General features: G+C 42.2%; 5 protein-coding genes and 1 pseudogene across 9 annotated transcripts; 2 read left to right on the top strand and 4 right to left on the bottom strand.

The window, feature by feature from the left end:
* The first annotated feature begins 12,605 nt into the window (after nucleotides 1-12,605).
* Nucleotides 12,606-15,136, top strand: LOC306973810 (recoverin-like). Its single transcript, XM_079570807.1, has 3 exons — nucleotides 12,606-13,049; nucleotides 14,831-14,942; nucleotides 15,030-15,136. The coding sequence occupies exons 1-3, from the start codon at nucleotides 12,669-12,671 to the stop codon at nucleotides 15,113-15,115; spliced, it is 579 nt and encodes a 192-aa protein (XP_079426933.1). The 5' UTR covers nucleotides 12,606-12,668; the 3' UTR covers nucleotides 15,116-15,136.
* Nucleotides 15,137-21,851: 6,715 nt separating this feature from the next.
* LOC306973679 (germ cell-specific gene 1-like protein) lies at nucleotides 21,852-28,039 on the bottom strand (annotated as a pseudogene). The gene is made up of 7 exons: nucleotides 27,844-28,039; nucleotides 24,712-24,906; nucleotides 24,171-24,230; nucleotides 23,793-23,951; nucleotides 22,764-22,875; nucleotides 22,335-22,683; nucleotides 21,852-21,976 (listed from the first exon to the last, which is right to left on the bottom strand). The product of its transcript is annotated as a germ cell-specific gene 1-like protein (transcript).
* A 13,532-nt stretch (nucleotides 28,040-41,571) lies between these two features.
* Nucleotides 41,572-52,577, bottom strand: LOC306973655 (uncharacterized protein). Of its 4 annotated transcripts, XM_079570645.1 has the most exons (12): nucleotides 52,368-52,577; nucleotides 51,613-51,738; nucleotides 51,425-51,531; nucleotides 50,681-50,836; nucleotides 50,042-50,170; nucleotides 49,683-49,803; nucleotides 49,423-49,598; nucleotides 47,853-48,506; nucleotides 47,528-47,804; nucleotides 45,816-46,217; nucleotides 45,557-45,688; nucleotides 41,572-42,189 (listed from the first exon to the last, which is right to left on the bottom strand). In XM_079570645.1, the coding sequence occupies exons 3-12, from the start codon at nucleotides 51,491-51,493 to the stop codon at nucleotides 42,005-42,007; spliced, it is 2,301 nt and encodes a 766-aa protein (XP_079426771.1). In that variant the 5' UTR covers nucleotides 51,494-51,531; nucleotides 51,613-51,738; nucleotides 52,368-52,577; the 3' UTR covers nucleotides 41,572-42,004. The 4 variants fall into 4 exon arrangements, with proteins under 4 accessions (XP_079426771.1, XP_079426769.1, XP_079426770.1 ...); XM_079570643.1 differs by having other exon boundaries at nucleotides 47,528-48,506; XM_079570644.1 differs by having other exon boundaries at nucleotides 47,528-48,506; nucleotides 52,248-52,385.
* Nucleotides 52,578-54,447: 1,870 nt separating this feature from the next.
* necap1 (NECAP endocytosis associated 1) lies at nucleotides 54,448-59,959 on the top strand. Its single transcript, XM_079571393.1, has 7 exons — nucleotides 54,448-54,609; nucleotides 55,385-55,485; nucleotides 55,743-55,847; nucleotides 55,938-56,019; nucleotides 57,374-57,482; nucleotides 58,559-58,706; nucleotides 59,820-59,959. Exons 1-7 carry the CDS (start codon nucleotides 54,515-54,517, stop codon nucleotides 59,915-59,917), a joined length of 738 nt encoding a protein of 245 aa, XP_079427519.1. The 5' UTR covers nucleotides 54,448-54,514; the 3' UTR covers nucleotides 59,918-59,959.
* A 13,577-nt stretch (nucleotides 59,960-73,536) lies between these two features.
* Nucleotides 73,537-85,316, bottom strand: LOC306973926 (serine/threonine-protein kinase SBK2). Its single transcript, XM_079571015.1, has 5 exons — nucleotides 85,048-85,316; nucleotides 76,063-76,207; nucleotides 75,536-75,738; nucleotides 75,285-75,446; nucleotides 73,537-74,474 (listed from the first exon to the last, which is right to left on the bottom strand). Exons 1-5 carry the CDS (start codon nucleotides 85,066-85,068, stop codon nucleotides 73,908-73,910), a joined length of 1,098 nt encoding a protein of 365 aa, XP_079427141.1. The 5' UTR covers nucleotides 85,069-85,316; the 3' UTR covers nucleotides 73,537-73,907.
* Nucleotides 85,317-92,882: 7,566 nt separating this feature from the next.
* On the bottom strand, nucleotides 92,883-97,628 carry LOC306974376 (uncharacterized protein). Its single transcript, XM_079571587.1, has 5 exons — nucleotides 97,508-97,628; nucleotides 94,688-94,851; nucleotides 93,665-93,760; nucleotides 93,410-93,577; nucleotides 92,883-93,330 (listed from the first exon to the last, which is right to left on the bottom strand). The coding sequence occupies exons 1-5, from the start codon at nucleotides 97,536-97,538 to the stop codon at nucleotides 93,160-93,162; spliced, it is 630 nt and encodes a 209-aa protein (XP_079427713.1). The 5' UTR covers nucleotides 97,539-97,628; the 3' UTR covers nucleotides 92,883-93,159.
* Nucleotides 97,629-130,817: the final 33,189 nt, after the last annotated feature.

Here is a 130,817-nt window from a genome sequence, read left to right as displayed (position 1 = left end):
TTCCAACAATGTCCTAATGTGTATAATGAACCCAGACCTATTCACCACAACTGCCTCTAAAATCCTGCACTGTCACTAAAAACTGTGTTAATTCGGGTCCGAAGTGCCGTCAAGCACGAGCTTAATATAGAAGGTGCAGTTACACGTATGACCTGAGGTGGCAGTAGCAAGTATAAAATGGCTAACTTGCCACTAGCCCCTTTAAAAGAGTGGAAAATTGTGTTTCCCAAAAGAATCTATTTTCCTCCTTGGCGAAGCCCCGCCCCCTTCTATGACGCGATGCCGTCTGTATCTATTGGTACAGTATGGTTGCAAGACAACATGGATATTCCAGCTCATCGTCTGTCACATTCTGAAATAATAAATCAAATCTTCATAATAACATGTAACTACAGCATGTTCCGGTGGGTAACCTGTAACACTTTAAACTTGTGTCTGCAGGCGCCCTGTTCGTGCTGATGTCCCTGGGCGGCTGGGTGCTGTGGTACACGGGGAACATCGAGGGCCTGACGTCAAAGAAGGAGCTGGGGCACATCGGCAGCGCGGTCGACCGTTTGGCCCGAAACCTCAGCCGCAAGATCCGCACCTACAGAGGCCACCGCTGAGGCGCCACGAGGAGCCACGAGGAGCCACGAGGAGCCCGCCGGAACCAGCAGCATTTCAAGTCCACAGTGTATGAGCACCCGCAGATTTCAGTCACACACAGACAGTATTAGACGGGTTCTCAGGCTTCACAGTTTCAGAATAAACAAATAAAGGGAACAAAACAAGCACTAAACAAGAGCTACATTTAAGCAGCGGTTTAACTAAATATGATTAAATTTATGTCATCTCCAGTCAGTCCTTAAATCAATAAACTTTTCTTTAAGGAAAGTGACCGCTAAAGACTGAAGTCTGTAAAAACCCACCAGTGGGACCTGAACCACAGATTGAGAACCTCGTGGACTGAACAGTTTCTCTTTTTAATGTTGTAAAGTGTTTTTGTATGATTTGTTACTTATTTCACATTTCACATTTTCCGCGAGGCTTTAAAATGTATTAAGTCATTGAATTGATTGTGCCAAAATGTCATTAACAGCATGAAATTGGACTGGCATTAAATCTAAATTACTTGGATAATAATAAGATTGCTCAACTATTTTTTGCTGTTTTTACTAAATAAGTTAATAGAAAATAACAACTTAAACACATACAACTATTGACTGAAATTGTGCAGTTTTTGCTCAAAAGTTTCTATTAGATTTGAATATTTTACAGTGACTGAAAGTTTGAAAATCTTAAATTGTTTGTGGAAATAAAAAATATAATATTTGGGCATTAAAATGGCATTAAAAAGTATTACATTTGACTTGCTGTTACCTGTTAACCCTGTTTCATTTTTATAAAGTTGCGAAATGACAATAAAGATATACTATCAATTTACTATCACCACATTTTGTCCTTCAATATTTCAAATATTTAAATCTATCAGCTAAGTATCCGTGCGCTGAATTTGAAAAAGTTTGTATTACCCAAATTGAGACTGCATTAATATGGGCGGCACAACGTCAACACAAGCACAAGTCTCTGTGAACAGGCCATTCCTCATTTGAAAGCTAAGAACCTTCAGAGTTCAGCCACTGAGCTGTAACGACTGGAGGCTGCGCTGACACCTTTCAGGACTTGAGAGAATCGTTTTATTTTTATCCCCAAACTGGATCTGACAACATAAGAGTGGAGCTCATTCTGCTTTCTGATTGGATTATTGTCCCGAGACACAGACGCAACATATTAATGAAATTATTTGATTAGTTTGAGTAATTGTGATCATTACATACCAGGAATTCAGCCACAAAAGCTGCACTAAGTTAGGTCTAAACCAGGGGTGCCTAAAGTGGGGCCTGCTTTAGGTTGGCCTGCCAGAGGGTGACCTATTTTTGCGCCGCTTATGGTTAATACCAACTCCCTCCCATTTATTCTCAGTGATAAATGTTGATGCAGTACACGTTTTGGCCACCAGCGTTAAATTGGGGGCGCTGTTTCATTCCTTTCACAAAGTTAAGGAAACACTGTTGTGGTTGGTAATTATCAATCACAGAGCGTTGTAGCATCAACTTTCCCATTTTTCCAACTTTTATTGTAAAGATTGTAGACATCAACAAAGATTCATGTTAAAAATGAACTTATAAAAGAATTTAAGCTGAACTGACACTTTCAAAATGAATGAATGTGGCATTTTCTTTGGAGTTAACAAATGAATGAGGTTAAAGTCACTGTGGGTGCTGCAGACACTGGTGTTTTGCACTATATTGCTACAATAGTTCATTTTGTTCTGCTAAAACTAGGCTTTTGCCATAGTTAACATCTCTTTTAATGTAGCATTTTATTTGCATAGATACAATCAAATGCAAATGTGCACCAAAAAATAAGATCAAGTAACTATTACCCAACATCTATAGTCATAATTTGAGCCACAGTGAATATTTAATCTAGTTTTTGAACTCTCCACTGCATTATCTGGCTGTCTCTTCCTCATGAGGGGCCACACTGATGCAGCCCCTCCAGTCACAACAACAGGTAGAGTAAGGCTGTAACACATGAACACATGTGCCTCATTGTAGCCGTAGACAGACCGTGGCTCAGCAGACTAATAGGATTACGCCGGCCGTGACTCCTAAAGCAGTGCGTCCAGTTCAAAGGCTATAGTTTGGGACCTTACAATACCTTAAGCATGTGCATAAAAGAAGTCTGGCATTCAGGCACGCTGCTATATAACCACATTACGCAAGTGAACACTGGTATGAATATTATCTATCATTTCATTGTAGTTCACTGACGACTGGACAAGCGTCTCCAAACGTCAGCTCTTTTCTTTTACTCAAGTAAGAGTAATGTTACTTTAAAATCATTTTACCCGAGCAGAAGCAGAGACCCAAATAATTACACAAAAGTACAAAAGGACTTGGAGAAAATGCAATAATGAGTACTGAGAGTAAAAGCCTGATTTAATGTTATTTTTCAATCATTTCACATCAAACAATCCTCATATAATTGAAAACAATCAAGATCATCTTATATTAGGTTCCCCTTTCTCCAAAGCAAACAAATTACTGAAGTCATGATCTTCATTTTTCATACAATTCATGAGGTTTAATGATTCTTCGGGTAGTCCTTAAGAATAAAGCAAAGATGTTTCACTTTATGCATTATATTGAGCGTCTATGCTGGTTTGTGTTTTCTATGTTTGTGACTTATGTTTGAGAAACAAAGCAAAAAGAAGAAAATGTCATAGTAATATACAAAAAGAAATGATTCTGTAGAATAAAGCACACAAAACACACAAAAAATATATGGTCAGGTCAGGATTTATATAATATAAATAGCAGAACTGATATTACTGCATTTTCTGGTAATCCACCTTGTTTGTACCGAGTTATGCTTATGAAAAGGTATTTTATCATGAAATAGAGTAGTAGTGTTGAGTATTTGACATGTGCATAACTGTGCTATTGTCCTACACTGCAAAAAGTGATCTTGAAATAAGTGCTATTTGTCCTTGATTTGAGTGTGTAATTTCAAGAACTCTGTCCATGGGGCAAGATATTTAAATTAAGGTAAAACAACTACCGGTACAACAGTTTTATTTCAAGCAAATTCCTTTTTTTTTTTAAATCAAGTTTTGAGCGCAGTGATTTACTTTTTTTTTACTGTAAGTGTAAATATCTTGCCCCATAGAAAGAGTTCTTGAAATAAGACTCTCAAATCAAACAAATTTACTTTGTTCAAGAAAATTTCACTTATTTCAAGATCACTTTTTGCAGTGTGCTCTTTCGTCATACTATACTGCATAATGTCATCTAAACATAAGTTGAAAGTATGTTGTATATTTGAGTGGCCAAAAAAGTTTGCCAGTGAAGCAAGTATTTTTTTTACATAACAAACATTGAATACACTTAAAAATCCCAATTTACTTGAAATGGTATGTCTAGCTTTCCTTTTTATTCAATTTATTTTCATCTTAAGAGCTCAAATATTTATTCTAGTGGTATATTATGTTACATGACAAGTCAGAACGACTCAAATTACAGTCCAATATTCATATTTCAGTCATTCACTCATTTTAACACTTTTGTTGCAGTGTATTGTTCATTACACTGCAAAAAGTAATTAAATGGATTAGTTCATTAGTTTAAATCAATTTAAATTTGAGCATAATTATCCAAACTGGAGCTGTGACCTAGATCATTTCACTTGCTCTGAGATGTTTCTGACTTGTTTCAATACATTTCCTCTTTATTTCAGGTACATTTCTTTGCCAATGGGGTAAGAAATTGGTCTCATCCCATTGCTTGATACTTTTTGTAGTGTAATGTTTATCGATCACATGTCAGTGAGTCCTTCTTTTTTACATCTTTTGACGGTAAAAGATGTAAAACAAATATTGCCTGGATCATATTTCTTGTACCTGGACAGTGCAGTGCGTGACTCCTGCAGATTAGAGGCCTGGACTTGTGGAGGCTGAGCCCCCGTCCTGATGACGTCCCGGCTGTTTTGGACGTCTGTCTTGACTCGCTGCCAAATTCCGTCCATCCAATCCACGACACCTCCACAGTTTCCCCAACATTGCTCGGACTTTAGCTGCTTAATCCTGCTTTTAACGGATTCCCGTTCCGAGAAACGGCCTAAACCCTAAATATACCCCTAAACACGGCTGTGGGTCAGAGGTGGAACGGCAGAGGTGCCTTCACAACAACCAAAACAGGTAATCCAATCGATGCGCTGTCATTCACTCTGCGGCCTCTGCCCAAATCAGACCGCAGGAAGTGGAAAACAATCCAAGCGTTGGCTGTTCAGGGGAGAAGGTCTTTATGAACAACTTTACTGATTGTACTTCATGCAGTCGATAGAGAAGTAGAAGTATCTTATGAAGAATTCTAACACGACAAAACATGATGCATAGGGTTTCCGCGAGGCATTAAAAAGCATTAGAAGTCCTTAAATTCATTTAGCCAGAATCAAGGCCTTAAAGGAACAGGCCACCAGTTTTACATACATACATGTTCTTGCCTGAGCTTAGACGAGTTGATGCGTACCTGTCTGGTCTTTGTGCGTGTGATCAGTCACGCAAAACGGCCAAAGATGTTTAGCATTTGACCTCTCCCAGTATATTCCTATAGCTCCCAAACGAAGTGGTTAGAAGTGACCAAGCTCTTCCATGGGCACAAAGACCAGACAGGTACGTCTCAACTCCTCTAAGCTCAGGTAAGAACACATCTCAGTATGGAAAAACAGTGGCCTGTTCAATTAAATGTCATTAAAAAGAATTATATTATAGTTTAAAACATGTCCGGCTGCCATTTTGGCAAAAAATTTACCACATTTGTTTTGCCCAAAAGTTGTCGATTTTGTCCAATTCTCTTTCGTCTGTTTGGTGAAATGTTTGCAAACTAAATATGTGCAAAATGTGTTAAACTAGTTCTGGGCATTAAAAAGCATTCAGTTGGACTTGCCTGTATAAACCCAGCATACAGTAACACTGACGGATTTAAAGCAGTACTAAGTAACTTGTTAAGTAACCTCAATAAATCCTTTTCGTAGTCCCCCTGGTGTCTCTGGCCAGAAAACCACAATTGCAACTTTACTGCCCCCGGGTCGGAGTCACCAATACAAACTAATGGAACCACGAAAAAGAAGCTAGCAGGCTAACGGGCTAAGCTAGCTGTGGGCTAGCACTAGCACTTTAAACAGTATTTACAGCCAAGTTTGAGAAAAAGATTATCTTCATTGTGTAATTGGATGAACAATATCCCTCTGTCCGTTTGTCTTTTCTGTCAGTATTTACTCTCACGGACAATTAATGAGTAAAAAAACAACTTGCTACGACACCTGCAGTGGCGCTCATGGCCTCTAGGGGCAAGAGTTACTTAGTTCTGCTTTAATATCTTTTGACCATAAAGGCTTTTTTGTATTTGTTACAAACAATAAAATAGGGACGGATTAAATTTAATTGTCAGTTATAGTTTAAACTCACATTTAAACATTTTTCACACCCCAGTTCTTAAATGTTTTGGAATTAGATGCACAGTATTTATTCCTCCAGTATCTTAGTTTGTAATGCACTGAAAAAGGACAAAAGCAAATTTTGTTCTTCTGCAATAAATAATCAGGTGGCCTGGGTCCTTTTTTCTTTTCTTAAAGCTGCATTATGTAACTTTTTGTGTTGGATATTTGTCAAATATCACCTTTTTTCCGCATATAAAGTTGCATAATGCACCTTTAACCTCAATGAGACCAGTCTATTGTAACTGCATGTCTCTCTATATCGCTTATTCTTACCAGTGTAGGAACAATGCTCTCTGCTGACATGTTGATTCATAACAATAAATAAGAATCTGCTAAGGAGGAGGATTTATTTCCTAATTTTTAAGTGTAGTACGATATTTGTCTCATTCAGTTGCAAACAAGTTTATTCTACTTTTGAAAATTTTAGTTTAGTTTAGTTTATTTGTTCATTTGAGCAGTTAAAATTCTTTAAAATTAACTAACCAAAGGTGAAATGATGTTCTTTCAAGAAAATCATACTTATTTTTAGATTTGTTTTTGCGCTGTATGCTTGCAATAGTTTCCAAAGATCACTTGCAATAGTTTCACCCCTGATTAAAACACAGCCGCTCTCCACAAACAAATGACTGTATCTTTTGAAACATACACAAGACCACGTTACGTAACAGCGACTGTGTAGTAGCTCCTGCTGAAGTGACTTTAAACCTGGCACAGGCGGCGGCGGCAGATGGTCGAGCCTGAAGCTGGAGTGAGAAGTGACTCCAGTGGGTGAACAGGGGCCACGTGAGGACGTCTCCGCCTGAGGGGCAAGTCAGGTGACACTAAACACAAACACAAACACACGGCTGATGGAAACGTCCAGGAAGACGCAGGGTCAGGACCAGGAGGCTGGGATTTCAAAGTGGTAGAGAAGCAAAAAGAAACCGAGTGAGAGGTCAAATGTGTTTTAGTGGTTCATACATTCCATAAAGGAGCCAATTTAACTAAAACTTCAATATTTTTTAGTTTTTATTATTTTCACCTTTTTTTTTTTCATCATAAAATTATATCAAAACAGAACTTAACATTAAATGTGTGAATGGAAATTCATGTTAATGTCCTCAAACAAAACAGAGAGAATGGGGGAAAGAGAAGGAAATCTTTAACTGCCCTTCAGCTCAGTGGCATTATTACTATTTTCAATTTATATTTTTAACCCCTGCCTGAAACAAGCACATTTCCCCCAATTTGACTTTACCCAAATCTAAAAGCTTCTTAACTGCAGTCTATAGTTTGTTTGTATACTATATTGTCCCCGTAGGGAAATTTGTCCTCTGCATTTAACCCATCCTTCGATGCCACTGGGGCAACCCGTAAGGAGCAGTGGTCAACAGCAGTGCCACGCCCGGGGACCCATCTCCATGATGTGGAGCCAGGCTGATGGTCAGAATCACCTGGCTGGAGGATTCATCTATTGCACATGTTTTTAGTGGTAGTGGAAACCTACGCAGACACAGGGAGAACATGCAAACTCCACACAGAAAGGCCCCGTCCTGGTGGGAATCGAACCCGGGACCTTCTAGCTGTGAAGCGGAGGCGCTAACCTCTGCGCTACCGTGCTGCCTTAGGCCAGTGCTGTGTTTTTGGCATGTTTCTGTTGCTATTTTGTCACTTTTTTTTTACCGTTTTATTTCATTTTATTTTTCTACATTTTTTTGCTTTTTTCTACATATATTTTTGCACTTTTTTCTTGCTTTTTTTTGCACTTTTTGATTTTAAAAAAAAAAAAATGTGGACGTTTAAAAATGTTTTTTGTCACTTTTTTTGCTTTTTTGTCACTTTTTGCTTTTTTTTACTCACTTTTTTGATACTTTTTTGTCACTTTTTAATTGCTTTTTCAATGCATTTTTGTTTAATCACTTTATTGTCGCTCTTATGAGGTTTTTTTTGTTAAATTTTCGTCCTTATTTTCGTCTATTTTTGTTGCTGTTTTAACACTTTTGTCTGTTTTAAATTTGGGTAAAGCCAATCTGGAGAAAATGTGCTCGGTTTAGGTGGGGGCTAAGAGGTATCTCACCCCCCACTGCACTAAAGCTTTATAATGTTGTTCGTACTGTTCGATTTGAAAACTATAGCTTTAGGTCTGATTGTGTTTTTCTCTTTCCAGTTTCCTTGAATGGGATCTGAAGTGTCTGAAAATCGACCTAACCGTGAATTCTTTATCTTAACAAACAAACGAACAAAACAAATCCAACCCACGTGTTGTTACGGCTCAGGATTGGCCACCGATATATCAATTCAAACCCCTGAGCCGCTAAACGCGATCAGTAATGGATTTGATCGTGTTTTCATCCAGACGCAGCCCTGGCTTTGGCGAGCACAGCTTTACATAACAGCGTCTCCGTCCTTTACTGTGGAGAATATGGTTTCGACGGTGTGACTTTGAGGGAAATCCTTGGCCACATTAAACTTGTTTATCAAGTTATTTATACGCGGCTCAAACGGCCGTGATCTCATTAATGTGTGTGTGTGGAGTCAATCCTCTGACCCGAGCTGCAGGAGCCACATGCAGGTGTCAGGGGAACGCTGTCGGTGCGTCACTCAACAGCAACTATATGTAGTCTGGGGCGAGATTACCGGAAAACCTTTACTACACATGTGGATAGGGCTGTGTATCGTTTAATGGTATCCAGCCGGAGAAAAGTTCAAGCACTGTTGGTATTTTAAAAATTAAAGTATCAAAAGCGCCGGTGCCGGAAAAAAAAACGTATATCTTTAGCTCTAATGCAGTTGGTCCAGGGATTAATCTCTTAACCTCCACCTGAACTGAGCATATGTTGGTTTGTTTGTTTGTTTGTTTACTTTATTGCCCCTGTAGGGAAATTTGTCCTCTGCATTTAACCCATCCTTCGATGCCGCTGGGGCGACCCGTAAGGAGCAGTGGCCGACGGCAGTGCTGCGCCCGGGGACCCGTCTCCATGATGTGAAGCCAGGCTGGTGGTCAGAATCACCAGGCTGGAGGATTCACCTATTGTACATGTTTTTAGTGGTAGGGGAAACCAGAGTACCCGGAGGAAACCTACACAGACACGTGGAGAACATGCAAACTCCACACAGAAAGGCCTGGTGGGAATCGAACCCGGGACCTTCTAGCTGTGAAGCGTTCCCGTGCCAGCCATATTTTCTTCAGTTTGACATTACCCGAATCTCAAAGTTTCTCGGCTGGAGCCTATAGGCCGGTGTAGCACCTCATTTGAAAGCTGAGACCAACAAAACTGATCATAACTTTTTTGTTGCTTTTTTTATTGTGTCATTGTTGCTTTTACGGCACTTTTCGCTATTTTGACTCTTTTCTTTTTTTTTAAGACGCTTTAGATTTGGGTAAAGCCAAACTGGAAAAGGGTGAGGGTTAAGAAAGTAACCTCTTAACTCTGAACGGAGCATATTTTCCCCAGTTCGGCTTTACCCAAACCTAAAAGCTTCTTGAAAAAAAAGAAAAAAAAAAGAAGCAAGAAGAAAACAAGGATGAAAAAAAAAAAAAAAACATTAAAAAAGCAACAAAACAGTGACAAAAAAGCAATGAGAAAGTCTTAGCTTTAGTTACTCTGGCCTGGAGTAAACTGTAAGGTCTCCAATCAAGAAGCTTCTAGATTTGGGTAAAGCCAAACTGGGCAAAATGTGTTCCATTCAGGGGGAACACATTTTGTTCCCCCTGAAGTCCATGTTGAAATGCTGTTTGCTCCTCCCTCCCTAAACAGGTCAGAAGGCGTGACCTGAACTTTCTATTTCACTTCATAGAAGCCCCATCTTTGGAGGCATCGTCTTTACCTTAAATAGCCGCAGAGGGCGAGGAGCGAGGTGGCGTCCCGTGGCTCCTCCCTCGCGGCGCTTTGATCTGGTTTAATGCACTTATGAGTTCAGGTGGATTCAGACGTCCCGAAGGCTGCTCAGAGCGACGTCTGGACTCAGCGCCTCCAACAGGTAACATCACACTCAACAGACGGCACTTTCTAAAAGGCTTAAACCGGTCTGAGTCTAAAGGCCTTTACCGGACTTTGTTTGGCAGTGTTTTGGAATTTGCCTTTAGCGTTTTACAAAGGAGACACTTGTACTAAAGAAAAGAGACTCTGAGGGCTGTGCATCTTGGATTCTGTAGTTTAGTGAGGAGCGGTTCAACTTGGAGACAGGCACTTTCATTCACGTCAACTTATTTAAAGGCACACTGCGTAACATTTTGGATTCTCTTGTTGCCAGCAAAACAAACCATGCCCGACACAGAAAATGCTGATTTTGTAATGGATCATCAAAGGGCCGGACTTATTTAAGGAGAGACACTGTTGGTGATTAGGGAAACTTCTTAAATGTATAGAAATCAATTAGAAACTTTTCCCTGTAGATTACTGGCATAAATATGACAAAAAGATGAGGCCTTTTATGCCTACAATGCCCAAAATATCACTTATTTTTGTTGACAAAATCTGAATAATGGATTGAGCCAGATTAAAATGTAAGGTTTATTTTGTTCACAGCTGTTTAGCGTTAAAATCTGTAAAAAAATAAAATAAAATAAAAAAAACAAACAATTTTGCCATTTTGTTTTCTTAAATTCAAAACTCAAAACTCAATAAATCAATAAAAAATAATCCCACTGGAAAAACTTTTCAAATATTGTTCAGTCTGAGACAGTTTGGAGTCTGTAGGAGCTGATGTGGAAAGATTGTTGCATCAATATGAGAAAAAAAAAGCATTTTGAGAGAATGGCTCTTGAAATGATGATTTCCCAAATAATCTATGGAGAAAGTTTGAATCCGTGCAATGACTAAACATGTCATTGTGATGATTAGGTATTAGTGAAGCTTATGTGTTCAGAGACCAATTTGGTCCAGAATTTTGCCTCAAATCCAGAGGAGGGTAGAGTAGCCAATATATTTACTATAGTAAGAGTAAAAAAGTACTAAATTGTCGCCATAAACAAAAACATGTGAAAATTCAAAGAAAATGAAAATACAGAAAAACTAAATAATTCTAAAGAACAAGAAGCACGAGACGAACTACATCAAAATAAAGCATTTGCCGCTTAAATATTTACTCACAGTAGAAAAAGAAGGAAGGAAGAAACAGATACTTCATTATGATTTTACTCAAAAAAGCACCAGGGTAAATGCTAAGTCGAAAACTGTGAGTTCTGAGTAATAGTTTACTCTTCAGTGACAAATGATGAAACACAAAACATGAAATAATGTAAAAAATCTATTTTATTTGTCACTTAAAGCTTTACTCACTGTGGAACAAGTAACTTTTCTTTTTACTCTAGTAAGAGTACAGACACTTTATTATAATATTACTCAAGTAGAAGTAAAAAAAAAGTAGTACAATTACTTTACTACTACTCACCTCTGGTATTTTTCAATGATAAAAATTGCTGTACTAAAATAAATAAGTGTATTTTATTCTTGGTTAAATGTTTCGTGGTGCTGCTTTAAACAATATATATAATATATATTTAACAATAAGACTGTAAAGTAACATGTGCAATAATCTCTGTATCAGCTGCACTTTATTAACTCTTCTTCTTGAACGCCGACTGTAACAAGTGAATTTCTCCTTTGTGAGATCAATAAAGGTTTATCTTATCTTATCTTATCTTTAAGTTTCACACTCACATACTGTAGATTTTATTGATTTATCTGTCAGGGACGATGAAATCAACATAGAGCTTATAGCTCGTGCTAATTCACTGCTCGTGTCCCTGGTTGGGCTGTTCTTCACAACTTACAATAATAAAATACTTTAAAGAGATATTTCAGGATTTTTGACATAGGGCCTCATTTCCTAGTTATCCAGAGTGTTGCTGATTAACCATATGAATGTCTGTGTCGATAGAGTAATTTTTGTAATATAACTGACCTTGCATCACATGAAGGATCGCATTTTGACGGACTATTTTCTAGCAAATCACTCCGCGGCCGCGTAGCTTATACAACCACAAAGCTGATGCTGCTCGAATATAAGGTATTTTAAATGCAAAATGGTTAAAAAATACTCATTCATACGGTTAGTCTGGCGTTATAAGTGATTTGCCTCAGGTGCTCTGTGGAGCGGGTCAGACTGTTTTGAATGCAGGCTAGCTGATACCATAGAAATGCACTAGCCTTGCACTAGCCTAGCGCCTCGAAACTCTTCAAATATAAGAGCTTGAATTACAAAAAAAAAACAAATCTAGAAATCAGCAACATTGGATAACTATGAGGCCCTATGTCAAAAATCCTGAAATATCTCTTTAACACAGCATTTGTTTGATTGAAATTTCTTTGAAATTTCTCTATTTTTGTTTAACAAGTGAGAAGCACCACGGTAACAATACCTTATTCAATGGTCGGTATTTCTTCTTCTTCTAGAATGTGTGGAAAATATCCAAAATTTCAGCTGTTCATCTAACGTAGCTTTGTGAAAACTTAAGTCAAATGTTTCCATGTTATTGACAGTGTAAAACACTAAACGCAGGTTCTTGTTGTTCTTTTCTCGTTCACAGTTGTGTATTTTGAGCTTTCGTCGCGTTGAAAAATCCACCGCCCAAAGAGTCAGTCAGCTTCAGACTGTGCAGAGGAGGCGAAGCTCTCTCCAAATCCCCAAAGCCTCGCGCAGCCATGGGCAACTCCAAGAGCGGCGCCGTGTCCAAGGAAATCCTGGAGGACCTGAAGCTCAACACCAAGTTCACGGAGGCGGAGCTCGTGCAGTGGTACGATAACTTCAAGAAGCAGTGTCCGACGGGGCGCATCACCAAACCGGAGTTCCAGGCCATCTACACCAAGTTCTTCCCGGACAGCGACGCCAACACGTACGCGCAGCACGTGTTCCGCTCCTTCGACACCAACGACGACGGCACGCTGGACTTCAAGGAGTACATCATCGCCCTGCACATGACCTCCACCGGGAAGACCACGCGCAAACTGGAGTGGGCCTTCTCCCTGTTCGACGTGGACAAGAACGGATACATCACCAAAAACGAGGTCAAGGAGATCTGCACGGTGAGTGGGGCCGGGGTGGAGGGAAGGGCAGCACATGGCAGCATTGCTGAGAGTGGCCATGCTTTTTGTTGAGCTAAGTAACTTGTTTACCTTATTAAATCCTTTCCGTAGTGCGGTAAGTGTTATGGGATGATTGGGGGTCTTTTATCTCCCCCTGGTGTCTCTGGTGTCAATTGCAACTTTCCTGCCACCGAGGCGGAGGTGCAATACACACTAATAGAATCATGAACAAGAAGCTAACAGGCTAACGGGAAAAGTGTGGGCTAGCACCACTTAAACAATATTTACAGCAAAGTTTGAGTGAAAAAAAGTATCTCCAATTAATGAGTGAGAAGAAGAAGAAGATATTTATTTAAATAGTGCCTTTCACAGACATGGTCACAAAGCGCTTTACATGAGACAATTGTACATTCACTCCATACTCGGTGGTGGTAAACTACGTTTGTAGCTTCAGTTTCCCCTGGGGGAGGCTGACAGAAGCACTGTCGCCTCAATGTATGTGCCAACAATCCTTCTGACCACCACCATACATTCACTCACACACATCATGTGTCCTGGCCTATTGTACATGTTTTTAGTGGTAGGGAAAACCGGAATACCTGGAGGAAACCTTTGCAGACACAAACATGCAAACTCCACACAGAAAGGCCCCGTCCAGGTGGGAATCAAACCCTGGACCTTCTAGCTGTGAAGAAGAAAAAACACAACATGCTGCGACACCTGCAGTGGTGCTTATGGCCTCTAGGGGCAGGAGCTACTCAGTTTTGCTTTAACTGTGATTGGCTAAAACAAAGTCTGCTTGAGCCAATTAGCTGTAAGTGCTACACCTGAAGTTTGTCCTCGGAGCGATCCCAAATTGATAACACCACTAATGATATTCACACTGTAATATCAATCATGCCAGGAAAACATTGAAAAGATGAATTATTATTATTATTATTATTATTATTATTATTATTATTATCATTATTATTATCAGACGGCCCTAGTTTTTGTTTTCATGAGAAACTCCCAAATGCCTTACGAGATCCCCATCCAGTGGTTTGAATGACATAACAGGCATACCCTGAACTGCACTCTCAGAGCCCTGATTAAGAGCAACGCGGAGCACATCATGTTCTGTACATTGGTTTTCTAATATGCTTGAGATTAGTTCACCTGCAACAAAGACGAGACGATGTCCTGTGCCATATTCAGCTGTGTCATCTGAGTCCGAGGTCAAAAGATTATGCTGATTTGATCATAAAGCATAAAGCTCAACAGGGCTTCGTGCTATGTGGTACTGTGATTACACTGCCTGTCCATCAATTTTGCATCGTTATTTGTTTCGACAGTCCAGATCGTTAAGGGTTCTAATTAGAATGAAAATGATGCAAGTGCAAACCCATGTGGGCATAGAGTTGTAATTGCTCTGTGTCGGAGGTGGGTAACCTAAGGCCCTGGGGCCACTTGAGGTCCGTCTAGCCTCGCAATCCAGCCCACAAATCACCCAAGCCCAAGCAAGAAAACGCATGTCGAACTCCTACAACGAGATGATTACAGTTCCATCCATCCATCCATCCATCCATCCATCCATCCATCCATCTTCTTCTTCTACCCGTTTCCGAGTCGTGGTATTTGTCTGACCCGTCACCTTGGACCTGTTTACCATGGGAGACCCACATAGCCTCCAGGATCATTCGGGCACTCAAACCCTTCCACCACATTAAGATGGCGGTTCCAGGAGGGGATTACCTACTATGTCATACATAAAAAAATATTGAAATCTTTTTTTATTTCAGGCCATTTTCAAGATGATTCCTGAAGACGAGGTCAAGACCTTGCCTGACGATGAGAACACTCCGGACAAGAGAGCGGACAAACTGTGGAGCATCTTTGACAAAGGCGAAAGTGGTGAGTGCCGTTCATTAATCAAAAAGGGTATTTCAATCACGCTGAGAGCAGGAATTTAAGAGTGCAATTACTTTTGTTTTTGCACAGATCGAGTGACCGAGGGAGAGTTCGTCCAGCAAGTTTTGGACGACGAAACTGCCCTGCGCTTGATTCAGTATCAGCCTACAAAATGAGCAAATCGCCCCATTAACACACAACGCAAATTTAAACAAAATGTCTTAAACAGTCAACAGCAGAACAACCAAAAACCTGTTTACACATTCCGCAATTTTACAGAAAATAATTTTTAAGGAAAACCCCATTTCTTATTCATGTTTCTCATTCTTCAGGCAGACATTTGTACATAAAGACCGTTGAGTGCTGTGCATCTATTTCTAAAGCCTTAGCAGCTAGTTGTTGTTCTCACCCCTTTGAATAATTGGGATGTTAAAAATGTGTCGTTAGGAAAGTTTGTAATCGGTTGAGTTTGTTTTTGCATATAAGGGTTTTGTGTGGTTGCTAAACTAAGCAACAGCATCGGAAGTCATTTTTTCAATGATTTCAGCAGCTAAACATAACACAATGATAACCTCCGAAACGAGAAGATGCTCCGTCCGGCACCCTCTTGTTTTCAGAGCTTGTTTTTGGTTCAGTTCCTTGTAGATCTTTTGAATAAATCCTACGCAGACCATTAAGATGAGAAAACCCTGTTCTTGTTTGGCAGCCATCTTGCTCAGGCTGTATCTGCACATTTGATTAGTTGTCGTGTGTAGCTCTGCGTATGAGGCACAGGCTTTTAAAGCTACTGAATCAAGAATAGCATTGTGCGCTGGAGTGTTTGTCAATCTTCAATAAAACGTTTTAAGTGTCATTGTCTTGTCTTTTCAATCGCTTTGAGCATCTATTACTTTTAACCTCTTAACCCCCACTGCGTTTTTGTAACTTTTTATTGATTTTTTTGGCACTTTTTAACTGCAGGTCCCATATTAAACTCGTGCATGGCGACACTTTGGACCTGAAGTAACAACTTTTTGAGTAACAGTGCAGGATTTTAGAGGCGTACGTAAGTACAGGTAATAAAACACTAAATTGCAAAGTTGAATTAAGGTGTGCAACATGTAGGTGTGTGTGTAACAAAGGTGCAATGGATGGATGGATGGATGGATGGATGGATGGATGGATGGATGGATGGATGGATGGATGGATGGATGGATGGATGGATGGATGGATGGATGGATGGATGGATAGATAGATAGATAGATAGATAGATAGATAGATAGATAGATAGATAGATAGATAGATAGATAGATAGATAGATAGATAGATAGATAGATAGATAGATAGATAGATAGATAGATAGATAGATAGATAGATAGATAGATAGATAGATAGATAGTCTACAGTCTACAGTCTATTGCTGAACGTGCACCTCCTCTGTAAAGGCCTCATGCAGAGCGTGTGAGGCATTATCCATGATGGCGGCCAAACACACCTTTTACACCTGTATCACACCTATGTTGTCATTTATGTGTGAGAGGGTTGAGAGATTGAGAGGGCTTGGACATTACAGAGGAACGGTCAGTGAACGCTGCAGCTTTCACTCGCCTCCTTCTGGGCTCGTTGCCTGGAAAATCTGGTGCCCTTCCAATCAATCTGACTTTATTTATAGAGCGCGTTTAAAAAAAGCCAAAGCTTAAGTGCTGAACAGTCAAAGAGCAAGTAGAGAGTAAAAAATAAACAAAGCAGTATCACATTTAGTGTCTCTTGTTGCAGCGTTAACAAGGAAAGATCGATGTTTGATTGTGATTTATAAATTATAGATAAAAAGAGACATCGGCCATGTTAGATACTGAAGAATTTTCCGTTAGGATAGAATTACATTAATATATAAGCCGCACTGAAAGCTTTGGCAACTTATGCTTTCTCAAATGAACTTTCAAATGTTAAAGCCCCTGCGTATATGATCAGACACAACACAACAAGTCACCAGAGCCTCCATAAATCCGGACTACAGGACTTCATTCGGTCTGTCTGCCTTTTCATACTTAAGTGCAAAGCGGTGGAATTTATTACTGACCGGTTTAAGACCATATGGGTTTAAAACGTTCAGCTTAGGTTTTCAGACCAAAAGTGACCAAAAGCCTGTTTGTGAATGAATACCACCATCAGAGTTAGAGAGTGAAATAACCACCTTCTAGCACAGGTGAGCTGGTGGGATTCTCTGGTAAACAACAGCCAACCCAAGTTAACTGAGAGGGAAACTCTCTAGGCGAAGTTCTTACCCCCCCAAAAAAAGTAGTGGTAGTTAATCCAGCCGCCCCAAACAGACCTGTGTGAACATCTGCGTAACCCACTTCAGCAGCTGTCGTCTGCGGCAGGTCGAGCCGTGATCTGTCTGTTCCCGGTGAATTACTCCTGCTATAAATCTTCAAATACTTATTTCCATCCCAAGCGTAATCCACACGGTCCGCCAAAGCTGTCTGTCGACAATGGCTTTATCCAGGGCAAGATTATGAGGTAAATTTTTGAACAGAGGCTGTTTTTTGCGGCTGCCGGTCCATAATGCCATGTGCCGTCTTTCCATCGTCCATTGAACAAATACTTTTCTAAACGAAAAACCCTTTTGCTGTTGAAGATATAGGCCCAACGAGAAGACCACCCAGATACTGTGGCTCACATTTTTTTTCTAGATCGTGGCAAAACAATAACGTCTCTCTCACAGACGAGGAACTGGAATCAATTTTAAGGTGTTTTCACAGTGGTGTGTCTCTGCTGGCCCAAATGAAGAAAAAAAAGTGTACAATGTTTCAATAGTTTATTTAATTTCTAATTATTTATATAATGTACAGTTGAGTCAGTTCTGTTGTGCCTTAAACACTCCTCCTCAGGACCTTCTCCACCGATTCTGCTGTCCCTGTGTTGTCAGGCCGCACATATGATTTACAGACTTATCAGCCAATCAGAATTCGATGTACATTGACAGTAAGCCCCCCAGGGCCTTCAGTAGCTCAGCAGCTTCCCCTACGTTTTGTTCGCCTGGGAAAACCGCTAATGTAGCCGCGCATGGGCAAGACGTTCCAGCCAATTAGAAGTGACCCGGATAAACAGATATTCCTCTAAGAAATGTCCGAACAAGGCAAAATGAAGTGGATTTACTGATATGGATACGGATATTTGGCGCTCCTTCCTTATGAAGACCAAAGCAGCGGGACGTAGATGCTTGACTCCCCGGACAGGTGAAGACTTGGACTCGGGCAAGGAACAGGTACGGGAGTCGGGACTAGGAGCGCTAAAAAAGCATCTCACATAGTACCAACATAGACTGTATATATAATGGACAGCTTCTGCTCACTCCTCCCCGTTTACCATAATGACTACGGTCGTGGGGGATTTCATGGCGGATTTACAGACTCCTCCTCCCCAGCTCTGACGAAGCATGTTTCTAAAAAGGGCATAAGGGGCGGGATCTTCACCGTAGACTCGGCCCTTGCGTGACGTGTAGCTCGCGCTGCTCCAATGCTAACAGTCCGACCCTCATTAAGTACGAGATTTCTAAAATTCTTCTTACGAAAACCAGCCTGGTTTCATATATTGTGACTAACTCAGCGTTATCTCAGGAGGAATATCTAGCCTAGTCTAGTGTTGAAAAAATTGAAACCAGGCGTTAAAGTTGTTTTAAGGTGTCTAAACTCCAATGCTTTTCAATGGGGCACTAGCGTCGATATGGAGGTACTACAGCAATGGTGGAGCAATGGCGGCCTCCAGTGTCGTGGGCATAAAGCAGAGCAGCCAGCGAGCATTGAGTACCAAACACTAAGTTTAGTATCTTTTTATTACGGTGGATTTTGCCTTTGAGTTGATCTCTGATGTCTTGCTCTGTCAACAAAACATCTCGTAAAAACAGCCGCCTGTTTCCACGTTATAACTCGTACAGTGTCCTGGAGGTTTCCGTTTGGGGCGGAGGCACCGCTGCTTTGGCTTGCGTTGTTGACACATCCTTTAGCGAAAAATGCCACGTAAAAAGGCAGTTTCATCCATACGCCTATAATTGATCAGTTTATATGCGTTTGAGTGAATGAAACCAGGTTGCTATTGAAGGCTCTGACTGAAACCCCACGGCCCGACACCGTGTTTTCATAAGTAATATCTAAAGAGAGAATACAGGTTTGTGATTGAGCTGCGCTTAACGTCACAAAATCCAGATATTAACAATGGCCCAGTTTGTTTTCCACTCAAACACCACAGGTTATTTAACGTGACGCCAGTTATGTAGCTGCTTTCCCGACTTTAAACCAGATGTGCGCCTCTGTCTCGGTAAAACATTTCCCAGAAGAATCGAGACGCTTTCCGGCCAAAATAACGGCGTCACTAAAAGATTATGACTCAATCTCAAACTCTCAAGCAGTACTTTTGTTTCTCGAAGACACCAGATGGTATTCAAAAATAGAAATGTGGGGTCATGTATTTTGGTACTGGGGTTAAACCCTTTTGCGTGGGAGGCAACGATTCCAAATTTGGTCGGGGCGGTGGCGCAGTAGTTGCCACTCTTGTCTCGTATAGCAAGAGGGTTCTGCGTTTGATTCTTGGGCCGGGTGCAGGTCTCCAGTTTACACTAAAACATGTACAATAGGGCTCCCTCTGAGGCCAGGACTGTCTTGAAAAAGAAACTCTGGAATTGTGGGACTTTCTAGGTTAAATACAGTATATTAGTTTTGGCGATCAGACCCTGGCGGTAGACATCGATGTATGAAAGTCAGTGTGGATGAACAGCTTGGAGCTAGGGATGTCTTCCCCTGGAGCCTGGACACTGGTGGTGATATAGGAGACCCGTGAAGATGCAGCAGGGAGAAGCCGTGGGCAGAAGAGGCGGAGGTGGGTCGCAGCACAACTGGGAATCGAACGAACCATGATTGCTGGGGCTTAAAAATGGGACCGAGGGTGATGATTGGCTGAGGTGGAGGTGTGTCCCTCTCAGAAGCGATCATTTGCTGGAGGTTGAAATAACACCTTGGATTCATATCAGAATAGTTTTTTTTTTTTTTTTTTAAGAAAAAGAAGAAGAAGAAGAAAACGCAACTATTTTCAATGTAAAAATCTTCATTCACTTTCTGGCACAGTTTATACACTGCCTGACCACAAAACCTCACATTCTCCGTGGCATTGTTTCAATAAGCTTCTGCAACATCAAAAGATCCATTGTTGCATTCATTTTTTTTCACCAAGATCTTGTGTTGACGATGGAAGAGAGTGGCCACTGGGCTTTGCCTGCTCCAGCACATCCCAAAGATTCTCAATAGGGTTTAGATCTGGACTCCATGGTGCCCGATCCATGTGTGAAGCTTATGTCTCCTGCTCCATGAACCAGTCTGCCACAGTGTGAGCCAGATGAATCCTGGCATTGTCATCTTGTATATACCGTGCCATAAGGGAAAAAAAAAAAAAACATGATGGATTAATCTTCGGGTTAGGGTTAGAGTTAAGGTTAGCAATATCCAAATCTCAAAGCAAATAAAATTTATTTATATAGGACACTTAAAAACAACTCTTGTTGACCAACGTGCTTCACAAAAAGGTCTACATTACAAAAATATAAAACAATGCACAATATAGAGGCAGCAAAGCACTAACAGCTCAGATTTTGGCCATGAGCTAGACAGACACCGTTATCTTGAGTAGAAATGAGTCAGCAGGGTTTTTAAAATGGTCATGCATCTGTGCAGCTCCTATGTGCATTGATGGGAGAACTTGCAGTCTATATGCCAGTATGATACCTCATTTGAAAGCCAAGATGTTCTATGTGTAAGATGTGTGTGAGTGAAGCACAATTTACATCACTTTTGCCGCTCCTAACCCTAATCATAACCCTAATCCCTGATCCGGGGGACTGCATTGAGCTAAAAGCTTCTCAATGTTCCGTAACGGGCCATTATCATTCTCCCCGCAGTGGGTCAAGGTATTTTACAGATGTAGCCACAGCTGTGCCTTTGTGCTAATCTGTGCCAGCGACGTCTCTGACCACCATTGACACACCTATTAGGTAACAGAAGTGTCTTGCCCGAGGACACAACAACAACAGCTGAGATGGAACCGTCAATCGCCACAATACCACCTGAGAAACTGTCCCAATTTATAGATTTATCACATTGAAATCTACATTGAAATCTGATGCTGTTGCTTTTTATGATTCTCACAATTAACTAACTTAAATAAATGTTCTCTCTCATTAAATCGTTTATTTTAAATCCTTTCGTATGGTTGATGACAAAACATGCACACCTCAGCGTGTGACAGACTCCCGTAATCTGTGGGATAATTCATGTTTTTAATTTCCATGTTTAATTACTGTCACAGTGAAGCCGCGGTGACCCTGATCTGCTCCAGGACAGAGATGTCAATCACTCTGTCTCCTCATTCCCCCGACTCCAGATTATTCTGTAATCTCTGCCCAGCACTTCAGCATCATCTGCCTTAATCTGACTTGCAAGATTACGAGTCGCTTTCCATTCTTTTATTTTTACAATACCAACTTCCATTTATTGGCATAGATTCATATGGATTTTTACAGTTGTCAGCAACAGAACAGCATCCCCCCTTCAACAACTGTTCACTCATGATGTTTATTATAATCCAAATTATTATATAGATTTCTATGTAAATGTTGCAGTGGTATTTGGTCTAATACTGGCTCCATGCCACAGTGCAGGTTATTTATTTTTGTATGTATGTGCTTCAATATAAATCAACAAATAAAAGGTCTATTTAATAAACATTTATGGGGCAAGTTTGTGGTTCAGAGTTTAGTTTCTCCACTGGACAAAAACAAGAGACCACTCTAACAGCAACAGTTCTTTAATGATGGGTCATTGTCCCAGTGCGGCCATGTCCTTCAGTTTAACTATACACAGTTTATCTGCTGTGCCCCCTCTGCCCTCAGCAGATGGAGCCCTCGTGTTCCTCCTGCAGAGTGTAGTCCATTTCGTCCATCTCTCGCTCACAGTCCTCACAGCCCTCTGAGCCGCACCCCTCCAGCACCACCATACCGTGGGGGCCCCCCACTGTCCCGGAGCCCATATTGCCTAGGGGTCCCATCGATCCAGTCGGTCCCAACTGTCCCATCAATCCCATCTGTCCCATTTGTTCCATCTGTCCCAACTGTCCCATCGATCCCATTGGTCCCACCGTTGCCATCAGTCCCATCGATCCCATTTGTCCCAACGGTCCCATCTGTCCCATCTGTCCCAACTGTCCCAACTGTCCCATCGATCCCATCTGTCCCAACTGTCCCATCGATCCCATCTGTCCCATCTGTCCCAACTGTCCCATCGATCCCATCTGCCCCAACTGTCCCATCGATCCCATCTGCCCCATTTGTCCCATCTGTCCCAACTGTCCCATCGAACCCATCTGTCCCACTGGTGCCCCCATCATCCCAAGACCACCCATGCCCACCCCGATCCCTCCACTTCCCACCATAAGGGCCCCTCCAACTCCACAGGCCAAGGGTCCCACGGCCGGCCCGACTCCTTTGGGCCACATGGGGTCCACCAGCATGCCCTGCTGGCCCAGCTGAATGAGCTGACTGACGGAGTAGAGGCCCCCTCCTCCACGGACCACCTCCTCGTAGGACGGGGCGCGGGCGGCGGTGCGGGCCTCCTCCAGCCGCACTCTGGCCCGGTGCTTCATCTCTATGAGGGTCTTCGTGTAAGAGTTGAGCGTGGCCACAGCGGCCGCCATGCAGCAGCTGAAGGACAGCCAGGCCATACTGAGAAACACGTATGAGCGTCAGTGCCGCAGAAAGTTCCGACAAACTGGTTTTAATTTATCAATGTAGAGATAACTTACGCAAAAGACCAGCCATAGTCCCAGGACTGCGGCCTCCAGTCTTTAGGCCCAATGGTAACGGTCATCTGAAACACTGTGGTGTACATCATGTGGGCGATCATCCCCATCATACCTGCAACACACAGACAACATACTTTATACTATAATGGTTCTGGGCATTTTAAAGCTGCTCTAAGCAATCCCGTCCAGCACCGATACATTACCAATAAACGCCTCTAGACCATGTGCACCACCACCTGCACCTCCCTCACCCGTTTATTATAATAGATCCAAGCCCTCACCTCACAGCACACCCCCCAACACATGCCTCACCACCACATGCCCCCCGCACCATGTAGCGGCTAACAGTTTAGAATTATGGCAGAAGTTTACAAAAAGATTGTGAACTGACAAACATCTGACCGACCTGCTCTGATGCAGCTGAAATCCTCATGAAATATCCATTTGTTTAGCTCATTGACTGATGAACACATTTCAAAAAGACATTGCTTAAAGGAACAGGCCACCGTTTTTCCATACTGAGATATGTTCTTACCTGAGCATAGACGAGTTGATGCGTACCCGTCTTGTCTTTGCGTGTGCACTCAGTCACGCTATAAGACTCTACCAGCATATCCCTATCGCTCCAGACAGGGGTGAAGTTGGAAACTACAAACGCTCTTCCATGGGCACACACTAAGATCAGACAGGTAACCTATCAACTTGTTTAAGCTCAGGTAAGAACGTATCTCAGTATGGAAACATGGTGGCCTGTTCCTTTAAGGCAGCTTTAACTACCACTGTTGTTGAAGTGGACTTTGGGAGGTGATGGGATGGTACTGTTAACTGTGCCCCAAGCCTACTCCAGACAACACTGAGCAAAAAATTTAGCCAAGACTCCAGACCTTCTGTTGCTTTAATGCGATAATTCAAAGGAACTATTGCGTTAACAGGCCGATATATCACTGCAGTGACTAAAACTTACAGGCGTGACCACTACAGTTGTGGATTAGCTTCTATTGAGAAAACCTCATCCCAAGTGGGCCGTACCTGAGAGCACGGTGCACATGGCGGCGAAGGCGTTGATCTTCAGTGCGGGCATCTCCCTCTTGGCACAAAGACAGATGCTCTCGATGCACATGAGCAGGAAGCCCATGGCCAGAAGTCCGATGTACATGAACTCACTGTAGACCGAGAACCACAGCACCCCTGGAACACACGCATGAGATGAGAGAGGACCACTGTGAGACCGCACAACAAACCAGTGAGAGAGTACCACAGTGAGACCACACAACAAACCAGTGAGAGAGTACCACAGTGAGATCACACAACAAACCAGTGAGAGAGTACCACAGTGAGATCACACAACAAACCAGTGAGAGAGTACCACAGTGAGACCACACACATGATGACTGTTTTAACGCTGACCTTGTGACTCTCCTGGGGTTAACTCTATGAAGCTCCGGCATTTCTCCTCAGTGTCGCTTCCTGGAGAAAAACAAACATGACACATTTATTGAAAGTATCTGGAATAAAATGTACAGAAATATCTGAAACTGGTGGGACACAATCTTTTAGTCACGATAGTAGACGTGTTTTAGACCTGGTACTTGATAACTAAATATTTTCTTCCATAGTACGTGTCACTGCAGTAATAGTTCTTTCAACCCTGTCGCACTGTCTTCATGTTTGGGCACTGACATTAAAGGAAGTGCTTGAACCTGTGGTGAGACTGTAAAAGCTCCACCATTGCACAGCTCTGTCACTGTCTGGTGCCTTGACTTTCCAGAACTAAGTTCTAAGACACGGGATTAAAGTCCTACTTCTACCAGCTGAACAACTGCCCCTCAAGCCTCTTTGTCTGCTCTGGTCCAAGACCCAGCTCCAGGAGGACCAGATCCACAACAGATGGACTCTTTACAGTGTGTGAAAAGTCAATCGTTTAGTGGTCTACAGTGAGTGCACTCACCTTCGTTGTGTTTCTCGCAGGAGAGCCAGAAGCCCGTGTGGAAGTAACGCAGCATGTACTTGTCCTCTCCCGTCTCCCAGATGTACTGCACCGCGTTGGCCAGCTGCCTCTTCCTCAGTCTGGCCAGCTCCTCCCTCTGCTGCGGGGACAGAGTCACATTCGAGGCCAGAATCTTTGGGTCTGGGGTCGGGGCCTCTAGAGGACAGAAAATATATGATGACATGTAAGAATAGTCCTCCACCGATAAAAGGCGGCGTCCTCTCCAGGTCGGTGGAGGAGTTTAAGTATCTCGGGGTCGTGTTCACGAGTGAGGGACGGACGGAGCATGAGATCGACAGACGGATCGGTGCGGCGTCGGCAGTGATGTGGTCGCTGCATTGGACTGTTGTGGTGAAGAGGGAGCTGAGTCCGGCAAAGCTCTCGATTTACCGATCGATCTACGTTCCTTCCTACCCTCACCTATGGTCATGAGATTTGTGTAATGACCGAAAGAATAAGATCGCGGATACAAGCAGCCGAAATGAATTTCCTTCACAGGGTGGCTGGGGCACCCTTCATGATAGAGTGAGGAGCTCAATCACCCGGGATGAGCCCGGAGTAGAGCCGCTGCTCCTTCATGTCAAGCTGAGGTGGCTCGGACATCTGTTTCGAATGCCTTCTGATTGCCTCAGGAGCTGTGGGGCGGAGAGTTGTATAGATCTTAAATACGTTTTAATTTAGTAAGTAAAAATCATTCAAATTGGCCCAATAAGCCCCCAAACATCGTCTTCTTCATTGAAATTTTGTGATAGCCTCTTGTGATATGGAAATTGCGTCACCTAACATTGCAATAACAATAATTTGGTGATCTATTGTGCAGCTCAATAGAGAAACTATTTGTCACTGACATATGGTGTGAGTTATATTCTTTAACACAGGCCATGTCAACGTGTAGAATCTCCCAAATCCCAGTAACTAGTCTTCTACGGCTCACAATCCCGCCTTAGACGTTGTTCTGGAGGTAATCTGTTGTCCTCTGTGCTGTGAAACAAATAGGCTTAACACAGCGCAGATAAGACAGAGGCCGATCCAGCAGCTGCAGATACCAACTCGGGGATTATCAGCAGAATCTGGGATTACGAGACGTCACACGAGTGTAAAAGGCTTCGCTAACGCGGCGCAGGGTGAAAATGAGTCGATATCGGACAGAAGGCGCCGGCGCTGCCAAAACAAAGCACCAGCCGCCGGATGCAGATGTTTGCAGATCTGGCCTTTAAAATCTCACACCTTTAGAGGGTAAAATATTTAAAATGTCAGAATAACTAGAACAAGCAGATATAGGCAAGGGAAGTTTATTTGTAGAGCACAATTCATACATGAGGCATTTCAAAGTGCATATAAGGTGTTATGCACTTTGGTGTTCGAGGACAACCCAGTGACTTAAACCACATTAAAAAACATGCATACATTTTTGTGATTTAAAGGCACTATACCTGATTTTGTTCTAGTAATGTAACACATTTTGTTTTGTCCTCCTTTTCTATATTGTAAACTCAGACATTTGTGGGGAAAACACTGTGCATCTAATTATAAAGCATCAATTCTATGAACTTTCAGGAAATTTTTCTGCATTTCTGTGAAAGTGACCCTGAAAACTGACCCTGCAAGTCGTGAAACGTTAATATAAAGTATAAACTCATTCCTGTGAGTAGTGTCCAAAGAATTGAAACACTACAAATCTGAAGGAGTTTGGATAACAACAAATTTGAAATTGGTGGCTTCCTCTTTCATTGTTTGTAATGAAAAAAATCAGGTGTGGACCTTTAATGTAATAATTGAATTCCTTAAACCAAGGTTACATTTGGCCGTCCAGCATCGAACCTCTGGCTCCCAAGAGGATTTTGAGAAATATTACTGCCCACAACAGCCAACAAGTGCCTTTTAAACTACTTTAAAAATGCTGACACGGCAAGGCATGTTTATTTATACCGCGCACGTTTTGTACACAAGGCAACTAAATGCGCCTTTTGTAAATACCTCCCAAACTAAAGTTTCACCGATGTGGGTATTTTGGGCCAATTTGTTTCCAAATGTCTCGTCCATAACCCTATATGATGCTTCGAAACTGTATTATGTGTCTGTTTTGAAATGTGACCGCAGGGGGCGCTTTATTGGGGGCATATGACTGATTTAGTAAAAACATTCCTGTTTAGTAGGTACTTCAGAGGGAGCTTGTTTGATTGACAAAACATAGCAAATTCCAGAACTTAAACAGTAAGTCTCTGGGCCTGATCTTGTGTTTCAATAGGCAGACTATAGTGTAACATTTTGCGCTTATTAGGAGCGTACTTTGTTTTTCCTCCAACCAGACTCCGCGGACGGAAAGGGGAGGGATGTGGGGGGTGAACGTTGTTTTGTTTCGCATTCACGGCCAAGCGAGGGCCGTTCCCGCCACAGTGGATGCTGTAGCTCTTTCTCTCTCGAGACATGAACATTCTTTAGCTCACGATGAGTTAATAAAGTTTTTAGTTTGACCTGTGAGAGCCTGTCATTCATAAGGAAGAACACAAGGCAGCGGAATGTAAACGAGGAAATGAATATCAGTGGTGCCCCCATCAGAGCAGTCACCTCCTCTTGCGACGCCCTCTCGCAGGCGCAGAGCTCCACCACTCGGAAAATGTAAATTCACTAGAAACCTGCGCCAGGCACAAGATCTGGCCCTAAGTCTCTATCACTTATGGTTCCAAACTTATAAGCAAAAGTCTGCAACATAAAACGTAACAAACTTGTAACAGGTTTTCATTGCGATTTTTCTCACTTCCCCTGCGGCCTCAGAAGTTTTTTTCAAAGCTCTGACTGTGCTTCTTTCAATGTAAAAAACGGGACATCTCCATCACTTTCGGTTCCAGAGACATCGGGTTTTATCGGCTGATAGGCGATATTGAAAAACACCCAAATATCTGCCCGATATATCAGTCGATCTCTATCCCAAACCCCCCCTGCCTATTTATGGATGTAGCACACAGATTTGAAGAAAGTGGTGTTTACTTTGGGGCCACGATCGGAAGGTTCGGCCCCATGACCTTCTGACAAAGAAGACAATCGTCCCGCCACAAAACAGACTTGCAAACCTCTGATAAAGCCACTCCTCACCTGTGGTATACGGCTGGCTGTTGTTCTGGCCACAGTTTTTCGTCTTGACCGGAGACAGACACACGGGTTTGACCACTTTGTGCGTCCCCTCGCACCAGTACGACGTGCAGAACGCCAACACCGACAGCGTGAGCGCCATCGAGGTCAGCGACAGGGACAGGAGGGAGCGGTTCCTCCTCGTCATATTCTCCAACATGGTTCTGACGCTGGAGGCGATGCAGACCTGGGACAGTCCCGGGCCACACCAAGTTTGATCCAAGTTTCCACCTGGTATGTGCCTTGTTTTGGTCTTTGGTATTTGGTGCGGGGCTTATGAATGTGGAAACCAGTCGCTTCAAACAAACAAAGATCTGAAGCTCTGTAAGCACAAAGGGGTGGACTCGGGCTTCTTCTTCTTCTTTCTTCTTTGTCCGGAACAGTCCTAAATCAGACCTGGCTCAGTCCTTATTTAGATGTGGATTTGTCCAAATTTGGACCTTGTTTATTCATGTTTTTGTTCTTCAAAAGTTGAAGTTTTTGTTCTTCAGTAGGTTTAGTCCTGGAATAGTCTTGACAAACATCATGCACTCTTTGTTTAGTCCCGTAAATCCTGGATTACTCTCAGTTTACTTCATTTTACTGTAATACTTGGAACGCCGCACATGCTTTCGGGCCTCACACGCTGCAGAACGAAGTATATCTCCAATTAAACAGTCACATGGCCCAGTTTACCAGCAATCGGGACGCCGCGTAGCTCCAGCGAGGGAATCCCTTTTTTTTTTATTATGCTGATGAGTTCAGCTGGAGACTCCGATGTCAAGGGGGCAGGGCGTGGGCTGTATCATGAGGGATGCTTTTCTCCACAGGATCTGCAGAAAACTTGATTACGCCTTTCGGAATTGGGCCAAAGGTCAAGGGGGAGGCGCGAAGCAACAGAAGTCAGTAAATGTCACGAAAGATTTGCCTTTGAGACACAAAAACAAGTAAAAAGGGTGGGAATCCGCGGGTTTATTTGCTGGTGAGTAATTTCTTAACTGTCCGTATGCCACATTGGGGATGGCAGGCGCAATGCAAACTCCCTTTGCTTCCACATGTCCACATGTAGGGCTTGGACTCGCGTCTCTGCCCACGTCTGCAGCAGGAGAAGGTTTTGGTCCAAACCAGCGATTGTCCGTGGTTTTATAATCTGTGTTAAGCTGCAGGGGTTAGGTGGAGGAGATTATCTGGTCTCGTCTTTATAGAAGCACCTAGAGGGAAAGAAAGTAAGACAACATCTGGATTAGAATCTTCTTGTTCTTGTACAAATGTTTTTTAAAGAGCGCGACCCTTATGTTACGACAATATGGTCACCCACAAAACAAGTTCACAAAATCTCAAAAGAAGGATTGAACAGTAAAAGTAAAACATTATTTGCAACATCAGGGTAAAAAAACATGAGCAGGTAAATTGTAGAGGTATATTTGAAACTTTTGCTGCATATTTCTGGCACAATTATGAGGAAAAATGTATTGAAAGTTTTCTGTCATTTTATGTTTTCATATAAAAATAAGGCCTTTTATTCCATAACTCTGCACAGGAATGGGGTAGAGACTTAATTCTTTTTTTTTTACATGCTCAGGAGTTCATGCTCCTCAAAGGGCCACATGCGGCCTACAGGCCTTGACAAAATTCGACAAAATGTCCTATATTTTGTCGCCAAAATATAGGACATTTTGGGCATTTTTAGGAATAAAAGGCATTTTTAGGATTATTAAAGAAATAACCAGTTTGCTCACTCCAGCCACTAGGGGGCATCTTAAATTTAAAAAAAAGAAAGAATTTCACTTGTGTCCAGGAGAGGGCACTGACATAATAAGAGATCAGGATATAAACAGCATATTAGAGCCACGTGGTAAATGGTCAGTCTGCCCCGGGCGGCTGTGGCTATAGTAACTTACTGCCATCGAATGTGAAGCTCAATAAGTTGAAGTCATTATTCATGAGGCCACATTCCTTTACAATATATTCGACCCGCAACCCGCCGTGGGGGCTGACTTTCAGCCCTCTACCCATACGACTTCGACACCCCAAGTCTAATGGATCGAGCCAGGTTTAACTTTATGGTTTTATTTTGTTGACGTACTATTTACAAAGACCTTTTCAGAGGGGATTTTGAACACCTTGCTTAGTTTCAAAAAAAGTTTTAAAAAATTGAAATCAATAAATCAGGCTAGGAATTTGATATTAAAAAATCCCTCTGAAGTGACCTTCAAAATACTGTTCAGTCCAAGGTTGGCAGATTTGAAGTAAGGCTGGGTGATTTAAAAAAACAAAAAAACAAAAAATCACGATTATTTTCCCCATATTGATCAATCTCGATTTCCGATTAAATTTGATTTTTTCATAATAAATTAAATACATCTTGCTGATTTATAACATTAGATACATGTTTAATTCAAACCTAAGCTCAAACAAAAACAAAGGCTTTCCTCCAGTTTCATTTAAGCACAAAAGTCTTCCATTGTCTTGTCCAAACTATGATGATTCTTGAGATTGACGAAAGACAGATTGCAATTTCAATTGAATTTAGATGAATTGCCCAGCCCTGATTTGAAGTCTGTATATGTGCTACTTATTGTTGCACCATTGAGACAAATGCATTTTGAGAAAACAGCCTTTCAAAGGAAAATTTCCCATTAAATCTATCTACAAAACATTGGATCAGTGCAATAATTTGCCCTTAAGAAGAAACAAGACCAAAGCAGGGCTAAAATAGAGCAAAATGAGAAAAATAATCACTAAAACTGAACTTTTGTCCATTTTTAAGGACCTACGCCTGATTGTTTTCGGCTGTGTGTTTTTATGACTGGATTGTGGCTCTTGCTTCTTGTATATTGTGGAGAACAACAGTTTGGTGATATACTGTGCAGCCAAAAAATGTATAAATTCAGAACAGGCCATGTCAAGAGGAGATTAATCTTCTTTACATTGTACTTTTTTTTAGATGTTTAAACAGATTGATCCATGAGGGAAATCGCTTTTATCACATGAAAATTAATATTACATAAAACAACTAAGCTATACCTGGGTGTGCTGTGCCGTGTTAAGCTGAGAGTGTGTCAGATGAACCGGTTTAAGTCGATCAAACCAAGAGCGTGGCTATAATGCTATAGGTTTAATCATCTATGCCGAGACACAGACAGGTATTAATGTAGAACGAGTGAACTGTGTGTAACACGCAAGGCAGCGGCATTTCAGGAAGCCATATTCAGAATGTTTGTCTAAAAAGTGCAGGGGGGGATGGTGGAAGATGCTGCAGTGGAGGATACGATCATGAAAAAGTGGTCGTACTTTACTTTACAGCACAGAAATAATGTGGTAAAAGGATGGAAATAGCCCAGTTTAAATCATATTAAGAGGGAACATACTAATGATGTTTCCTAGTAACTGACCGTCTTTATTCTGGGTTCCATGTAATTACCATATATTTATAACATAGAGGCGCTGTGCTATTTCCATCCTTCTACCGCGCTGTCACTGTGCTGTCAAGTTAAGTACTGTGGAACAACATATTCCTATTGTATAAATAAATGATACAAATTTAAAAGAAATGGTCTTTTATCAAATACATGAACGTTATTGCAAGGGGTGGGCCATATCGTATCGCATATCGTTATCGCGATATCATTTTTTTATATTGTTGTGGACACGATATAATTTCTGTTACAGCATAAACACTGACTGTAGGACACGGGGACAGGTGCTTAAAAAGTAAAATGAAATGAAGGATTTAAACTGCTAAAGTAGATCATAGAATCGTAGAATAAACATTTGAGGTAATTTGTCTATTGTCAATTATATCATCAAATATATCAGGGTATTTCTTTTTTATATCCTGATTTAGCTTTTAGGCCATGTCACCCTGCCCTAGTTATTGCTCTGTTTTCTGGTTTTAGATTAGGGCTGTATTATACTGAAGTTACTTGCGATACGGCTGTGCAAAATCGCGAAAACGATATTATTGCGATATTTTACAAAACCATTTCATCGCGATATTGTCCATCCTAAATAAACACAAATTCTAAGTAACTTTTTCAGAAAATTGTGTCAAAGGGAAACATTAAAAAAACACCACATCAAGAAAAATGTGTCGCTCTCAGTCCGATGAAGACTTTAGTGATGTTGCGATATATTGTTGCTTTAAGCGATAGATATTGCATCACCTAATATCGCGATACAATATTTTTTGCCATATATTGTGCAGCCCTATTCTAGATGACAAATATTTTAGTATAAGTATCGTAAACCGAGTATCGTTAAGTGCCAATATTGAAATAAAATGAAACACAAATACCATTGTAGCTTAGATTTGTCAAAGTCTCATTAAAGCTGCATTCCAGATTCTGCCGCAAGATCAAAAGTGCAATTTCAGGGTTTTTAAAGGACCAAACACTATACTTTTAATGCCGCCAATGTATTTCTTAAGATTTGCAAAGACTCGAACAGGCAAACTGAGCTGAAAATTTAAAAATTCAGCCAAAACTGCAGTTCAGTGGGTCTCAGAACATCATTGTTGTATTTTTGACAAACCTTTGCCATAAAAATAGTCGAGGAATGTTGTGAGTTTGCAAGAAAGTTCCATTTAATACCCGTTTGAAACCATTTGAATGCCAGGCACAATTCAATTAATGACAATTACTAAACTGCAGAAACCCTGAAATAAACACAAAGCATTTAAAACCCAGAACGACATCCCGGCACGGACAGCGCTCAAAGTAAAGTATTTGGAAGATGTTTGAGCAGTGTTGGGGAGAACCCTTTGAAATTGTATTTAGTTCCAGAATATTTGCCTTAAAATGTATTTAGAACGTTTTCTGTTACTTTGTCCAATCAGAGTTCTGTATTATGAATACTTAGAATACATTCACTTGTGATTTGCATAATAATCATGCATAAAGGCGGCGTATGATTAAAAACATGCAGCTACAGGTATAGACTCGGCTCTAGAAGGGAGAGCAAGGAGACTGAATTTTAGTTGGCTTTTTTCTGGGACCGTATATTGTAGTAAGAAAAATGGCATACAGTTGCAGTGCACAATATTTACAGTGAATGGAAACCAAAGTAATAAATGATGGCCATTCAATATATAAGATCCATGAGCTCTGCAGAACCCCACGTCTGAGGTTCTGTTAAGTATTGTCCAGGGGAAGTAAGTGAAAGTTCGTTGGACTCTTTGCAAATGCCCACAGTCCCAAATAACATAGAGCTATGAATATACTTGTAATGTATCCCTGTGATGCTAGAAAAGTAACTGTGTTCTCAAACCCCTGAAAATGAGTATTCTGTATTCAGTTATTCCCCAACAACACTGTGTTCAAGTTACATGCTTGACTGCCTATAATCAAACTGCATCTCCATGGAGACGAGCAGGAGATGTCCCGCTTCGAGTCCCAGCAAAGTCAGAGTCAGGTCTGAGAAAAGGTTAGAGAGAGAGGTTTCTTTCTCGCAATGGAAGTAATGCTTATATTTTATTCCCAGGGTTTCTACATGCTCATTATACTGTATTTTTAATGCCACAAATCTGTTCACCTTTCGTTCTTTAGCACTTTTTAAGCTATGATAAAAAATGATCAGAGATAAGGGACTGACCTGTTGCTCCGGGACCCCAGGACAGTCTTCCTTCCTCACGCTCGCCCGGGCCGTGTCCCCCGTCCCCTCTCTCTCGCTCCTCCTGTGGCTGTCATCGCCTCCTCTGCTGCGAGTTTCAGTTTTTCAACAGAGACACCCACCACCAGATCTGTTTATAATCCGCGCAGTCCAGCTGGTCCCGCCCCCCCCCTTCCATCAGCGCCTCATCTGGAGGGTGGGCTCCCTGACCCCTGCGCCTCTCGGATTAATCTGCCTTCACTCTTCATGGTATGGATGCATCAGGCGGCTTGATGAGCGCGTTCTGAAACTTCTCCCGTCTTAGCGCTGATCCGGACACAGCGTGTACGAGAACAAGAGGTCACACATGACACAGAGACGCCGCCGGACTGTGGCACAGTCTTCATGGCTGTCTGGAAGAAGGGGAAGAGTGACAATACCAACTTGGAAATGACTATAAAACCTAGTCTAGTTAGTTTTACCTGCACCTTGGCCTACACTTTACATTCATGTCTCATCTATAATTTCATGTTTTTGCACAATTTGTATTCATTCACTCAGCATTGTCTAATTTACAGATCAGATTTGGAGCCTAAATTCCTATTCTATTATTTAAGCTATTTATATTTCCATTATTATTATTCTGGGTATCGCTTTAGATTAAGGTGTGCTCATTAAGCATTAGTAATCATTTTAGGGTTAAGGTCAGGGCTAGGTTAAGGGTTGGCTATGAATAAGCTATTATTAATGGCCTATTAGTATGTTCACAGACAAAAATATAATAAGCAGTGTGTGTGAACTTTACAAGCATATTATGAATGCGTATTAATACATTATTAAAGGGGGGGTATTGTGCAAAATCGACTTTTTCAAGCTTTACATCATGTTATTATGTCATTCCCTCATTAAAAACATGCCTGAAGTGTTGCCTTGGCACATTCACATATTTTTGAGTAATCTGTAAAAACTCTGACGGCGGCCATTTTAGGGATAGCTTTGCCTGAGTCCTCCTAGGAACGCCCCCACCTCCTGGAGACGCCTCCGAGCTTTCGTCACCAGCCAAGTAACCAACCACTGCTCCTCAGCAGAACCCCCTCCCCACTGATGCCACAGACAGCGTGTGGAGGGGGCGTGTCGGAATGGCTCAGAGGTTCTTAAAGAGACAGAGGCCTATTTCAAGACATTCACTACAGCCATTTTGAGAGAACAATTTTATACAAGGCAGTTATTCTAATTTACTGCATTTACAGACCAACAGAAGGTTTGGTCATCATTGTAGTGTGATATAGACTGGTGCTATGTGACTGAAAAAAAGCATAATACCCCTTCTTTAATACTTAATACTTTAATAACACCTTAATATGAAGTGAAATAGTGTTCAGGTGTCAGTCCTGAGCTCCTCCTGGGTTTGTCCCTGTTTCAAGCGTGCTGTCCTGCACTGGTCAGCCTCCCCTCCGCTCCACAACAGTCTTTCACCATCTCCTTGTTCGTCCCTTCCTTGTTTCCTGTAGCTCCTCTTGTGACGCCTCCTCTGTGCTGCAGGTGTGGGGGCTCCCGGTGCCTCTTCAGTGTCGCAGAAAAAGAAATGTGTAGGTCTCAAATGCGTTTAGCTGATAAGCTTTTGTTTACCTTTAAAAAGCTGCTTTCATCAGGACCATTTTGGACTCTCAAAATAAAAATCCGCCAAACCTCCACAGCAAAGACGTACAGACGTATCCAGAAAAACAATGTGGAACAGAAACCACAAAAAAAGCTGTACCAGGAGAGAGGGAGGTCGCTTTCTGTTTTCACATCGTCATGACAACTGTATATCTTTATTATAAGAGAAGTGCATTGCAATGGACTAAAGCTCTGTCTTATAATAACCTCTATTCCGATAAACATTGAGTCATCTCATACTTTTACTTCTAAATATAGTTACTTCATGGACTTGTTGCCATGTTACCACCGTCTGTTCAGTTCAGTGTCCTGTTTTATTAAGTACCTCGATTTCTGCATTTCCTTCTTACCTTTCTTATTTGGCACCAGGATCCTTTAGCTACACGTGCAACTTTTATTAAAACAAAACTTCTGCGTCTCAAAACTCACTCATCTGACATCTCCCACCGCGTGCCTGCACCTGCAATACGGCTTTGTAACACCAGATGGCGCCACACACACGGTCTCCACTTGTCTCCGTTATTTGCATATGAACAACACAGTAAAAGAAGCAAATGCGAGACGATTATCTGATCAGAAAGCAGAATGAGCCCGCACTGTAGGGTTGCCAGATCCCGTGTGACTAAAACCAGGTGGGAAATGAACTCGAGACTCACCTGTCCCGAATCAAATCCTACTGAAGGAGCGCTGGGGTCTTGAGGTTCTTAGTTTTCAAATGAGGAATGTCGTGTTCAGAGAGAATACTAAAAATAATAAAAGATATATATCAGTAAAAAAGAGAAAAAAAATGTTTTAAAACCAAGCCATATCCAGTGTTCAGATTGTAAATAAGTCTTTGGAAATTGATCAGGCCCATGACCCATTCTGCTAACTTTAACTGAATGGGTGAGTAGATTTAGACAGTCTAAATTAAGCCTCCTAAATAAAACACTTTGGTGTCAAAGTTTTGCTGCGTGTTCGTTAATCCTTTGGGCCTTGCATAAAAAAGGCAACCCGAGGACTCTGTCAAACTCTCCATCTGTCCGTCCCGGCTGGGTCCCCTCTTTTAACACTAAGCCCTGTGTCTGAGAACACTGTCCGGCTCAAAGCTCAATCAGACCAGTTTCAACAAATTAACCGCCTCTGGCCTTTCGTAAGACAAATAGTGCAGGGTTTAGCTGTGTACAACAGTCGCCCTCTTATGGCCAAAGAGAGTAGAGCACATTAAAGGAATAGGCCATCGTTTTTGCATACCGAGATGTTCTTACCTGAGCTTAGACGAGTTGATGCGTAACTGTCTGGTCTCTACGCCTGCGCTCAGTCACGCAAAAACACAGAACATATTTAGCCTCTCCTCCTCATGGACCCAAACGGGGGTGAAGTTAAATTAAATATGCGCAGATTGTTTTTCTGTATTTGTAAATAATAATAATAATAATGCATTTGTTTTATATAGCGCTTTTCTTGACACTCTCAGACGCTTTACATTGCACTATTCGTTCACTCCATACTCGGTGATGGTAAGCTACTATTGTAGCCACAGCTGCCCTGGGGAAGACTGATAGAAAAGAGGCAACCAGTCTGCGCCATCGGCCCCTCCGACCACACCACTCACTCACTCACTCACACACATCCAAGTACCGACCAGGCCCTTCCCTGCTTAGCTTCCCAGATCTGACAGGAATGGGCAGAGCATAGGCGTATGGCCATATATAGTATTTGGGCATTAAACTGTACTTAAGAAGAATTAAATCTGAATTCCTTCTGCCGTTATAAACCCTGAATTACATGCACAGCCCACCAAGTTATGTTCTCCACAAATGTCTGACTTTACAATATGAAAATGCTAAAATAATGCACAAATCACATGCATTTGAGAACCTTTTTACACTAGTTCAGAACTTTTTATCAAGACACTTTTTTGTTTTTTTTATTTCAAATGACATTTAAGTATTAATACAATGCTAAAAAAACAAAATTATTAATTCACTATCAGCAATTTTGACTCTTCATCTCCTGCACAAGAAGTCTTTGCTTCATGTATAATACAGGTGACTCTGTTGCGTCCCGCTTGAAGAAAAAAAACGAAAATGCTGAAAAAAGGCACGGATGTCATGTTGAATTTCCATTTTTATTGATCCAGTTCTGCAGCTACAAGTCATACAGTAACACACACACCTGTCTCTGTCAATGATACAACAACACCAGACATCGAACCAAACGGGAAACCAAACACACCGCCGGTCACATGATCCTCCAACCAAACCAAAGCCCCGCGTCACGTGACCACGGTTTAAACATGGAAAACCCTGGCATTGTCGCTTCCCGGAGAGTTTTGCAGCATCAATAAATAATCGCACAATAATTTACCTCATAAATAGTTACTGGTTCATGGTAACACTCTTGATATACACTATAATAGATTTGAGATTACTTCCACTATTTACATTAGCACAATATAGCCACAGAGTCCACTCATAACCGCACACACACACGCGCACACACACACTTACAATATGTACAGACACATGCGCGCTCTTCGAAACGCTACTGCAGTTTGCCATAATGCCGTACAGGTCCAGAAAACAAAAATAATACAAGGTGTGACCAGAAAGTAATGGAATACACAGCATGATGAGAGGTTATTGTAAACAAAAGCCTTCCATCTGCGCAGATTATTTTATGTTTTATTGTTGAGGATGCGCCTGTCACTTTAAGAGGCTTCGTCAGCTACGGATGGTCTTTTAGCAGCAGGCTGTAAATATACACTGATCTGGTACTTCTTTAATAGCTTCTAAAGTGAGCATCATAATAGAGTAATCAGGATTATTGTGCAGGTTGAGAGTAGCTTTTTTAGTATGAAAATGGGTGGTGCCAAGAAAAGGTAACCGGCTCTCTACCAGATCTTCATGGCCCAATCTCAGAGATAGTTGCGGAGATAGTTGTGAGTCTCTAGGTGGTCTCGATTTCAGTGGAGGCTCTGCATGGTCTCCAAGAGGTCTATACCAAGGAGATCTAAAAGAGTCATATGGAGTTTCTTTGAGACCTCCTTGGTATCCGATAGGTCTCGGAGACTTTACAAGGATGTCCCAGAAACGTCTCACAGGTTGAGAACAAAACATAGTATTTGCGACACAGCTGCTTGAGACCGCATAGACCTCTCCTAGACCATGTAGAGAACTCTTGGAGACCATATGGAGACTTTTTCAAGTCTCCATGTAGTCTCAACTGAAATCAAACCTGTTCGTTTTGCCTTATCTCCAGGGGACGTCTCGGAGACATCTCGGACCAGTGGCAACTCGAGTCTCCAACTAGTCTCCAGGCTGGTGAGACTGGCCCTTATCCAGCCCGCTGATAAAAAGATTAAGTTCCTTAGATTGGTAGAAGTTAAACATTCTTCACAAGAACAGTTCAGACGACTGTTAAGTCTTTTATTCTTGTTTTAGACCTGATGATTTTCTATTAAATCTAACACACGGTACTTCCATGTTTGTCATGTTTTTGCACAAACTCTCTACAGAAGTTTTCTATCGTTACAAAGATTGTCCAAAGTGGTTCTCCATACTGTACTTGATCTGTACTTAAATGCTGAACTACCAAGTACAAATGACCACTTCTGAAGACCTTTAAAACAACATGAGTGGTATTAAGCAATGAAAACTTGTTTTCATGGTCGTGACATCGAATTTTTCAGGGCTACAGTGAGAGACAAATAGACTTTTCTAAATGTAGTTATTTTCTGGGCACATCTTGTTCATAACAGTGTAGTACGATGCTGTATGTGGTTCTCAGCCGTCTCTCTGTTTTGAATTGTGCTTTAAACAGAGAAGACGGGACTGGCCAAAGGGCGAACGACACGTTTTCAATCACTCAGTGGTTTATGCTGTAGCATGACAAATGTAGTAATGCTTTGAATTGGATAATGCACATTTTGTGAAGAGGACGTGCTGCTGGAATGAGAGGGACGTCTTGTTCTAGTTGATCGATGTCGAGCTTATTAGTATAGTAGGCTCTTCATGAATTGTATGTTTGAACTCAAATATGTCACATTTCAGTTGTTGTAGACATCGCTGTAGCTTGGATAAGTAGTTGCAGGGTTAGCAGACACAAAGAGAGTCCTTTTACTCATATTTGTTGTTACACTATAAGCAGTTAAATCAGCCCAATACACCTTGCACATTAACCAGCAGTGAGCTGTTTGATCTTTTGTGTTTTACAATTTGCGAATTACGAGCAATAAGCACAATAAGAGCCAAAACACTCTTTATGAAGAGCCGTGTTACAAATCTGGTACCATTTTGTTCTATGGCACAGTGTTTATATGGTAATAGGATGGAAATAACTTGGTATGTAAAGGTTTGTAGTTGGTAAAATGGCAACTATGGACACACTCTGAGTGCTGTGAGGGGCTGATGATGGATTATGGGCTTTGAACATGTGGAGGACAGGAGTCAGCTCCCTCTATGGTGTAAAAAAATCCAGGAAATACAAATTGGAGCGCTCCAGCAGAAGAAGAAGCCACAGGGAATAAGATTACTCAAAACCGCTTGTATGAAGCAAAACTCCGGGTATGTTTTTGACGAGGGAATGTTTTAACATGGTTTAAAGCTCATTATACGTCTCTTTTAACCAAGTGTAAAGACTGCACCCAATTGTCACTAATTGCTTTTATTTCCATCCTAGTACTATATTTTTACTGTGACATAACCCTCTTTCTTTTGGCAGCACCTTTACAGCAAAGCGCTTATAAGAATGGATTGTAATTGTTGTTTGCCTCACTACTACATGGAAATAACAGGTTGGACGCTCCACTTCCCATCGGCGGACAAGGCCCTTTTTGCTGAAGCCCGGCAAGACCCGCCAAGTCCCCAAAAAGGGGTCCCGGTTGGGTCGTTTGTACTGGAAATACTCCTGGACCTCCTGGTAAGACCTGGGTTTGATATGGACCACTCTGTCCCACAGATGGACCAAAGTGAGGCGTGTTCAACATTTGCGACTGGAATAAGGATGGGGCCGCTCCAAAAGATGAGAAGGGAGAAGACGGATTGGAACCAAAATGGCCGACAGATAGCGCTGATGACTGGGGGTAGGGCCCTGGCAATGGAGCATTCAAATGGCCTGGGAAATTAGTAGCAAGTGATGAAAGGGTATGGACCGGGGGTGGAGATGGTGGGACAAACAGTTCAAAGCAAAGACAGAGGCGAGGGAAGGCATACAATTAATATGTGCTAATTATATTTTACACTAGTCTCTATACAGCTATAGATCTATGGGTCACTATTGCTCACATACAAAACATCTACACATCTACAGCGAGATCACAGGGAGAGGAGGAAGAGGAGGAACCAACCCAGTCTCAAGAAGAACGGTGAACCTTCTGAAAGTTATTCTAATAGGCTCCATGGATTTGAGAATGATAAAAATGGGACAGATTGTTGAAGGAGAAAATGTGGCACAAACCATCATTTTGCCTCAGGTGGCTTTTGGGCTTTCGTGGATATTGTTTAACCAGTTTATTTAAAGCCATACCGCAGAACATCTCAACCAATTCGTTCCATTTTAATGACAGATTTTTACCAGCTTTTTTGCTTACGTTCCCTGACAAAATATGGCCCTGATTAAGGATTTTAAAAACCCAAACTGTGTGGCTAGATTAATTATCTACTAAATTAAGTTACAGTCAGCGCTTGATCCACTGTGGATGTTAGCAACATTAGCATCGCAAAGCAAACAGTCCATTTATAACCACAGAGGCTCAACCAATGGCCGCTGGCTGCTCTGCTTTGCGACGCCATTGCTGTGGTACCTCCATATAGCCGCTAGTCTCCCATTGGAATGCATTGGCCTTTAGACACGTGAAAAACAACTTTAGAGCTACAGTGAAGATCTCGCCCTGATGCCCTTTTAAGGAACATGCTTCGTCAGAGCTGGGGAGGAGGAGTCTGTAAATCCGCCATGATATCCCCCTCGAACGTGGTTATTGTGTAGCCGTCTATTTATATATACAGTCTATGGGCTCAACTCCAATGCAAATAGAGACAGACAGCAGGGGGCCGTAGTGGACAACTAAAGAGTTAAGAATAAAGGAAATGTAAAAAGTATCAGTCTTTTCAGGTTAGAATGCGCTCCTCTTACAAATGCTTTATTTTGATGAACCCACTTCGTCAATGTCTGGCTGATCAGTAGGAGCACGTCTGACATCATTGGGCTTTTTTGTTGTTGTTGCAAAGTTCCGCAGTATGGCTTTAAAGGAAAAGGCCACTGTTTTTCCATACTGAGATATGTTCTTACCTGAGCTTAGATGAGTTGATGTTGATGACCAAAGATGTTGTTAGCATTTGGCCTCTCCCAGTATATTCCTATAGCTCCAAACATGGTGAAGTAAGAAGCGACCAAGCTCTTCCACAAGACCAGACAGGTACGTATCAACTCATCTAAGCTCAGGTAAGAACATATCTCAGTGTGGAAAAATGGTGGCCCTAAAGTGATCATTTATTAGAATAACCTGCACATTTTGCCTTTCTCTGCAGGATTAGAAAAGAAATAGGAAAACTGTTCAACTATAAAAGTAATTCCTTTCTGCTTGACATCGCTAGACCTCTACGCTTTCTTATTCATAGATTTAAATGTATTTCAAACTTATGACTACGAAGCGTTTGCAGAAAAATCCACACATTTTCTTGGAGACTGGGTTTTACAAAGCACACAGTAATCTCTTCCACACACACACACACACACACACACACACCGTGTCATGAATAAGGTTTCTCACAGAACGGAAGAAGTCAGCAAAACAAAGTGGAATGCTTTTGACACATTGAGAAGAAGTCACGGTTTGTGAGTAGATCAGCGGCGCGCAGGGTAGTCATGCATCCACAGATTAAATACTCAGTGAAATCCCATGGCATCGTGGCAGAGTCTACCTGTCCTTACCGGTGGCTTGTAATCGGCCGGCGCCTGCGTTGGCAACAAAAGCAGCGCCTCCGTGTTTGGGTTTGGGGTTAGACGAAAACAAATCATCCAAGTCGACCAGCGAAGCCCCGGCCGAGCCCAAGAACGAAGCAGTCTTTTTGTACAGAGCCTCCTCGTTACCAGAGCGCCGCCCTGCAACATATACAGGTCCACAACTACTCTAGAAGGTGTTTTCTTTAGGGCGGAGGAGAGAGAGGGAGGGAGAGAGAGCAGAGAGGTTAGTTTTGTTAGAATTAAAAGCGTTGTGCAGATTGGGTGGAAGACGGTGGTGAAATGAAGCTAGTTACAGGAAATTAATAGGTCAAGTTTGAATGGAAATAGATGGAGAACAGTTGTTTGAGTAGGTTCGACCTTCAGTGCTACCCCCACCAAAAGAATATGTTTCTCTCTAATCTGGGTATTTTATGTACTAGCTGAGACCCGGCCTTCGGCCGGGCCTCGCTAGTCTCCACATTTGATATTCTGGGATTATGAGTGATTACAAAGAAATGTCCAACCCGTCACACAGTTCAGCTGTAGACCAGTGGTTCCCAACCCATTCCAAAAACTATGGCCACTACAAATGAGTAAAAGAATGAATGCAAAAAAAAAAGTCAAACAAACTGCAATTGGAGTGTTTGATGCACCCGTACTCCTTTCTTATAAACTACAATGACAATATTTTCGCTAAACTCGGGGAACAGGATTCAAGAGACAGTGGAATAATTATGGAGAAATATTAGGGGTTCAGTTCTAACGGTTTGGTTCACGGTGCAGGACCCGTGGTTGGGTGCATCACGGTAGTGCACAATCCAAAAAAAAGTGAGTAGGTTTTGAAATGAAATAGCCTAATGATCGTTGTTAGACAGTATTTATAACCTTACAATAAAATTGGCAATGCTTTCCAAGCTGCTTTAGAATAAAATGTACCTCTGGGCTCAATACGTGAAAGCAAAATAGAAAGCAAATGGTCCAGCAGCAAAGTAAAAAAAAGATAAAAAGAAAAAAAACTAAGCAGTGCAGGCCATGCGCTCGTTAAGTTGTAGTGTCATTGTCGCTTTTACGCACACGGAGGATAAATCAGTCGGAGCAGCGCGTGTGATTAGAGGCTCGTGTTTGAGCAGGTTTGGGGCGCACACGCACACACATACACACACGCACACACACGCACACATACATACACACACGCACGAACACACACACACACGCGCACACATACAGACGAACGCACACACGCGCACACAGCGCCCTGTTGGGATGCGCACGCGCACACATACACACACACACGCACGAACACACACACATGCGCGCCCACACACATCGCCCTGTTTGTACGCGCGCACACGCACGGCAGTCAGATCTCGTGCACTCGCGTTTTTGTGACAGCGGGTTGTCCTCGGACAGCAGCACCGCGGTCCATAAGGACCCGTGGCCAATGCACGAGGCCGGTGGGACTCGTCACGTGGGGGCCGGCCGCGGATGTAATAACACCAACCACGCACACACGCAGTACTGTCGCCAGGCTTCCTGGTGTTCCCAAACGGTCTCCCATCCCAGTCCTAACCAGGCCTTTCCCTGCTTAGCATCGGAGGAACGGTCTCCCATCCCAGTTCTAACCAGGCACTTTCCTGCTTAGCTTCAAAGTCGGTATGGGAAATAAACATGGCGGCGCCCAGGCGGCGGCCATTGAGTTAGCGTTTTCTATAATAGACTAGCTGAGACCCGGCCTTCGGCCGGGCCTCGCTAGTTTCCATATTTGATAGTCTGAGATTATGAGTTATTACAAAGAAATGTCCAACCCGTCACACAGTTCAGCTGTAGACCAGTGGTTCCCAACCCATTCCAAAAACTATGGCCACTACAAATGTTTAAAATAATGAATGCTAAAAATAATGGCAAACAAACTGCAATTTGAGTGTTTGATGCACCCGTGCTCCTTTCTTATAAACTACAACGACAATATGTTCGCTAAAAGGGAATAGAATTCAAGAGACAGTGGAATAAGTATGGATAAATATTAGGGGGTCAGCTCTAACGGTTCGGTTCATGGTGCAGGACCCGTGGTTTGGTGCATCACGGTAGTGTACAATGTAAAAAAAAATAAGTTGGTTTTGAAATGAAATAGCCTAATGATCGTTGTTAGACAGTATTTATAACCTTACAATAAAATTGGCAATGCGTTCAAAGCTTCTGTAGAATAAAATGTACCTCTGGGCTCACAATACGTGAAAGCAAATGAAACACATCGCCCTGTTTTGATGCGCGCGCGCACACATACGCGCGCGCACACACACACGCACGCACACACCGCCCTGTGTTGATGCACGCGCGCACACATACACGCACCGACGCACACACAAATGCGCGCGCACACACACACAGCGCCCTGTTTGGATGCGCGCACACGCACGGCAGTCAGATCTCGTGCACTCGCGTTGTTGTGACGGCGGGTTGTCCTCGGACAGCAGCACCGCGGTCCATATGGACCCGTGGTCAATGCCCGCGGGCGGCGGGACCGCAACGTGGGGGCCGGCACCACGCACAAACTCACTACTGTCGCCAGGCTTCCTGATGTTCCCAAACGGTCTCCCATCCCAGTCCTAACCAGGCCCTTCCCTGCTTAGCTTCGGAGGAACGGTCTCCCATCCCAGTCCTAACCAGGCCCGTCCCTGCTTAGCTTCAAAGTCGGTATGGGAAATAAACATGGCGGCGCCCAGGCAGCGGCCATTGAGATAGCGTTTTCTATAATAGATAATTGAGGTTTAGATATACTATTAAATACCTTGCACGGCCGGCCCTAGAAAAAATAAAATAAATGTAAAATAAACCATTTCTGTGTGTTTCTTGACCTTCTTGAGAAACCTCTACTTCTGCAGTAAATTTACGAATATTCATTGTGATGTTACACAACTCCCCGGAGGCATAGAAGTGCCAGAGAGGGCTCTTTTAAATGCTTTTCTATCGCCTTCTGTTCCAAAGTTATGTCAGATAATCGGCGATGTTGTAAATGGAGGGAGTATGGGGATCGGCGCCCCCTCCAGCAGATGGAGCCCTATAGGCGGCCGCCTGGGCCTATGCCTAGGACCGGCCCTGATACCTTGAATACCTTAGCACTGATACTTTTCCTTTTAAATTGTGAAATAATATAAATTTGAAGAAAGAGTAAGAATTGTTGGACTGTGCGGTCAGGTCGGGTTTTTGAGAAATAGGTCGATTTTGCAAGATAATGAGACTAAACTAAGAATAAATAATTATATGAAATGCAGAGCACAGATTTACCCATGGAGAAGTCGAAACCTTATAATGTCATCAAACAAAGGAAAACCACTTAAAAGCAACTATTTGATTTGAAAATTTGAAAAAAAGGGATCAGATACAAGGCATAAACTCATTCTGGTTGTATAATAAAGAAAGTGAAATACAAACGTAAAGCGTGACTGGGTAGAGGAGAATGGATACATAAAGCAAAATGTGTTAAATGGATGTATAGTAAATGCAGACACGGTGCCGTGGTTATTACCAGTGCCTTGGCTGGTCGTGCTGCTCGGCGCTCCCCAGGGATCCGCTTTAGCTCCAAACGGGTCACTGGGAGAGGAGGCCGAGTCGGGGGCAGAAGAACCCCAGGCGTCGTCTGCATTCACCGGGGCCGCCGCTGAAGGAGAACAGAGGATGGCGTGTTCAAAACGTACGTACATGACATTGGAATTCAAAGTAGCACCAAATACAATGAGTTTGGTCCAGCAGCTTCACCGAGAGATGAATAAAGTGCATGATGGTACCTGGTGCTCCCCAAGGGTCATTGTCTGGTTTGGTCGTGTCCCCGAAAGGATCCGAATCGCTCATAGGAGACAAGGCGTTGGCTCCATCTCCCCAGGGATCCCCGGCAGCTTTGGTCTCCTGAGTGGGTGAGGCCGCTCCCCAGGCGTCTGCAGCCGTGGCCGGGGGAGGGCTGGCAGGCTCCCCCCAGGCTGCCGCACTGTCCTGGGGCGAGCTCGCGGAGGGGGCACTGAACGGGTCCACAGCAGTGTCTTTGGGTGAGGTCGGGGCGGCGAACGGGTCGTCTTTGACAGGAGGTGAAGTCGGGGAGGCGAAAGGGTCGTCTGACGGCTGGGACGGCGCAGAGAAGGGGTCCTCTTTCGGAGGAGAGGTGGGGGCGGCGAATGGGGCGGCATCTGAAGTGGCTGGTGGGTAAATTACAGTGAGTTTCTTCAGAATATTACTTCAGTAAACAAAATTAACTTCCAATCACATCTGAACATTGATTTATGTTTTAGTATTGTTGCAATCTGAATACTATAGCCTACAGATTATGGTTTGCCAAACTTTAAAGGTTGCATATGTATAGCTTGTATCACTCTTCCTGAAGCAGATTGCGTTGGAGCCGGTTTCAGTAACAGCTGGTCACGTGACCCAAGCATCAATTGTCAGTGCTTCCCTCGGCGAGGTGTGTAACAGTGTGTCAGAGCGTTTCAGTGTGTTGCCTTGGACAGCTTTGAGCGGCGAGGCGCTAAATCACAGATTTCTAGTCCTTATCTTGGTGATGTAAACCATAAATGATAAATAAATGTGCTGCATTTCCCCCTTTAACCACGGTCATATGGAGCAAGTTTTCTTCACCTGGCCGTGGGAAACGTAAGGAGTGTGATTTACAGCAAATAGGTGGCTAAATTAGCTCTGACTGAATGAAATAAAAAGATTGTGCATTGATCTCCTGCCCGGTTAATATGGTCCTGCTTTGGAGCAGCAGAACGAGCTCAGGCCCGCATTACAAAAAGGTTTTTAATCTTATTTATTAGTCTATGATTGATCTCAACATCAACAATAACATCAGAGTGTGCAAATTAGGAAAACGCCACTAGCCAGTTTGAAACTTCCATTGCACGCATCAATTTGATTGCGTTGCTGCTTCACTCATGTTTATGAGAAGTCACAATATTAAAGATGAATGAAGCAGCTCTGAAGCTCTGAATCTTTGAGACTTTTTTGCCAGGAAAACCTTGATGTTAGGCCTGTCACGATAACAGATTTGAAGTTCGATATATTGAGGCAGGAAAGTATCGCAATAAATGATATTAGAAGATCTGTGGAGCCCCTCAAGGACATGTACTCCAGCCGTCTCACCCCCAAAGCCGTCAAAATCGCCGGGGACCCTTCGCACCCATCACACAGTCTCTTCAAGGTAATGCCTTCAGGGAGGAGACTGCGGAATCTACAGGTCAGTTCCAGTCGACTGAAGAACAGTTTCATACACAAGGCCATCGGGAAGCTGAACTCCCTACATAACCTAAAGGGACTCACTGCTACTTTCACAATCACCTGTTCCATACAGTGAAACTTGTGTCTCATAAGCATCAGGGACTCAGGGTCAGGTGTGGTGCCTTTTTCAACCACTAAGAGCACATTGATGTCTTTCACATAGGTCTTACTTGAAGAAGATATCTCAAGAACAGGTAAGAGTATAATCTGATACATCTGAGTAAATTTCACCTACCTGCGGAGAAGGGGTCGTCCTTGGGCGGTGAGGTCGGCGCTCCAAACGCGTCTCCTCCTCCAATTGGACTTGTGGGGGAACCGAACGGGTCCTCTCTCGGCTTGGATGGTGCCGAAAACGGGTCGTCTTTCGGGGGCGGTGACTTTGGGTCCTCTTTTGCCGAACTGAACGGGTCATTCTTGGACATTCCGAACGGGTCCTCTTGCGGGGCGTCGAACGGGTCGCTTTTCGCCGCCGTGAACGGGTCGTCTTTGGGCGCGCCGAAGGGATCCTCAGCCTGAGCTTTAAATGCATCGTCTTTAGGCGCGCCGAAGGGATCCTCAGCCTGTGCTTTAAATGCATCGTCTTTAGGCGCGCCGAAGGGATCGTCTTTGGGAGCACCAAATGGGTCTTCTGATTTTGCGGAGGTGAACGGGTCGTCTTTTGGGGTATTGAACGGGTCGTCCTTGGGTGCGCCAAAGGGATCCTCTGCTTTTGTCTTAAATGGATCGTCTTTGGGCGCATTGAAGGGATCCTCTTTATCTGACGTGAAGGGGTCACTTTTTGGCGTGCTGAACGGGTCATCCTTAGGAGCGCTAAATGGATCATCTTTTTTGCCGCCAAATGGATCTTCTGTTGGAGTGAAAGCCTGGGGTTTTCCCTCTGGAGATTTGTCTTTTGGGGCTTGAAACGGGTCAGCGCTGTCCTCTTCTGTAAATTCAACCTCTTCCGCAGCGCAAAAGGGATCCGCCGCTTCTTCGAAAGGGTCCTCTCCATTTTTCGGCGCTCCCCAGCTGTCAGCGCCCTCTGCTGCCATCTCCGTGTCTGTGGTTTCGGGGCGGTCAGGGGTGCCCCACGGGCCCTCGGCCTCTTTGGGTTTGACGGGAGCACCCCACGCGTCCGTTTCCTCCTCTGATTGCTGTCCACCCCAAGCCTCGTCTGGCACGTCGCCTCCTTTGCCAGCGTCTTCCCATTGCAACTCATCCTCAGTCATCTTGCCCTGAAGTAGATAGATGGATACTATATTAATCCCAAGAGAGGGAAATTCAGGTGTCCAGTAGCATCCTATACATTCAGTTACATATGCTATACACAACACCATAAATTGCACATAATTTGGTTTTACAATCTTAATATCTTAAGACAACAGGGTAAAACATCATATCATTTTATTTTATTTTATTGGTTATGGTGTATCTTTGAAAGAGGCACCGAGGCACATTTTTTATGCCCGTTTCAAGACTAGAAAAATGGTCATCTAACGTCATCCAATGTTAGGGTGCTTGTACTTTGCTTTATACACTGTCTGACAAGAAAAAAAGACACCACAAAACAAAGGTCACACACGCTTTGATATTTCGTTGTAGTGCCTTTAGCTTTGACTACATCACGTATTCGCTGTGTCCCAATAAACTTCACCAATGTCAAAAGATCGAGTGCTGCATCCATTTTTCTCCAAGATCTTGTATTGATGATGGGAGAGTGTGATTACTGCGCAAAGCCTTCTCCAGCACATCCCAAAGATTCTCAAAGGCGTTAATATCTGGAATCTGTGGCGGCCGATACATCTCATGCTCCCTAAACCACTCTTTCACAACAGCCCGATGAATCCTGGCATCGTCATCTTGGAATAAGCTTGTGCCATTACGGAAGAAATAATTAACTGATGAAATAACATGGTCATTCAGGATGTTTAGGTTCAGCTGATCTCCTTTTTTGGCCACATAGTGTTGCTGAACCTAGACCTGACCAACTGCAGTAGCCCCAGATCATAACAGTTAAATCTTGGCAGCGGGAATAAACTAAAGTTTGTCTATACGTGGTGATTGGATAAGTTAACCCTCAGGGGATTATCAAAACATGAATGCATTTCAATCTCAACTTAACACTGAACAGATTGACACTATAACACTTACTCGTCTCACTTGCTCCTTCTTCTCAGCCTCCTGTTTGATCCTCTCCTCTTTCTTCTTTTCGAACGACGCGGCCAAATCAGCCACTGAGGGAATGTTGGCTAACGATGGGAGTCCGGAAGATCCGGCGACGAAGACTGGCTTATAGTTAGGGTCCTTGATTGCGTCTGTGGATGAAGCTGGTTTGACAGAACATAGAGGACATGAAACAAACTTTTCTGTTCTGCTAAATTCAGAGTGAGAAAGGACGTTGTTCAACAGACCTGCTGCACTTTTGGAGGTCTTCTCTCGCGTCTTGAAGGCAAAGTCTCGCTCCTCCTTTAGCTTGTCATCGTCCTCCATAAGAACTAGAACAACTTTGGCTTTTTCTCTTACATTCACCCCCTGGAATATAGAATAGTTCGAGGCAGCAGAAGGATGTGTGAGAATTTGCAGAGACAAGAAAATTGTATATAGTCAAAGGCACTTTAGCTGAGGGCATTCCTAACATCCCTGATCTTCACAAATGTCTGCTTTTACAATATACTGAAGGACAAAACACATTTGAATTCATAACTAGGGAAGAAATCAGGTGAAGGGCCTTTCACTTAAATCATGCTTTGTAATTGGGAGAGTGTTTTACATTATCTTTGCCGTCCTTTTCCACAAAGCGATATTCTGTGAGGGCTTTGACTATGTAGACGTTGTCTTTCATTTTCAGAAGCACACGCTCATCGCCGGTCTTCAGCAGGCACTCGAGCAAGGTCAGGGACTAGAAAGCAAAATGTAAAAGTGAGTTATCATAATAAACTTTGACAAACAGACGCATGATCGCTATTAAGCAATACAGGTAATGGGACACTCCATGAGGTGCAGTATCTTCAGTAAGAAATGAATAAATGATGGCACCGCTTGCTTTGCTGAGGTTAATGTTAAGCATTCAAGGCGGTTTCTAACTTCAAGGGCGGCCAAGTCAATGAAGCAAACTGAGTCATATTACTGTTTGGACTTCAGCCACACACACTTTCTTGTCAAACAGTAAATATTCACAGAGGTTAAAATCAGGTTGAAAGAAAAATAAATGTACCATGGGTCCACTAAAAACAACATTTGACATTCACATCAGCTTAGAAGTTTTAATCAGCACAAGCTTGAGGTTAACTGTTCAGTAAATCTTGATTTTCAGAAAAAAATAGCATATCTAATCTATTTTCTAATACATTTGTTCCCATAACTGTTCAACTCTAATTAAAAAAGCAGCAGGCATCATTTTCTGCGGCACCTTGTGAATGTGCCTCCAGTTTCTGTCATCTTTCAATCGCTTCCACAGCATCGTCATGATCTCGTTGCAGGCGATTGCATTGTACGTGAGGTCTGAGATGTCAGCCATCTGAGTGCTGGACGGGCCCCATGGGTCATTGGACGTGGCCTCTCTCACCTGCAGAGAAATTAAATCGTTCAATTGTCCGATTCAATACGATGTGAAAAGGCTACCATTTTGTACATGTGGCTTTGGGGTAATTCTAAATGATGGTATTCCTGGTGCAAACACTGCTGATAGGAATCCTTTTTTTGTATCTTATTCATGTGTCGTACTATTAGCTGAATAATCTGACCTCTGAAACTAAGAAGGGTCTGGATAGTGTCAGGATGAGTGACCTGAGAGTGCACCAGGTACCTTGTGTAAGCAGTATGTGTCTGAATAGTTGGCAGCTTCGGTCAGTCTACGCCAGGGCAGCTACATACACAGCTTACCACCACCCAGTATGGAGTGAACAAGTGATTGTCTGTGTAAAGTTGTATCTTCCCCTCCCCTACTCTGACAAGAATAATCTCCAGAAGAAAAAAAAACTGATAGTATTTGTGTCACCGTTATGACAGCACAGACTATCAGAGTGCCCCAAATAGATAAACTCTGACATTTTTGCACATTGTTCCCTTGACCAAAATAAATTGTCTACATAATACATTTTCAATTTGAGTCCCATATACACATCAATTTATTGCACATTTATCTATGACATACCTTGACCTCGGCCTCAGAGTAGTTCTGGACCAGGTTTTTCAGTTGTCGTCGAAGCATTGAGGAAGTCATGGTGTCCGGAGGGAGGAGGGGGCTCACACTACGAAGATCTGGCAAGACAAAGTAGTGATTAAATGCGAGTTTATGACAACACGAAACATGACATAGCACTGGTGTTAAACTCTCTTTACCTCTCACAAGCTAAAGCTCTGCTCGAACAGACTCAATGTAGCTTGAACACAATATTTTTGCTTAGAAAACGCACATTCTGCTGATCTCTCTCCCTCCAGGCTGCATTAGGATGAAGAAACCAGATCCTAAAGAAGGGGAAGAAACGAGTCAACATAAAAATTCAGCTGAACACGGGGTTGGCTCCCAGTCATCAATATCAATGTGATAGTGTCCAGCGATATTATAAGGCTAGCTCCTCATGCCATGCTTATCTTCTGTTGTCCATGAGATATTGTTCTGGTCACCGTGATTGATGAGTGATACATGCACAGACCACCGTGTTCTTCTCATTTCAGTAAACAGATGGTTTGTTTACCCTAATTGTGCACCACTGACTCTCAGCTTATTAGCTTGAAGGCTAACCGAGGGAGCTATAGCTAGCTGGCAGCAAATTCCAATCCCTGGCGTAGAATACACTGGATTATAAGAAAAAACGTGACCTTCACTTGTTCCCAAAGAGATATTAGTTGTGGAGGCTCAAAGCACAGTTACGATAAACGTTAAAAGGCTTCGTTTGGAGATTTCAGAACCTCGGACAGCGCCTGAAGACGACAGCGACCGTTCAAGTCAGACAGAATTACGTTACGTTTCTTACCAAAGCAGTTCGAGTAACTACGCAAACACGGTCCCATCCAACACCCAATGCATATTCTTAAAACATCCCTGCATATGCGTGAGGTAAGCGTGCACGTCGAGCAAATACAAGGGTACGAACCCTGAGTAGATCCTCAAGAATCTTCGAGGAGGAGACGGTTGTTGCGTTTCCGCTTCCGCAGTTTTCAGCACCTGCCAGGCCCCGCCCCCTCACGACGGCGGACTCTGGCAAACATCAACGAGCATGTTTTTTCCTCATAACATAAGAATTATTACAAAAAACTGCCCCGGTATAATACCAGTGTGAGGAAGAAGAGCGTAGTCGGATTTTAGGATTATCCAGTGCTTTGATACACTTGCCGTTCCTCGACTGTGCAGTCGTAAATGCGAGGGTGAATGGTGAGGCCGCGGACCGGAGCAGCTGCAGATCTACGACCTCCGTTTGACAGGGGTCGGCAACGTCAGGCACGAAGGCCAAATCCGGCCCTCCAACATAGAGCCTATAGTCTTTAAGATGATGCAAAGTGTTATTGTGCAAATCAGAGATCTAGTACTCTAAAAAGGCATAAAATACAGAAAATCTTTACAATCGCGACATAACACCTCATGTGGAATATGATGTTCATACAGCACTGGTGCTTTGGGCTGCAAATGGGAGGTTTGGTGCTTGGTGTTTTGACCACAATTAAAATAGGAAGAAACCTGGCTGGCTGCCCTTAATCTCCTGATCCTCTGAAATGGGGCACCGCCTCCTGGGTCTGTCCCTGTTTCAGAGCATGGTGTCCTGCACTGGTCAGCTCCTCCACCTCCTCCTTCCTCCTCCTCCTCCTGCAGCTCCCTCCGCTCCACAACAGTCTCTCCCCATCTCTATGTTCGTCTCTTCCTTGTTTCCTGAAGCTCCGCTTGTGACGCCTCCACTGTGGTTTAGCACAAATAAAGAAAAAAATATCTATCTGTTTCGAAATAAGGCCCTTGAACGTCTAAAATGTAATAAATGCCTGTAAAGTTTACTTGTCTCCTGTTGTTGTTTTTTATCTATTTAATGCTCTTATAGTTATAGTTGTAAAGTTTTTATAGTGTATTATATATCTCTACCAAGTTTTATGTTTACGATTGCACCGAAGAAAATTCCTAGTTTGTGAACCTGTTCATTTCCAAAGGCAATAAAACTTATTCTTATTCAAACTTGTAACTTGACTGGGAGCGAGACGTCTCCAGCTCGTCTCCATGGAGATGTACAGGCGGAAAAATGTACTTAGGTGAGGTCCACTTACAAATTCATTCTTTAACCCCCTGCAAAAATTGCTTTTTCTATGTCGAGCTGGTTATTAGGAGCATGTTTTTTTCCGCTGGGAACCGAAAAGTTACATTTTTTACACAGTGTGCTTAAGGCCTTTTAATTGAGCTGTGAAAAAGGTAAATTTCCGCTTTCTGATAAACTTTGAATTCATTTTCCTGCCGTCTGTATCTATGAGATACAGACGGCATCTCGTCATAGAAGGGGGCGTGGCTTCGCCGAGGGGGAAAATAGAATCTTTAGAGAAACACACTCTTTCACTCTTTTTTGCCATTTTCTGGTGGAATATCAACTTATTTATCACACATAAATAAAGTCCAGTGTAAATCGGGTCCATATGGATATTATCTCACAGCAATTTGTTCAGTAGAAGTGAAAAAACGGCAGTTGTAGCAAGCGTTAGCTAACCGTTAGCATTAGCCCGATGCTAACATGTAGCATCAAGTTAGCATTCTCCATTATTCATGTATTTATGGGCTGTTGAACCACTTTGCTCCTCCCCATGTCTTTGTATCATTATTTAGTAGAAACTATGTTCAGATTTCAGCGTTTGTTACTGTAGTTTTTGAATAATTAGAGAAAATATACATTTTTTCAAAATTGGTTTCCCCCTTAACTGTTTTCAAAAATGACCATGTATGGGTGATTCCAGAGATGCCATCTGTATCTATAGGCTCTGCTTTTGTTTAGTCCAGTAAGTGAAATTTCGGCTTGTCGTTTGGATTTCCGGAGCCCTCTCTTATATAATGTAATGATTTTTTTTGCATGTATTTGGCACTTGGATTCGGTGAATACATGATCTCACAAACAGCAGATGGCCCCGTATCCAATTCCGTGGTCGTGGCCCTGAATCTGCAGCAGCTCCGGGTCTGCAGAAGCATGCGAGCGCGAAGCACACAAGCCCCCCTGTGTGAGGCGCTGAATCAAATGAGTCACAACCACACTCCCACTCCAATAACAGCTGATCCAAGATGGCGGCCGAAGGGGAATACGAGTCGATCCTGTGCGTAAAACCCGAAGTAAACGTCTACCGCATCCCCCCGAGGGCTTCCAACCGCGCGTACAGGTAAACCAGAGAGGGGCCACGGCTGCTCTCACTGCTGCATGTTTTGGACTGTTGTGAAAGCTTGTCGTGTGTTTGCTGTCACTTTGCGCCTGTCAAAGAGAGGGGGGGCACAACACGCCGGGTGGTAGCAGTCAGTCACGACATGGCTTATATAAATGTAGTAAAGATTCACCTCTCAAATGGGGTTTAATGAACTTCTTGATGAGGAGTTTGTCATTGTGAATTGGCATGCGCTTTGGTGCGAACTTGTCCCATGGGGTGCAGATATAGATTTTTTTTATATATTTTTTTAATTAAACCTTAAAACAAAGAACTAAAGCGTAAGATGACCTGGTCGGGGCTTGGAAGTTCGGCTGTGTTTTTATGACCCATTTAGCCCGGTGCATGTACACAACGAGCTCCCATGGATCAATGTTTCCCATTGTTTTCATTCATAATTAATGCACAAAGCAATGTCCATGTTCAGGCCTGCAATTTCATTTGGCAATTACATCCTAGGAGAACATAGACCTAGTGCTTGACTTGGTATTGAATCAAATCTACACATATGATCTAATTTGAAACCCATGTGAATCAGTTCATGTGATACAAAGATTCTCTTTTATCATTGATGATTCAAAATATGATCAGTGTCATGTTGATGAATGAGAAAGTTATTGGATTTTGGCTGATTATCATGGGTCTGTTTCCACCATGCATTGGTTAATCTTGAAAAGGTCACATTGGGGTTTATTTTAATTGATATATGTATGTTTTTTTTTGTTTTTTTTTACAGAGCAGCTGACTGGAAGCTGGACGTCCCCGACTGGTCCGGACGGATGAGAATCACGGCTAAAGGCAAAGTGGCGTTCATCAAACTGGAGGACAAAGTGTCAGGTATCAGCATTCGCGGCACGGGATCAACAAGAGCCTGATGAAGGATTCAATTTAATTATGTCGTTCTGTTATTGATCAAACAGCCGCTTATCTATGTTCATATCAGAGAGGCCTTATGACGAATGGGAAGAAGACGCTCATAACTGGGGTTTATTTTATTAAGCGGCTTGACTTTGTGGCCATGCGGTGATGTCATTGCACTTCCATTCCTGTTCTAATATGGCGGTCATTCATTCTGATTTGTTGTGTGTTTGCAGGGGAGCTTTTCGCCCAGGCCCCCGTGAACGAGTATCCGGGAATAACAGTGGAGACGGTCAGTGACTCCAGCAGATACTTTGTCATTAGGATACAAGATGACAATGGTAAGAGTAAAACAACCCACTCTAAATGTAGCTCCTAATTACTTGTATTGGATTGTGCAGGACTGTATTTTTGTTTTTTTGTTTTTTTAGGCCGTAGCGCTTTTATAGGAGTTGGGTTTGGAGACAGAGGGGACGCCTTCGACTTCAACGTAGCTCTGCAGGACCATTTTAAGTACGTATTTAAACGAGTGGGTTGTGCCGTATGTCAAGTTGTATGAGAGAAATAGGAGTCTTTCTTTCTTTCTTTCTTTCTTTCTTTCTTTCTTTCTTTCTTTCTTTCTTTCTTTCTTTCTTTCTTTCTTTTTCTTTCCTTCCTTCCTTCTTTCCTCATGTCTTTTCCTTCCTTCTTCCCTTCTTTCTTTCTTTCTTTCTTTCTTTCTTTCTTTCTTTTTCTTTCCTTCCTTCTTTCCTCATGTCTTTTTTCTTTCCTTCTTCCTTTCTTTCTTTCTTTCTTTCTTTCTTTTCTTCTTTCTTTTTTTTTCTTTCCTTCCTTCCTTCTTTCCTCATTTCTTTTTTCCTTCCTTCCCTTTCTTTCTTTCTTTCTTTCTTTCCTTCCTTTCTTTCCTTCCTTTCTTTCCTTCCTTTCTTTCTTTCTTTCTTTTTTCTTTCCTCCTTTCTTTTCTTTTTCTTTCTTTCCTTCCGTCTTTCCTCCTTTCTTTCTTTCTTCCTTTTCTTTCTATCCATCTCTTTCATTTCTTTCCTACCTTCCTACCTTCTTTCTTTTATTTTCCTTTCTTTCCTCCTTTCCTTTCTTCTTTCTTTCTATCTTTCCTTCTATCTTTGCCTCTTTCTTTCCTCCATTCCATTTTTCCTTCCTTCCTTCCTTCCTTCCTTCCTTCCTTCCTTCCTTCCTTCCTTCCAATGTAGCTCTGCAGGACCATTTCAAGTACGTATTGAAACGAATGGGTTGTGGGTTGTATATATGACATGCTGTCTGTAGGACTTGTATTGCTTGTTGTGGTGCAGGTATTCGGTCACCAATATTTACAATGAGAGCTAAACATATAAACATATATTTAAAATTGGTCACACAATTCTGTCTACATTTGGTCGTATTTCTTTAAAATCTGCTCACCCTAAAGCCCTCTCCTGAAATGCAATTATGTGTGAGTTCATTTTAATTATTCAACATTACCACGGGAATCAGCCCTGTCGGGGGCAGTAAACATAAACACACTGCAGTGTTTTGCGTAAATGATCGCTCCAGTCGCTATATTTCTTTATGATTATGCCCGGAATACCAGAAAACGTGGCGACTTCAGTGTTTTCTCAGTTGTTGTTTGATACAGTAGCCACACATCCACCCATCTCATAAATACAACACATAGTAAATCATTTTAATCCAAAGAAAACGTATCACATAACACGGTCAATTATTTCATGTCGCGGTCACATTGCCTTGTTTTTTTGCTCTAAATCCAGCGTTTTCTATCGTCATCCCCTGCACTGGATTTGAGCTGCTCTAGTTGTTCCTGAAATCTGCTGAGGCACGTTTTGTTTACCCGTGTCTGCTGATGTCTCCACAGATGGGTGAAGCAGGAGGATGAGCTCAGCAAAAGCGCACAGCTCGGAGACTCCGGACCAAAGCTCGACTTGGGGTTTAAAGAAGGACAGACCATCACGCTCAATATAGGGGTAAGAGAGGCTGTGCTCAGTATAAATCAAGACAGTCATAAGACATTCATTCAGAGGTTCCTTCCTTCCTTCCTTCCTTCCTTCCTTCCTTCCTTCCTTCCTTCCTTCCTTCCTTCCGTCCTTCCGTCCTTCCTTCCTTCCGTCCGTCCGTCCGTCCGTCCGTCCGTCCGTCCGTCCGTCCGTCCGTCCGTCCTTCCGTCCTTCCTTCCTTCCTTCCTTCCTTCCTTCCGTCCGTCCGTCCTTCCTTCCGTCCGTCCGTCCGTCCGTCCGTCCGTCCGTCCGTCCGTCCGTCCGTCCGTCCGTCCTTCCTTCCTTCCTTCCTTCCTTCCTTCCTTCCTTCCTTCCTTCCTTCCTTCCTTCCTTCCTTCCTTCCTTCCTTCCTTCCTTCCTTCCTTCCTTCCTTCCTTCCTTCCTTACGTCCTTCCTTACGTCCTTCCTTCCTTCCTTCTTTTTCCTTCCTTCCTTCCTTCCTTCCTTCCTTCCTTCCTTCCTTCCTTCCTTCCTTCCTTCCTTCATTCCTTCATTCCTTCTCTTTTTCTATCTATTTATCTTTTCTCCTTTCCTTCTTTGTGTCTTTCTATCTTTCCTTCCTTCTTTCTTTTTCTTTCTTTCCTCCCTTCTTTCCTCCTTTCTTTTTTCTCTTTTTCTATCTATCTTTTCTAATTTCCTTCTTTCTTTCTTTCCTTCTGCCCTTCCCCCCTTTCCTTCCATCCTTCCTTCCTTCCTTGCTTCCTTGCTTCCTTGCTTCCTTCTTTTTTCTTCTTCTTCCTCTTCTTCTTTCTTTTCTTAGAAAGTCTAGGGGCTGTATACATTGCCACATTTTTATTGGAATATGAGGTGAAGCAATAACCATATAAAAAGAAGCTACAATATCTCTTGCAAAATCACTGATGTCTTTTTTCCCAATGCAGCCTAAAAAACACGTCAGCTTGAACAAAATGTGAAAAATTCAGTTTTAGTCCATCATTTCCCTGATTTAGTGACCGCCAGCACCAACAGATCAATCAAAACTCTTACAATTCTCTTATTTAAAATGTTTTTATGCAATGGTAATTTTGGGGATTTTGTCCTTGTAGCAGGGGAAGAAGAGGGATAAACCTCGTCTTCAGGGCTCAGGGGGGTTCGGACTCCTCCCACCGCCGCCTGGAGGAAAGATAGCGCCACCCCCTTCCTCTGGCTCGTCCAATCACAACACAGTTCAGCAGACGGGAGGTCTGGACACAGGTCAGTGCTGCTCGACTCCGCTTAGAAAAGTTCTGCCGTATAACAGTGACATGCTGGAAGAGACCGGACGTTTACAGGTGGACAGCGGCACTTTTGGGACAGAAAAAGGCCTCAATAGCTATTTATAATTATAAAGACATGAATATAGTATGGTAAGTGAGGTGCAATAAACTAAATCAACTGGACAGGCTGTAGATTGAGGAGCATGTCTGGCTGATTTGGTGAACATTCATAGACTTGCATAGACCTATAGGCTTTAACTGGGCTGCAACAAGAGCTTGGGCTGCTGTTTGAGACATGAACCACATTTTCACAAGTCATCATTTAGTATATCAAATAATGATTGAGGTATTATAATAAATACTATTATATACTAGATACTATTTAACACGCCTCCGAGTTAGTTCAGTTGGTACAGTCCAATCATCCTGCGGAGAGCGATGTATACACATGAGTAAAGAAGTGGAATGAAGATATATTTCTCATTTGCATACAAAGCCCACGTTTTGAAAGTGAGAGTGCCGTTCTTTAATTGTGTGGCACAGTGGTACGGAGGTTAGCGCTCATGCTTCACAGCTATAAGGTCCCAGGTTCAATCCCCCCCCCCCCCCCCCCCCAAATCACTCAACAAACAACTCGTAAAATGTAATTGGCGTTGATAATAATTTAAGGTGCAAAACATTTAAAATCTGGTTTAATGATTTTGGCTTAGATACTGTATATTGATATTTGCCTAAAGTATTTCACTAAAGTATGCAGATTTCAATAAAAAATGCATCAAATTCAATGTTAGTAATGTAAAAAAATATTGTCTCAAAATCATCTTGCGACCTCCAGGGGGTCCCGACCCTCACTTTGGGAACCAAAGAGAGAGAAGAGAAGAGAAACTAATACAGTTAATACAGGCTTGAAAACCGCAATACCAGTGTAAGCCTCTATTATTGTTTTATTTTATTTACCAATAGGGTCTGGCAAAAGTGTCAGTAAAACCATGAGTTGATTTGAAAATGTTTTCCTCGTATTTGACGACACAGATGAGTCACGTTTTTGAACATTTTACTTGCCATAACTTTTCATATTCAGCACTGACTGTTTTGTCTGTCCATTCATTAGGATGCCTCCTGGAGTTGGACAGCAGTAACTCCAACACAGTGGTTCAGACTCATCCTGGTTCTGATCTATGGGGAGATTTCACCTCTACTACAAAGTAAGGAATATTCACACACAGAAATATGTGATTTTCCCCATTGTTATGGAGTGTCCCAACGGCCTGTGTGTTTCTGCAGCTCTGTCCCTCCACAGCAACAGCAACCCACAAACTGGATCCAGTTCTGAGCAGTCTCTCCATCCGCATCATCCGCTGCCTCCTGTAGCTCCCTGTGTCCCACTGCAGTCACCCCACACAGCTGAGTAAACTTACCTCCCCAAACGACTCCATAACAAGGTCCATCATGCCGCAAAACGTTCAGAGCAAAGAGCATCAAAGCCATTTAGATATGCAGCCATCCTTTAAAGATAAGGGCTAAACAGTATGTCGTGTCTCCAGGAGAGGGCGCTGCGATCTGTGTAGTTGATTTACGTTTGTCTCTGCAACAGCTCCCTCTGGTGGCACTGCGGGGAAGCACATTTTGAAAGTCAAAGTCGGTGCTTTCTGCTGAATGTGACAACTTTGCAAGAACAAGTTAAAAAAAAGTATGAAAAATAACACTTTAAATAAGATGATTGCTTTAAATATAACTTACTTTTACTTTTCGTTTGAGCTGATATGAGATTGAATTGTAATATTTCATAACAATGTCATAACCATTCCATTAAATTTAAACAGTATGACACAGCTTTTGTCCGATTTAGTCAAAATAAGACTTAAAAATGACTCAAAACTGAACTTAAACATATTTATAAGTTGCTATGCATTTTTTTTTAGGTCAAAATAAATCTCAATTAAATCTGAGTAATTTTGCGACAATACGGATATTGTGTCATCTAATGTGGCAAAAACAATAATTTGGCAGTATAGACCTTTAAACTGCTTACATCATCAGTGACATCAGCTCGAGGCAGGAAGTGATCAAGAGAAATATGATTCAACTAAAACTAAAGATTTTAAGTGTAAAACTACAACAAAAAATTGTGGTCCTGTTGTTGCTTAAGGTACAAGAACAAGACGATAAAATAAGGTTGATCTGATATTTCCAACAACAGTCAGACATTTGTTTATAGTTACTATAACAACAGCTTAGGGCTGGGCGATAAATCAAATTAATTCAATGAATTCATGCTTTTAAAAACAGCCGATTTGGAAAATGGCTAAATCGTAAAATCGAGTCCGCCGCTCCATGTCCTCCTAACGTGCGGCCAGTTTCAGACGCTCCGCAGTGAAATGACTCCAGTGGAGAAGCAGAGACTTTCTGGCGATCTGCTGCTTCACAAAGGCCAAAGTGTTGTGTTTTAAGAGGACGCGCTGGAGTTTTCTTTCCCACTTTCCTCCGGTCTGCTCCTGTGCCTTTCTCTCTGCTCTGAGCGGACCATTTAACTCCGCCCCTTTCCCTTGAGTCTCCATGGAGACGGCTGTCAATCACAGCAGAGGCATGAAGACGATGAAATTAAAACACTTTTGAAAACTCTTATAGATACAGACGCATCTCTGGAATGGCCCATATATGGTCATGTTTGAAAACAGTCAAAGGGGAAAACAATTTTGAGAAATGTAAACTTTCTCTAATTATTCAAAAACTACTTTAACAAACGCTGAATTATGAATATAGTTTTCTACTAAATAAAGATACACAGACATGGGGAGGAGCAAAGTGGCTCCACTGCCCATAAATACATTTTTAAAAATGGAGAATACTGCTGTGAATAAACATCCATATGGACCCGATTTAGTCTTGACTATTTGTGATAAATACGTTTATATTTCGGCTAAAAAGAGTGAAAAACTGTGTTTCCCAAAAGATTCTATTTTCCCTCTTGGCGAAGCCACGCCCCCTTCTATGATGAGATGCCGTCTGTATCTATTAAGAGGTTTTACTTTTGAGAGCAGACGAGGAATATCTAACAGAAATAACCATTTTTAAATAAAGGGTTATGTTTTCTTAATGGGCCTAATTGTAGCCACATTATGAAATATCAATGAGCAGGACTTTGAGCAGTTTTCTTCAAGGATCAGGAGACTTTATAAAGTTTATTTCAAATAAAATTGATCAAACTCGTAATCGTCCAAACTGAGTAAAAAACAATCACCCAGCCCTACAACAGCTACAATGGAAATAGCATCTAGCTCCCGCCTCCAGCTAAGCCCGGATTGTTTAGTAAGAGTCTATAGTGATCAGATTTTCCTCTCACTAACATCATAATCACGTTATGAAATATTGCAGAATGTATCAGAATAAGCTCATACATAGTTTCGCATTATTTAGTTGCGTCTTTGTGCAAAATAGTTTTTATATTGTAATTATCAGAACAGATTTGGGTTCAGAGTAAAGTCACGTGCCACTTTAAACCTGACTGCGAGTTGTGGTCGGCGAAGACGGGCCGGGAACGCTCGACTTTTGTGTTTACAAGACGGTTTTGTGTGGCCTCGCGTTGCCAATATCGCCTCCATTTTGAAACGACTGGAAATGAACAATGATTGTATCGAAGCCTCTCACGTCCACACCTGTATCTGCTCGCATCACAAGCTCTACTTTATGAAGAAACTACTGTGAAACATGTCGCCTGAAGGTTTTTCGAAAATGACGCAGCTTCACCCAAACAAATGCCTGAGTATATATAAACCGGTATTTGAAGTTTAAAAACTACTTTTCGTACCCGTTTTGTTGCATAGTCCAACTTTTGCATTCGAAGGACGTCCGCTCTGCTCTAGTTCCTCGTTTCTGAATGTCTTAATCAGCACTTTCTCTGGTTTTAATGAGTATATGCTTTATGTCGTGTGTATTGTGACCACACTGCTCCGTGACTCATTTTGCCTTTTCTTATGTGTTTCTGTGTCAATGTAAAGAAAACGAGTTTGTATTGAAACGACACTGGACGGCTTCTGAAGCTTCTGTGTATTGTGTTTACATGGCTTTCGTCGCTAAAACGTGGCATTTGTCTCGAAGTCTCACTCATTCCACGTTGGCTGTAAAGTTATGATTTATGACCAATTCAATGAGCAAGAGGCAATAAATCATTTTAAAGGAACAATGAGTTACGTGGTTTTGTTGTAGTTCAGTAACAGTAAGGAGCAAAATCTATAAGGTTACAATATTTACACAATATGCATAATTGTATTTATGATGGCACCTACTGCATTATTAATCTTGTATACCATACCATTATCATCATATAAACTGTGACCCATTACACTTACACTATAAACAGTATAGTGTCAATTAGGTTCAGATTTAGTTTAATTTGACTTATTTCTACATTGTTTCTACTATTTCTATACTATTTTTCTACTATTTCTATCTGTGTGTGTGATTTTTGGACCAAATGGAGCTGCAATACGGATCATCATGTACATTTTTTTTTTCTAATGTCTGTCCCACCCATCACTTGACCAGACTAAAATCACAAGTGATATTTAGTCTGGGGACCACCAATTCATTTTCTTGTAGGAGAGGTGTGGTTTACGATCGTCCATAGTCGTTTATTGGGTGATACGGGAAAAAAAAGTCTATCATGCGTCTGCACGTAGCCATAGCCAATCGTATCATCGTATGAGATGACGTATGACGTACCCGCTGTAAACTTTTGAGCGAAACTCTTTAGAAGAATGTCTAAAGCTTGATCGAAAAATACCATTGCGTCTGCTGCTGTCATGTTGGATCCGTAAATAAACTTTTTTTTAAAATCCGTAAATAAACTACAAGCTTCCGTATATCGAACAGCGCGTCATCGTCTTGCCGTCCCTCCTCGGTCTGTGATTGGTTCCCAAATCCATGCGAAAATTTGGGCCATGGTCCCCAGGCTGTTGTGCAGTTCGCAATGATTCGAGCGCACACAGCAGCAGGTTACACTTGACTACTATTTGAGGCCACTTTAGCCAGAAGGTCCCCAGTTCCAGCCTGAAGTCGGCTGGGTCCTTTCTGAGCAAGTTCTCCAGTGTCTACGGAGGTTTCTTAAGATAAGGTAAGATTAGCCTTTATTGATCTCACAATGGAGAAATTGACTTGTTACATTCAGCTCTTGGGTGTGCAAATAGGCAGAACATGTGAGAAAAATAAACAAAAAGCAATCAAATTGTAAAATAGTGGTGTCTTATATACAATGACGACCAAGGACTTTGTGGGGACAAAAGTATAAGCAGTAAATAATTAAGTAAACTGACTATAACAAAGTCAGTGTTAGCAGTGCAGGTTTACATCATAGTGCACGTGGTTGATAAAGTGCCTCAGAGAAGTGATGTAAACACAGGGATTATTGCATATATTCTGCAAAGTGGTTAATGCACATGTTACATTACAGTCTTGTTGTTCAGTCTGACAGCAGTGGGGATGAAGGACCTGCTCCTTCTTGCACTGAGGGTGACACAGTCTTCCACTGAAAGAGCTGCTCAGCTCCTCTACAGTCCCGTGCAGTGGGTGGGAGGTGTTGTCCATGATGGAGGTGAGCTTGGCTAACACCCTCCTGTCCCTCACCTCCTCCACAGAGTCCAGGGGCAGTCCAGGACGGAGCTGGCCCTCCTGACCAGCTTGTTCAGTCTGTTTCTAATCCCGCTCTGTGCTGCCCGGGGCCCAACACACGGCAGCGTAGTGGAGAGCAGAGGCCACCACAGAGTCATAAAGAGTCCTGAGCAGAGGCCTGCTCCCTCTGAAGGACCTCAGTCTCCTCAGAAGGTGGAGGTGACTTTGGCCTTTCTTGTACAGGGCGTTGGTGTTGTGGGACCAGTCCAGTTTATTGTTGAACACCCAGGTCCACCTCCTCAATGTCCTCCCCCTGGATGTTCAGCAGTGTGTGTGGTAGTGTCTTCCTTGCGTGTGCTACAGTCTAAAGTTACCCTTACCCCCAGAAATAAGTGCAATATGGTCCTCTCTGGGGCTTACACTCTTTATAGTTGTTTACCATTGAGCAAGACGCCAAAGTTATATAAGAAATAAAGTCCCTGTTGCCTTAGCCTGTTCAAGTTTAGGCCAGTGCTCCTCAAACCCTTTGGAAACCCAGGACAGACAACAAACTGCAGACTAAAAGCACGTGTCCAGATAAATCAAACACAAAATATATCGTAGCTGCAGATGACCCCGAGTACCACCAGGAGAAGTCCCCTCAGCAGCACACATACCACAGTCTAAGCACCACTGCAGGGGCTCTCAGTCGGGAGCGTTTATAGGCGGACCGCAGAGATCAGCGCTCCATGGACTGAACTGACCTGACCTGGCCACACAGGAAACTCTGGCCTCATGCACAGCTCTATCCGTCTTCCTCCTGTTGCCGCTCACCCCGAGTCACCCTGAAGTCCCCGCGCTTCAGCCGGCGCGGACGGGATGATTAATGGCTGAAAAATATAGAGGGATCTGCAATGGTATAGTGGAGCGAGGGTGGTGGTTATAGAGTGTGTGGTGAATATATTTACCTTCTAACACATGCACACTGCAATAACTAACCTGGATTTGACTAGTTTAGGCTTATTTCCTATTAAAACCTAGATTAATTCTTCTTTATTAATGATAATGTGCTGCTTTGGGGCAATGTCATGTGCTCTGTCCTTTAGGTGTTGGAAAACTGACTTCTCATCCAAGACACTTTGTCAGCAGCGTGTTATTTTTGGCAGGACTTAGGTCATTAGTTAGTGCAGCTTAGACCTGACTTTATCTTGATCTTGAGGCCAGGTGTTGCTTCAGAATCAATCCTTCAATCAAAACTTGCTTTATTTTATGAGGCGGTTTACTGATGATCTCAGTGGTGTCAGGAATGAGAGAAAGAGAATGCATTTTGGGGACAGACTGCAAATGATGTGATGCGAGCCTCATATATTAAAACTTTTATTGACTCAAATAGTATGAGATGAAAGCTTTACCCTCCCTTAATTCCCATAAAATTTCAAATTCAATTCTTATATAGGTTGCAGCTTGCCAAGGAGGGTCCTGAAAGCATCCCAGTTGAGAGCCAGTACTTTAGAGAGGTTAAAAAGTTTAATAAATGTAGATTAACAGGAGTAATCCGTGCTGCTTGTGTGAGTGCTCTGTATAAACCCTGTCCCTGCGCTCCGGTCTGTATTCGAGTCAGGCCGGCCTTGTAACCCGACCCGCGCTGGACCCTGCATCAACACGTGTCACTGAGATGGACTCATTCTGCTACGTGTTACTGCCAAACACGGCGGCTACTTGGAAACGCGGGGCTCATACTCGTGGTCCAAATGCCCCGTGCGCTCTTTCAAATGACATCCGTCTTTCATCATGTCTCTGATTAGGACCGAGTGTCAGCGACGGCCAGATTCACAGCGGCGTCCAGACATGGCATGTCTCGGCTCGTCGGGTTGCTTGTAATGTCAAAACTGGAGTTACTGTCAGAGATCTTTATTAATGTTCATATTTCTGGGTTCTACATTTCCTCATAACATCCAATACGCCAATAACTTACATTGGAGATTCCTGGAAGCAAAAAAAAACTATTAATATGGCGATTATGAAACTTGTCAACAGTAAAAACTACTGACTGGCAGATTTGGAGTGACCTTTACGCTCTGTGGAGCCAGGTGGATGGTCAGAATCACCTGGCGATAGGACAGGATTGCGAATGGAGTGAGTGAGTGGTTGGTGGTGGTCGGAGGGGCCGATGGCGCAGACTGGTTGCCTCGCTTCCGTCAGTCTACCCCAGGGCAGCTGTTGCCACAATAGTAACTTACCACCACCAAGTATGGAGTGAATGAATAATGCAATGTAAAGCGTCTTTGAGTGTCCGGAGAAGCGCTATATAAAACCAATGCATTTTTATTGTTATTTATTATTATACGGCTCTTCACACTGCAAGTAGAACGCTCCTTGAATGGGATTTTCCATCGTTCTACCGGTCATCATTTTCATTCATAGAGGACTTCTGAAAAAAATGATGACCACTGACAATGGCAACAGTTTGTACTTGTAATACAGGTCTTTCATATCAGACCGACTTTCAAGTTAATAATAATAATGCATCGGTTTTGTGTAGCACTTTTCTGAACACTCAAAGACGCTTTCCATTGCATTATTCATTCACTCCATACTTCGTGGTAGTGAGCTACTATTGTAGCCACAGCTGCCCTGGGGTAGACTGACAGAAGCAAGGCAACCAGTCTGCGCCATCGGCCCCTCCGACAACCACCAACCACTCACTCACTCACTACATTCGCTAGGCTTCCTGGTGTTACTAAACGGTCTCCCATCCAAGTACCGACCAGGCCCTTCCCTGCTTAGCTTCCAAGGTCGGACGGGATTGGACATCGCAAAGGCGGTGTAACCAAGCTACGCCAAGATTCACCACCATCCTCTTGTCCAACTGAACCTTCAACTAAGTAGCTAGGCTCGCAATAAGTAGCTAGCCAAGCAAAGTTTTGGAAGCTATTTTCCTTGGAAATCAGTAAATAAACCTTTCGGCCGTCGTGAAAAGTGTATTAAGCTTGTTTTAAGCGTGTTCAGTTGGCAAATAGCCGTATAATAAGCGGATAAGTACCCTCAGGGCAAAACAAGATGCCCTGTCACCCAGCGTTCTGTACATTATCTCTTACATAGAAAGTGGCAGCACTGACTGCATTGACCGCTGCCCTCCACTCTGTGTACCGATGGAAAAGCTTTGGAATCCCATGTTTTAGCTGAGAGCACATTACATCCAGGAGAATGAAGCTGGGGTGTATCATTAACAAGCTAAACATGTCCCTTCCAACTTACATGTACATCCAGTTGGCTGCTAAAAGACTGGAAGTTGCTGATGATCCCATTTGAGATGTCAGCTCAAATTTTCCATGTTTTAGCTGATGGCACATTACATCCAGGAGAAAAACACTAGGGTGTATCATTAACAAGCTAAAGATGTCCCTTCTAGCTTACATGTATATCCAGTTAGCTGCTGAAAGACTGGAAGTTGCTGATGAAGCCACTTGAGACGTCAGCGCGTCCTCAACTCTAAAACAATCCAGCAATGATGACGCCTTAGAACACATGGAGCTGCCCTTCATCTCAGATTATGACACCATTGCATTCTGTTTTCCTCCGAATGAATTATATTTATATAGTATATCAATAACTGTGACATTGCCCGCTGTAACATCCTGAAACACTGGACGCCGTGTGAGCTCATCTTGAAAGCATTCACAGCTCCATCTTGTCTGGCAGCCCCGTGTTTGCAGAAGAAGCATTTGATCTCCGTTGACCCGGTGTATATTTTTCCAAAAGTTAACGATTATTTTGGATTCCCCTTGCGCTCCGAGCCGCCCCTCGTCAAACGCTGTGGAATAGCACATTTATGGGCTGCCCTCTTGTCCGGGTCCAGGCTCTTCTCTCACTATCTCAGCGCGGGACACCGTTATCCCCCCCGGACATTCTGCAGACATAGCGCCAATGCAACAGATCGGGTGAAAAGGTCGAGGCCTGACCCTTCACCGCTGCAGGACGCCATCAAACTGTCGCCTTTTAACGAGTCACTAATTCATGGAGATCTCCGGTTTCTAAACACTTCATCTGAGGCTTTGATATCGCACAGAGTTGGGTGTAATTTTAATGCTAGATACAGATTATACGCAATAAAAGAAAAACAGTGTTAGATTTTCACAATTTTATGGGGTGTCGCTGGACAAACACATGGGTTCGGAGAATTGCTGAATCAAACCCCCGGCTTTAACCCCGGATGCCCTCTCATAAAGTGAAGGAAGCGTCGTGCCAGGGACGCCAACACAGTGAGCATTAAGAGCAGAGTCAGAACCGCAAACTGTGAGGAAAGCAAGTGCCGTAGAAAGTCCAAAACAACCGCAAAAATCTCCTACATCAGTAAACAGTTTGAAAACAACGCTGATGCTTTGTGAAATCCTTAAAGGGGGTATCACAGATTTCTTTTACGACTTTTAGAGCTTTGTGCCATGTTGTAGTGTTGTTCTCTCAACAAAAGCAGACACTCGCGCAGCTTTGAGTGATCGTTGAGTCTTCTCTGATAGCTCCCAAAAAGCTTCTCGTGGTCCTATGTATCCAGGAAATGCTTTCCCCACTTCTCGATCTCGTGCGAAGCTTAATCCTCTTATCACGAAGTAAAAACACTTGCCAGGGCTTCATTGAAGGCACCCGTCGCACACACCTTCTCTTTCTTTATTGAAGCAGCTGCCCAGCGAAGGGGAGCAAGAGGAGGGAGGTGGAGTGGGAGGGGCTTAAGGGGAAAATGATAGGCAATTAGCTGTATTAAATAAATAAATTGCATTTTCTAACCAACAAAGTGTGAGATGGTGATAAAGATGTGTTTTACCTGGAAACAGCATAAAACCTCCTCTTTAACTTCACTGTGCTGTGACAAAGTCGCCAATAATCGCACTTAATAAAATCCTTGAGAAAATGAAAGTGGAAAAATTATAATAATAATGCATTAGTCTTATACAGCACTTTTCCAGACGCTCGAAGTCGCTTCACAATTTCCTGCATTATTAATTCACTCCATTGAACTTTGGGTTAATCAGTCCACAGAATATTTTGCCAGTAGTGCAGTGGAGCATCCAAGTTCTCCTTTGCAAACCAAAGTTGAATAGTTTGGGAGGAACACACAACGTCATGTGTGGAGGAAAACATCACCAACATCTAAACCCTGTCCTCACTGTGAAGTCTGGAGCAGGGGCATCACGGTGTGGGGCTGTTTTGTTGCCTCAGGGCCTGGACAACTTGCTATCATCAATAGAAAAAAAAAAAAGTTTAACTAGACATTTTGCAGAAAAAAATGAGACTGTGAGAGCTGTCTGACTCTTCTCTTGCCACAATAACTGCTTTCCTGTAATAAAGCTCACAACAATCAGGGTGAATCTTGGACCATTTCCTCTTTACAAAACTGCTGCAGTCCAGCGAGATTCCTGGGTTCACTTACTTTTTCCTCACTGTCCTGTGTATATTTACATGTTATGGTCAATAAAATATGATAAAATGTAAACATTTGGGTGGTATTAGTGTAAGCAGACACTATTTATTCATTTTTATGATTTTGATGAAGGTCAGACCACATTTTATGATCAATATAGGCAGAAAGGCACGTGGTTCACATACATTTTCCTCCCACAGCATTTTTATACTTTAAGAACATGGTTAAAATGTCAAAATGTTAATATGACATGATATATCCCTTTATAACCTATAACCTATCCTAATAGGAGCTCATCGCTGAAAGAGCTGGTTCGGTTGTGAAGAGTGTATCTGGTGGAAGTGCCTATATTGTTGTAGTGGGTCATTCCATATTTTGCATTTCAAGGCAAGTGTGGAAGTGCTGAAGCAGAGCGCATGTTGCTGTGATTTACGGACCGTGGGGGTAAACAGAGCGGGGCAAAAGCCAAAGGGCAAAGGCGCGTTCTGTTTGAAGCCTCCACAGAAACAAAACGCCTCCACCTCACGTAATACGAGATGAAACGTGTCGGTGGGCTCTGGTTTCAGGTTGGAGTGCGGAGTCAGTGAGACCAGGCCTGAAATAAAAAAAGCAACATTATTCCGTTGAATGGCTGAAAAATGATCAGCTTATGGGATATTTTTTCAAGGCACACCTGAGCTTCAGAATCAAGCCTATTGGGTGTGAAGTGGCTGGATCGTGTGTGCCACGTCTGTCAGTAGGGGCTCGTTTTGACCTCTCGCCGTTATTTACGAGTGTGGCAGCTTTTATTAGACGGGGCCACGGTTCAGCTTCAGTTCAACGTCACCTGTATCTCTGCAAATGCTGCTGACGTGCTCCTTTCCACTCCACCATCACAGGTCAGATATATGTCTGCGGCTGGACCCCAGGAGGAAACAATGATCTGACTGAACTTCAACCTGTAGCTGAGGAGCGCCCACTTCTCCATCTCTTTCTCAAAGATTTATATCTGAAGAGTTCAAATGCAAAAACAGATGCAAAAACAGATATCCGTTTTTGAAACATTTTTCATTAACGTTTAGGCGATTTTCTCGCACTAAAATAGAGCTTTCCATTAAAGGGACTATGGAATTTAAAAACGTTAAAATTAAGTATTTTGATCCCCCTTCATGTTCCGGCAATGTCCTAATGTGTAGAATGAGCTCAGACCTGTTCACCACAACTGCCTCTAAAATTCTGCACTGTCACTCAAAAAAGTGTTAATTCGGGTCCGAAGTGCCGTCATGCACGAGCTTAATATAGAATCTGCAGTTATGTAAGTGGCAGTAGTGAGTACAAAAATGACCAACTTGCATCTAGTCCCTTTAAGCTAAAGGAGAAACTTACTTAAACATAATATGGAATGTTTTTCAGCTACTCGTTTTTGCAAGAGCACATTTCACTTCTACATTTGCTTGATGAGTCAAAGTTAAAAATTGTGATTTTCTCTCTTGAGGTAATGAGTCCTTTAGCCGTGTTTATTTATCATTCATGCACAAATACATCATACAAAATTCTACATTAAGCCCCTGAACTGTAGGTCGTGACCAAAGGAGAGTGGCTGGGAACATCTTATAGCTAGGGTGAGGAGCTTCGTCCTCTGGAAGGAGCTCAAAGTAGAGCCACTGTTCCTTCATGTCAGAAGGAATCTGCTCCGGAGAAATCCTTGGACATGCAAGGAACATCTTTGGGTCCACCCAATGGAGCTGGAGGTGGTTCCTGGGATGAGGAAAGACTGGGAGACTTGGCTTTGGCTAAGAGGAAGAAAATGTATGTAGGGAATTTCATAATATTGATCAGAAGGTGCAGCCGTTTAAATTCTCATAGGGCTGCAAATATCACTTCCTGTGCATGTATTGACAAACAACAATCAGAGGCAGTGCGATTAAAGCTTTTATTTACAATGTTTTACATTCTGGTCAGGTTGGAACACAACGGCAGCGCCTCAGGACTAACACCTGAACACAATTGTGTTGTACAGTTGTACAATGACAAATAAAGCACTGACTGACAATGTATAACTACAGTATAGTAGAAACTTTCTTTTTTTTTGGTAAATAACAGAAGTCATATTTCAAACAACAAGAAAAATATTTTTCTTTTATCTTGTGGAAAGCACAAAGAAACTGAGGATCCTATAAACCAGTGGTTCTCAACTGGTGGGTCGGGACCCAAAAGTGGGTCTCAAACCTTTTCCGGGGTACTTTTTTTCCAACATTCTAAAAAATATAGAAACATCTTAATTTATAGAAAAAAAATACTGTTATTGTGGTCATGATTTCAGCTCTATTGGTTAAATATTTATTCAACATGGCTTCACTTGATATATTAGAAATATTATTCTTACCATCCTATGACACAGCATCCCCACTGCTATAAACTATTTACTACATATACATATATATAACTATAAAAATACTATGTGCATTTAATACATTAGATATTTACAGGTCGTTGGCACAAACGTTTGCTGCCTCTGAAGCCTTGGTAACTGGTGTCACACTTTGACACCTAAAAACAAACACGCTAAAAGCACACCCCGGACATGTGACACGGATCCGGCTGGAGGAACTGAAGCGTCTGCGAGTGTCTTCCTTTTGCCTTATGTTACAAATCTACACCTTATTTACAGCGCACCTATGTGACATACAGTAAATTTCACAGCCTGAAATAGAGAGCGGTGATTCTCTTTATACAACGCTATACTCTGACTGCAGCTGCTCCACGTCATAAATATGGCTTTAATTTGACTTTTATTTACTATTAACGACACGTATCATTTCTCCATACCCACAACGACTCTCCGTATCAAGAGCCCGTTTTCGAGGATGACCCAGATAAGGAGCCTGTAAAGGTTTATTTTAGAGATTGTAAACCAAAGTATTTTCGTTGAAGGCTGAGGGTGTCTCAGGTCACCCTTCATATAGAGCCAGTGTGGATTCAGCTCGAACAGACAAAATCCTGTAGTCGTTTTTACAATGTATCTGCTTTTATGTCATTCCTGTGTCAATATGTAACATAAAATAGTCTATCAAATTTGCATTAAATTATTATTCGAATTCAAAGAAATTTGCTTTGGTCAAAATGACTCCGAACACTCTTTAACTTATCAAGACATATTGCGATAGACGCTCATTTCGTCAGAGTAATATTTGTCCAGTATTATCTGTACTTTTAATACTTAAGTGCTGCCAATGGTAGAGTCGCGTTTGGCTGTGAAAGAGTACAGTTGATGGCTTCCACACTTTGCCCTGTCGTAAATTATCTGTATTCAGCCGCAGCCCCGTGTCGAGTCTGCAGAAGTTACATATAGCTGTCATCTGTCTCACCACGAGAAGGTCTTTGAGGCCCCATCTATGAGGAGTTTGCATGTTCTTCCTGTGTTTGGGTGGATTTCCTCCAGCTACCTATACATATCAGAATTGCTCCGTTTAAGTCTGAATTGTAAAATGTCTCAGCTGTTGCCTAAATGCGTTTCTAGCTCTCACAGACAGTCAGCACGTCCCGATTGTTCACTTGAATTTATCAGTAGCCCGTCTCAGCTGGAGTTCATGCGAAACAGAGTTATGAACAATGCGGACCACCAAAGCTAACGTTGAGCTAATTTAGCCTCTGACTTCCTCATTTGAGGTTCCTAACGCGAAACCTAAACTTCCAAACGACCCAAATGATTCCACTGTAGATTTAGGTTATGAAATGGTAACAGTGAAATTAGAAGTCCCAAAAAGGCAAAAAGTTTTCAATGGAAACCTGAAGCTATTTCCAAACTGTTTCTATTGTGGGCCGGTGTGGTGCTGCACAGGCCTGTTCACTCATCTGGTCCAACCGGCCAAAGAGTATGCATGCCCACTGGGAAAAAAACACCTGGTGCTCCCGATGGCCAGCCCAGCCCTGCACACAACAGTCTGTTCTTCTTTCAGAAATGCTGCGTTTACAATCTATGGTGCCAAAAGTAGTTTACTCTACAAGAAAACAAATTGAGTACCACAGCTTTAAGTTTCCCCTTTTAACCAAAGTCTTGCACACACACTCACACACACAGTCAGTTCTGACCAAGCTTATCTCAAGCCCTGGAGATCGATTGTCCACTGCTCCAGGGCACTGAAGGATGATAATAAAGTACATTCATACTTTGAGCTTATATTTGTTGAGTAAAACGTCCAGGTCTCCGCCCGTGTCTCAGCGCTCCCTCCTCCCGTCCAAGTCCTTCATGTTCCTGATTGCTCCTCTGCTCTTCCTCTCCTGATCCAGCCTCTCCCTCTCAGCCTCCCTCACCCACTCCGCCCCCAGGAAGGCCAGCATGTCCTCGGGCCGGCCGCGCTGCTCCGGCCTGGGGTCCAGCAGGGCCTGGAAGTAGGAGCAGGCCAGAGGGGTGAAGCAGCTGAACTGGGGGGCCACCTGCCCCTCGTCGCGACACGGCTCTGCCCACACATCCAGCTCATCTTCTGGGCCTTTCACAGAGTCGAACCACTCCTTGTACTTTAGGTAGGACCGGCAGTCGCTGGCCGTCTCTGCCCAGGGGTGGGAGCCCGTGAGCATGGCATAGGTGAGGATGCCCAGGGCCCAGCTGTCACTGCATGGCTCCACGGGAACCCACACTCGCTTTGGACGGTCCTGACTGTCCCGCCCCTCTCTTTCGCCCTCCGCCCTCCAGCTGTCCGCGTTACCCCGCGCCACCTCTGCCTCTGGGGGGCAGTATGGGGAGCTGTACCACACCTCCGGGACTTTGGTGCCGCGGGACTTCACCTGGAGGAGAGTCAATACAGGGAGAGTCACTTAAACAGAATATCGGATTGTCAAACCACACTGTTGGATGGTTTGAAAATTATCTGACGAATAGAGTTCAGGACTGTGATGTCATATCGCTAAGCATCATGGGATTTGCAGCAATAATAAACAAATGGAGATTTTAAACGGTGAAGTACTGGAGTTATTGTTCATATTAAAGCATTTGGACACCACAGTGAGTTAGATGTATTTACCAGCAGTGACTCAACAGCTAACTGAGTTGTTCCACAGCTTTTTTTCCACCACTGTTTTTAGCTAATGTTAGTCTATGGATAATGTATGCTAACAGCCACAAACATGGCGGATCTCCGTGGTAGCAGTGATTTTTCACAAACTCTATAGAACATAATGTGTAAAGGTCCAGAATAAAAAATAATTAAGTCTCTTAACAGTATTTTCTGGTTTACCACAGGGTTTGATTCTTGGCCCACTTCTTTTTATTATTTACATCAATTATTTAGATAAAGTGGACAAAAATGCAAATCTGCACTTGTATGCAGATGATATAAATACATCAGAGCGGCATGGTGGCACAGCAGTTAACGCTTGTGCTTCACAGCTAGAAGGTTCCGGGTTCAATTCCCACCTAGATGGGACTTTTCTGTGTAACTTTTGCATGTTCTCCACATGTCTGCGTAGGTTTCATCTGGATAAGTGCAATAGGCCAGGATGAATGAGAGTGTGTTTTTCAGATGAGAATTGCCCGAGTTTAAACCCACGAGGAGTGTGAATGTCGTCTTTCATCAATGCCGTCTGTTATGCACTGACCATGCCGAAGTCTCCCAGTTTGACCCAGCGACAGGCGGCGTCGCACAGGAACACGTTCTCAGGCTTCAGGTCTCTGTGGACGAACCCCAGGGAGTGCAGATGGGACAGGGCTCCACACAACTGGGACACCACGCGCTGGCAGCTGTCCTCCTCCATCCCCACCTGCACAGGGACCGAACATTCACGGGGTGGTAGTTAGTTACTGATATCTTTTTAAGGCTTTTGGACTCGTACAGTGCTGCTATGCTCACCTCTGGGATGATGACGTCGTAGAGGTCTCCGAACAGACTGGCCTGCTGGGCGAACACGTAGTGCGAGGGCGTGCTGTAGGCGATGCCCAGAGCGCGGGTGAGGGACGGGTGAGTGCAGAAGGAAAGGGACAGGTTATACTCCCGCAGGAACGAGACCAACGAGGTGGACTCACGAGGGAAGAACTTCAGAGCCATCGGCGTACCTGCAGAAAAAACATGCGGTTCATGACGGCTTTAGTGTTTCAATTTGGCTTTTACCATTTAGGAGCGTTCACAGTGTGTGCAGATTTTGAATATTGACAGCCAGTTTCAATATCCAGGGTAGGAACTGGTTGACATTGGGTTAGATTGCATCTTTTCTGGTTTGCTCATGGATTAGACCAATATAGTTCTATTTCGGACTCGGTTTAGTCCTGACTTGATCTTGATGTAGACCTGCTGATACTTGGAAGGTCAAATATTCTATAAAGAAAGTCTCGCCATAGACATCTCCTCATACAGGGTGACAGTGTATTTCTGAGCTGTACCTCTCTTCTTGTGCACGGCCAGCATGACCCTCCCGTAGGAGCCCTCTCCCAACAACTTCAGCACCTGGAAGTGCTCTGCCGTTTCCATGGGGCTCAGAGACTGCGCTGTCAACAGGCACATCTCGTCCAGGAGCTTAGTCGCCGCCTGTGAAACAGCAGAAACAGATAAGACAAAAGTGAATCGGACTGTCCTAAATCAAGTGTTTGAAAGAAGGCAACCAGGGAGCATTGTTATTACAGGGTTCAAAGCTGTCCTTTTGAAGTAGTGGACAATGTTTGTGAATTGTTTTGCCCAAGGAAATTCTCCTGCGTCAAATCTGACATTGGTATTTGGTAGACTGTGGTATGTGATTCCCACTGTGCCTCATATTATGTTACTAGCTACACAGTTTGGACAAATGGCCTCTCAGGTTGGCAGCGCGTTTTAATGGCGGATGATAAAATGCGAGGTATTACATTTCTGGAGTGCTAAATCAATGCTAAAGACTCGCTGGTATTTGGACAGTGTCCCAGAGCGGCCCGTGGGACAGGAGGGCACGCTGGACCCGGGACGTAAACAGGTCTGATAATAGCGTCTCAAAGCCGCCCAGACTCCAAGGACGGAGAGGGAGAGGGGGAGAGAGAAGAAGAGAGAGAGAGGGAGAGAGGGGAAGAGAGAGAGAGAGAGAGATAGAGGGAGAGAGGGGAAGAGGGAGAGCGAGAGAGAGAGGGAGAGAGGGGAAGAGAGAGGGGGAGAGAGAAGAAGAGAGAGAGGGAGAGAGGGGGAGAGAGAGAGAGAGAGAGAGGGAGAGAGAGAGGGGAAGAGAGAGAGCGAGAGAGAGAGGGAGAGAGGGGAAGAGAGAGGGGGAGAGAGAAGAAGAGAGAGAGAGGGAGAGAGGGGAAGAGAGAGAGAGAGAGAGGGAGAGAGGGGAAGAGAGAGGGGGAGAGAGAAGAAGAGAGAGAGAGGGGAAGAGAGAGAGAGAGAGAGAGGGAGAGAGGGGAAGAGAGAGAGAGAGAGAGGGAGAGAGGGGAAGAGAGAGGGGGAGAGAGAAGAAGAGAGAGAGAGGGAGAGAGGGGAAGAGAGAGAGAGAGAGAGAGGGAGAGAGGGGAAGAGAGAGAGCGAGAGAGAGAGAGAGAGGGAGAGAGGGGGAGAGAGAGAAGAAGAGATGGGAAGAGAAAGAGCGAGAGAGAGAGGGAGAGAGAGAGGGGAAGAGAGGGAGAGAGGGGAAGAGAAAGAGAGAGAGGGAGAGAGAGAAGAAGAGAGGGGAAGAGAAAGAGCGAGAGAGAGAGGGAGAGAGAGAGGGGAAGAGAGGGAGAGAGGGGAAGAGAAAGAGAGAGAGGGAGAGAGAGAGAGAGGGAGAGAGAGAGGGGAAGAGAGAGGGAGAGAGAGAGAAGAAGAGAGGGGAAGAGAAAGAGCGAGAGAGAGAGGGAGAGAGAGGGAGGGGGAGAGGGGAAGAGAGGGAGAGAGGGAAAGAGAGAGGGAGAGAGAGAGGGAGAGAGGGGAAGAGAAAGAGAGAGAGTGAGAGAGAGAGAGAGAGAGAGAAAGAGAAAGAGGGAGGGAGGGAGGGAGGGAGGGAGGGAGGGAGGGAGGGAGGGAGGGAGGGAGGGGAAGAGAGAGAGTTAAAGATAGAGGGAGAGAGGGGAAGAGAAAGAGAGAGAGGGAGAGAGAGAGAGGGAGAGTGCGAGAGGGAAAGAGAGAAAGAGAGAAAGAGAGAAAGAGAGAAAGGTTTCACAAACGAGGGATTCTTCTTGGTGCAACATGAAACAAGCTCTCAATGATAATATTGAATGGCTAAAAGGCAACAAAACATATGCACACTGTAAGGTTAAAATAGCTAAACTAACACACATGTCCTGACAAAACAACAGCATGAGTTTTTGAGGATTTGCAAATACACAATAAGCAGCAGATGTAAAGGTGCATTTTGTCAATGACATCAGCAGCTTTTTACCATTTAAAAACATTGATCAGAGCTCTTTGTCTCCAGCAGGTTTGACTTCTGTAACAGCTGCTCTCTGGCCTCAAAACGAGCTGTTAGAGCTGCAGAACGCTGCTGCTCGAGTCCTGACAATATTACCAACTATATTAGTCCAGTGCTCTGGTCTCTGCATTGGCTTCCAGCCGCTCAGAGAATAGAATTTAAAACTATTTACAAGTCTCTTCATAGGCACCAGAGTATACATCTCGAACATGTTTGAGCCATATGAACCATCTCAGCTCTGAGAACCTCAGGGAGGGGTCTCCTGGTGGTTCCAGAGTCAGGACTAAACATGGTGAGACTGTGTTTCAGTTTCATGCAGCTAAAATCTGGAACAATCTCATAAGGATGTGAAACAGGCCTCAACTTCAGATCCAGGCTGAAAACAGTTCTTTTTAGCTGCATGTGACACTGAAGTACTTTATCTGCACTCTTTTCTTCTAATGTAGTTAATTATTGATTATATTGATGTTTTATTGGTTTATTTACTTATAACTGTATCATGTAGCACTGTAATGTAGCACTTTGAACTGTATTTTAAATTGTGCTCTACAAATAAACTTGCCTTGAATAACCACATAGTGCAAACGTAAGTTGTTTAGTGTCCATGAGAATGGCGGAGGGGGAGCTGTTCTTGTGGCGGGAGGTTCTGTTTCTGTAGCGTCGCCTCCGCAGAGAGTTTCCACACAGCTGCTGCGGATCACTGGGATCACTGGGATCACTCGGGATCACGCCGGGATCTGGTGTCATCGCGGCCCAACAAGAGCAGTCATTAGAGTCCATTACGGAGGACAACACGGGGCGGGAATGTCAGTTACATAACACGCCGTTTGTAGTGGCTCAGTTGTCGAGGAATTTGCCGGATTACCTCAGGGTTGGGGGTTCAATTCCAAACACTGGCTTTGTACAAATTGTTGTTGTGTCATCAGTGGGTTGGTGTAATCATACGCCCCCATAAAGTGTTAATAAAATATTGTCGACGAGACTGGATTGATTGCGTTAAGGAACAAGCTTATGACGAAAATGTGAACCTAATTGGGAGTGGCACATCACGGGCTTATCCCTGATGTAGATGCGGCTACTTCGATTGTACAACAGACAAACAGACAAACATGAACTTTAAATACAGCAAATGTCCTCCTTTGAATGCATTTTTTTTTTAAAGCAATATTGCTACTTTGACGAGGCCAAATGGATCAACTTTATATCATAAGTACATCTCTGTTCTGCCCTCTCCCTGCTTTCCTTTCCACATATAGCCGGCTGCATATATGGTTTGACCCCCAAAAAAATGCTACAAAAGGTTTTTCAATGGTTTTCTGTAGTATCAGGTGTGCTTATTGACATACTAAAAGTCTACCAAAATCTGACCACTGGAAAGATCTAATTTTCAAGATGGCGTCCAAGAGGGTGGCAAGATCCTTTGCCCATTACTCCTTTATTATTCATCCTAGACAAGTCATTTTGGTGTCTAACCCCATGTTTTGGGTATCTAGGAATCCAATGGGCTTGTTCAAATTGTAGTGACATGATCACATAATTATGATATAGAAATCGAGGACAAAGACTTTAATTGACAGATGCTTTATTCCTTGGTCTCGTGTATCAGCCTCACTGTATTTAACCACGAGAGAGTTGTGAAATATAGCGATATATTACCTGGAAGATTACGCAGTGTCGCTTTAAGTTTACGCATGTAATACCAAGAAGTCACTCATTTGCTTACATTACTGTGTTACTGCACTACAAAAAGTCAATATCAAGCATTGGCTTAAATGACTTGAATTGAGGAAATGTATCTTGTTTTGAGCGTTTGTCACTCATTTTATACACTTTTCCTGATCGGACCAAGTTTGCTTTGCTTGTTTGAGGACATTTCATACCAGTTCTAGGGTAAATCTCGCTTGAAATAAGAAAGTAAAATTGCCAATGAGATAAGAACAATTTTCTTACCCCAGTGGCAAAGAAAATGACCTGAAATAAGGACGAAACGTATCGAAACGAGTCAGAAACATCTCAGAACAAGTGAAATAATCTAGGACAAATGCCCAAGGACAACTTAACTAGTCAAAACAACAACAAATTGGATCATTGTGCTGAAATTGAGATGTTTTTACTGATCTAGTTAAACACTTTTTGCAGTGTGTTGTAGTCAATCAATCATTGGTTTTGTATAGCCCAATATGTAAAGTAAATAAGACAATGTAAAGTTCAGGCTATGTAGTGTTTGAATTGTCCATTTAAACACATTAGAAGGTTATATGTATGTATAGTTTGTCTTTTTAAATATGTTTAGGCTTCATTGTTTAGTTCTGTAGTCAATAAACAATATGTTTCCGATCATGTTCAAACTATGCAATACTATGGAATCTGTTTATAGTGCTTTGAACATGACCAACATGGAGATGCTATTCTGAGTTAGATAAACAACATTCCTCCCGCTCTCGGTCACAGCTGCCACAACAATACTCAACCCGTCATTAGCAGTTTTATACACATCTAAAATGACATTATGTAACTGGCTAACAGAAGTTCATAAATGTGTTTGTGTTAAGCTATTTTCATCAGCGCAGGAGGACTCGGTGCCACGTGACCTTTGACCTTCTCTCAGTGTGTCTGCCTCTCTCTAATTGGTGAGGTATTCGCACTCCACCGACCGCAGCTCCACTTATGTGAACTATGTGCAGATATCTGGTCATTACGCGCAACAGGATTCTTCACCGATGCGAAGGCGGATGGTTCGTATTCGCACTATTCTGTACAGCTCAGTATTAACATGCACAGCAAAGGAACAGGATGTGTGAAGGGAGACCGCAATTCAACGCCCTGTTTCTACATCACCAGGACAACACTGAACATTGCACTTTCAGGGGAACACTCTGTTCATCCTAAGATCATGCTTTTATTATAGATAGATAGATAGATAGATAGATGGATGGATGGATGGATGGATGGATGGATGGATGGATGGATGGATGGATGGATGGATGGATGGATGGATGGATGGATGGATGGATGGATGGATGGATGGATGGATGGATGGATGGATGGATGGATGGATGGATGGATGGATGGATGGATAGATAGATAGATAGATAGATAGATAGATAGATAGATAGATAGATAGATAGATAGATAGATAGATAGATAGATAGATAGATAGATAGATAGATAGATAGATAGATAGATAGATAGATGAAATAGAATTCTGAAAAAAGATTCCTGATTACATAAGAAACCACTGTTTTTGTTTATTTTTCTCACATTTTCATTTTCATTTGCACACCCTGAGTGTTTCTAAGAGCTGTATGTAAAAGAACATTTGCATAACGTAAATAAAAGACACATTAACATCAACAAAGCTGCCATAGATTCAGAAAGGTGACACATTCCCATCTCTCTCCTCCTCTATTGTTGTCTACGTTTATATCGTCTTTATGCTGAATGTGACTTGTCGCAGAGGTTATGTCACTCCACGAGACGCAAGTAAAAAGATGTACATATTTTTCCTAAGAAAAACTACAGAAAAGTAACTTTACTCTGATTACTGGTCTGGAAAGTTGTCGGAGAAATAACAATGGTGTCCGAGAGGATGAAAATTAGGCAGGAGTCTGGATGACTTATGCAGGAGAAGTTTATTTACCATTGGAGACATGAACTCGAGACGTTATGAGAGGCCTGTCCATGCTTCCACAGAAGAAGGATAAAGACTCTCTGTCGAGCATCAGAGAGTAGGTGCCCGGGCACTGCAGTCAAGGCTACAACAGAGATAGTACGACTGCACAGCATGACCCAGCATGAGGAATAGCCATTTCATTTGATTCTCTAACAAAAGTAACTTTCTACTGGCATCACTGGTCATTTCAGGGTCAGAAAAGCAATGTAAATAGAGTTGAAGATTGAAACTATTGACGGGTACTATAGACAGATAGACAGATAGACAGATAGACAGATATGAAGACAGAAGTGAAAGCAAAATGATACATGATACATGATTCTGTTATTTTTTTTAAAATAGAAAAGTGAAAATTGGGGCGTATTCATACAGCATTTTCTGAGTGCATTAAATTGCCTTTATAACATTCCTAATGACTCCAGAATGTTCACACCTTGGCCTAACCATTAAATAGAGGCCACCTGTGTGTAATCTACTCTCAGTATAATTTCAGCTGTTCTTTTAGGGCCTCAGAGCTATGGTCAGAGTGTATTGGTCACTAAACAACATCATGAAGGTCAAGGAGCACCAGAGAGGTCAGGGATAAAGTTCTGGAGAAGTTTAAAGCAGCATTAAGTTATACAAAGATTTCCCAAGATTTAAACATCTCCCGGAGCAACTGTTCAATCCATCATTCAGAAATGGAAAGAGTATAGCACCACTGTGAACTTACCAAGACGTAGTCGTCCACCTAAAATATCAGACCGAACAAGGAGAGCACTGGTAAGAAATGCAACCAAGTGCTCCAAGATAACTCTGGAGGAGCTGTGAAGTCCTGCCGCTGAGCTGGGGGAATCTGTACATGGGACAACTATAAGTCGTATCTACACAAATCTGGCCTTCATGGACGAGTGGAAGAAGAAAGCCATTATTGAAAGGAGGCCATAAGAAATCCCGTTGGAAGTTGGAATAATCTGAAAACTGCTGTTCACAAAGGCTCTCCTTCTAATGTGACAGAGCTTGAGCTGTTTTGTAGAGAGGAATGGGCTAAAATGTCACTCTCTACATGTGAAAATCTTGTACTGTCAGACCCCAAGACTTGCTGCTGTTATTGCAGTAAAAGGGGGTTCCACAAAGTATTCATTCATGCTGTATGAATACTTATGCACGCCCCACTTTTCGGTTTTCTAAATGTATCATTTTGCTTTCACTTCACAGTTGTCGGCTACTTGTGTGTGAACGTAAAAATAATTAGGGTTATAAACATGACAAAATGTGCAAAAGTTCAAGGTGTATGAATACTTTCGAGAGGCACTGTAGATAGATAGATAGATAGATAGATAGATAGATAGATAGATAGATAGATAGATAGATAGATAGATAGATAGATAGATAGATAGATAGATTTTTCTCACATTAGATAGTTCACATGCACAGTACTCAGCGGCGTGTCTGTCAGAGCGTGGCGCAGAGGGGTTAACCTGGTATTCAGTGAGCCGCATATCTGCCGCGCTTGGAGTTGGTTTAAGGTTTGAGCGCTGTAAGACGAGGTGGCTGCAGCCCTCTCCCAGCGGGACGTCCCATGAAAGAGCTTTACATAAGACCCTAGTGGACCGGCCCCAACTGGATGGGAAGGGTGTTTATTTCGCCGACCGAAGTGCAATATTTCGTCATCGATTTTATCAAGAAAGAAATTGAGAGAAGAGACATTTGGTTTCAAAGTGCAAGCTTCGGATGAAACAATCTGAATGTTATTTGTCCAACTTCAATCAAAGGGCCAACATTTTAGTCAGAAGTCATATCCAACACTGGGTGCGAATGGAAACACTTGTGCACATCCAACCGCTCGATCTGTGCTCCTGCCGCGAGCGCGGAGATAATGTGTCTGTCAGTGCTCAGAATTCACACCATACAATTTTAACGCCGCCATAAATTTATATGGCGGCATGAGTGGCATGTGTCTAATGAATTTCAGAGTAAACAGCAGTCCGGAGGGCAGTTTCTCTCTCAGGCCAACAAGGTTACTGAACAGCCACGATTTCATTGTGTTTGCACCGGCCTACGTGATGGAAAGTCGTGTCCGGGTGTTAATTTAGTGTTAGTAACTTCTCTTTTAACACAATGTCAACTGATCTCGGGAGATACCGGGATGAGACCACGAGGGAAGCGCAGGGGCTGAGTGAGTGGATGGAGCTGGTGACGTGAAATTAATTGATAAGCTGTCCATTGTGAAGCGTTTTGTGACAGCTTGTGTCTGCAAAAACATGTACGATTTCCTTCCTTTCTTTAACTTGTATGCTGTGACATTATGGCTGGTATGTTCTGTGGTCTTCACTTTCAATTTAACTTCATAATGATTTTATTTTTCTTTGTTTTATAGATTTATTTGTAAGCTGGTGTTGCCTACTTGTAATGCTTTCCTGTTTGGTAAAGCACTTACAATTACTTTGTTTTATAAATGTTGCCCTACAATTAGTTTGCAAGAATTGTGTGTATACTCTGTTCATCCAGACTTGTTCTATTGCAGCAAATGTAAAAAAAAAAAAGACTGACAAAGCGTTTTGAAGTAGGACGAGGGAAGGAAAGTTGTGAACTAAAAAAAAAAAGAATCCAGACCAAGTCAAAATTGGTGGTTTCACTTTATTTTACACTCCCTAGATACATTGTACCTAACTAAATTTAGTACAATGAAATGTCCTCTGAAACAATCTGTAGTAACTTGCACCTATGGGTTACATGCACAATAGAATAATGTGTATTAGTACTTTGTAGGTACATAATGTAATAGGACACGAGACCCTTAGGGTTAGGGCTTAAGGTTAGAGTTATGCCTTATAACTTATAACTATATAACCTGTAGGTACAGGTTATTACACATTGTTACATAGAGCATTACATTGTACTTAATGTGGCAGGTCCCGTGTATCAAGGGTAGTGTAAAATAAAGTGTTTCCAAATTGGTTTATGGCAGGCATTTACAAATAAGTTACCAATGATCAAGCAGCCTTTTAAAAAAAAGTCAAATCTTTCATGCACTAGCACGACTTTGCAGCTGTAAAGAAAATATGCTTCATGTTTCTGATCAAATCTGGAAACCGTTCCAAAATGAGCATCAAAAAGAATCCGCAGATAACTTCTTGCAACAGGCTCATAAACCGCAGTGAGCGTCACCGACTTCAAAGGCATCCATCAAATACAACCACTTTACATGGTGCAATCCCAGAGTTATGTCCCCCCTGTGATTTTGCAAGCTCTTGATTTGATATTAGTCACATTGCGCTGCAGCGAAAGTCTGTATGAAGTCTGTAGTTCACGCGCGAAAGGGTGAGTAAAGTGTTCTCTTTGAAAGTGAAGGCAGCGGCTGTGGCTTACTGTCATCCTGCCGTGATTCATCCTGGTCCTGGGCGTAAATTCAGGTTGTTCTTGTCATTGAGCAGGTGCAGTGTTTTTTTTTTTTTTTTCTTTCTTTCTTTCCTCCCCAGCCCAGTCGTCCCGGGACAGCGCTGACTCAGACCTGGCCGCTTTTTTGCTTCGTGCTTCTTCAAAGGCAGCGTTGCGTGTCTTTGAAGGTTTTCATGCCTTGCAGCTGCACCGCTTTATCCAGAGTGATCTCTCCTCACCTCTCCCTCTCTCCCTCTCTCCCTCTCTCCCTCTCTCCATGATCCCGCCTGTGCAGCTGAGCGCGGGACAGTCCCACCTCAGCCCTCTCCCTGCCTGTGCCTGTGTCAACACATGCATCTGTCGAACTCCGCGAGCAGAGGCTGTTTTTACATGTTCCACTGACATTTGCAGCTACATTTACGAGCAATCACTCAGTCACACTGACACACACCTATAATATCGCTTTATTACATTAAAACAGTGGTTCTCAACAGGTGGAGCAAGTTCAGAAGGACAAATAAAAAGGCTAACATAATCAAATCAAAGATGTATGTTTTAATCAGAATCTGAACCAATGAACCAAGAGCATTATCTCCAGTTCTACCTAAATCCAAATCTAAAAGCTTCTCTAATGGAAAGCAACAGTGTGGTGCTACATTTGAAAGCTAAGACCTACTAACGTGACTTTTCTGTCACGTTGTCGCCGCGTTTTCATCCTTGTTTATGACACAATTTTGATGCTTTTTTTTTAGATTTGGGCAAAGCCAAACTAGCCCTACTGTTGCTTTTTTGTTGCGTTTTCATCCTCATTTTTGTCTCGTTTTTGTCACTGTTTTGATGCTTTTATCAAGAAGCTTTTAGATTTGGGTAAAGCCCATTGTCAGTGAAAACATCCACAAACTAGCATTACTTTTTTGTGCTATTGTGCAAAACGTAACATGAACTAGTAATACAATAAAAATAATACAATAAATCATCGTTCTATACAGAGATAAAGCAAATATAGCAACATTATCTTCACTCTAAATATAATCAATGTACAAAATAATGTATATTTGCATGTCCTGACAAACAACGTGAGGTGAATAATCAAGTTTTATTTTTATTAAGTGCTCATGAGTCTGACTGCAGAGTTATTTAGTGCTCATGAGTCTGACTGCAGAGTTATTTAGTGTTCATGAGTCTGACTGCAGAGTTATTTAGTGTTCATGAGTCTGACTGCAGAGTTATTTAGTGTTCATGAGTCTGACTGCAGAGTTATTTAGTGCTCATGAGTCTGACTGCAGAGTTATTTAGTGCTCATGAGTCTGACTGCAGAGTTATTTAGTGCTCAAGAGTCTGACTGCAGAGTTATTTAGTGTTCATGAGCCTGACTGCAGAGTTATTTAGTGTTCATGAGTCTGACTGCAGAGTTATTTAGTGTTCGTGAGTCTGACTGCAGAGTTATTTAGTGTTCATGAGTCTGACTGCAGAGTTATTTAGTGTTCATGAGTCTGACTGCAGAGTTATTTAGTGCTCATGAGTCTGACTGCAGAGTTACTTAGTGTTCATGAGTCTGATTGCAGAGTTATTTAGTGTTCATGAGTCTGACTGCAGAGTTATTTAGTGCTCATGAGTCTGACTGCAGAGTTATTTAGTGTTCATGAGTCTGACTGCAGAGTTATTTAGTGTTCATGAGTCTGACTGCAGAGTTATTTAGTGTTCGTGAGTCTGACTGCAGAGTTATTTAGTGCTCATGAGTCTGACTGCAGAGTTATTTGGTGCTCATGAGTCTGACTGCGGAGTTATTTAGTCCTCATGAGTCTGACTGCAGAGTTATTTAGTGTTCATGAGTCTGACTGCAGAGTTATTTAGTGCTCATGAGTCTGACTGCAGAGTTATTTAGTGCTCATGAGTCTGACTGCAGAGTTATTTAGTGCTCATGAGTCTGACTGCAGAGTTATTTAGTGCTCATGAGTCTGACTGCAGAGTTATTTAGTGCTCATGAGTCTGACTGCAGAGTTATTTAGTGCTCATGAGTCTGACTGCAGAGTTAATTAGTGTTCATGAGCCTGACTGCGGAGTTATTTAGTGTTCATGAGTCTGACTGCAGAGTTATTTAGTGTTCATGAGTCTGACTGCAGAGTTATTTAGTGCTCATGAGTCTGACTGCAGAGTTATTTAGTGCTCATGAGTCTGACTGCAGAGTTATTTAGTGCTCATGAGTCTGACTGCAGTTATTTAGTGCTCATGAGTCTGACTGCAGAGTTATTTAGTGCTCATGAGTCTGACTGCAGAGTTATTTAGTGCTCATGAGTCTGACTGCAGAGTTATTTAGTGTTCATGAGTCTGACTGCAGAGTTATTTAGTGTTCATGAGTCTGACTGCAGTTATTTAGTGTTCATGAGTCTGACTGCAGAGTTATTTAGTGTTCATGAGTCTGACTGCAGAGTTATTTAGTGCTCATGAGTCTGACTGCAGAGTTATTTAGTGCTCATGAGTCTGACTGCAGAGTTATTTAGTGCTCTTGAGTCTGACTGCAGAGTTATTTAGTGCTCATGAGTCTGACTGCAGAGTTATTTAGTGCTCATGAGTCTGACTGCAGTTATTTAGTGCTCATGAGTCTGACTGCAGAGTTATTTAGTGTTCATGAGTCTGACTGCAGAGTTATTTAGTGTTCATGAGTCTGACTGCAGAGTTATTTAGTGTTCATGAGTCTGACTGCAGAGTTATTTAGTGCTCATGAGTCTGACTGCAGAGTTATTTAGTGCTCATGAGTCTGACTGCAGAGTTATTTAGTGCTCTTGAGTCTGACTGCAGAGTTATTTAGTGCTCATGAGTCTGACTGCAGAGTCATTTACTGCTCATGAGTCTGACTGCAGAGTTATTTAGTGCTCATGAGTCTGACTGCAGAGTTATTTAGTGCTCATGAGTCTGACTGCAGAGTTATTTACTGCTCATGAGTCTGACTGCAGAATTATTTAGTGCTCATGAGTCTGACTGCAGAGTTATTTAGTGCTCATGAGTCTGACTGCAGAGTTATTTACTGCTCATGAGTCTGACTGCAGAGTTATTTAGTGTTCATGAGTCTGACTGCAGAGTTATTTAGTGCTCATGAGTCTGACTGCAGAGTTATTTAGTGCTCATGAGTCTGACTGCAGAGTTATTTAGTGCTCATGAGTCTGACTGCAGAGTTATTTAGTGCTCATGAGTCTGACTGCAGAGTTATTTAGTCCTCATGAGTCTGACTGCAGAGTTATTTAGTGCTCATGAGTCTGACTGCAGAGTTATTTAGTGTTCATGAGTCTGACTGCAGAGTTATTTAGTGCTCATGAGTCTGACTGCAGAGTTATGTAGTGCTCATGAGTCTGACTGCAGAGTTATTTAGTGTTCATGAGTCTGACTGCAGAGTTATTTAGTGCTCATGAGTCTGACTGCAGAGTTATTTAGTGCTCATGAGTCTGACTGCAGAGTTATGTAGTGCTCATGAGTCTGACTGCAGAGTTATGTAGTGCTCATGAGTCTGACTGCAGAGTTATGTAGTGCTCATGAGTCTGACTGCAGAGTTATTTAGTGCTCATGAGTCTGACTGCAGAGTTATTTAGTGCTCATGAGTCTGACTGCAGAGTTACTTAGTGTTCATGAGTCCAATCAATCATCTGCACTAAATGACTGTAAACTTTGCACTGCCACTGTTGACATTTTGATATTTTACAGTCTGTTATAATCTTTATTATTTATTCATATATTTCCCTTTAGAAGTTTTGTCATCACTTTAGATTAAGGGGTTCTCATTAAAGGTGCATTATGCAACTTTTAATGCGGGGGAGAAAAGTCGGTATTTGTGCATATTTCCCCTTGTAGTGACCCAGCGGGTGTATGAGAGGTCAGCATGGCACCTTTAACGTCACAGTGGTCTCTATGACGCTCCGGGACCAATTGTTTAGAAAGTTTTCACCGCCAACAGACCCTCTCACCAGAAAACCTACAAAACAACCGATCCTGGAGCGTTGTAGAAACCACTGTGATGTTAAAGGTGCCATGCTGACCACTCATACAGCCACAAATAACTCATTTTCTGCATAAAAAGTTCCATAATGCACCTTAAAGTATTAAAAAAACATTAGTAATATATTGAGGATAAGGGTTAGGGTTAGTGTTGGCTTGGTAGTTGATAACAATATAATGATCAACCTATTAATATATGTATAAGCATATTATTAATGCTTATAGAAACATTTTATTTTTATTTTATATTAATCGGTAACAAGTACACCTTAATATGAAGCGTTACCAAAGTTCTTATATTCATTCTATATAATTTACCTCTAGTTCCTATTACTTGATTGCGCATTTTCCTGTCTATTTGCAGTGTTTCTTGAGAGCTGAGAGTGTTCTTGAGAACAAATTAATAAAATAACAATGTGTAGAGGTATAATTGTTTCCGCTGGGTCACTACAAGGTCAAATACACACAAATATCAACTTTTTATCTGCATAATAAGTCGCATAATGCAGCTTTAAGGTTGCTTTATTGTCCTCATGGGTGATTTTTTTCTTCAGTCCTTCAATGCTGCTGAGTAGACGTGTAAAGAGCCGCCAAACCACAAGATGTTTTTATCATAAGTTGCCGTTAATCTTTTCATCTGGGTCACGGGTTAAAGGCAGGCCGAAAATCTCAGACCCCACATGTTAAGATTTATGTAAAAAAGTGTCATTTATCCGGGCTGAGGTCTGATCCTGATGTGGAACACCAGCTGGATTTAAAGTCAACACACTTTAACCCGGGATGAAAGTGGGTCGCAGCATGATTTATGTTCTCCGACCATTTCTCTCTCTCGCTCATTCTCTTCGTCGGTGGCTATTTTTACTTGTCTGAATTCCCTCGGTGTCACAGTGCGGCCCGGCTCGGCCCACAAACGGCACAGGCCCTGCTTCTCCCTGTTGTCCTGTCATCTCCTCTATCTTTATCCAGCGCTGAGTCTCCCTCCCTCTGTCGTGAGCTCACTGTCTCTACATCTGCCGCTGCTCTGTACATTCCCTCGTGGGTGGACTGACGACCGCAGCCATAAATTCAACTATTTCAGCATTTTTACTGAGCACTTCTCAGCAGCAGCTCTCTCTCTCTGACATGGTTTTGTTTCAGGAGGCGAGATTTCAGCTGCGATTTAGACCAGCGCTTCTCAAGCTGTGGTCTTTGGAGGTGTATATATGTTTGTGTTTTTAGGTTTCCAGATTTCAAACAAACAACAAGATGATGGCAGAATGTTAGAAGTTTAGTTTAGTCTTGTGAATCTGATTGTGATACTAAAGGGCCTTGTATCATTATTTATAAAATGTATTAATGTGGTCAACCAATGTAGATGTTTGGAAAGATGGTTTATTTTCTGGTGAGAGTCGTTAGGAGTTGCTCGAGAGTATGGAGCACCTTGAAAAGTCAAAAATCAAGTTTGAATTAAGTTTTGTATCAGATAAGAGATATTGTCAACACCTCGACAAGGCTTTAAACATTTCTACAAACGCTAGAAGACTCACATCTTACATGCATTTTGTTTTAGTTGTAAACATGTTGAATATGTGAACATCTAACACTCCAGGGTAAACTTCTCCTGTATGCTATTGGAGAAGTTTACCCTGACTGTAAAAATGGCTGTGAAATATGCTGCTATGTACTGTATTAAACACAGTAAAATTACTGTGAATCATTTTTACAGTAGAATGTTGTGTGGAGTTTTGGACTAATATACACAAAAGGAGCAGCCAAGACAAAATATACAAGAGGCTTCAAAACCTGCTGCTGTGCACTGATGTCCTTCAATAAAATGTCATCACGAGTGACTGTAAATACAACTGAAATTACAGTACAGCATTAATCTTTCATCTAAAAACAAAACAAACTGTTTACAATTTCATTGTTGTTTGTTTTACAGTAACTAAGGTAAATACTGTAAATATATATTGTAAATACTACAATATATACTGTTCCTACTGTTCCTGTAAATCTTTAATCTAATAACCTTGGTCACTATGATGCCAGTTTTGTGTTTATTGAATTTCATCAAAATGTATCTGATTATTAAAATCATAATCAGCTTTAACACCACTTTTTATTTGGTGTATATTCTGCCTGGCAGAGGTGGTTTCTATGGCTACGCCCTTTGCTCCTCCCCTTTGATCGCTGTGTGATTTGTCAACAGTTTGTTACTGGTTTTTCTCTGTGATTTTATGATAATTTTGGTAATTTTACTCTACTCTATATCAGTTTAATCTGTTTCATATGTAACATAACACTTTTAAATATATATTTTAAGTGATTATTTGAATGTTGTATTTCTTTTGACATTTGGTCAAGTTTAGACGTTGTTTAGACGTTGTCAGTCTTTGTCAGATTGCTTATCAGGGGAGTCACTGCCATAGCTCCATAGATACAATGTACAGTTCATGCTTTGACATAATACTTGTATCTGGTGTGGTGCGTTTAGGGGCAGAAACACTGTCAGACACCTGTGATCACCTGTCCTGTCTATGTGATTCCAGAGCTTCAAATAAAAGCCACAAACCCTTCTCGAGTGGTCTCGTCATTGCAGCCTGGGTCAAACTTCACGGGGTTACATATATACAGTATAAGTGTCCTGAAAGCATGCGCAGCTCTTTCGCATGTGTCGTGGTTTGCCACCTCATTAGTAAACAGTTTTCCCCTCAGCGTTAGTTGTTCTTAATGCACTTTAATAATGAGAATCTTGCACTTGTTTGAAACTTTGGTGCACACTTGTTCTGTTTCTTCTGGAGCAGCAGGAGAAAACGGTAGAAGAGCTGACCTGATGTGAGGTGTGAAGGCATGTGCTTCAGGCCTGTTTGAAACTGAAGCTGATCGGAGCTTATAGACATTAATAGTCTCTTACATAAGAGTGCTCGCTGTGATGTGCCGTGTTCCATGTCAACACTGACACAGCTCTATGCAAACAAGACGCTGCCTGACACGAGCGTGTGGAGCTGAAGGCCAGGGATGTCACTGCCTTGTCCATCTTCAAAGTCTATTTCTATAAAACCCTGTTTATGTGCAGTTAACAGAGCTGAACACATATATTAAAGATCTATGTAAAGATCTTCTCCTTAAAATGTTTCATTGGTTCTTATGTATCGTAGAGACACACACAGGCCAGAAATGACTGTTGATTCATTGTGTTGATAGTTTCTAACAGACAGACTTATGATAATGCTTGAATCAGCAGAACTTTTAGAATGTTTTCCAAAATATTTGTCATTTAAAGTGCATATGACGAGTTCATTTGCATAAACAGATCAGTGCCGTTGAAAAAACTCCACGTATGTGTTTTTCATTAGCAGGTCTGTTTCAGTGCCATAGAAATATAATATTTTTATTTTGTTGTATGAAGGTTTATTCAGTTACAAAACATAGAACAAAATGTATGTTATTATTATTTTAGTTTAAATATTTTTTGGAAGGGGGGGGTTCATCTTGACTTGCAAATATTGTTTTGGTTGGTTTATTTTCACCTGTATTTATTTCTATTGATTGATCATACTAGTTCTTTTATTTAATGTATCCTTTATAATATTATAGTTCTTCCTTGTTTCACGTTTGCACCATTCCCCAAAAAATGATAATTGTAGAAACTTTTCCAATGACAATGGAAACTCTTTTCTAATTCTGATATTCAGCTCATGTAGTAACGTAATGTAAACATTATTATTTTATTGTAAAATGTATTTATTTTCATGTGAAACATATAAAAACATAGATAAAAAACATAAATAACCGTAAGCATTAAAACAATGCTAATATTATTAATATTATTATTAAATATAGCATAATATTTACTGATATACAAAACGTGAGATGCCTGCACCTCAAACTAAACACTGATGAGTCATAAATAACATCCTAATGAACAGTACAAAAACATTGCGGAGGCACTGTCCGTGTAAACAGAGGGAGTGAACTGGCCCAAAACAGTGCATGTTCGTCAGTACGAAGGCTGTTGGGACCCGACAGTCAGTACATTCAGATGATGTTCCTATGAGACATGTCCCAGTGTCCCCTCACAGTAACAGTCCACGTGTCCAGACCCTGTCGCCTCTTCAGCAGCTGCACCAGGGCCCCTCAGCGCCGGGGGCAGCGCGAATGCTTCTGTAAGAAACGTATCGACCTCTTCGTCCACAGGCTGAAGGCTCGGAGATTCTCGGAGATCTCCACAGAAAACCTCAGCGCGTCGAAGGCAGAGGAGGCCACGGGGAGGGAGGGGGGCGAGGGCCGGGGCACCTCCTCCTGCAGCTGGAGGCAAACACACACAAACATGAGACAAAAGAGCAACGGGGTAAATGATAAACCTTCCTCGGTGGGCAGCTCATACCTGGTGCAGAGTGGAGTTGAGCAGGTGTGAGAGCTGCAGCAGGTGTCGACTGGCGCCCTCTGCTGGCTGAGTGGGAAGACTGACATTTTCTCTGGCCGTTTTTAACCAGTCCATGTGTGACCTGAACACCTCAGTGAAGTTATACAGCTGCGAGACGGACTCGTTTATCTGTGGAGCGGAGCGCAGCGGGGTCACATCAACATTACAATAATCATTAAAAAAACAACACTTTGTTATTATGTTACGGGATGTTACCTTCATGGAGCTGAACGCAGCAGCTGTGTGTGGTATCTCTGGAAGACTGTCGAGTCTGTGATCTGCAGCAGCGATGAGATTCAGATCTTCGTCTGTCTGTGCAGAAAATCACATTGTTAACATCAAGGGAGCATTATTTTCTGGAAAGATTTAAGTTTAGGCTCAACTTTACAGAAGGGCCTACTGTATAAAATAAAAAGTTGACTGAACTCATGAAGAGAAAATGAATGGAGTTGTACAGAAACGTTTGGTTGACTCAACTTAAAAGATTTTTGTCAAGCCAAAATTGCACAAATCAGAGGTTTCATGAGGTTTGACATATTGTCTCTGGCAAACAAACCTTACAAGTTGACTCAACTCAGAAATACTGCACAAGCTTTTTGAAGTTGAGGCAACTTTTATTGCTCATTGAAATTAATGGGCAACTCAAAATAGCAATCTATCAAACTGCTGCGTTGCCTCGTCTGTGCAGAAAATCACATAGTTAACATCAATGGAGCATTATTTTCTGGAAAGATTTAAGTTTAGGCTCCACTTTGTTGAAGGCCCTACTGTAAAAAACAAAAAGTTGACTGAACTCAGAAAGACTCAACTTAGAAGGTTTTTATTGTTCCAAAATTGCACAAATCAGAGGTTTCATAAGGTTTGACATATTGTCTTTGGCACACAAACCTTACAAGTTGAGTCGACTCAGAAATACTGCACAGGCTTTTTCTGGAAAGATTCAAGTATAAGCTCAACTTTACTGAAGGCCCTACTGTAAAAAATAAAAAGTTGACTGAACTCAGAAAGAGCAAATGAAGGGAGTTGTACAGAAACGTTTGGTTGACTCAACTTAAAAAGTTTTTGTCAAGCCAAAATTGCACAAATCAGAGGTTTCATGAGGTTTGACTTATTGTCTTTGGCACACAAACCTTACAAGTTGAGCCGACTCAGAAATACTGCACAAGCTTTTTTAAGTTGAGGCAACTTTTATTGCTCATTGAAATGAATGTAATTAATCAAACTGCTGCGTTGCCTCACCAGGTCGTGCAGTTTTCGGGAGAGGTGCAGGAGCCGCTCGACCTGTGGCGCCATGGAGCCGAACAGAGCGCAGAGGGCGGGGCTGTGGGCGGGGCGAGAGAGTGACAGGGCGATGAACTCCGCTAAGAACAGCAGCACCAGGCAGGATATCGAGTCTGGGAGAACTGCAAACACACAGAGGCAAGAGAGTTAGAATGTGCAGAAGAACCACATCTAATAAAATGGGTTTCTGCAGGACACTGAAAATACAAGCTTTCATTTTGACAGCCTGCTAATAAATCAACAATGCCATGATGAATGCAGTGTGAGCTCAGAACTGCTCAGATTGAGTCAAGTCATGGTTTGTAGACTTTGACACTTCCATGTTCTATCCACAGCAAAATAATATGAAGTAGTTGATGCGAAATACTCCAAGCATGTTCTGACAAGGGAAGAAAGACGTAACATGGGAAGCAGACTTTGTGTTAAGCCTATAACTGTTCACATTCGTAAAGTTTTTGCATGAAGTTTTAAAATAAACGTGCACAGATCCATCACAGAGAGTTCTCCATATTTGGTTTTGATGAATTTCCAAAACAAACTCCTCTGGCAAAACCGAACACAACCCGAAACAACACAGCGATCTCTCCGTACGCTGCAGACAGGCGGTAGAGTTGGTAAATAAGGCCTACATATCGAGGTCAACGTGAGGTCATGCACCCTGCTACAGTCATTCAGCAGCGGCGCGTGTGGTTTTTGGTATTAGAAATGTGGCGGAAACAGACAATACTCCCCCTCACGGAGACATTACACATCGGCATCTGAAAAAGTCAAGTTATCCCATTACTAGTCAAAATATAAATCAACAAAACCTGACCTGTAGGGCCTGTAGTTACTTAAAAACTTCCACTCCGTGCACAGAAGTTCGTGCAAGTGAAGGTTATTGTGCCTTTTATGACTCGTGTTGAGGAAACGGGTCAAAGAGCGTTTTTTGTGTTTGTTTTGTTAACTCACTCAGGGGAAGGAAGTGTTCAGCTCTTTTTCACAGATAAATCACAAAGTCAGTGGTGTAACCGACATGCTGCAGAAACATAAAACCATCCGCACTCTGTTTCAGCTTCAGCAGAGACAGTTGGAGTCCTTGACAAAAGACCAGTGGCTGATCCTTCCAATAACTTCCTACAGATGACAGTGTTTTATGACTGGACAGGATTTGGAACTGAATCCATGTGGTGTCTTGCTAAAGGGCCCAAACTTTCCCATCAGCAGAACTGTAGATCACTGTCCAACGTATTCCATCTATATTGTTGCATGGACTTACGAAACAGCTCACATGGAAAATAACAGTTATTAAATCATTTCCTCGTCACAGCTTCCATTTCCTTTACGCACGAAATGAAAGCCTGCCCGTATCGCTGACTTTTGCGTAGGTTTTTTTTTTTTTTTACCAACAATGAGTCGTTGCAACGGTTTGCGGACACAATGGGTTTCCTTTGTGGCCCTGCGTGACGCGGGCGCCGGGGCCGGTCGACCTTTTTTGTGAATGGTTGCAGTGATTTCAGTGCATTCCCCGAGGAAGCGCAGAAAAAAAGCCCATAGGCGTGTAAAGGGAATCTGATCCGGGGCCTTTATGAGCAAACGCTGCCTGGTAATTCACGGAAGTTTCCAGCCGATCGACAAAGAGCCACAGCAGGTGCCTCTTCCTGGTCTGTCGTCTTGGAAATGTGTAAAGGGATTGACAGAACCAGTGTGACTGCTTTGTAATACAGTATCATGTGTGTATATGCCAACTGGGCCAAAATACTTCACACAGGTGAGGAACACAACAACCCTCTCACAGATATTATTATCTATTCAAAACATTACATAGTTTGACCTTTGATCCCAGACAGTGTGGGGATTCACCTTATGGAGTTTATGCGTTTTGCCCGTGAGTTTTCGACGGACCCATGTTCCCTAAAATCACGGTTCTCAACTGGTAAAGCTTCGGGGCGTACTTTAGCTTTCAATACAAGTGACAGAATTCATTTCAATTCAAGACAAAAACAAGTTTGAGCCTGTTTTTGTAAATCAAAGGAGTATTTATTGACGTTTTGTTTACTCACTGCTGCCACAGCAGGTCATATGTGTAACTGCAGCTTGTATATTAAGCTTTTGCATGACCCGAAGTAACACCTTTTTGAGTGACAGTGCAGGATTGGCAGTTGTGGTGAATAGATCTGGGTTCATTCTACACATTAGGACATGGCTGGAACATGTAGGGGGAGGAATTTTCCTCCCCCTTAACTTTAACATTTTTAAACTCTGTATAGTCCCTTTTCATGCGCAAATAAAGTTTTGTGTGTGGGTGTGGGTGTATTGTAGTGACCAATCAGGTGTTTGAGTGGTCAACATTCGATCACAGTGGTCTCAAGGACGCTCCAGGATCAATTCTTTGGAAGGTTTTCACTGCTGACCAGAAAATCTACAGAACAATTTAACCTGGAGTGTTGTAGAGACCACCGTGATCAAAAGAAAAGGCCAAACATTCATACAGTACAGCTAGTTGATGACTACAAGGTCAAATACACACAAATATCTTTTTTTTTCCGCATAAAAAGTTGCATAATACGCCTTTAAGGCTGACTATCAATAAACAAGTGTCAATAGTCCTTTTTGGCAACGGTAAAAATGGCCATAAAGGAAGATCAGATACGACTTCATCAATCTCAGTGGGGAAATGATCTTGTTACATAAAGGTGTCTTATAAGGAATTATAACTAAAGAATTCAAGGAGGCAAAAAGATATAAATACAAATCCCCCGACCCAACCGGAGAGAGCCACAGGCCTAACACATTTACATCGGGTAAATATCTGCAGATGGTCCTCCATATGCAGTTTAAGCCATTTTTTTTGCTTTGATGCCTCTGTAGTCAACAGACAGAGGGGTGAGTAAAGTGACTTCTCTTATGTTTTCCTCCAGACAGATTGTGAATCAATAATGAATAACGGTCTATGCATTGCCAAATCACCAATATAAACTCCCCCATCCTGTTTCTACAGCTCTATCTGAGCCTATCTTAGTCTAATCTGCCAATCACCCCCTCCGTGCCTTGTTTTGTCTTGTCTCGCGCCTCTTCTCCGGATAAAGCTCCCCTTTGTCGACAGCATAACACACTCACCCAGAGAAGTTTGTGTGGGCTAATCTCTCCAATCATTTACTTAAAAACCCATAACCGAGACGCGCTGGGAGAAAGCGTTAGATCAGGCCAGAGGAATGGCAGGAATGCACCAGTGGGGGTTTTTCCCAGCGTGCCTCGGGAGCTGCAGCTATGCGTCACGTCAGGCTGAATGGCGTGACATCACGGGCGCAGACACGGTTACTGCCGCTCCACTCGTCCCAGGCCGCTGCAGTCAGTGATGTGGGAGGTGAGAGGTCGGCCATGAGGAAACGTCTGCTCCGCGGACGCCTGTCCCGTCGCAGATCAGTGGAAAGTTTTAGATAGTTCCGAGTTAAACAAAGCATGACTTCATCCTGAAACAAGTGATTTATAAATAGTGCTCAGACTTTTTCTTGAGTAAACCCCTTATGATCAAATCTTTGGGTATTTTTTCACATTAAGAGGATGTAATGTGCTTCTAATTTGGGAGTTTACTCACTTTTCTCTCTCTCTTGAATAACAGGAATTGTCAATAAAGATGCTAAATTGTACATTTCCAAAAACTGATCAAAACAATGAAAATACATTCTATTCCCATGCTCCACAGTGTCAGATTTGGACCATGCGAATGTATTTGTGTGGTTACATTTGTATATTTTCTCTACGGTCCGTCCCATACGGAGATATTGTAAATATTGTGTTTGTCTGGTCAGACTCAGACAGCATCAATGACCCAGTGTAGTCTGTGGTGTCTGTGAATCTGCACATGCCCAGACAGCTGTGGTCTGAGCAGGTGCGAGACTCAGTCACATCTGGACGTGAGATCCGTCACCTGCGTCTAATGAGATGACACCGCAAATATAGACCAGGGAGATTTGGGACTGACATTTGTAAGGACAAGCCCCGCCCCCCAATCCTCTCATGCACACATTACACTCACACATTCAAACTTAATCAGATAGAATAATGACTTTATTTTGCTTTTAGGCTTGTTCTGACAAGTTTCTCAAAGCACTGCACTATAGTTGGAAGGAAGGAATGTATAATGCCATGAGTATAGCCACAGCTGCCCTTTGGGACAGACTGATCAGAGGCATGGCTGCAGACACCTGTGCCACCCACATTAATTCACTCACACATCAGTTATCCTGGACTACTGTACTTGTTCTTAGTGGTAGGAGAAACCAGAGCACCCGGAGGAAACCTACACAGACACATGGAGAACCTTCTTGCTGTGAAGCACAAGCACTGACCGCTGAAGGAATCGTGGCTGCTAATCTGCACCATCAGATCCTCCGACCAACACCAACCACTCACTCACCAGTGTTGGAAAAGTACTTAACAATGGTAGTATATTCTATATGTTTGTATTACATATAACTGTTTCAAAAATGTAGTCGATTTACACTACTTTGAGTTACTTTTGGCAAAATATAAACTGAAAATAGTAAAAAAAATAAAAAATAAAAATAAAAAAAAGCCACAAAGCAAAAGTGCAGTCAGAGATTTCCTTTTCCTTCACTTTCCCCCGTTTGGTTTTGAGGACATTAACTACACAAGATCTGATTCACTAGTGTCCAACATGATTTGGCAGAGTGCATTTTAAATGCAGTTGTAACTCAAGTTACTTAAATTGTAATGACTAATATATTCCAGTATTTTGTCTAAGTAATATGTTATATTCCTTAGTTACTGAAAAAAGTGATATATTTTTGTAGCTTGTTACTTTTGTAATATGTTACGTTTCCCTCAACACCCACACTCATACAATGCTCCTATGGGCGGCTGTGACTACAATAGAAGCTTTCCATCCTGAGTATGCAGTGAATGAATAACGACTGTGTGTGGCTTTTATACATTATACATTCAGACAGGCAGTGGGTGAAGAGTCTTGCTCAAAGACACAAAGGCAGTATGCACCTGCAGGAGCCTGGAATTCAACTACCAACCGTCTGCAACATGGGTAAAGACGGCACCGATCAGTACTCTAAGATACTCTAAACGAGAACATGGGCCTCTAACACGCCTGAGTAGAACCAGGTAGATTCTCAGTCATCCAGGTGGAAAATTCAAACTTATAACGACCCGCCTCCTGGAGCAGCTTTATGAAACTCATCCAATGAAAATATAAATAAAAATGAAGCAACAGATCTTTTTATCTACTAGAAAATATTGCTATAAAAAGAAAACTAATAGTTAATATTATTATTTCCAGCACGAAATATAAAGTGTGTTTGCGATAAATTGTGGAATCAAAAACAACTAAATAAATTGCCACTGCCCAGCGCTAAGCTTCAAAAGTCTGGCAGATTTTGCAAGAAAGACATCAACGGGTAATCACGAGCCTTAGCGGATTTGTCCCGGTTTTAAAAGGTCAAACAAACAAATCATTCACGTTAATGACTTTTGGAAAAAGACTAGAGGGACGCGAGCAGGAAGACAGTGTCGGATAGAAAAACATCCCTGAGTGTTGGGCTCCGTCCCGGCTCTGGCAGCGCCGCCGCAGCCACTCAAGAGCTTCAGTGAAACGGCCAACTTCGATGGACTCCGCGGCTCCCTCTGCCATCTCACTGTTCACACCGGCCGATTGGAAACTTTGGGTGCATTTTTTCTGCTGAGTGAGGAGCGCAGGACTTTCCAAGATACATTTTTTTAAAGTCTACCCCGCTCCCTCTCTCTCTTTTTAATGTGGCGAGAACTTGAGTTGACCCTTGAAGACATGAGAAGGGCGCACTGTGCGGAGTTCACGTCATTCGCTCGACAAACTTCCTCCGAACCGCGCCAAAAAACTGGAGACTGTTTGTTTTCCACAGCGGGCACAAGACGGCCATAAATCAAGAGGAGGCCCCCGGCTGCAGGACGGGCTTGAAATATATACATTCAGGGCAGCTTTACGGGGCGCGAAAGGAGGAGCGCGCGGTGGGGCAAAGGCGGGAGATGCTTGTGATTTGTGTAACTGCATTTGTAAAAGGCCTCGGACCTGACCACAAGTTACAGATCTGAAGAGAAATACTAGTGGGAGCATTAGGGAAGGTACAGGAAGTACATTAGTGGAAGTACAGTTATCACAAAAATGAAATGTGGAAACATCCTGCACAGTTAAAGGGACTATACAAAATGTTAAAATTATGCATTTCCCTCCCCATACATATTCCTGTCTCTAAAATCCTGCACTGTCACTCAAAACGGTGTTACTTCGGGTCTGAAGTGCCGTCATGCACGAGCTTAATATAGAAAGTGCAGTTACACGTATGACCTGAGGTGGCAGTAGAGAGTATAAAATGGCGAACTTGCATCTAGCCCCTTTAAGGGACTAAATCACTCTTTTGGGCACATTTACGTTTTAAAATTTGAGATAATCTCTATGTAAGGCAAAGACAGTAAGTAACTGGGCTGGTAGGGCGCCCTCTGCATGCAATAGTGAGAAAGACTTGTTCTGAAACAGTGGAAACGAGCATTCACTTTGAGCTAACTGCATGCTCACCAAACAAAGGCTCTGTGATGAACACACTTAAAGCACAGAACTGCTCAGAATGCATCCGTATATGCATTATGGGCTGTAAAAATGTGGAAGACGCAACAAAATCTATATATATGGCAGTAGCGCTTCAACAGTAAAGTAGGGCTGAACGATATGGACACAATTTCATATCTCGATATTCATGCCAGATATCTCAGATATATCATGATACGATACGATATTACTATGGTTTAGGTGAAAACCAAGCCTTTTTCAGAAGAAAAAAATGCATTACATTTGTTTTTATTATTGAAAAATACCACAAAAAAAAGACCAAACAAATGTGTGTTTGCTGTTAGAAGCTGCACCTCCCCAGACCTGGCTGTAACTTTACTGGGACCGGGACGTCTCCACCTCCACCAGATTTCAATAGGTTAAAGGAACAAGCCATCATTTTCCTATACTGATATATGTTCTTACCTGAGCTTAGATGAGTTGATGTGCACCTGTCTGGTCTTTGTGTGTGCGCTCAGTCACGCCCAAAGACCAAAGATGTTGTTAGCATTTGGCCTCTAACAATGTATTCCTATAGCTCCAAACGGGTGCGAAGTTGGAAGCCACCACGCTCTTCTATGGGCACAAAGACCAGACAGGTACGTATCAACTCGTCTAAGCTCAGGTAAGAACATATCTCAGTATGGAAAAACTGGGTGCTCTCAGTCATGCAAAAAGACCAAAGATGTTGTTAGCATTTGGCCTCTCCCAGCATACCAAATCATTGTAAATAAGTGTGCATTATGAGGCCTAAATGGAAAAAAAGCATGTGGCCAACTTTAACTTTTTTTGTATTTTTTTCCCCCTCCTAGCCTTAAGAAATGCAATTATATAGAAAATATTAGATTTATCTTTCAAAGTTGATGAACTAAATGAAGTTGCAGTGGGTTTTGGAGCGCCGCTGCCACCCATCTACTTGAAATGACCAGCTCATGCCTTTCCTCCCTCTCATTTAAACCCGGCTGAGGTGTTAATAAACTGTGTGACTGACTGACGGGTTTTCAGCACAACGCGGTCCCTCCTTTAACCGTGTCACTTCTTCCACAGTCACTGGAACAGCCCTGGACTCTGCAAACCTCGAGTGCAACGTGCCAAAACCAACAAACTCCTGCCCTATTTATACATACGTCCACGCAGGCCTATGTTTAGCCCCATACGGGTCGCGTATAAACCCACTGTGAATGCAAACACTGGGAAGCTTTAGGTGAAATCCTAATTATGGCGTTTTCGTCGCAGCGGTCAGCGTGGACAGGTTCCCCCCACCCCCCCCTTGTCTCGTGAAACAGCTTTTGGAAAGACTTCGCGATGATCTTGTTCATGTTTTGGCTTGTTGGAAAGTGCAGTAATTGTATGTAATTTGGTCTTTGATCCATATCCAACCACTTATTGAGGACTGAGGAGTGGACTGCCCAGACTTAACCTCAGCAACACCTCCACAAGTTCCACTAAAGGGCAACAGCGGCGCGTCGATCGGTGGTTTTTCTAAAGACGAACAAAATGAGCAGCTGAGAATAAAAATGCAGGAGCTACAGCTGATGGTTTAGATGGATTGATGTACTATGTATCTTCTCTATCTTATACGCTTAAATCGAGAAACTGCAGGTGAATAAAGTAAAGTGAATACAAGAGATATTAATTGGAAACGTTTGACAAAGATTCCTGATACAACGATGAGAAAAGCCGTTTTCTTTCATTTAATATACTGAAGGTATTTTCTAAAAAAGCTGATATTTGTGGTGACAAAATTATTGAACCTGGTTTGAATTCATTGGCCCATTTTTTTTTTTTCATTAGGTGCAAAGATTTTCTTTCGGAGGGGATGTTTGATATATTACTTTGTCTTTGAATAACCAGTTCCCTAATGCAATAATCTGGCAACAATATTCAGAGTTTGCCTTGTTTTTGGGGTCCAGTACTCTATAAATCAGCAAAGAAATGAGCTGTTAAAAGTAAGCCATGTGTAAATGTATTTTGCAATGTTGGATTAATCAATAAAACCCCATCTATAGGTTGACAAAGCAAAAGAAAGTCATAACAAAGCAGTCCTAAGTAACTCATGCCCCTAGAGGCCATAAGCACCACTGCAGGTGTCGTAGCATGTTGCAGTTTTTTACTCATTAATTGTCCGTGAGAGTAAATACTACGCTGACAGAAAAGACAAAGGGAGAGAGGGATATTGTACATCCAATTACACAATGGAGATCATTTTCTTGACTCAAACTTGGCTGTAAAAACAGTTTAAGTGGTGCTAGCCCGCAGTTAGCTTTATTAGCTTCTTCTCCGTGATTCCATGAGTGTGTATTGGTGACTCCGACCCGGTGGCAGCGAAGTTGCAATTGTGGTTTTCTGGCCAGAGACACCAGGGGGAGATGGGATGATAATGGGGGGGTCTTTCCCCCATTATCATCCCATTAACACTTGTATTACCCCCTGAGGGACTACGGAAAGGATTTATGAAGGTAAAAAAGTTACTTAGTATTGCTTTAAGTGCATTTACTCCAGTTCAGCTTTACACAAGACCTACAAAATTGATTTGGAATTGTGCACTGTTACTTTGTTTTTTTGTTGTTGTCTGGTTTTCTCTGTTTTTTTGTCTGTTTTTTTACTTTTGTTTTTTGTCGTGTTTTCCTTGCTATTGTTGCTTTTCCTGCACGTTTTTGTACTTTTTGTTGTATTTTCATCCTCGGATTCATCGCTATTTTGATGCTTTGTTCAAGAAGCTTTGAGATTTGGGTAAAACCAAACTGGAGAAAGTAACATTTGCTCTGATTGTCATCAAGAAAAATAATGTCACAAATCCATTCATAATAATCTCGCAGAATGGAACAATAGCTATAAGCACTCCGATGATTATTCGTAATCAATCTTTCTTTATCTATCTTTCACTGTTGGAGACTAATGTCTACTGTTTTCACTTTAAGAAGCACATTCAGATCCAATCTTATCTCTGATCTTTTTATTATGACCGAGTGTTTACACAGGACTGTCTGCCTCCTTTCACATGCACGTGCTGGTGAACTGATTACTCCAAATAGTAAAGTACATTAATACTTCACTGAACACTTGTCCGTCTCTCTGCCAGTGCCGCCTAAAGCCCCTAGCAGTACTCAGACCCAGCCTTTTATAACAAGCCTCAAGAGCAAAGCAAAGAATGTCCTCCGAATGATATACTGGCCAATCATTTACCCACAACTGGACTGTAAACTTTTGCCAAATAGGTCAAAAGTAGTTCTCCCTTCCAAATAACGTGGTTGCATTGTTTGCTTGGCTTCACCTTGAGCTGTGTGGGAAATATTTATGCAAGTCACATAATCCTTGACGTAACCCTTGAATCTGAACATGGCGGAACGACTGACGAACATGTGGGAGTTTCTAAGTAGTTTTAACAGGTGCATCAAAGTAAATAAAACTGTAACATTTGGACACTGCATTTGCCAGAAGTGGTCCTGCTCTGTCACAATCTATATGTATACATAAAGTCCTATTCTTCCTTGTTTCAGCTGCCTTTAGGAAGGGCTCTCTGTGTGTGGAGCCTGGGGTCCACAGGGATCGGTTTTGGTCCCAGGACTCTCCTTTGAAATGAGGCCTATTATGGTTCAGAAAAGGTCACCACATACACACACACAAGATACTGTTAACCCTGGTAATGGCATGAAAGGGAACTGCCGGGAACTCCTCATGGAAGTAGATTAAAAGTCCTCTAAGGAAGAATATCATGTTGGGAAGTAATCATCTGTAAGGGCTTGTCAACTCGTGAGGAAATAACAGATGATGGTCCCATTGGCTACTGAATTATAGAGTTATAGAATTGGATTTGAAAACATTTTCTTTTTTACAGCAGGAAAGAAATCTCAACCATACATGATGAGTACTGCATATAAAAACTCATCAACTTTGTGCTTTGAGCTAAGATTAGTAACTTTGTGTTAAATGCTGCGTTCATGTGGCCTGGGGTTCTCGTTTTCCCGAGATGTGACGTCATTGTTCCCAGTTGGTTTGTGCTCATGTGCTTTTTATGTGGGAAAGTGGGGATTTTGATTACACCAAATAAAAAGCAGTCTTTTATCACTGATTAGCCTTTAACTGAGCTAACCATTTAAATACGGCGTGAGCGTCTCAAAGTCTAAACAGTCTGTTGGTTTTATAAAATATCACGTAAATAGCATTAATGTCAGGCTGTTCTCTCACCATTATGTAACTCCAAGGACAATAGATCACACTAAACTCAACAAAGTATCAGTGTTTAACGAAATAGCTCACATTACGATAAATGAACAATTCAGTTGATTTCCACGTCAGGTGCTGAAGCTTGTTTTGACTAGAGTTTCCAATCGCTTTCCCCTTTAGAGCGAGAGTTCATGTGCTTTTTCCAACTGGAGAAAACTTTTTCAGTTCCCAAGGACCACATGAAGACCACAAAAGATCCAAAGTTTGGTTGGATATTAAGTTACCATCTTAAAGGAATAGGCCACCGTTTTTACATACTGAGATATGTTCTTACCTGAGCTTAGACGAGTTCATTTGTACCTGTCAAACACAGCACAAACGGCGTTAGCATTTAGCCTCTCCCCCTCTTTACGTAACCATATTTAAATAGGGAAAACGTGGAAGAGCTTGGTAGCTTCTATCTTCACCTGTTTGGAGCTATAGAGGAGAGGCTGAATGCTAACGCCGTCTGTGCTGTGTTTACGTGACTGAGGGCACGTGTGAAGACCAGACAGGTACACATGAACTCGTCTAAGCTAAGGTAAGAACATATCTCAGTATGTAAAAATAGTGGCCTATTCCTTCAAGCTAAATAAACCAGATTAAGCAGCAGTCTGAGCAGAGCTGTCCAGACTTCCTGCTCCACAAATACCTCCTCCAGCTGTTCTGGGGGGACTCTGAGACGACACCAGGCCAGCTCAGAGACATAGTCCCACCAGCGAGTCCTGGGTCGTCCCAGGAGCCTCCTCCTAATAGGACATGCCTGGAACACCTCCCGAGGGAGGCGACCAGGAGGCATCCGGAACAGATATCTGACCCTCCTCAGCTGCTCCTCTCGACATGAAGGAGCAGCGACTCTACTCTGAGCTCCTCCCTGGTGACTAAGCTCCTCTCCTTCCCTCTAAGGGTGCGTCCAGCCACCCTGCGAAGGAATCTAATTTTGACCGCCTGTATCGACAATCCACACCTACTATGTTACATCTTTAGTATATTATGAATGTTTACTTTATATCATCCTTTTTTAAATAATTTATACTTGTATTCCCAGATTTTGTATATGCATGGCTTCATATTCTGCTACTGATAATTATATTTTTCATTCTTATTTTTGTTTCTATTTGAGCTTCTGTGACGATCAATAAAGTCTAAATCTAAGCAATAATAATGATAGTTCTTCATTTGACACACACATTTTAAATAAATGTATTAGAATTAAAAAGAAATAATGCTATAGATCTCAGTGAACTAAAAACAAGACCAACAAAAGGAGTTAGAGATACCTTTTGAAGCATTAGGTTGTACACAAACACACACAGGGGTTTGGCAGCCGCAGTAGTAACGTTACTCAGCTCTAAAACAAACACAAAACAACATGTGCGCGGTGACTTGCAGTGACCTCATCTGACAAAAGGCGGCCGCGGATTACATCAGACGGGATTAGATTGAGACGCGTTCGGGGACCCATCGAGCTTTTGTTGCGCAGATCACTCAGAGCGCTGACTCACGCGCGGATCACATTTCCCATGCTCCCTGAACGTCTCCGGGCCGAGAGGAGAGAGGAGAGGGAGAGACGGAGCTATGTTACAGTAAGAGTGGTGATGTCGGAGCATGATGTCACTGTCTGCCTTAGCATCGGGTCAACATGTTTGTGACCTAGAAGCTGCAAATCCTTTTCTAGATGCCACATACTAACTTACGAGCTCACAGAAATACATTTGGACTGTAGTAACAGTAGCAGTAGTGTTAGTAGTACTGATATTTAACATACTATTTAATGCATAATGACTTTTAGAAACAGGATTCGGCATAACAGCAGAACTGGTATGGGGTTGGGACCCAATACGGATATTTATGACACCTTTGTGGTTTGAACAGCCTATATACAGGCAAATGTTGTCTTTTCCCACTTAATTTTGTCTATTTAAAGCAGTACTAAGTAGCATGTTTACCATAATAAATCCTTTTCGTGGTAATACAAGTGTTTATGGGATGATTGGAGGGTCTTTCATCTCCCCCTGGTGCCTCTGGCCAGAAAACCATGCCTGCAACTTGACTGCCACCGGACCGGAGCCACCAATACACACTAATAGAATCACGAAGAAGAAGCTAGCAGGCTAATGGGCAAAGCTAACTGTGGGCTAGCGTCCCTTTAAGCAGTATTTACAGCCAAGTTTGAGTGAAAAAAAATATTTCCATTGTATAATTGGATGTACAATATCCCTCTCTCCCTTCATCTTTTCTGTCAGCGTAGTATTTACTCTCCAAGACAATTAATAAGTAAAAAAATCGCAACTTGCTACGACACCTGCAGTTGCGCTTATGGCCTCTAGGTGCAAGAGTTACTTAGTACTGCTTTAAGCATTGAATCAGTATCTGAAATGGCTTACATTATCAAAACACCTCACCACAGCTGATAATAATGGATTTAAGTTGCACTTTTATACTTTATCGGCGCTGAAAATGATTTTGTGACCAATTTTTGTGCCCCGAACCACTACATGAGAAGCATTAGTCCTGGGATCTGCAGCCTTTTGAATCCAAGAAGCTAAATCCTTACCCATAAAGAGACACAGCAAACTCTGATCAATGCATTTGTTGTGAAAATGAGGACTATACTAGCACAAAATACAAAAATACTGATACAAAACGGGGCCATGACACAGATTAGACCAAACATAAAGCATCTCCAATACTATACTGGGCCGTCACTCACTGGAGAGTCAATGAGCCACAGGAGCAGGGCTAAAGAGGCTGCCTTTTCCTGGACGTGTTGTAAAATCATGCTTTGTTTGCAGATCAGTAGTTACAGGAACACTTAGGGGGAACAGGCCAAACTCGTTAACAAACAATTCCCATAACAAATCCTAATATTGTCTCGAATCTTTGCCAAATCCTTCCCTTATCGACGTTCACAAGTATTTACTCGACAGCTTTCGGTACGACGCAGTAATTAAGAGACATTGAACAAGGAGCTTAAAAGGGGGACAGTACCCACTAAATAAACAGCACCATCTGTTCGCCCAGCTGTACGTGCACCCATGACACACGCTGTCTAAAGCCACTCCTGAATCCTCCGCTCAGATAAGTGAAATCTGTTTACTCTCTTACGTAAAAAAAAAAAAAAAACTGTTTCAAAACTTTCCCCCCGCTGAATGTTTGCTGGAAGGCCTCCAAAAAACATGCATCTGGATCCAATCTCGCACCACAACTGCCGCCTTGTGCCCTTTCCCTCTCGGGCCGTGATGTCATAGGGGGCTCAACCAATGGGAGCGCGGAGGGGGCCGTCCCCCCGGCTGAAGTCCCCCCCCCCCCCCCCCACCGGGTCCGAAATAATGTCTCATCATCGTCGGGGACCACCTGCAGAGACGCTATGACGCTGAAGGGTCCCCCAACGAGAGACCTCGAATTAATTCAACCGCACGCACCGCATTAGGCTCCACTTCAGCTCAAGAACTTTGCAATACTGAGACTCAAAAACACTTCAAGTTGTCAAGCATCTATTCAGTTTTAACGCTTTATATTAAGGTGTGCTCATTAAGTATTAATAAAGTAATAATAATATGGTTGTAAAGTTTTATCACACTGCTTATTATACATTTATCTGTTAACATACTAATATGCCATTAATAATATGCTTATTCATAGCCGACATTTAACCTAACCCTAAAATGATTACTAATGATTATTAATACTGAATGAGCACACCTTTAAAATGAACATCTCAGGCATTACAAAACTGTGATGGCTTTTGAATTATCATTACAAACCAGTTAAGACAAAATGACCACATTCTATTCTCGTTTGTCTTCAGAAAATCACATTAGCCAAAAAGTGTCAATGCAGCAAAACACATTATCCCCACAAAATGTTACGAAAGACAAAAACAGCCGACCTAATAATGTGACGCAACGATCATCTTCGTCATTTACACAGAATTTCATCACCCTGTTGCAAAGCGTGTGTGTGTGTCGTGGTCCTTTCAATGAACCACATACAAAAAAAAAGTGAAGCGCTTACTCTGCTCTATTCTATAAACACCGATATACAACCACAGCCCTGGTGCGCTTTCTCCAGTGCTGCATAACCTTACGCAAACATTATGTTAAGAATGCTGTTAAATCCCATTACAAATGACTAATTCAGCCTCGACTGTAAATCTACGTCTGGCCCGCCGGTTTAATGGCACGTTTCCAACTCCGTAGCTTCTGTGCTTCGCTCCTGTCGACTCCAAACAAGTGTCCACTGACCGCGGCTACTACAGCCTCACCTAAACAAGACATCAAACCGCCGATCTTTGGAAACCGAGCTCCGAACTCCTGTGTACCGTGTTAATATAAAATCAAACAAACTATAAACTTCATAGACGCCAAGTGCCATAAACGACGATCCATATCTGTCAGTGTCAAGAATCAATGGGCAGTCGAGCTGGCAGGTTTCCAAACAGCCCCTTCAGCTCCATGTGTTCTTACAAAACAGTCTCACATCGAATCACAGAATAAAGGAGTGGATGCTAACAAATCTGTGGAATGTGCTGAAGACACATTTCCATCTTTGCTTGTGTGCACTCCTCCAAACAGCGGATAAATGACACATAACCTCGCGTAGGACTCACTTTCTCAAGACTAAACGGCAACCGACTAAATCAATGAAACCCTTCCGTGTCTCAAAGCGCTGATAAAAGACCACACTGGGCATCACTCGAACCGCATTATAATGACAAAATGAGCATCGGCCGACCTTTAAGAGCGTTTAAAGGAAAGAAAACAAACACCGGGCTCCCTCCTGCTGCTTTAAAATGCATATAATTCACTCCATACACAAAACATACACCTCTCAACCATGAACTTCACTGACAGCCTGTTGACAATGCCTGATTGCGCGGCGGCAGCTCTCATTAACACACTGAATCACGCTATAATTGCTAACCCCACTCTCGTACGCCGAGCTCCAGGCATTCTCAGACCCACGTGCAGCCTCTCACACCCTCCCTCCCTCCACCACTCTCCTCCTCTCCCCTCCCTCCCCCCCCCCCCACCCTCCCTCTCCTTCACAAATCCAGACCTGTTGGGAGAAGTCTCAATTTTTTAACAAACTTACTTTTCATTTTCTGTGCGTCCCGTGAAATGCTGGGTGCTCTTGGCTTTTTTTCTCCCCTGGCTCTTGCCCTCTCTCTCTCTCTCCAGCTCTCTCCAGTGTGTGTGTACAGTAACTTGTGCTGTGTTTGTTATGGTGTGGACAAATGTAAAAGTTCCCCTTTTTATAGCGGGGTATGACACATCACCTGAGTCATCAGCCATCGTCGCCATTCAACAGGCTTCGACGCCCACAGCCCGGACAGTCCCCCCCTCCCCTCTGCCTCTCCTCCCTCCCCTCCCTCCCTCCCTCCCCGTGCACTGCGCTCCGACCAGCCACCTTTCATCTGGACACAAAACAAAAAAAAGAAAGAAAAACTTCTACTTTCTTTGTTTGCGTGTTCCGCGGGGATCTGTAAATGTGTTAATTGATGTGAGGCCAGATAGTAGCCCGGCAGCGTGTTTTTGTTGACAGAAACCTCAGCCTGGAGAGATGTTTCACAAAATATAAATGTGCTGTGGAGGTTTATTTTATTTTAATTAAAGGCTCTATACTTTTCTTGTAGTGGAATAGAGTTTCCTTTGTCCTACAGTGTATTGTGAAAGGCGACTCGAGGGCATTTTTCACAAGCAGCTTTGAGTATAGGGACAGGGATGTTAGTAAGGTTAGGGACGAGCCTGGTTCATATATAAATACCACTTGGTCCTAAGATTCAAACTGTGATTGTTTTTACACTGTTTGATTTTGTTACCAACTAAATTTGAAATCGTTATTGCAAAAGGTTTCATGTTTTGGTTTGTCTTTTATTTCAAGACACATCGTAGATTCTCACTGAAGGCGTTTATGAATGCACTCATGTGGGATAACTTTTAAAACAAAAATAACAAGGTTGCAATAGACACTTTCTCAACGAGCCAGATTGAGTCACCAGAAATGGTTTTCCTTTATTGTCCCATGTACCCCTCGAGGTATCAGTATATACTCCAAGTACCCCCTAACTCAAGGATCCTACCCTTATTTTAACAAAGTGAGCAACTACACATTGATTATTCAGAATTTATTCGAGTGTTATGTCTAGTGTTTCAGCATTAACCTGTTACCTGCCACCTCAGGGTTAGGGTTAGCATTTATACATATCCAAATCTCAAAGCGTATTGACAGTAGAGCTTACATATGCCACTGTGATACCTTATTTGAAAGCTAAGATCATCTACTTTCTTAAAATATGTGTATGATCTGGGCGAGTGAAACACAATTTACGTTTGCCCTAATCATAACCCTGTTCCTTGATAAGGGTGGACGGCAAGTAGCAGGTTAATATTAACTTTTCTTTGAAAGTAATATTGAAAGTCTACTAGATTTTTTTTTAATCTGAGGTCAAGTATCCCCTTCCAAGCGCTCCTCTGGTTAAAGGAACAGGCCACAGTTCTTCCATACTTTGATATGTTCTTACCTGAGCTTAGACGAGTTGATACGTACCTGTCTGGTCTGTGTGCCTCTGAAAAGGGTGTGGTAGGTTCCAACTTCACCCCCGTTTGGAGCCATAGGAATACATTGGGAGAGGCCAAATGCTAACAACATCTTTGGACGTTTTGCGGGACTGAGCGTGTGCACAAAGACCAGACAGGTACGCATCAACTCGTCTAAGCTCAGGTAAGAACATATCTCAGTATGGAAAAACAGTGGCTGTTCCTTTAAGAACCACTGCTGCACATTACAACATTAGTAATGCAGATTAACATAAACATAATGTTAAAAAGCACTTAGCAATGAGAGTGTAAACTATTTATTGTCCCATAAATGTCAGGGGGAAACATGCCCCGAATGCCAATGTGTTATAACCCAGAGAAAGCCAGAATTCCTTTAATAATTAACAGGCAATAAGGAAAAAAAAGCTTTGTATTTCCTGGAGTCGTGTGTGTTTAAATTTGGCATCTCCGGCCTTTAACCCCAAAGCAACTGCTACCGCCGACGGGCCGTGCGCTGCAGTTTGAGAAGCATTGACAGGTTAGTTTCAGTGGTGCGAATGTATAGCCGGTGGATGTGAGGGCCCTCTGTCCGCGGGGCCTCTCCGCTGCAGGTCCCGTGTCCGAGGGAAAATCTGGGTAAGGTGTTGCCTCTGAAGTGATGGAAGTAGATGACTGCATGAATAATAAATGCAGGAAGATGATGGAGTTGTGTAAACAGAGCTCTTCCTCTCTCTCTCTCTCGGCACATGACCTGCAGGACTCCAGCTGAGGGGAACGTGTCCAAATGAAACTGCTCCTTCAATACATGAACCGAGCGGAGCAGCCTGAGTAATGCCACTTTAAAGCCTAATAAATAGAGTAACTTTAATGACGTCTCCAGCTCGTCTTTACAGTCCTCATCCAGGTCCAGGTTATAGAAGTGACTGTGCCTTTAAAGTCATTTTGCTCAAGGTGAAGTAATCACTGGAGTTAAAAATGACTGCTTGAGTTCTACTGAAGAGCTGAGCCTCAAAGTCTGATTCATGCTTCAGTCGGGACAGAAATTGCCAGAGACAAAACATGAAAATGCCATAGAAATATATAAAAGGTCAAGGTGAAGGTCAGGTTTATTTATACAGCACATTTAATAGCAGTGTTCTGGCCCAAAGTGCTTCCCACGTCCAATGAAGAATTGAAATAACTCACAGAGACAAATGGAACTCTGAAACAGGAGTCAAATACAAAAATACAGAAGTACAGATACTTCATTATAATATCACTCGCGCAGATGTAAAAAAATACTGAAAAATAAAATGTGCAGTTACTTCAGAAAGTTATACTTGACAAATGGAAATTGAGTGACTTAATCTTCACCTCCTGCTGAACGTAAAACAGGTCAAGTGTCAGAACCTTTTCTCTGATGTAATAATGTTGTAATATTGTTCATATTGTTCTGTATCCAAGTCCACCTTATTTGTAAAACCACATATATGACATTGTATAAACTCGAAAGAAAAATAGTCTTTTCGGTTTCACCAGTGTTTGTTTAAAGGTGCATTATGGAACTTTTTATGCAAAATGAATATAGTGCGTAATTCTACCCTTTCATCGACTAATAGCTGTATGAGTGGTCGGTATGGAGCCTTTACCTTCCATAACGGTGGCCTGGTTTCCCACCAGCAGTGAAAACCTACCAGAAACTCTAAAAACAATTGATCCTGGAGCTTGATAGATGCCACTGTGATGGAAAGTGAAGGCGCCCTGCCTACCACTGCGTCACTAAAAGGTCAAATATGTACACACACAAAAAAATCCCCACATACACAGTTGCATGATGCACCTTTAATATATATAATAATACTGCTAAATAAAAATAAATAAATAAATCTATAAAGGGGAAGGAACACTAGGCATTATAGTGAAATTGATCATAATCATATATTAATTTGGTATCGCTTTAGATTAAGGTGCTCTCATTAAGTATTAATAGGGATTAGTAATCATTTTAGGGTCAGGGTTAGGTTAAGGGTTGGCTATGAATAAGCGTATTATTAATGGCCTATTAGTATGTTCACAGATAATAGTATAATAAGCAGTGTGTTAATACTTTACAAGCATATTATTAATGCTTATTCGTATATATTTTAATATTCAAACATAAATAAATTTAAAAATGAATTCATTTAATATTTATTTATTTAGCTTTTATTTAGGTGAATGTAGCGTGTGTGTGTGTGTGTGTGTGTGTGTGTGTGTGTGTGTGTGTGTGTGTGTGTGTGTGTGTGTGTGTGTGTGTGTGTGTGTGTGTGTGTGTGTGTGTGTGTGTGTGTGTGTGTGTGTGTGTGTGTGTGCGTGTGTGTGTGTGTGTGACTCACTCATTTGAGGAAATTTTTGGAAAGTGAGGACATTTTGGGTGGTCCTGACTTCTTTGAAAGACTGTTTGAGGGTCAAGTTTTAGGGTTAGGGTTAGAATTGGGTTTAGATTAAGGTTAGAGTTAGGATTAAGGTTAGGATTATGGTTAGGTTTAAGGTTAGGTTTAAGGTTAGGGTTAGGATTAAGATTCAGGTTCAGGTTAGGATTAAGGTTAGGTTTATGGTTAGGTTTAAGGTTAGGTTTAAGGTTAGGGTTAGGATTAAGATTCAGGTTCAGGTTAGGATTAAGGTTAGGTTTATGGTTATGGTTAAGGTTAGGGTTAGGATTAAGATTAGGGTTAAGGTTAGGTTTATGGTTATGGTTAAGGTTAGGATTAAGGTTAGGATTAAGGTTAGGTTTAAGGTTAGGTTTAAGGTTAGGTTTAAGGTTAGGATTAAGGTTAGGATTAAGGTTAGGATTAAGGTTAGGATTAAGGTTAGGTTTAAGGTTAGGTTTAAGGTTAGGATTAAGGTTAGGATTAAGGTTAGGTTTAAGGTTAGGTTTAAGGTTAGGATTAAGGTTAGGATTAAGGTTAGGTTTAAGGTTAGGTTTAAGGTTAGGTTTAAGGTTAGGATTAAGGTTAGGTTTAAGGTTAGGTTTAAGGTTAGGATTAAGGTTAGGATTAAGGTTAGGATTAAGGTTAGGTTTAAGGTTAGGTTTAAGGTTAGGTTTAAGGTTAGGTTTAAGGTTAGGATTAAGGTTAGGATTAAGGTTAGGATTAAGGTTAGGATTAAGGTTAGGTTTAAGGTTAGGTTTAAGGTTAGGATTAAGGTTAGGATTAAGGTTAGGATTAAGGTTAGGTTTAAGGTTAGGTTTAAGGTTAGGTTTAAGGTTAGGTTTAAGGTTAGGATTAAGGTTAGGTTTAAGGTTAGGTTTAAGGTTAGGATTAAGGTTAGGATTAAGGTTAGGATTAAGGTTAGGTTTAAGGTTAGGTTTAAGGTTAGGTTTAAGGTTAGGATTAAGGTTAGGTTTAAGGTTAGGTTTAAGGTTAGGATTAAGGTTAGGATTAAGGTTAGGTTTAAGGTTAGGTTTACGGTTAGGTTTACGGTTAGGGTTAGGATTAAGGTTCAGGTTAGGGTACGGTTAGGATTAAGGTTAGGTTTAAGGTTAGGGTTAGGGTTAGGGTTAGGGTTCAGGTTAGGATTAAGGTTAGGTTTAAGGTTAGGGTTAAGGTTAGGATTAAGGTTAGGTTTAAGTTTAGGGTTAGGGTTAGGATTAAGGTTAGGTTTAAGGTTAGGATTAAGGTTAGGTTTAAGGTTAGGTTTACGGTTAGGGTTAGGATTAAGGTTCAGGTTAGGGTTAAGGTTAGGATTAAGGTTAGGTTTAAGGCTAGGATTAAGGTTCAGGTTAAGGTTAAGGTTAGGGTTAGGTTTACAGTTAGGTTTACGGTTAGGATTAAGGTTCAGGTTAGGTTTACGGTTAGGATTAAGGTTCAGGTTAGGGTTAAGGTTAGGGTTAGGATTAAAGTTAGGGTTAGGATTAAGGTTAAGGTTAGGGGTTCAGGGTTAGGGTCTGGGTAATATATTATGTCTATGAGTGTCCTCACTAAGATAGCTGTACAAGATTGTGCGTGAGTGTGTGCGATGCTGAGCGGTGACGCACATTGACAACCTTCATGAGTCTTCCTCAGGGCAGCTGTGGCTACATTAGCAGCCAAGACCGTATATGGAGTGAATGAATAATGCACAAAATTATACAGCGACTTTGAGCATCTGGAAAAGAGCTTCATAAGAATGACGTATTATTATGAGGCAATTTATTTAGTCAGTTATTTAGTCAGCATGGATAGATAATATACAATACCAAAAAAAATCTGAAAAAAGGCAGACAAAGCAGGATCAAATCTGCCAAAATCCTGCGATAGTGCAAGTCGTGCTGAAATCTTGCCTCACTCATCTATTTATCCTGAAGTGCACAATCCATTATCCACCCGACACTTTCGCTCCTGCAGCCTGGAGCGCGGCCAACGACCCGGGCCAACCACATCATCCCCCAAAACCCTGCATCATTACTAACTCTGAGCTCACGCGCGTGTTTACTACGTCGGCTGGAATTTCTGGAAGTTTGGAAGCGACCGTATTTCTGAACAAAATCATTTCCTGACTTTTTTTTTTCTTTTTTTTTTTCGAAATCGTGGCTAAACTTTTCTGCCGCGCGTAGATTTTGGCGACGCATGCCTCACTTCCTGCCTTCAAAGCCCTGTCATTAGCGTGTACATAACTCCACGCAGTTTCCACTCGTTTGAAGTCGGATTAATCAGAGCGTTTCTTGTGGGGCTTGTGGTCACGAGAGTTAAGTAACCAAACGTAGCCCACTGACACTGACAGTAACAAGTGTTTGGCTGCAGCTCAACAGTATTAGATCAATATAAGTGAGTTACCGGAGCTGCAGAGGAAACAAGGGTCAGCAGTCAGTAATCGAGGCGAACTTTTCCTTATTGTGTAACTTTAAATCACGCTTTAATGTCGGGGCCTCATTAAAAACACATTGGGACTTTTATTGGAGCAGGAGCGGTTTGTTATAACTGTGAAGTTTACTGGAGATACTGTTAAAAGTGTAAAACTGTGTGAAATATGCAGTGATGTGTCATTTACGATCGTGCGACAGGTGAACTTGAGAGAGAGCTCATTATTATGTAGGACAAGTGTAGTTTGATTCATATACATTTGGAAATTGTATATTAATGACTTACTGTTGAATCTAAACATTATTGTCATTTTACAGAGGGACAACACTTGACTCGTATTGCTGGGCCTATAAGAATATATAGAGGAAAAAATATTTTGTTTTTGAGAAGATTTTTGGTCTTGTACAGAGAGATCATGGACCCAGTGACTGATATGAATGATCATTTTTGTAATTCAAATGTTTTCTTTATAGATACGATAAAGTGTAATGCAGTAAACCTCTTCACCCCCGCCCTAAGCAAGTGCATTTTCTCCCGCTCAGCTTTACCCAAATCTAAAAGGTTACACAAATGAGTAACTCCTCATTTGAAGGTATTGAAAGACCGACAACCCTGATCTAGAAGGATCTTTTTCCACGCGTTGTTGCAGCGCGTTTTGACATTTCATTTCATGACATTTTTGTTATTTTTTCGTAATTTTTTTGTCATTTTTTGTCATATTTTTGTCACATTTTTGTCATTTTTTCGCATTTTTTCTGTCACATTTTTGTTATTTTGTCGTAATTTTTATGTCACATGTTTTTGTAATTTTTCTGTTTTTGTCACTATTTTAACACTTTTTTTCAAGATACTTTTAAGTTTGGGCAAAGCCAAACTGGAAAAACTGTGCTCTGTTCAGGTGGGGGTTAAGAGGTTAATAGGAAAATCTGGCTCCTCCTGGGTCCTGTGACATCATCACATTCTGGAACCTGAAAAACACCATCATATTACGTAACGAAGTGCATTTTCTCCAGTTCGGCGTTACCTAAATCTAAAATCTCCTTCAAGCGTTTTTGTTACGCTTTCTTTCAGGACGCTTTTAGATTTGGGTAATGCCTGGACATCTGGATAATAACTGGAGAAGCTTGTGCAGGTGGGGTTGAAGAGGTTAAGGTTCTCACAGAGCTGCTCCTTTGGCAGTAGATTTAGATGAAATGTTGGTGATTTCAGCCTCTTCTTTTCCTTTTTATTGAGTCACATTTTAGTCAACGGAAATATCTGGACACTTTAATCACAGATTTCGTCTCATTAACGACTTTTGATTTAGTTTGGCTGCTTATAAATGAGTAAGAAATGATGAGCAAAGCTTAGTAAATGTTTTAGAAATGACAAGACAAAATGCTTCAATAGTGCAGAGTCATCGTAGTGTTACCTCACAGTTTATTGCATCATATATTTCGCTATTGCACAATTAGAAAATTATTCCAAAATGCAACACATATTACAAAATGTGGTTTTATTACACAAAGGAGTGAGTCTCCCCCCTCCATTCAGGACATTCAGGATCCAATGTCTCTTCAACATACGTGTTTGGAGACTTCTTGTGACGTGTCTGACTGAGAACAGAATCTAAAAATGACTTCCATTTTTCTGTATCAGGTCAGGTTTTTTGCACAAAGTGGATTCCCAAGAAGTGAACTTATGATCCAATAATAAAAGTGCGATCGCCACATTTTTTGATTACCGTGCTGGACGATAATCGCTAAATCCATTAGACAACCAGTGCCGGTAACTTCACTGGGAGTGGGTTCGTCTCCATGGAGATGTGTCTAAAGTCAGCAGTATTAAGATTTCAGGAGGTTAGTTCCTCATCCAAACCCATTCTTTGACCCACTGCAGAAAGAGCATTTTCTGTGTCGAGCTGCTCATTAGCTGCATGCTTTGTATTTGACAATATAGTCCGAAATGTTACACAGTGTGCCTTTAAATACTTACTTTATGTCTCACTCAATATGACATTCACAGCAGACAATGAAGGGGAATATTTCTTTATTGCCCGTTAATCGCATTTATTTTGGATAATCGTGACCCCAAATTTCATTATCGACTCCTCCCTAGTCAGGCGGCTGAACTCTCTCCCTTCCTCTGCTCCCCCTAAAAGCCTCTGAGTGGACAGTATTGTGACCCCTGTGAGACCTTAACCCACAGGACTATACAGATAGAGATGAGACTTTGTTTTGCACATCAACAATATCCCTAAGGTTGGGCTTTTTAAAATGTATTGACATATTTTATCATTCAGCCAGGGTTTTGCTATTGTACATGTTTTCAGTGCGCACCCGGAGGAAACAGACGGGCCCTTTTTGTGCCAAAGTGCCACCCACGTTTTATCTCTACCCGCAGTAATCTCCCTGTTACGCTTTCACCAACCTTACTCTCGCCGTCCCAGCACTCAAATTGCCTCGCCTACAACATTACATTTTGACCTCGGTACGCTCACAGCCCAATTCTGCGTAACTACAGTAAGTTTATTCCTTGAAATAAACACTAAAAGTACAGCCCACGTAATGTAAGTTTCACTTCCCCTTTAAACGACACTGTTGGGCAATCGAAAGACGTTGGGTTCCTTTCCCCTTATTCATTCATCTTTAATCTGAAGCCAAGTATTTGTAAACTTCCCTCATGGTCCTAAGGGTGACATCTTCAAAACAGGCTGGTCATCTGCAGAAATGTAATTGATATTAATATTTTACTTATTTATTCCTTCTCCAATGCTCCTCAACCAGAATACAGCACCCATTCTGGTTGTTCCTGCACTCAAATTGCCTACACTACGAAGCGTCCAATGACCAAATTTACACTACCTTCTCTAAACACTCCTTCTGCCCTGAAATCTGTCCATCTGCTGGAAAGCGCTGGAAATATTATCCTTTTAACCTCTTAACCCCCACCTGAACTGAGCACATTTTCTGTACTTTGACATAACCCAAATCTAAAAGCTTCTTGAAAAAAAGCATCAAGAACGTGACAAAAACAAAAAGGAAAACTAGGATGATAAATGAGCAACAAAAGAGTGACAAGAAAGTGACACAAACAATAGAAGTGACCAGAAAACTATGAAAAAATGGGTCAAAAACACAATAAAAAGAGCCTTGAGTTAGAGGAGCTCATGTTGAATTGGAGGTAGGTTTATTATCATTATTGCCAATGTAAAAATATACAAATGTCGTGTGACCTCTATGATGCTCCAGGATCAATTGTTTTTTATGGTTTCTGGTAGGTTTACCCTGCTGATGGACCCACTCACCAGAAAACATACAAAACAGTTGGTCCTGAATCGTTGTAGAGGCCACTGTGATGGAAAGTAAAGACGCCATGCTGACCACTGGGTCACTCAAAAGTCAGTTACGCATAAATATCAAGTTACATCAGAACATAAAAAGTTCCATAATGCACCTTTAAGTGTCCAGTGAGTTTACTACATTTGTATGTGTGAAGACTCTTCGTGCGGCAGAGAGATTCCTATATGTGTTGTATCATCGGTCGAACTGGCACAGATTCTACAGCTCTTCTTTCTCAACGCTCTCATTGAATACCGGCTGTTCTGTCAAAGATTAGTAAAACATTTGATCACAGTGGTCTCAATGTGCTATGAGCGCATACAAAGCGGCGGCTACTGTATATTTTCCACAGATTATTGCATTACGAGGAGGTTTCCAGGCAAGACTCACAGCTAAGCCACACATGCCTTCTATTGTTCTGTCTAATGGATGTTCACTGGAGAATAAAACAGATTAACCGCTAAGCTCTACCCAGAGGAAGGTGAAAGGTGACTGTTGTGGAGCGAAGGGAGGAAGAGGAAGGAGAAGCTGACCAGTGCAGGACACCACGCTCTGAAACAGGGACAAACCCAGGAGGCGTGGCACCGTTTCAGAGGATCAGAGGGCACTGAAGGCAACCAGCCAGGTTTATGGATGGATGGATGGATGGATGGATGGATGGATGGATGGATGGATGGATGGATGGATGGATGGATGGATGGATGGATGGATGGATGGATGGATGGATGGATGGATGGATGGATGGATAGATAGATAGATAGATAGATAGATAGATAGATAAATGATAGATAGATAGATAGATAGATAGATAGATAGATAGATAGATAGATAGATAGATAGATAGATAGATAGATAGATAGATAGATAGATTTCTCTAGATACTCCTACTAAAACATGTACAATAGATGAATCCTCAATCAATCAATCAATGGTTTTGTATAGCCCAATATCACAACAGGAGTTGCCTCACAAGGCTGCACCGAACATTAAGGCAGTAAAACAGAGCAATAAAAATATATGGAAGATATATAGGTCCACATCCAAACCCCTTCTTTGATTACCCTTTGCAACAAGAGCATTTTCTGTTTGAGCGAATCCTCAGGAGCATGTTTTGTATAATCCGAAATGCTACAGTGCGCCTTTAAGAGGGTCGTTTTTCCCAGTGTAAAAAGTCCTTGATCAACATTTATTGTGCACGTTTTGACGAGAGAAACATGGAGCGGAATCAAAGTAATTTCAAAGGCGCCATAGACAAACAAAGAGAAGAATTTCTGGACATTATAAAGTGTAACTGCTTTAGATTAGTTCAGGAATTCCCCCATTTCCACACCTCAAATGCAGCGGCGATGTAGGTGAATACTTTTCCTGTGCGAGCGGGAGGAGCGTTTCTGAGTTTGGAAAATACAGCAAACGTATGTTAAAGGTGTCTGGGTTTACGGCCAGAGTAAACCTGGATGTGTTTTAATTCTCTGATGGGGCGCGGGGCCGTGTGTGTTTACCAACAGTTGGAAAGCCTTTGGGGGATCCACATCCAGTGCTGGTAAATGGGTGCAATAATACCGCACCGCAGCGCTTTAAGAGGTGGGCTTTTTGAGGTTTCGACTCGTTTTAGGGGAATTTTAGCCACCGCACTCCTTTATGTACAACAAACAGGTTACGGCTTTATCGGCGCACGTTTGGGAAGGCAGCAGTTTGGGCAGAGGCACCCAGACTTCCTTCTTCCCAGACGCGTCTCTCCATCTCTAAACCCTAGTGCAACAATGGCATTGTCAGTGTCCAGCAGAGCATGAGGAGTGTGTTTGTCTTGGCTGCTTTTGTACCTTGGAATATTGCAAAGAAAGATTTAAAGAGCTTAAATAATGCAAGCCACAATTCTGAACTTGTAGCACCTGCCCCAGCCTCCAGATATCGACAAGAAAACAGAGATTTCAAGAGTTAATTTACAAAACAGATAAGTGCTATTGAAAAGAATGATGTCCTTTTCTTTGTGCTATTTTAGTGCCATATACATTTGGAGTCACTTCCTCTTAATAAAATCCACACAGGTGTCACCTGTAAAGAAAAGTGACGAAAATCCAAAAAGTTTTTAAGAACAAACCAAAGATATCTGCCGTGCACGGTGGCGCAGCGGTTAGCACTTGTGTGTGAGTGGTTGGTGGTGGTCAGAGGAGCTGATGGTGCAAATTGGCAGCCTCACTTCCATCAATCTGCCCCTGAGGCAGCTGTGGAGGATGGTGTGAATGAATAAGGACTGTGTAGGTCTTTGAGAAACTTGGTAACACAGGCTGGAGTTGTGCAGCACAACTGTGTTGTTATTGACTGACTGTGGACCCTTCCTTGTGCAGTTTCTGCATGTTCAGCTTCAGCAAGTTTTCAGGAAAATTCCACCTTCTGCAGTTTTCCAGTTTTTTTTCTATGGGATTTATGCCCATTCATTTGTATGGGGGAAATGGCCCATTCATTTGAATAGGACTTCAGGGACTCGTTGTGCAATTTGAACAATTTCAGCATTTGCAGTTGTAAATTCCGCAAAGTTTCTAATTATTATCATAAGATTTTGCAAATGAACTCTTTATTATTATTTTATACAGTGATTTTATTGTCGATTGGATTTATAGATTGTAATTGTAATGTTTTATGTTCACACCTGTCCAGGGACTGCGGATGGAAAATAGCTGCTGAGCTAAATCTGGTACAAACCATCTCCTCTTGTAAAGACTAATGGTTCTGTACATTGTCCCTGTTTCAATAAATAATGATAATAATAATAATAATAATAATAATTTGTAAGCAGAGGTTTCTTTTAAATATCTATATGTGTGTTGTTCAAATGCAGAAATTAAGTGAGAAGCAGCCAATATAGTTTACTCAAGTAAGAGTATATTTTACTAATGTGGAAATTAAAAGAGTGATGCAAATACTGAATACCAAATACAAGTACATACAGTTGAGTGAAAGAGTTATTTAATTGCAGATAAATCATAAAATAACATTTGCAAAGAACACACCATGCAAATATATATATATATTTTCTAGTCTTCAAATATGGCAAAATGAATTAAAGTCTGAATTACTTTGGCTCCAACTCATTTTCACATACTGCTTACAGATTTACTCGCGATGAAACTCAATGTGTTTCTCAAATGAAAGACAGCACAAAATATTAGCCATATAAGCAGAAGCAAAAGGTTTGGTGAGACAAAACTAAGATGGAAATAAGCACCATTTTTACCTCAGCTACAGTTTTCACTTTTACTGGAAAGTGTGTCTAATGCTAATGGTGTGGTTAAAGTTACTGTCACGCGTTTGGCTTTGACCTGCCTTGTATTTAGCACAGCCTAAAGATGAGTACTTTTACACATCACTTTGACCTGACCTCGGCGTGGTGCTGCAGAGGAGGCACTTTTTACTACAGGAGGTAATCAGCCCTCTGCAGATGCCCCGGGCCCGCTCGTTCATCCCTGAGTCACGGCGAGGGAAGCGATGTCAGCGTAAAAGTGGCACGAGTATCAGAGCGTCACATTACTCACTGATGGACTTAACAGAGGCTGGCGTCAGGGTCACAAGTCACTGCATTTCAGGAAAACAAAAAACCCCAAAACGTTTGACTTCTCAGGAACCAGTGAGTTTCCTTTTTCTGCAGAACAAGTTGGCACAGAAAATACACAAGAAAGTGACGCAGCTGTGGAATAGATACAGAATCTGCTCCAGTACAGAGAGAGAGAGCTGCAGCTGTGGAATGAATGATGTAACTTAGAGAAATGCATTTTCAGCTTCACCCCTTTGAACAGTGGCTAACAATTACTACAAGCTCGGTTGGAAAGTTTCTCTTACTACTCTCTTACTACAAACTAAGCTACTACAGTAATCACAGCTGCCCTGGGGTAGACTGACAGAAGTGACGCTGCCAATCTGTGCCCCCTTTGACCACCACTAACCACTAACCACTCACTCCATTCACAGAAACAAGAGTGAGGGAAGAGTCTTGTCCAAGGATACACTTTACACGGCCTCGCATTGTGAAAGAGTGGTTCAGGAAGCATGAGATGGATCGGCCGCCACACAAGGCTTTGCATAGTGGTCACATTCTCCCATCATCAATACAAGATCTTGGTGATAAAAAATGAATGCAATGCTGGATCTTTTGCTATTGCAGAAGTTTATTGAAACACAGTGAAAGTGTAATGTAATCAGCAAGCTAAAGGCGCTACAACCAAGCAGAGTGTGTGTGACCTGTGACCTTTTTTTCTGGCAGTGTAGTTCCCTGTAGTTTTCACAATGAAGTTGCACTTTTTACTCTAACACACTAACATGGTTGCAGATTTGTACGCATAAAAAACATAATTTGTGTGTGTGGGGGAGGTAATCGCATCAATTTCCTTGTAATAAATAAACAATTTCACTTTTATTTAAACTTTGAACATATATTACTCTTACTTAAAGAGACTATACAGTTATGTTAAAACTAAGTATTTTCCTCCCCCTACATGTTCCATTCATGTCCTAATGTGTAGAATGAGCCCAGACCTGTTCACCACAACTGCCTCTAAAATCCTGCACTGTCACTCAAAAGGTTGTTACTTCAGGTCCGAATTGCCGTCATGCACGAGCTTAATATAGAAGCTGCAGTAACGCATAAGACCTGAGGTGGCAGCAGTGAGCATAAAAATGACCAACTTGCATCTAGTCTCTTTAAAGCACAAAAACGTACTTCAGGTCAAATAGTATTACAAAAGAAATGCTTAAAGCCACATTGCGTAGAATTTTACCTAGTAAAAATGTAAATACAAGCATTTATTATATGACAGATATTTTCATCATTGAAAAATAACTCTTACAAACAAACATTAACCTTTGCTGTGAGCGCCTCAACTCCTTTCAGACATGACTGTAACTCTACCGAGAGTAACAACAGGAAGCTGCTCTTTCTCTGTCACTGGACCCAAATTGTGGAATGCACTGCCTTTGACCTCTTAGACAGGCCCAGTCACTCACAAGTCCCAGCTGAAAACCTATACATTAACTTTTGATCAACTTTTAGCATTGATTCATTGTCTACTGTTGGATTAGCACTGTATATGGTTCCATTTATTGTATTTACTTTATTTTTAATCTCTTCTGCATCACTTAGTTGTGTTATTGTTGTGTTGTTTTTAAAGTGCATTATAAATAAAGCTGGACTGGATTGGGAGTGGGTCCGTCTCCAGCTCGTCTCCATGGAGATGTGACTAAAGGCAGCAGAATTTGAGATTGAAACAGGTTTGGTTTCTCATCCAAATCCAGTCTTTGACAACCCACTGCAAAAATAGCATTTTCTGTGTCAAGTTAACTCATTAGGAGCTTTTGTTTTTATGGCAAGAGTACAGTCCAAAATGTTACGCAGTGTGCCTTTAAGTATTCAAAGTAAGTAGGGAAATATAGCATTGCAGCATCCTCAAAAACTCTGAGTACAAAGTTTAAGTATATTGACTTTGTTACTGACCACCTCTGCTTATGTGGCTACATTTGTGTTGGTTTTAATTTTAGTTTTACTTCAGCACTTGTCTGGGAGCAGTTGGTGCCTCTGAAGCTGCTGACCCGCTGAACTGAACTGGGGGGGGGGGTTAGCGCGTCATAACGGTCCAGGGGATGACTCCTCGGCTCTGCCTTTGTCCCGGACAGATAACCCTATATGGGGCAGGGATGGTGCTTGTTTTTTAGGTGCCGCCCGTGTCTCTGTGTTCGCTCGTGGGGGTCCGTTGGCCTCCAGTGCGGTTTTGCAAAGTTCCACCCACTGTTTCATCATTTCCACAGCCACCCACGCCGGATGCACGCTCACTTTTATCTGGGTTTTCTCTTCCCCTCGCGAGCCCTGACCTCTGCTGAGAACAGGAATGTGTAGAATGTAGTCAATAATAGACGCGGGAGGCGGGACTATGCTAATGATTGACACATTTATTTCCCTTTTTGAGACATAATAAGGTGATGAAGTCACCAAGTGAGGTGGGGAGAGCAGCCAAAACTTAAGCTGTAGAAAAAACACTGCAGGTGAAGGGGGGGGGGGAATATATTTAAACTTAAAACTTAGAACTTGAACCTTCCGACTCCTGGCACAAATATAAAAAAAGATGTATTGCAAGTTTTGGGTTCTGAGTAGTTCTGAGATATTTAGGTGTAAAGTTTTGCCCTCTCATAGAACAAAATGTTTTTTGTTCATCATCAAAAGACTAAGGGCCGAACCCCCCAATTGTAGCCCGAAGTAAAGCACTATTTTCAACAAATGCCAGTGTTGTACATCATATGTGGCTGAATTTGGTGTTTTACTAAGACATTTTACAGGAATTGACAGCATTCTTCAAATTTTTGAGTACTTTAGCAAGCATTTGATGATTTCTAAAATATTATTTCTCAATATCATCTTGAGGGCCAGAGGTTTGATGATGGGGGGCTGGATTTGGCCCCCGGGCCTGACGTTGCCTACCACTGGTGTACAGAGTGGGTCTCTGAACAATATCTGAAAAGCTCATTTTAGAGGAAAATGTCTGATAGAACAAATATGACTAAATGTGGTGACAAAATCTAAATAACGAATAGATTAAAATAAGGATGCGCCGATACCGATACCAGAATCGGGCCGATGCCACACGCTTGTACTCATACTCGTACTCATTTTTGAGTATGAGGAAATTCCACATAGAGCTGACTTTATTACAGATTTAACCAGAGCTAAATGTTGCTAGTGCTGCAGCGTGGAGTCTGCAGTGGTTAACAAAATAGTTTCAGTTTCAGTTTCAGTTTATTCGGTCAAAATTATGACAAAAGATTTACATTCAGTTAAGTATACTTCTTCATAACATAACATACAAAATGACCGAAAAGGTATAGGCTGAAGCTAATGCTTATTTTGCCTACCCTTGTTTACAGGCTAATGTAATGCTAATGCTAATGTTGTTAATGTTGCTAAAGCCGCTAACTCGCAGCTAACAGTTTTGGCGATTCTGACGCCGTTTTATGCCCAGGGGCTTATTCATCTGAAAAACTAACCCAGCGGCAAAAAGTACTCAGAAAATCCAAATTTAAGAGATACAGCATGTCCATATACTGTATAGCGAAAACGCAGCAAAACAAAATGCCGCAGCTACTGGATAAATTACTATAAACACACGAGAAAATCCACACTGAGCGAAAAGAGACCATTTATCTGCAGTAATAAGTAACATCTCAATACTATTGTTTGACTTTTTTGTGAAGTTCATAGTTTCACTTCCTGACTGGACACTGACAGGAAGTGACATAAACAGAGGCAAACCACCTTTAACGGTTGCCGTGCCCACTATGTTACGTCAATGGGAAATGAGTCAAACTGCTATAACTTTATCTTAATCTATGTCTCTTCCTGTCAGGAGATTAAAAAGTCAAATAAAATAACTTTCCAGCGTTTCTTCATTAAAATCGCTGCTTCACTGATATAGAAATAATAATTACTTACAACAGATGTCATCAGTCTAAACAAGTCAGCATTAAAACCTGTCACATGCACTTTAAATGTCTTTGCAGTGTCTCCTGAACCTGTCTTATTTTGCTGATCGTGAAATGAAATGTTTTGTCCTGAGTATCCTGCAGTTTGTGAAAAAATTTAAACATTTTTTGAAGCATGTTATCAATAGTGAGCTTGCATGGTAGCTTTTGTTCACATTACTGTGAAAATCACCCTGAAAGTGACTCACAGCCCATCATCATATCAGTTATAGGGCTTTTAATACAACATTTAGCATACAAAGTAGTATTTTTTGTTAATATAGCTACATTACTCAAACATGTGTAGTATATTATTCAAAAGAACATTGCTCAACTTTTCTAAGGGTTTGTGTGATAAAATTACTGCATGAAGTACTTGAAAATGTAACTGAATGTTTAAGACTGAATGACTGATTACTCCTGACCTCTGCCCGAGCATTTGCGCTCAGCATGATGTAAGATGTTACAGGAAGCTCCATTTTTAGACATCAAAAGACACGTGGAGTCGGAGAGTGTTTTTGAAGCCGCATTAGGCAGGAATTTGGACAGAGGTCTCGTCCCATAGACGTGCACCGGAGCGAGAACTCAAAGACGGCGGCCGCGGCGCGATCACAGACACTTCTGGATGTTCAATTATCTTCAGAGACCAGCGCAGCTCTGAAGTCCGTCCAAGAAAGACTAGAAACATGTCACTGATGAGCCGAAAGGACAGAGACCTCACCGAGGCCGCGCTAAAGACTCCATTAGGATGAAAACTCTGCACAACTGAGCACATTCTGACAAGCTTTTTATTGACTGTGTGTTGGTTAATAAAGCTTTGGTGAATGAAGTGTCCCGTATGTCTCCATATCTCTGAAAGGAAGGACAGACCTGATAAATGAACACATTATAGATCTTTTCTACCTGCACTGGACACTGTATATGTGTTTGGTCAAGACAGATTACGTCAATGAACGACTCTATTGTATATGTTTTTTACTGAAAACACAGAAATGCTGGGGAAATGCTGGGGAATGTGCAGCGGACTGAGGGATGTGGCTCGAAGCTTCTATAGTCGCCAAGACTAATCTCCATAAGGGCTGTGAATTCAAGTTCAAATGTGCTGAGAGAGAAGACATTAAACTATGTGAAAGTTTTTGTTCCATCTGTATAGGTCCAGCCTGTACAGACATTACAGGAAAAGGGCTGTTCACAGACCCACTCTCATTCATCCTGGTCTTCAAAGGGACTCTATTGTACATGTTTTTATTCACGCAGAAAACGCCATGGGGGGTCTTTACAGTTGAGGGGGCCCAAGCAGCTGCCTGTCTAGTGGCAAGCTGCACCCCTGGTCATTTCATCTGATCAGCATGCCACCTTATCTTAGATAAATGGCTAGAAATGTCCTTGAATGAAGATCATTAATGCAGAATTTTCTGTAGTTTAAAAGAAGAGAATAAGAGCCAATGAAAAGAGCATTAATTTGCTTAAAATAAGAGAAATTTACCTTTGCACTTGAAATAAGACAAAAATCTTGAAATGAGACAAAAAAGACAAAGGCAAGAAAACTCATCCTTGTTCCATTGGCATCGGAGCGAGAACTCAAAGACGGCAGCGCGATCACAGACAAGGACACTTGCAGGTATGGGAGTCGCCGACCTGATAAATGAACAGTAATGGTCGCATTATAGATCTTTTCTATCTCCACTGGGCACTTTATATGTGTTTATTTGGTCAGGACAGATTACTTCATTGAACGCCACTGCGGACTGTTGGCATTCACAAAGCCACTCTCATTCATCCTGGCCATCAAATGGACTCTATTGTACATGTTTTTACTGAAAATGCAGAAATATGCTGGGGGAATGTGCAGAGGACTGAGGGATTGAACTTGTGAGCAGTGCTAGTTCTGAAATGAGAGCTCTGTAATGCTGTTCGAAGCTTCTATAGTGGCCACGACTAATCTCCATAAGGGCTGTGAATTCAAGTTCAAATGTGCTGAGAGAGAAGACATTAAACTATGTGAAGGTTTTTGTTCCATCTGTATAGGTCCAGCCTTTACAGACATTACAGGAACAGGGCTGTTCGCAGACCCACTCTCATTCATCGTGGCCATCAAATGGACTCCATTGTGAAAACGCAGAAAATATGCTGGGCTTATGTGCAGCTGAGAAAGGGATTAAACTTGTGAGCAGTGCTAGTTCTGAAATGAGAGCTCTGTAATGCTGTTCGAAGCTTCTATAGTCGCCACGACTAATCTCCATAAGGGCTGTGAATTCAAGTTCAAATGTGCTGAGAGAGAAGACATTAAACTATGTGAAGGTTTTTGTTCCATCTGTATAGATCCAGCCCTTACAGGCATTACAGGAACAGGGCTGTTCACAGACCCACTCTCATTCATCCTGGCTATTAAAGGGACTCTATTGTACATGTTTTTAGTTGTGCAGAAAACGCCATGGGGCCCTTTATAGTTGGGGAGCCCAAGCAGCTGCCTGCCTAATGGCAAGCTGCACCCCTGGTCATTTCATCTAATCAACATGCCTTCTTATCTTTGATAAATGGCTTGAAATGTGCTTGAATTTGGTCAGGACATATTATGTCAATGAACGCCACACTGGGCTGTTGCCATTCACAAACCCACTCTCATTCATCCTGGCCATGAAAAGGGACTCTATTGTACATGTTTTTATTCACGCAGAATATGCCATGGGGCCCTTGACAGTTGAGGGGGCCCAAGCAGCTGCCTGTCTAGTGGCAAGCTGCACCCCTGGTCATTTCATCTGATCAGCATGCCACCTTATCTTAGATAAATGGCTCGAAATCTGCTTGAATGAAGATAATTAATGCTGAATTTTCCGTAGTTTAGAAACTAAAATAAGAGCCAATGGAACAAGCATTAATTAGCCTAAAATAAGAGAAGCAGTAATGGTCACATTATAGATCTTTTCTACCTCCACTGGGCACTTTATTTATTTATATGTGTTTATTTGGTCAGGACAGATTACGTCAATGAACACCACACTGGACTGTTGGCATTCACAAACCAACTTGATCGAAGCTTCTATAGTCGCCACGACTAATCTCCATAAGGGCTGTGAATTCAAGTTCAAATGTGCTGAGAGAGAAGACATTAAACTATGTGAAAGTTTTTGT

The sequence above is a fragment of the Gobius niger genome, assembly GCF_951799975.1.
Source record: "Gobius niger genome assembly, chromosome: 14".
Classification (NCBI taxonomy): Eukaryota; Metazoa; Chordata; class Actinopteri; order Gobiiformes; family Gobiidae; genus Gobius; species Gobius niger.
The sequence above is the reverse complement of the archived record's forward strand: the minus strand, read 5'-3'. Positions and strand labels throughout refer to the sequence as shown.

What these genes read in the sequence shown, in the direction of transcription:
- LOC306973810 (XM_079570807.1), top strand. Translation starts at nt 12,669, where the DNA reads ATGGGCAACTCCAAGAGCGGCGCCGTGTCCAAGGAAATCCTGGAGGAC. An exon ending in AGGTCAAGGAGATCTGCACG is followed by an intron (nt 13,050 to 14,830) that starts GTGAGTGGGGCC and finishes TTTTTATTTCAG; the next exon opens with GCCATTTTCAAGATGATTCC. An exon ending in CTTTGACAAAGGCGAAAGTG is followed by an intron (nt 14,943 to 15,029) that starts GTGAGTGCCGTT and finishes GTTTTTGCACAG; the next exon opens with ATCGAGTGACCGAGGGAGAG.
- LOC306973655 (XM_079570643.1), bottom strand. Translation starts at nt 51,493, where the DNA reads ATGACTTCCTCAATGCTTCGACGACAACTGAAAAACCTGGTCCAGAAC. An exon ending in GACCTCCAAAAGTGCAGCAG is followed by an intron (nt 49,599 to 49,682) that starts GTCTGTTGAACA and finishes CTGTCAAACCAG; the next exon opens with CTTCATCCACAGACGCAATC. An exon ending in GGACGACCCCTTCTCCGCAG is followed by an intron (nt 46,218 to 47,527) that starts GTAGGTGAAATT and finishes TTTACCCACCAG; the next exon opens with CCACTTCAGATGCCGCCCCA.
- necap1 (XM_079571393.1), top strand. Translation starts at nt 54,515, where the DNA reads ATGGCGGCCGAAGGGGAATACGAGTCGATCCTGTGCGTAAAACCCGAA. An exon ending in ACTGGAGGACAAAGTGTCAG is followed by an intron (nt 55,486 to 55,742) that starts GTATCAGCATTC and finishes GTGTGTTTGCAG; the next exon opens with GGGAGCTTTTCGCCCAGGCC. An exon ending in GCTCTGCAGGACCATTTTAA is followed by an intron (nt 56,020 to 57,373) that starts GTACGTATTTAA and finishes ATGTCTCCACAG; the next exon opens with ATGGGTGAAGCAGGAGGATG.
- LOC306973926 (XM_079571015.1), bottom strand. Translation starts at nt 85,068, where the DNA reads ATGAATCACGGCAGGATGACA. An exon ending in TGAATCACGGCAGGATGACA is followed by an intron (nt 76,208 to 85,047) that starts GTAAGCCACAGC and finishes GCTGTTTCACAG; the next exon opens with GCGGCGACTAAGCTCCTGGA. An exon ending in AACTGGGAGACTTCGGCATG is followed by an intron (nt 74,475 to 75,284) that starts GTCAGTGCATAA and finishes ACTCTCCTCCAG; the next exon opens with GTGAAGTCCCGCGGCACCAA.
- LOC306974376 (XM_079571587.1), bottom strand. Translation starts at nt 97,538, where the DNA reads ATGGAGGACCATCTGCAGATATTTACCCGAT. An exon ending in CCCGAAAACTGCACGACCTG is followed by an intron (nt 93,761 to 94,687) that starts GTGAGGCAACGC and finishes TTTTCTGCACAG; the next exon opens with ACAGACGAAGATCTGAATCT. An exon ending in TCAACTCCACTCTGCACCAG is followed by an intron (nt 93,331 to 93,409) that starts GTATGAGCTGCC and finishes GTTTGCCTCCAG; the next exon opens with CTGCAGGAGGAGGTGCCCCG.